This window comes from Caretta caretta, chromosome 13 (genome assembly GCF_965140235.1).
Source record: "Caretta caretta isolate rCarCar2 chromosome 13, rCarCar1.hap1, whole genome shotgun sequence".
Lineage (NCBI taxonomy): Eukaryota > Metazoa > Chordata > Testudines > Cheloniidae > Caretta > Caretta caretta.
Window position 1 is genome coordinate 14,076,984 of NC_134218.1, and position 144,179 is coordinate 14,221,162.

At 40.9% G+C, this 144,179-nt stretch overlaps 1 protein-coding gene across 3 annotated transcripts; it reads right to left on the reverse strand.

Annotated features, from left to right (window-relative positions):
* Positions 1 to 6,534: 6,534 nt before the first annotated feature.
* On the reverse strand, positions 6,535 to 100,828 carry DOK5 (docking protein 5). Of its 3 annotated transcripts, none has more exons than XM_048820378.2 (8): positions 100,363 to 100,828; positions 48,371 to 48,478; positions 28,267 to 28,381; positions 28,047 to 28,187; positions 25,411 to 25,600; positions 23,973 to 24,108; positions 12,035 to 12,155; positions 6,535 to 7,231 (listed from the first exon to the last, which is right to left on the reverse strand). In XM_048820378.2, exons 1-8 carry the CDS (start codon positions 100,426 to 100,428, stop codon positions 7,167 to 7,169), a joined length of 942 nt encoding a protein of 313 aa, XP_048676335.1. In that variant the 5' UTR covers positions 100,429 to 100,828; the 3' UTR covers positions 6,535 to 7,166. The 3 variants fall into 3 exon arrangements, with proteins under 3 accessions (XP_048676335.1, XP_048676337.1, XP_048676338.1); XM_048820380.2 differs by having other exon boundaries at positions 28,047 to 28,166; positions 100,363 to 100,825; XM_048820381.2 differs by lacking the exon at positions 28,047 to 28,187 and having other exon boundaries at positions 100,363 to 100,826.
* Positions 100,829 to 144,179: the final 43,351 nt, after the last annotated feature.

Genomic DNA, 144,179 nt, shown 5'->3' on the forward strand with positions numbered 1-144,179 from the left:
TCTAGCCCACCCACTGTGCAGCAGGATTATACCTCTTGTTTGGGTGGATGACCGTTCTGTGTGGCAGGTGGAAGCAGAGAATGAGAGAGCCACAGGAGAAATAATGCTGCATGGATCCTACTATCCTTTTTCCCTGATCCCAAGGGGATCCATAAGGGCCAGGACCCAACTATTATGTTTCTAGCATTCTTCCCATTATACATCTGCTCAGTGCTCATTCCAGTGGATTAGCTATTCTATTTCTATACAACTGTTGTATCAGTTAGTAAATATTTTAAAGCCCGTCTGGATGAATCATACGCTATCAACCAAGGATTCATCACTGTTCTCAACATTACATGGAAAGAGACTTCTAGGCACTTTACAATTAGAATTCAGTTCAAAACACACACAAACTTTTCTCCCACCCCCCATAAAGCCCTGGGCAATTTGGGTGGGCATTCTCTCTCACTCAGCTTAACTCATGACCCCTCGAGCTGATTTGTCTGGTGATGATGCAAAAGATAAATAACCCACCAAATTCATCCTGATCTGTTATCATAGCTATACATTTAGCTAACTGTTTGTGACAGATTTTTGACATTAAATGTCATAAATGATATGGCTGAAGAGTACAAAGTATTTGAAGGGAACGTTACTTTTAGGTCATTTTTCCCACCCTGCAGACAGTTCCACTAACAGAGAAAAGAATCAGACCCCTCTGATTTAAGGACCCTTCACTTAAAGAACAAGGTCACAGTATTTTCTGTCTTCTTTATAATTGGACTGTTCAACCATAGGTAAAGTCTTACCATATCAATCACTGCATGAATGAAGGCTGAATAAAAGCATTTACTGAACTGTCACATCTATGATAAAACAACATGTGCTGTCAGCTTTAAAGGGAATCCATTAATGGAACAAAACCTTAAAGATAAATACTAGTCATAGCATGCCCTTAAGATCACTTATTTATGGTCGCAGTCCATAAAAAATAAAATAGAATAATATCCTTGTTTACTGTAAATTGAGCTTATCTTAGTACTGAACAGTGTATCAAACAACAGGGGTGTATTGATTTCCCCCTTCACAAGTACATGCTGCCATTCTTCCCAACACTTTATGTCAAGCTGCTTTTCTGAAAGTCTCTATCACTCTCAGTTCTGCTAGTTTTACTTTCTAGGAGGTGGATACTAGCAATTTATATTTCTATAGCGCTTTGCATCCTGAACAATCCCAAATGTATCAAAACAATATACAAACAAGGGACCCAAGGCTGATTTTTTTGTTTGTTTTTACATGCACGTGTGGTCCTATTTGGAGTCAAGGGCAGACACCACAAAGAAATCAAGGCTTGACATGGTGTGGAGATTGAACTAGCTGCCCACCCTTATCACAGGGTTGAGGAACATTGCTAGGGAAAGTGTGGGGAAGCCTAGACTGCATCTGACTGTGCTATGTTTGATTTAAGGATACAGAACATGAGTCTCCTGGGCTCTTAGTGTTTCCTTTCACCAGAATAAAATTTTACAGAAAAGCCTACAATGAACCCCCCTCTCCCACAACATCCTTGAATAGGTCCAAACCCTGGAAAAGACTAACTTGTATTTGAAAAGTTGTTCATTTGTCAGATATATGACTGAACCTCCAGGGGATTCAATGTGAAATCAATTATTAGAGCTGGTCAGGAATTTTTTAAATGAAACTTGTGTCAGAAAACGCGGATTTCTCAAAATTGAAACTTTTCAAAGCATTGTATCATTTCATTGAGGAAGTTTTTCATGTCTAGGATGGAATCTTTGGTCAAAATGTACATATGCATGTCACCAATAACCTAGGGATGAGGGAGACTCAGGTTCAAGTCCTTATCCTCTGGATTATTGGCTAGTCTGGAGTGGGGATGTCTCCTTGGGGTTTTTCATGAAAAGCCTGAAAAGTCTCCATTTTGTCCTGATGTGGAACAAATTCTCAATTTATTTTTTGTGTGAAATGGAATTGTTTCACAAACAGCCCTATTAATGATTCATTTCAGCCCAAATCAGCTAAATGGTTACTTGCTTATGTACCTCAGAACAATGTTAAGAAGAGTGGAATTAATGTGTTCCCTTAACAGCCAACCTGTTTTATTTTTTCCTTCATATCAGCATTTTTACCTTCATTACTTCCATAGTAAATCTTCTTTTATGCCCCTGCATACCTTCATTTTGTTTATTGGCTTCCAGTTTAGAAGAAACATGACTTTGGCTTAAAAAAATCCCACCATAACATAAACAACACATTTTGTGCTTTTCTGTAGTTTGCTTAGCTTTGTGGGGGTGGGAGTGGGTAGAATTGTTCATTCTTCTGAGGCAACTCTCCAGAAAGTCAGTATTGGGTCTCTAATTCAGCAAAGTACTTAAACACATGATTTATTTCAGACATATGCTTAAAATCAATGAGATTACAGACTTGCTTAGAGTTAAGCATGTGTTTAAGTTTTTATGACTCCTGAGAAAAATATGTAAACATAAACATTAAATTCCCATAAGTGATTTAGAGGCCCAGTCATGAAGAGACACATTGAGAAACAAAATCAAGAGGATTATTTATGTGAATGAACATTTGCAGAATTGTTTCCTATAATTACACAAGCCATTGACAAATTTTCCAGGTGTGTGAGTAACAGCCGTGTTAGTCTGTATTCGCAAAAAGAAAAGGAGTACTTGTGGCACCTTAGAGACTAACCAATTTATTTGAGCATGAGCTTTCGTGAGCTACAGCTCCCTTCATCAAGCTATTACCAGCAGGACAGTGGGGTGGGAGGAGGTATTGTTTCATATTCTCTGTGTGTATATAAAGTCTGCTGCAGTTTCCACGGTATACATCTGATGAAGTGAGCTGTAGCTCACGAAAGCTCATGCTCAAATAAATTGGTTAGTCTCTAAGGTGCCACAAGTACTCCTTTTCTTTTTCCAGGTGTGGTTACCGAAAGGTAGACACCTAAATAAAGTATCTAATTTTAAGGACCAAAATTTGAAAATTTTGGCCTATGTTTTGTTTTTGATTGAAATAAAAAAATTATACTAATGTCCATTCCTTTTTATACAATTTCCCTAACTTTTTACTGTTTTCCTTTTACAAGTGAATATTGTCAGCAATCCCATAAGCACTAAATCTGACCAGACTATTCTTGTTAGCTCCGCTACAGTAACAGGTTTCCTGGAAATGGAAACAGAACACCATACTCACTGAAGTTGTAATGACCCTTGTGAGTTTGTACATGGTAGGAACACAAAGCGCATTTATCTCCCCATTGTGCTATAAGCATTGGACATAAGCTTCATTCACAATTGCAGACCTTGAACGTTCTTGAGTACAGGGAGCTCAACACACCAAAAACAGATGTGGGTGGGTAGAATGGGGAGGGGAGGTAACAGGCTATCTCCTTTCAGCAAGCTACAGAGGGGAGTGTTTGCTGCATCTCCATAAAGCTTATAGCAACAGCATGCTCCCCTCATGCACAGTGAAGCTCTAGCCAGCTTCTTGCCAGCCTCAGGTATGCTGCCTCCAGAGTCCGAATGCAGTAGTGAACTTCTGCATCTCCCCAAATGCAGGGCAGGGCCTAAAATGCACAACTGAGTCTAAAGCTAGACATTTGTCAAACAAGCTCATTGATAAAAGTCAGTGTATATCTTGCTCCCTATTGGTGAGTGAACATTACGCTCAACCCTTCCTTAATCCAAAACTATTTAATGTAGGGTTAAGGGGAATGTAATAGTACATACTTACTAGAGCATTCCCTTGCCTGGTGCTCTGCAGCAACCACTCAAACTCTGTGTCCATTGTGGTCTTCTGCTGCTCTGCCTAGCTCCAACATCCTCCAGGTGGCAATGACTTAACACTCTAGTAGGTCCTTTACAGTTGTATCCCTTCTGGGATTCCCGGTGTGGCAAACCAATAACTTCCAACAAATTAAAAAGGGTTCCAGACACAAGATCTTCCTCCCACCTGGGCTCTTAAGTCTCACTTTCCCAGAGCCCAAACTAAACACAAAGAAACATAACCACCACCCTTCCTGCGCTCAGTTCCCTGCAGATTCTTCACTCTTTCCCAGGATCCATCGAGATCTTCCTCACTATTTTTTACAAAGCACCATCTCCCAGGGCTTTCTCCATGGAGGCCCAGTTCTTCTCAGTCCACTGTCCCTCAGGGCTTCTTCCCTGGAGACCTTCCCCTTGTCTGTCTCTTTTCAGGCTGCATCCTTACATACATCCACCTGAGCCTGGGCCATTCCTAAGCCCTGCTTCACAAGCTTCTTTCTCTCCCGTTACCCTCTCCCTTCAGGGCTAGTCACATGAGAAACAAGCCTCTCCTTGCAGCAGCTTACCTTCTTCTCAATCAAGCTGCCCCTAAAAGACTGTGAGATCACCCAGCTCCTTCACACCTGCACTTAAACTAGACCCACACCATGTAACCCTCAGCACATCAGGATCAGCTGGGAGGGTGTGTGCTCACAGGCAATGCTGACCCTGACTCTCCTTAAAGGGCCAGCCTCTTGTGACAGGTAAAAGCGATGGCATCACAATCATATCGGACTCAGCACATAACTGACCAGGCTCCACATGAATTATTTGGCATCCTTTCTCATATAGTATTTCCAAAACCTGCTCACACAATGAATGCATAGATATGTCTAAGGACCTGATGTCTAAGGACCTGACCTACTCCAGTTTAAATTCAGAGTAACTCCCCCAAAGCTGGTGAAATTATTAAGTAAAAATTAATCAGGCCTTATTTATTAGCTCAACTCTGACTTCACTGAGCTTCCTTCTAATAATGTTCATAGGTCGAAATTATGAGGTCTTTGCTAATTTGCTCATTGTAGGCAGTCACCACAGCAAAATGGTATCTCCCATAAACACTCCAGCCATCTTTCACACACTTCTTTCTTCTGTTTCCCATTGTATTTCTTGTTGTGTCTTCAGCTCCAAAACTCTTCCATGTTTTCATAGCTTGTATGCTCTCGAAGGGAAGGACTGTGTCTTGTACAGCACGTACCATAATACAGACTTTAGGCTTTGTGACCTGTGGGCATTATGATATTCTAACATAATAAAATTGACACCCAAGAATAAAATTGTAGATAAATTGGGAGAAAATGGGTTAAATTCTGAATATTAAAATCTATGTTAGTATTATGGTTTATTACAAAAGACCATGCTTTCTTTTAAGTACTGTAAAAGATCATCATTTTCCTGGAATAGACGTCTAAAAGTGTTTTGTGAAAAGGTTTTCATTTCACTTTACTCAAGACAGGGACACGGGTGATAAGGATTCTACAAATTCCACAGGCAGAAAGACAGATAATCAAAACCATTTATCAGACATTTGTAGTATGGGTAAAATGGGACTCAGATCTAAACCACCCTGCTTTGGGTTTTGCAGAACCTAAACATGACCAGCACATTTCTGCAAAACGCAAACCACCCCTTCTATCTTGCCTTGATGTTGAACACACACACCCCCAAACCAGAGCCATTTACTTCAACATGTAAACTTTGTGGGAGTTGGTTGAATGGGACCAGGATCTGAACCCACCTTGGGTTTGAATTTGCAAAAACAGCACCGTCTCTAGCAGCAAAGGGAAAAAACTCTTTACGTAAGTAATAGGTTTCAGAGAGAGATTGATCTGGCTTCTGGCATTGTAAGCAGATTGATTGCTATTTCCCCTGCATGTCACTTTAGTTCTTCCAGTTTAAAAAAAAAATCATACAATACTTGTTTGATTTAAAAAAAAATTGATTTTATAGATGCCACCATCTTACATTTCGCTGATACATCCCGGTAAAGAGTGCTAGTGTTCATTTCAAGGGAAATTTCATGTTCCTGTCAGTTTCCAGATGACTCAGGCATGTGTGGGTTTATTGATACTGAAGTGAGCATTGCCTGAAGATGCAGGAGTGGCTTCTAGAACCTATACATTTTAGAACCGACTGTGACTGGAGTTCAAGCTACACGTACCCATCATTTGGAGGAAAATAAACCAGTTGTTCACCCTTGCTCTTTCTCATTGACTTATTAGCAAATTTTATTAACTACTGTTAACAGTCTGTATCACTACACATAGCTCCCTCATTTATGAAATATCAGAACAGTCAGAATTATCCACTGTGGGTCTCCAATTCCCAATTTAATGCCCATAAACTGGCTATCCAGTTAGTGCAATATAAAACACACAAAACACAACTGTTGGGTGAAAAATTCTGTCCAACTTAATTAACATTCTAATATTATATCTGTGAATGCAGCACTTAAAGGGATACTGTCAAGCACAGTAGCTAGAACACAAAATGTGACCTCTGCCACAAAATTATTTGGAGCTCATGGGATAAAGACTGTGGAAGTTACTATTCTGTTTCTCTAAATTCATCACAAATCCTAAAGAATGGCAATTCTTTGGGAGAGATCCAAAATAACGCAGTTTCCCTCTGCTTACTCATGAGTGGCTGTTGCTTGACATTATTCTCTGAGCTGACTGCACTGCTGATACTGGCATTCACACGGAAAAGCACAACATTGGGGGAAAAGGTTTTATTTTTAAACACCATAGACTTGGAAATAAACATGGAAAAATGAAAGAAACTTTGACAGTGTCCTTTTAAAAGTCTACCAGGACTCAAGGAGACTTAGGAAAAACAGATCCAATTGCTGCTTAAAACTGGCCATCATTTCTGAAAGTACTATGGTCACAGATTAGTCTTAACCAATAATGTTAGCAACTAAAGGGTAAGAGTTACAACAAACAGGAACCATGAGATTGCTGGCACAGCTGACATCAACAAACACGATGCGGAAACAGACTAAATGGTATCACAGTACCCCACATCATAAGACAAATTCATATATTTGTAACATATATCTATCATATAAAAACATTCAGTAACATTTAGGGGCTGATTTCTGTCCCCTCCAGGTGTAAAATATTAAATAAACATTGTGATAGTTGGTTTGGCATTTTTTCAAATATCTACAGTACACATTTCTTTCTTGCCAAGGTTAAAAAAAAAAAATTGTATTCAAGGACTTAATTCAATCCAAGCTGAATTTTTCAGTATTTCCACCTTTGTTTGCTTGCCGTCATCATTATTATCCACTGGACCAGGCTGTCACAAGACAGAGAGAGTTTTCAAATCCTTTACAGTCTTTTATCAATGCTCTGATCTGTAAGTGGGGAAAGTGTCTGTTCGATGAAGCTTCAGGGGGCTTGAAACATCTTCACCAAATCAGATGTAAGAGAAAGAAGCATAGTTACTGTACACAGCACTTTATTCTAGAACTAGCTAAAGAATGAGACATGCATTAGACTCACTTTAGTCACTTAAGGGAAAGACTGTCACTGTGCAGTCTGCCGCACTGCCTTAGGAGCTGACCAAGAAGGGAATGTAGAGAGTCACATGTCCCTTCTGGGCTCCTTCCTTATTCCAGGGGGAAGCAATCTGATACTGGTCTGTATACACACACACACACACATACACACACATATATATACACAGGTAGAAGACTGCTTCTCCTGCCATGCTGATTCAGCTCTAGTACCTGATTTGCTGCAGGAAGGAGTCAAGGCTCCACCCACTCCACCCTCCTGTGCAGAAGGGACAAGAGTGGTCCCACAGAGGCTGCTCTCCCTTCCTTGCTGCGACCCACAAAGTGTTTAGCCCATTCAGGACACACAGGGGCTCCTATATCGCCTCACTCTCCTGTGAGAGTGTATAGGAGAAGCAGTCATTTTGCCCTAAATTAAATAAAAATGTAAACAGGGCCAAATTGAGCTGCATGTACTCATGCAGAGTGGTGCCTTACTTCAAAGGCCATCCCAGTACGATCCATGGGACCACTCCCTAGAGATGGTCAGGAAATGACAATTTCAACATTAGCAAATCAGTTTCCATTCTGAATCGGAACAGAAAGTCATAACAGCGAAACATTTCATAAACCAATAGCATATCCAAAGTTTTGAGTCAACGTTTCAAAACAAGATCAGGCCATTTTGTTTCAAAATGTCAATTCAAAATGAAAATGTTCATATATTTTGGAAAATTTAAAAAAAAATTGGAAATTGAATTTTTTTGCTTTCAAGAACTTTCCCTCAGAAAATGTAGTTTCATAGCAATTTTACAAATATCAACCTTCTCCACTTCTAACTTAGTAAAAATACTACTCGAAGTGTGTAAGGGTATTGCAATAGGGCCCATGCTTAGCATCAAGTTTATTTTATTCTGAGTGTTTCCTTTTCTCTTGGTAACTTGGTGCATTCTAAGATTTTGGTAAACTCAACTGATTACATACGTTAAAGGTACTGTGTGAAAAGCAGTTCTAAATGCCGAGTGACACAATAATCCTATTGGGTGTTTACCAATTGGAACACTATTCTATGTATGACTTATTTCTGGAAGTCCCAGGGCTTATCAGAGAATTTAGATCCATTAGCCAGTCTGAGCTGTGGATTTTTTCAAGGATCCTTCTATTTAGTTTATCTAATCTAAGCAATTTTTCAAGTATAAAAATAACAGTTGGTACCAATATTGTCTCCCTACTCATCTTATGTCGAAAACATTGGTGCTAAAGCCCCTTATTAAAGTAATAATTTATCATAAACCACAGTAAGAAAAAGCTGCTGATTGTGGGGCAATGTTGCAAATAAATGTTTTTCTTGTTGTGTCAAAGGCTCATCGGCAGGTCATCTTCATAAGCCCTAATTTATGGAGCAAATTCAAACTGGCATTTAAGCAAAGTATTGCTTTTACTCTTCATCCCTTTTTCAAAACATATGGTGCTTTTATATTGTGTCTGCGCCCCCTAGTGTTCAGATAGTCTTCAAAGACAGTAGGGAAAAATCTGCTTAGCTTTGTTTATGAGTTGGTGATAAATGAGGCAGGAGAATGGGAATGGTACACAGGCTATGGCTTGGCAGAACTGGATTTTTTTTTTAATAAATTCAACAGATAATATTAATGTTATATTAAACCTTTTTTTATTTTTATCAATTTAAATTTTCACACTTGCGGGAAGTCATAGGGGGTCAGACAATTATTTCATGACAGTAGATTTGGAGATTCAAAAAGTGAATGTTTTATAACTATTAAAACACAAATTGTCATCATCATAAGTCAAAATATACAAAATAAATATCCTTATATCAAACTCTAAAGTTCTGAAGCAGCATTTTTCTTACTTCTGTAAATTTCAGTCATCCTAGATGGAAAACTTTTTTGCTGGTTTGTTCGTGTACAAATTGTCTGTGAAACTGATGTTTTACAGATTCTTACCAATAACAATCTATTCCCGTCAAGCCTATCTGTATCTCAGTGTTGCCACTCTTGTGATTTTTATCACAAGTCTTGCAATATATGGTAAACCCAGTTCCTGGAGTCATTTGAATGTGAGAATCTCAGCTTTCATTTAAAAAAAAAATTGTATACCTCATTATTGCAGAGAAAAAAAACTTGAAAACATGAACCCTAAAGGCTCAAAACTAGGTAGCAAATTAAAAGAACCCCACATTTTACCCTCCCCCCCAATCCCCATCATTTATGCCAGTTTCATGATTTTTTAGTTTTAACTTGACATTTGAACACTTGGGGTTGGCAAGTGATATCTGCACTTTGATATCAGAACTGCAGTGTGTGGCCTTACCAGCCCCTACACAGTTCTGCAAAACACACATTTACAACATTTTGTTTTGTTTTTCAGTCATTTAGCTCGAAGTCTGTCCACATGCTCCCTACTTCATGGGACTCAATTGTAGTCAGGTGCAGTAAGGCCTTGACTTCTCCAACTATTTCTCTTACTGGGACAAATTGTTGCCAACATCCCCATTGGTAAACTTTACAAGGTTGCCAGTAGCCTGCCCTTATGCATCACCATGCATGGGCGCCTGACACAACTGCTGTCCCTGAGCTCTCTGAGTGGCATGAATGTTCCCTACTGGTGCTCTCTGCAGTGCAAGTCACCCCAAGATTAGCCTGTCTTTCAACACACCAAACAATTCATGTTGCAGCCTTCTCAGGGTTAGTGCAGCAGGTGTTTTCTTCCTGCAAGTCAGTGAGCTCAGGGAAACATTTTATCTCTGTGGTGCGTGTCAGTGGTGTCTCCTCTCGGGACAATACAACTCTACCCTACTAAGGGTTGTGCCTGGATGATAGAATCTAGGCCTCTCTCCATTGCCTCTCCAGTATTGACATCTAGCAAAGCTATTTCAATCCCTCTTCATTAACTAAAGGAAACAAAGGAATTGTCCAAGTTTTATTCCAAAGTGCTCTAGAGAGAAAATCAGGCCAGAGGGGTTGTGACAGTTTTTGGTTCCTGACATCCAATAATCCACGATTGCCTTGTTTCTGTTAAATATTCGGTTAATCCAGTCTGTTTTCAGAATTCCTCTGCTGATGACTCAGAACAGATCCCCAGTCCTCAGTTACTGAACATCATCAATACAGTACCAACCCCAAAACAGCCCATCAGCTTCATTCCAGCAGATTTAAAATAATAAACTTCACAATGTAAAAATGTAGATGGGAAAAAGTTTCAATTTTAAATTAAGACTATGTGCACAACTAGAAGGTACTGATTTAGGGCCTGATCCTGAGAGGTGCTGAGCACCCACAATTCCGACTGGAGTCAATAGTAACAAACAAGACAGTCCAGACATGTGATGGAGCTTAACGGAGTTACATCATGGATGTATTTGAACCAAAGGATCTATAATATATTGGAGATGTTGCAGTAAAACCTCCTGGGATCAGCTCATAAATTGTAAGAGTGGGAATCTCAAAAATGCTCAGCATTGGTCTAACTCTGCTCCTACCGAGCTTGGGGGGAATTTTACCAGTAGAGTTAGGTCAACACTGATCATTTTTAAAGATCACATGCCGGACACTAAGGATCAGACCATGTTTTCCTCCATGTTTGTAGTGTCTACGGCACACTCACCACTCAACATTCTTACCTGATAAATTACAGCACTGACTTAGTTATCAAGATAAAGACTCTTACTAGCCACTAGATGTCCCCCAGTGATCATGATAGAGGCAATAATGGGCTGTATGGAACTGCTGAACTACTGACCCCATAGGAAAATCTAACTTTACTCAAAATTGCTCAGGCTCTTCTGAGAAATCTCACAGAATGGTCTGTGCTATCCCGTAGGCTGGCAACGGGAAGTAGATCTGAAATGTGATAGCCAGAGGAACTGCAGTTCCCCCGAGTATGAGGATGTAAGCAAGCAGTTATCCCACTGCTGAACTGGATGAATTGTTCACTGCCAGGCCACTCCACTGTGTGCTTTACTAAGCCGTACTTCCCTGTTTGTTGTTGGAGGGACTGGTGTGAGAGGGTTGGACAAGGAGAAGGGTTAGTGACGGTTAGTGGAGGGATAACACATTTGAATGGTGGATTAAAAAATCCCCCAGCAAATCATTTCAACTCATTCTGATCATTTCAAATCACTTGATCTTTCCAAACCATTTCATTATTAGAATAATTTGAATTTGCTGTACTCAATTGACTACTCCCATGAGTAAGGCATGTTCCAGGACCGGACCATAAACATGTGCAAACTGCAATTTTTCAAAGGCTTATAACTTGCCCAAATTTGGGCAGATTTCCACAGGGACAGCAAATGATACAGCCCTGACACAAAGGCCACCTGCTGACAAATTCGAGTCCCTGCTCCAAAGCATGGGCAGTGCTAGAGAAAGAAAAGGTTGCTAGAATTTTTTGACACAGGCAAAATAATGTATTTTGCGAAGCTTTGTTCTTGGAAATGGCTAAAGCATTTTGGCCGAAGTTTTCCAAAATAATTCAGCCTTGGACAGACACGTGACATAGTAAATTTCTGCCTGAGTGGTCAAAGTGTGGCAAATTATAAGCAACTAATTACAGGATCTTATAATAGGAAAGTGCTGGGCAACCATAAATAGATGGTGCTACCATCCCTGCCTATAACACAATTATTGTGTTCAAACCACTCTTTGGTCCTGTTTGTGGCAGTTAGATTCTCCCTGCACCATCTCTCCCTTACCTTGTAGGCCGTACAGCTGGCCCGTACTGTGTTGCCGTGTAATGTGCTGCCAGTAGGCACTCCGGGGCAAGGGCACTATGGTGTTGAGGGAGACAGCTCGCTCGCTCATTTTCATTTGAAGCTGTAAGAAAGGAAAGTGAGATCAGGAGGAGAGCACTACAGCGGTGTTTCTAACACCCACCAGAGCATGTTAATTGCTAAGGCAATAGTTGCACAGAAAAACCTGCTGGAGCGTTGGGTGAGAATGACAAACACTCAGGTCCGAGACACACAGGTTTATTAATTCAAATCTTTATCTGAACCAGACACATGCCTTAGATTACAATTAGTATTAAAAGCACGAAACAATAGAGATACTGAAAAAGACAATGGCTAGTTACCTTCTCCTAGGGAGCAGGCAGGTCATGATGGACTTCTCCTGTGTCTCCATAGGAGCCCCAACTACCCCTTACAATCTACCACCTTTTGTATACATCCAAATGACATATTTCATTAGTTCTCTTCCAATCACCACTAAGTAGTATGAATATTCTGTGTTTTATGCAACTCATACAAAACACACGTATAAACTTCAATTGGGATGACTTTTACTGTCCTGGCTATTTTTGTGTTATTTCTAAATTGTTTATTATCACTGATCGTACATTGATGGCACATGATTGACCAGGCTACTTCTATCTTTTACCTGATATCAGGGACTAATTTTTCTCCAATTAGCTTTTGGCAGCACATTTTGTGTATTCACTGTCCTCCAATTTAAGCACATCCTATGGTGAAAACATCACTGTTGTCCCGTACAGCCGCAGCTGTAAGCAAGTTTACTTAATAACAAGGTCACAAAAACAACACTCATATCAAAACTAGGTTGAAGCCAGCCAAATCAGTACAAATGTCATTTAGAAATGACCCGTATGTCAATTCCCAAGAGGAGCTTCTAATGACATAATAGCTTTCTCCCTCCACTCCCAGCTCTTGCCAAAAGTAGTGTAGTTTTATATTTTGCTCTGGTAGCAGTGACACAGGAAATTAGGGGCTAAATTCCACAAGGCAAGGCTGGGAGAGGGGTGTGCAAAGGCAGCTTGAAGCTCATGTTTGTGCTTCCCTGGTCCTGGTCCAGCACTAGTTCCCCTGAAGGCTGTTCTGAGCCCCAAACGGGTGAAACAGAAAATCAGTGAAATGTGAGGAATTTCTGGCCACTCCCCCTTTGCCAGCAGCAAAACCTCTTTGCCACCAGAGAATTCTACTACAGTGGGGGTCAGCCTGCCTGCACCAAATGTACTCACAGTCTTTTTCAGCCAGGATGTGATAAGAAAAGGAAAGTCGTTCTTATATTTTGTGCATAGGTTTTTCTTTTCATTATTCTCTGTCTCCTCTCTCATCAGCAGGGCAGCAAACATCTTGCCATGACATGCTGCACTGAGGACGACACAGGAGTTCATTGGCTCATCCACACAATAGAATAAATTCATCCCTTGGGCACCTTCATTAAGTTAGACATCTGGGCTTGTCTACACCTATACCTCCCCAAGAGGCAGTAGCTATGTTAATGGGAGAAGCCCTCCCATCAACAGTGGTGTCTACCTCGGAAGTTTGGTCAGTATAACTGTGGATTTTCCACACTCCTGAACAACACAGTTATACCAACAGATGTTTGTAGTATAGGCCAGGGCTCAGTACACAAATGATCAGATTTCCACAGTGAGGAGGGGCACAGAAATACCTAGCTAGGGAGTTGGCATGAATTGGGCCCATTCAAACTTCACTGGCCTGAGGAGAAAGACTGACAAGATCATGATGATTAAATGCGGTACATTAACCGGAAGCTTTCTAAGCAGAACGACTGAGGAGGTGTTGGGGGGGTGGGAGGGCGTGGAATGGCCAATACAGTTTTGAGCACAGAAGGCTTTCAGGTGACCTAACAGAATTCATGAACAGGCAGAGGTCAGACAAACTGTTCTCATTAGCGACAGAGTCAAGTCAGCACATCATCTAAAAGTTACAATGTGAAGAGTAAACTATGAATGCGAGCAGGGCTATGGCTACAGCATTTCATACAATGAGTTAGAACATCTGGCATGGACTAAGCTGCCAGCTAAGGCCACTGAAGCAGTTTAAGACAAAGACAGACAGTCTTGTGAAAGAAGAACCCTGTGGCAATGCAGAGGCAGTGCTGGGATACAGCAGAAGGGACCATGCTAAATGTATCCTACCCAGGGGTACAGCTGTCTGAATCTTTCATATCCAACTCATCTTGCTTAGGGATTCATTAGGAACCTGGCCTTGGTTCACCAAGGTAAACCCAGGACACGTGTTGGGTGGATATAGCCTGAGTTACTGATGAACCCTTTCATCCCTAGCTAGGTGTAAATGGCAGGTTTGGGCTGCATTGTACCTAATTTGGGAGTTCACTCAAGCCTAAGACTCAAAATGAAATAAGGTTTGCCTAATAGCTTACAAAAAGACACTGCTGAATCTTGCACAGCTCTATTCAGATAGGCCTTTCCTGGCCACTTGCTCTGCATGGCTATTACCACCAATGAACGAATACCATTAATCTGATAGTTGAGGACTTTTAGGTTATGGTGGCATAGCTGCAAGATGGCATGGTTTATAGCTTACCACGCATTCACGTCAACAGACAAACATGTAGGACTTCAAACAAGAGTTGCGGTAGTATTACTGAGCCACAGCCTACAGCTTCTGAACCATTTGCTCCCCTGAAAACAGGGAAGCTAACAAATTACTGTAATTTCAAATCATATTAGTCAACCAAATAAAGCACTTTGAGACACAATACCTTTTTTAATGACATAGGCAGTTTCTAAAAGGAGACATATCAAATTAAAAATGCAACAATTTTTTGGCTCTCCTCAAATTTTGTGCACTGACCGATTGCACCTGCAAGTAGGAGGTATGCAGCCATTTTGCATATGCAAACAAACAATGAATGCACAAATCAGTGAGCCACCTTATACCACCACTCCACAGGAAAAAAAAACTGAGGCACAGACAGAGCAAGTGACGTGGCTCAGGTCAGAGAAGAAGCATGTGCAGAAAGGGAAGAAAAGCAGATCCTGTTCCTTATCCAGTAGATCATCTCTCCCACTCAGTCTGCTCCCAGCTTCAATCAAAACATTTAAAAATAATGCTATTTGTATGTGTCTCTATATTTTGTTGTGTATGAGACCAAAAGTGGAAATAGAGAGATACTGAGTAGTGGACCATTCTTGGGAGATTTTCAGCCCAGCCCAACCTGACACCTTGTTCTCATAATATTTCCAGCTTAATTTTCAGGCCAAGAAGTTTTGGATGTTCAGAGCACATTCTAAACTTTTAGATGCTTATATGAACCCCATTGAAACTTTCTCAGCTGTCCCAGCTGCTAATGTAAACAGGATCAAACCATTTCTGGTGTCTTTCAGTTAACAGGTGAACACCAATAATCAAAGCTTATTAACCCGTAAAACTCAAAAACATGAAATAAAACTTGTACAGAAAAAGGATAACCAAGAATACTAAATATCATCCTACCATTTGATAGTCAACAACACAACATAAAGATTCTCTCCCTTGTGCAGACCTAAACTCTGTCAAACCCTTTCATCTGCAAAAATCTTAGCATATAGACACACCTTACAGCTTCCTCTGAAGGTCAGGAGACCCTATGTATTTCAGATCAGGGTAGAAAGCTGTTCCCAGAGCTTAGGGACCTTCCAGGAGGATGTCCTACCTCCTGACCATTTTCTCAGCTTGAATGTCTCCTCTGATTGCAACTGTTTCAGTACAGTGTCAGGAAAGACGTGGAATCTCAAATGGAGAAGTCCCAATCCATTTAGGATTTAGGACTTCCTAAATGCATTCGAGCTAAAACTATCTCATGTAAAACCAAGTCTCAGGCCTCTTCCCTTACATGTAACACCCTCAGCTATATTCCATAATTTTTTTATTTTAAAATAGAAATCATTGTCAATTACACTATGCTTCAAGATACAGAAATGCATGAGATCTGCGTGAAAGCTGGTAAAAATATTCTGAATTTTGACTTTTAATGCAATTTTTCATATTTTCCATTTTTAATAAATATGTTTTAATAAATATGTTTATTAAAAATGGAAAGCTACAGTCAGCTACATATTTATCCAACTTTAACTCTGTGGAACTGCCAAAGGTTCTGTCCAGAAAGTCAGATTAAGGGCTTTAAAACCCAAAGTTTAAAGAAAAAAAATTCTGGAGCATGTAAGCTCTATGGGGAAGGGACAATGTTTTTGTTCTGTGTTTATACAGAGCCTAGTACAATAGGGTAATGCTCTATGACTAGGGCTCCTAGGTGCTACAGTAATATAAATAATAATAGTTTAGAAAGCATTTGAGGTGCCAACATACATAATAGTCTAGGCCTGGATCATCCCCATTCTCTTAAAATCTCTGTTATATTGGGAGCAAAAAGCACAGTAATATATCTACGCTACACCGTGTTGTTGTGGAATATGTTCTGAAAGACATGCTTCAAGCATGTTTCAACTTTTATTTTCCTTTAAAAAATCTGTATCTAGAAATGGAGAGAAAGAATCTTTACAAAATTAGTGTATTTTATAGCAAAAAGGGTCAAGCAAGCATACAGAAGAGGTAGAGATAAGGGCTGGCTGTCTTAGAGGAGAAGAAGTAAAGATTTGAACGACAAAGTGGATGAGGTAATATTTTTTATTGAACCAACTTCTGTTGGTGAGAGAGACAAGCTTTCAAGCTTACACAGAGCTCTTCTTTAGGTCAGGGTTGAAGTTATTTAGCGAAACCCATTCGCCTACAACCTCCTGTCTGTCAGGTGTCGACATTGTGCTTGGGATCTGAAAGGAAAAGCAAACACAAGTCACCTAGTGATCTTTAAAACACCCACATCTAAGTTACTAATACTGAATCACTCTAAACAACACACACATCCACTTACAGTCTCTTCAATAAAGAATCAGCAGAAACTTCAGTGTTAGCATACAGTTCAGCACCATAGAAACAAACTAAGATCTATTCCAGGAAATGTAAAACTAGAACACTGTGATTTTGACAGTTCCCCAACTGCACAAAATCTTCAGCAGTCTGAATTCCATTTAAGAGTGTCTTTAAGGTAGGCTGGGTGAGAAGGGAGTTTAAGTGAGAGTACAATGTCCCTGAAGTAAGTGGAGTTAATAATGGGACATCCTTGGAGGATGGGAAATAGACTTGGGGGGAAGATGAATTGATGAGGACAGAGGCTTGAAGGAGAGCCTGCTGTGAGTTTTGACCCAAAAGGAGGGGAAATGGGTCTGGAGAGATAAGGAGAAGCAATTCTATGTCCTGAACACACAGACTGTGTCGACACAGCTCAGATTCCATGCAAACCCTGTCTAGACCATGACTGATTTGATTCCCATAATTAATTCACTGGTATCTCTGTAGCAACAGAAGGAGCCGGAATGACATGACAATTGGCCGTTTTTATTTCACATAATCATTCAGCACTGAGAAGTGGGTTGAAAGCCGTAGGAAATGAAATGTTAATGTGCACATGAACAATGGTTACAAGTTGGCCAGGAGCAGAGAAGTGTGAATCTGTGTTGCATTAACTTGGTGAGTGAGTGATTTGGCAACTGAAAGACATCAACCCAAAACCTACCACCAGGTGGGGAGTGCTGCTTAGATGTTTCCACTCATGTCATTGGTTAAAGGCTATCAGGACCCTTCCAGTCACATCCCATCCAAAAAAGATACTGCGTTCTCCCTGATGAGACACCGTCTTTGCGGAGAATACACTGTAGGGCTTGTGATGGCTTGCTGGTGAACCCTGCACTAACGCAAAAATACTGCACGCTAATGCATCCTCTTCCATCAAGACAAACATTTATGCTCAGACCTACCTAGGTGCACTTTTTGTGGTGGCTTCTTCATTTTCCTTATACCTTAATTATGGTGAAATCTCCTCTTAAAGGCAATGAAAGGACTGGAATTTTTCTTACCTTCGTAACAGATGACTGCATAATGCAGTGTGGAGGCACTCTCACAAAGGCTAACATTTTACTGGCTGTTTGGATGGATGACCATGGTACAGTGATCATTAGCAGGGTTTTCGCTGTATACTGAGGTTCACTGGCAACCTGGATGGTGTAGTCTGTTGATAATGTTCTTCTGATGCACATACGTAACAGGAAAAGCAATTTAGAGGCACTCAGGGGTCAGTGGCATTGTACCATTTCACCATTAGAGGCGAGCCAAATGCTATTTTGTAAAACAATGCAGTATGATGGGACGTTATTGAGTGGTGTTTCAGCCAACCATGGAATTCTGTGCCATATTAGTGACTCCATTCTGCATTCAGAGAGAAGCAAAAACACAGTGGTGAAAAGCAAGTTACTATTGTAGTTCATATTTCAATAAATTAATGAAACAGGCAAGATGTAATATATAGTGTATATACCTGGCTCTGCCAGAAATTTTTCTGGATGAATGTCTCCACATCGTAAATCCTTCTCCTGAACAAGGAGAGCATCTTTGAGTCCTTCTTCAATAGGAATGCACTAGTGTGACTGAGAACAGATTGTGGTCTAATACTTTTCCAATATTATCTGTCCATTGTGAATAAAACACATGATTTCAACTGGGGTTTGCAATGTGTTTTAAATGTTTTCTGTTAAATTGCTCTTACTATGGCCCCTTGTGTCATTCTAGTGCTGCAAAAGATGTGTAAAGCTGCCCCAGCTGTGCATTTGAGAATTCCCCTGGCATAGGGGTTGTATTAGAGGCTTATGTAGAGGACAGTTACCAGAATGGAACCTAGTCCTGGGGCTTGGTTTCCAAGCAGTCCAGCCGTTTGAGGGAGTCACCTTTGCACCTTCTCTTGGATCCTACATTAAGCACAGCTCTGCCAGGACTAAAAGTTTGGGGCAGAAATAGTTGATTTAAAAACAACAACAACAAAAAAACCACTCCTCACCACCACCATCCCACAAATCAGTATTTCCTGTGTTCTCTCTCTCTCTCAAAAAACAAAACAAACAAAACAAACAACGACACACACACACACACAGAAAAAACCACCTAGGTAATTTATGTAAAACATTTGTTAATAGTGTGTGATCTGTTCACTTAGTCTGATGAGTATACATTTCAGAGATTTATCAAACACTCTAATTATAAAGTAACTCAATCTTAGTCCTGGGATTATTATATTGAAATTAGGACTGTCAATTAATCACAGTTAATACATGTGATTAATGCAAAAATATTAACTAGATAAAAAATAGTTGCGATTAATCACAGTTTTAATTGCACTGTTAAACAATAATAGAATACCAATTTAAATGTATTATACATATTTTGGATGCTTCCTATATTTTCAAATATACTGATTTCAATTACAACACCAAATACAAAGTGTATAGTGCTCACTTGATATTTTTATTACAAATATTTGCACTGGAAAAAGATAAAAGAAATAGTATTTTTTAATCTCACACTTCATTGTGATTTTTTTAAATCATTTGTCAGCCCTAATTGAGATAGGCTTTTCTTTCCTGCCAGGTGAAGTAGGTTCATGTAGTCAATTCAAACCGTTTAAGACAATCATTGCTTAGTTAAGGCAGTTACCAAATCCATTGCAAAAGATATGCAAATGCTGTAAAAGAGGAAACATTTTTATTTTAACATCTTCAGATAGACAGTGATATGTTAATGCTCTTTTTAATGGGTTTACTTATGTCGTTCATTTTTCACCCTTCTGTCATCCTTTCTACTACAAGGTACTCCTCTTTTCTAGTCCCAGAGATAGAAAGTACCATTTCCAGCACTAATTTCCATTTCTAATGATCACAAGTACACATGGAAATCACCATAATTAGCAATTTGCCATCCAATAATCCAATTGGACTTGTATCATCATATGTATCAGATGTACTTTTGTCTGAAAATCCGCCCCCCCCAAGCATCTAGGCTGCTCTTTGAACTGGCCAATAAGATCATTCTAGGCAATATTGGATTTCGGTTGCCAGAACTAGGAAGATTCATTCTCATTAAGTCTTGATATTCCATCATGAGAAGTAATAAGGTTCTTTCTTCAACTACCTGGCCTGAGATCTGGCATAAATGGCAACAGTCAGGAACTATAATTCTGTTGGTCAATTATTATGACAGCTAGATAATCTTTCATGGGTTTTGAAAAATGTGTTTGTGCTCTAAATAAATATTACTTTTCCACTGAATGGCGGTACGAAATAGAAAGGAAGAAAGCATGAAAAGGGTGGGTATAAACCAGATATGCTGTGTGCTAGCAAATAGTCAGAGGGCCAACACTGTTTCTGCTGTTTCCAAAAAGGACACATCTTTTAATTCACTCTGCTGACAAGTAAATGTCAGATACATACACAGGAACACAGGAAATACATACCAGATGGTTGTATGTGTCACAGGGCTGCTTTGCACCAATGGTGCAAAGAAGCCATAAAATTGGCATATCTTATGCCACTCCCATATGAGACTTGTCACGTGTCTGGACAAAGGTCATGTGGTTACAGCATCTTATCTGAAATGATCCCTTGTCTGCTCTAATTGCAGTGAGGGCTAGCCTGATTCCTTGTCAGTCCCAGAACTAGGGAAGAATGTGGGTAACTTAATGTCACTTCTGCCAACCTTCCACCAGTCTTGTGCTAAGCACAACTCAGTCAGACTGGAGTACCTGAGCCAATGATTAGATATCGACCTTAGAGATGAGTAAATAGCGGACAAAATTTTCTGTGAATATTTGAGTTCTAAAATGAATTTTAATAATCTACATATTCTACCCTTCCAGGTACACTTTCTATAAATAAAAATGAGAATTTCATGATGTAGTTGAACATGTTTTGTGGTCTGTAAAAGAGGTGAAATTCATCAAATAGATTACCTATTATGAAGTATTCTCTCAAATCTAACAAGACAACCAAAAACCTTAATCTGGACACCCCTGAACTCTAGGATGAAGGCTGGAATCTGAACCTACATTCAGAGCCATATTTGAGAGCCATCTCTGTGATGGGCTACACCAAAAACCCAAGATCTGAATTTCCGGTTGGTCTCAAGTCTGTTTCCAGAGGTAGATGGGTTGATCTTTGTATACCACTACTAAATGATACGCCTTTAAATTGAAAAGAAGAGTATGTTGTTATCGACAGGTTAGCATTCTACAATTGACAGTGTTATTTTTAGAGGTTACAGATGGCCCTAGTTTTAGTAAAATGGAGTTTAGATCTGTTGCAGCTGCTCCCCGCTGAAATTTATGGCAACTGTAACTCTGTGAAGTGATTGAAGTGATGATTTTACAGTGCAGTTTAATATTTTAAGAATCAATTGAAGTGATTCTTCAAATACCATATTGCACAATAAGACTGCCATTTACACTTCTGTAAAGTGAAGTGGTCTGAAAATGCTATTCACTTCACCAGGAAAAAGTTACCACAGACTTTAGACTGTTTTTGAAAATAGCTATGACTGAATAGACAACACATGTTACTCAGTCTCTTCCAACACTTGCAGACTGCAGCCAGTCCTTGCTTCCCATGCCAGGCTATTTGTAATCTGTTTTGTTGAGTGGTTTTGTTACATTAGTAAAATAACTGCTAATTCAGAATAAACAAAATAATTATCACCATTTTATTCCCCCTTTGATGAAAAGCTGACATTGCTGCTTAAGACTTGAAAATAACACATTGTTTTAACCATCAGAAAGCCATCAACGCAGCTCTAAGATATATATCAGTAGAGGATACTGCATTGAAAGAAAGAACAGCGTAAAACTTCATTTGCTACTGATTTTGCACCTCAGGTCAATGCTTTTCTGCCTGCACAAATGCAAAGTGTGCCCTTGAAAAGTACTACCCAAATATAACCTAATAAATTGAAGGCTGCATTGGAAATTGCTAAAATCCCAATGGCTGCACTTGGGGCAGAGTTTTTACAATTGCATTTAGGTTTGGTATGCTGTATTCTGTCGTCATGACAACACATGTGGATCTCCTATTGACATAATGACAGTGAATATATAAGGAGCCAGCTAATACCATATCAACAGAAGAATCTTGCCTTCAAGAATGACTTCTTGGTAAAAACCTCCCCATATTCCTAACCTACAAGGTGATCACAGATGCTGATTAAGGAAATGAATACAAGGCAGAAAGTCTAGGAAAGGTACTTAGGTAACAATATCTGTGAAGTGTCAATATTAGCTACAAATTAAAATACTGGTGTTGACTGGAAACAAGTGAATGTTTTACCACTGGACCTTTTTAGGTGAAAAATATATATAGCATCAAATTTTGTTTTAAATAATAGCAGACTCAAGCTCCTCCAAAATGCCTTGCAAACTACAGCAATGAATTATTTATTAGCTTGGGTGCTTAACTGACGTTTAGCTCAATTATCCAATCTGCAAAATTTGGCTTGACACCTTAAGAGAACAGTAAGATTCTTTTTCCTTTCACGGTTTCTTGTATTTCCTCATTCTAGTTTGGCTGGAATTACTGTGAGAACAGCCTCTCTAGCTTTGTTTTTGTGATTCTGATTCCAAATCCTGGCTCACATTCAGAAGAATAAAAAAACCTACAAAAGACTTAAAAAAAAAAAAGAGGAAAGGAAGAGGTGGAATATTAATTCAATATATTAATCTTCAAAACAAAAATAGCGATCTTTGGATGAAATTTCAGAGGACAGTTTCCATTTTGTCTCAACCAATTAAATCCAGCCTGACTCACACCACAACATATCACTTAGACCAAGCGCTTAGAAGAACTCTGAAAAGGATTAGACATTAATATGGACAACAACAACATCCATGTTTACATTAGGAAGGATAAGTATTGATAATCCCTTATGCTTTAGGGTGTAAATCAATCACTATCTACCTGAAATAAGGAGGAAATTTCCCGTAAGGTCAGGTTATCCCACAGTTCTCCATTAAGGGAATTTTATATCTTCTGAAACATCTAGTACTGGTTCGAGTGCTAGTGTGGGATTCCAGATACTAGTGTTCAGTTTCCTGTTCTGCCACAGACTTCCTATATGATCTTGGGCAAGGTAATTAGTCTTTCTGCGCCTCAGTTCCCCAGCTGTAAAATGGAGATAAAAGATACTTCCCCCTCTCTCAGAGGTGTTGTGAGGATAAATACACTCAAGACTGTGAAGTGCTCAGATGCTACAATGACAGGAGCCATATAAGTACTTTAGGCAGAACACTATATGAGATAGGACAATAGCCTAGCTATACCACTGGTCTGATCCAGTACGCCCATTACTGGGTCCCTATATACCTAATTTCTCTAGTTTTGTAAATGTTAAAAAACAGCTTTGAAGACATGATTAAAGCATTTTACAGCCCCAGGAAGCAGAGATCCTTTGAGACTCTAGACCAATATTTGTTTCTCCCTAACAAATCAAGCCGTTCAGTTTAAAACAACATATGACACTTTCTAAATTATTCTTAAAGTGTAGGCATCAATTAATAAATGGAAAACCATGAGTCAGCCACAATATTTTGGAATTAAATTGATGAGAAACACTTCCAAATAAACTACTCAAGTTGCTGATTAATAATGGGAAGCTAATGAGAATGGAAAACATGTGCCTACAGGACCGAGCCATCTTTCCCACAGCAAGTTACACCCATTGATGGTTTTACAAATAAGGCAATCAAGGAATATAATGCAGAAATTTCTCTACTTTCAGTTGCTTAAAAAAAGCAATCATAATTATTTACTGCTTTAGTAACCCCAAGTGCTAAATGCAGTCAGAACTGAACACATTAACACCTTAACTAGAAGAGAAGAAAATAAACTATTTAATATCTGTACATCTTAAATTAAGAACATGCTCAAGAAGGTGGTCTATGGATTATGTTACTCATTAATGCTGAGTGTTGGATGACAAGCACAACTAACAACCATACCACTGAATTTTTCACACTCTGTAATAAGCGCTCATGTTGTTCGGCTATGGCCAAAGCAGCTGAGTGAACCTTCTGATAGATCGCCTCCCCATCTCTTGTCTGAAAGATGAATAGTCCTTCCCCAGTGTCACACATCCTGCCAAAGCGAGAACAGAAATGATCCAAATGTGAGGTTTTCATTTGTTCAGGGTGATTTGTAAAGTATATTTTTGGCAGTACTGCTGTAAAAAAAAAAGTGGTATCGAAGCAAAAGGTAATAAAAACAAAAAATGATTGTTTGCAGTACAACACATGGATTTAGATACAACTTCATAAACATATATACAAACCACGAGAACAGGATATGATGATTACTCATCATTAGCAACAACATACGGGCCAGATTCTCCAACTCATATTCATGGAGTAGTATTTACTTATGCACATAATTGCTTCTCAATGTAAACATTACAGAATCAAGTCCTTGGTGTATTTCACTTTCAAACTATGTATGCTTGAAAGGGTTTGATTCAGCTGTGAGACACAGGCCCCTGTCTAGATTCTACAATCTAAATTAAATTATTGCGTATCTGTTTAGATTGATTAAAGATAATACTAGAGATAGGGAAGTGTCGCTTAGAGGAAGCCATGTGCCTGTTTCCAATCAGAAAAGTTACTAAGAAGATAAATGTTACCTCCACATGCACTGGTGAATGTGAACTTTATTTAATTGAGGAGACCAATACGTAAATTTGCTGAGAAAGTCAGTAATTAGGCTTATATTGATTTGCACCATTAGGAGAGCACAAAATTTCCTCGGGGACCTGTGCGAAGCCACCATGCCATTTCTCTTCAGATTTTTTCTCTTTCAGGTCTACAATGAAACATCCATCTTGGCATAAAACATAGGGTTCTAATAGGAACTAAAATAGCATTTTAACACTAATGCCAATGTTTTAAGGCAAAATTCCTCTCTTGCTTTTACATGACAGATCCTGACTCCACTATTTAGCTCTCCATAATTGCACAGAACTCCAGGAAAGTTTTGAGAGCAGAGTCTGCCTTCAACTTGAAACACTTGTACATGTAGCTAGTAGATCCATTAGTCACTCCTAACTGAATCTTCATGTCATTATGGCTAAGGTAGGTGCTATTAGTGCCTAAGGGTCCAACTTTGTGTTGTACGAGTTACTGGCAGAGTATGATATTTTCCCCCTTTTTCTTTTAAATCTGTACATCCAGTTCTCCGGGCTCATGTACAGTATTTATTAAAAATAACTACACAGTAAAAAGTAGAATCAGTGTGCAAAATGTGGAACACCCTCTGTAAGGTTCTGAACAATCTCCACGTTCATTCACTTCAGTGTGAGGTGGGGAAGCTCATTCGTACCACCTAGGATTAGCCCCCCCTATTGCTCCTATATGAAAATGGCTTATAGTACTATAGCAAAGCACTCACCTCCCTGCTTCAAATGTAAACCAGGTTGGGTCTCGTCCATACCGCCGGAGGGCACTTAATGGCCAAGAGATGAGTTTTACTCTGGGATTCTGGATATCCCAAAGACAGATATGCTCAAATGTTATCTGCAAGGTACATTCCCCATGCACCTCTAAATTCGGGGTTGGCATTAAATACACATTAAATCTCTCTGGAAGAAAAACAAATGGTTGGTCTAAAATCTTTAAGTTACATGTTGTAGACATTATAGGATTTATGATTACAAAGTCTTATATCCACTTTTAGCAATTACTCCAAGAACAAAAACTCACTTCCCTCAATTGATTGCATTTGTTTCTAAAAATATACTGCATATAGAGTGAAGCCATTTAAGTACCATAAAAACAGTACATAGCACTGGCCTCTAAAAATCCATAAGATGTTATCTACATGATCACTTTTTAAAACAACTGAGATCTGATGCTCTTTGGGGCAAGGGTCTATTTTATTACACATCTGTAAAGGGCCTAATAGAGTCCTGGAATCCAAGGCCAGAAGGGATCATTGTGATTCTGTAGTCTGCTCTTCTGTATAACACAGTCCATAGAATTTCCCCAAAATAATTCCTAGAGCAGATCTTTTAGAAAAAAGTCTCACCTTGATTTAAAAATCACCAGTGATGGAGAATCCACCACGAGACTTGGTAAATTGTTCCAGTGGTTAATTTTCTCTCATCATTAAAAAAATTATGCTTTATTTCCAATCTGAATTTGTCTAGCTTCAGCTTCCAAACACCAAGGGAGAAAGTTCAAGCTGCCAAGGTTCAAGATGTGGGGCCACAAGGATCAGAGACCATAGAGAAGCCACATAGTGGAATTTAATAGTGCTCTGCATGCTGCACAACTAAACTCTCCAGTGGCCTGCTCTGCAGGAGATTGGAAGGGAGGTGAGCTCTGGTATGGCCTGGGAAGTGACTGGAACATTGCTAATGGATCCAGACCTACACAAATCCACTGACAACACATCGTATGGAAGGTTGCAGTAGGCTACAGTTGCTACCCATGGCCTCCAGGAAGAGCTGGGAAACTCTCCAGTGTCCTGGCCCCGGTTGAGATTGCACAGAAGATTCAGAATTCTCTACCCAAATAGGCTTTGATTCCCCAGACAAAGCCTATTTACTCAGACCTTACATTCAGGACATGTGTGTCATTGTGAAGAACTATAGCAATGAACTTCTCTTCTAATAATTATGGTTGTATATAAAAAGTGTCACAAGAATAGTTTAACTGCAGTGCAAGTCTGTGCATTTAATAAGTTTCTTGTCTGTGTTCATGACTGCTTAAGATTTTATATGAACTCAGTTTCGCAAAGAGGATTCCTCAGTCTACTTCTCACAGACTTGGAATTAGCTAAAGCCACTCACCCACTTGTCAAACTGGTTCCTTTTCATTCATCACCTTTTTTATTCGCTTGACTTAGAGCACATATTTTGGATTGAATGAGTAACAATCAGAATCGATAGAGGAAAGTGGCAAGTAAATCTGGAAATTAATATGTTCTTTAATTTCAAGCTGGGATGGTATTTTAGAGGTTTAGAATCAGATTCTACACTCTGTTACATTAGTTCTGTGATGGTATAACTCTGTTTAAGTCAGTGGAATTGCACCAAGAGAATGGAATGAAACATAGATTCAGATTTTTAACTCTGAAATCTGGTTTTAAAAAAGCTTGGAGAAATGGTACTAAAGGAATTCCAGGTTTTCTTCGGGTGAGAAGACAACCTAAGCTTTCAAAATTAACTCTTTTAGGTTCAATGAATGGTTAAAAATTTAGCTGATGTTGCATTCTCGGTTATATTTTTAGTGCAAGTCTCTGGACTCAGTAAGAAACAGAAATGGGATGAGCGCTAATTATAAATTCTAATATGTTAACCATACATGGGCATCTGAGAATGTGTGTTTGGCCAGTATACAGACATGAGGGGAAATAAGCTAATAATTAGGGCTGCTTGAAAGGAGGAGAAATTCAAGCCTGTGCTTCTCAAAGAGGAGTGTATTTTCAAAGCGTTTAGGTATATGCATGTGGGCACACACAAGACATTCACAACTGTATTTTGCATGGAGTTAATAAAATTGTGTACACTAATTAAATCATGGAAAGCCCATGTGTGCATACAAGTAGCTGATTTCCGTATGCAAGTGAAGTAATGAAACTCAGATTATATATGCAATTATTATTTATATGGCAATATTTATTCTTTTTATTTGTGCCTATGAGCCACAGTCATGGACTGGGACCTTATTTGGGTAGGTACCTTCCAAATGCAGAACCAAAAAGCATTCCCTGCCTCAGAGAGATTACAATGCACCTAATTTGTCTGAAAAATCTCACTAGAACGTTTCTAAAATCCTAAATCAGAGTGTCAGATTAGCAGAACAGGTTAGTGCTGATAACAACCAAGAATAGTGTTTTTTTGTTTTGTTCTGGGGTTTGTTTTTTTGTTTGTTTGTTTTTTGCACCAGGTTGTAAAAGCTTGAGTATATTTCCGGTTTCTATGTGCATGGCCCACACATTTCAGTAACTGAGCCATGCACTCAGGTAGGAATTGTATTCTAAAACTTTCTAAATGCTATAAAGTTCAATATTTCTATACATACCACTCTGCTCCCTTTCTACACCAGATGCCAACAAGTCAGGCTCTCCAAGGCTTATGTCATTAATTTGAGTTCCTAGGCATTCCATCTGCAGCACTTTGCACCACTCATCTGCCTCGAGTTCTGTATAAATGCCCAGAAAATCTGTGTGTAGGTACAATATGTTTATAATTTCACAATTAACATTTCAGTATTTTCTCATATATTGTGCCAGTTTACCCACCTGATTCACAAGCAAAAGTTTTGGATGTGTCATCATTAAAATAAATGCCTACAGCATGTTTCTTCGTGCTTTTTGGCAGTCGTAATATATTCTTCACGTTATTGAGCTCTGTGACCTGAAAAAGAGCAATTTGGAGTTCTAATTAGGATCCTTGAATAATGAGTATTGAACGTAGGAGAGAAGAGAAAAACTTTAAGCCAAGCTGGAAAAAAACCAAAAAGAATGAGCCCATGAGCACATACAAGGACAAGCCACCTTGACATGAATCAGGCTCAGAGATGAACCTGAAGATTCTAAACGATGTAGCCACATTGACACTTCCACACTGCCTCATATTCTGTCTGTATGTAAGCTCCGGTGAAACCCAATAAAAACCAGGATTTAAACCACAGGGATGGTGGAATCATCTCTTCAGCATTCACACCAGTGGGGAAACACCTATAAGAAGTACATGGGAAAGAGCAAACAGGTGCCCCAGAAGTAGCAACAGGACCAAGAGAAAAGGTTTCACTTGATCCATTCACTTAGAGGGTGAAACCGATTCTGTTACGACTTGCTCTATGGAAGAGTAAACACTAGGGTAGGTGAAATTTTCCATCTAAAACTATTTTTGATGGAAAATTAGTTTTTCAACAGAAGTGTCCACTTTCCTTGTAGGCCTGTAATAGCAGAGGGCTGGACACAATGACCACAAAGGTCCCTTCCAGTCCTATGTCTTACGTTCTTTGAACATTTTCAATTTTTTGGTCACAAATACAAAAACCTGAAAACCGAACATTTAAGTCCTCCCCACCCCTCACAAATATGGTTTTCAGTATTTTTTAGCCAGAGATTTCCAGACTTCGGAAAATCAAAACTTTTTCAGTTTTTGTCAACCAGTTTTCATTTTTTCAATGCAAAGTTGATTCCCTCCCCCGTGGAAATCTTCCATTTTCTGTCCAGTTCTAGTAGATAGCTTCAGCAGACAACAGGTGATTTTTAACATTTCTACACAAAGATCCCTACTTTTCAGCCTAGACTAGGACTTTGCTCTAAGATTTTAACAAAAAAGAGCCTAAAATTTGGCTCAGTGGTTACTGTTGGTTGCTTTGCACTATTAACACTCAGGCAAGTGGCTAAATATGGAATCAGGAGACCAAATTTTAGACATCTGTTTTGGAAAGTCTTGGCCTTACACCTCAATATTTTCATTGCCAAAGTAGCCATCTGAACATGAATGTCAGCCACTCTCTCCACTGGTACATTTTTTTTTTTTTGATAATTTCATTGGAAAAAGGAAGGACATTGCTGCTAGACCTGTCCTCTCCAAAAACAGCTTGCACTATCATTGTCCAGGTTTTCCTAGTTCTCTGAATATTACTGAAAGGGTACTGTAACATTGAGCAACATTACATCCCAGTGGAAAATTTCACTTGCTTTTACCATTGTGGGTGGGTTCTCTACAGTACTGAAAACTAAAAGGCATTACAATCTATTTATAAAGAAGCAAGAGACAAATATCCTAATGAGCCTTAGGCTCCCACTGACCCTGTCTGACCCAGATCCTCCTCAAAGCAGTTCTATTGCGTGTTCCCTTCTGGCAAGCAAGAGAGAGAGAGAGAGAGATGGGGAGAGACAGAGAACAGCTCTAGAGGAGGAAAATCTTTTAAAGCTAGCCTCGCCTGAAGAAGAATGGGGCAAAGGAGCAAAGTGATGGGTGCATTATGAGCAGCCTCCAAAATAAAAAAAAGCAATGCATTGGCTGCCACCTGTGTCTGGACTCACACTTCACTGAGAAAAGAAAAGGAGTACTTGTGGCACCTTAGAGACTAACAAAGCCACAAGTACTCCTTTTCTTTTTGCAAATACAGACTAACATGGCTGCTACTCTGAAACTTCATTGAGAAGCTGCAGAAAGTCAGGAGAGGGCCATTACACAAACACTAAGCCAGCTGCTAAGTCTCACCACCAGGTGGCCGAGTTTGGAACTCAAACTTTCTTGCCTATGGGTTTTAGAATCAATCTTAACATTGCTTTAAACAGGATAACATAATTGTGCTTAATTTGCAGGATCTCTTCCCATTTTTACAGGGAAGACTATGGCAAGAGAGCCCATGATGGAAGAGCATTCCCGATGCTAACAAGACACTAACAAACATTGTGATAAAAATGAAAAATCTGTTAATATCTATCCCGATCTCACCTCATCACATTACAGGTGAACTGCAAATTGTCAACTGCCAAGTTCAACTTCTAATATTTCCTTCTCGCCCCCAAGGAAAGAATTTAATAGCATGAGAGAAACAGTAGACATTTCCTTTTTTAGGACCAATGTCTCCCTCTCTCACTCACAATGAATAGTACTTTACTCTCTCTGAGTAATTCCTCTGAAGAAAATGGAACTAATGGTGGAGTAAATTATTACTCATGTTGAATAGAGAATGGTAGAATCAGACCCGTAATAGTTTGCTACGGTATTACAGAGAATGCACTACTCTGCCATTTAGCATACAGTGTTAGATGGAACACAGGGAAGAGCCTGCTTCCTGAAGTTGTTAAGCTTGCTTTAGTTCCCCCATTGTTCACAACCACAACATAGAAGGAGTGCAAGATTGGTGCGATATTTCTGGCCACACAGAGATTGTATTATAGCTCCTTCCCTACCTGTGCGCTAAGATCTGTGTGAATAGCATTGCTCTACTTTGTAGAATTCCCTTCACAAACTCCAATTCCTGGGCACTTCGCTAAACTGATGTTAGTGGGTGTTTTTTGTCTGTAGAATTTGAATCCATGATCACAAAAAGGTGAAATAACCTAATTCACTAATATGGCGTCTCTGAAACAATTTAGCCTTCATCTTGTGGTTGGTAGCGGACCAGACCATGGAGAAAGACTGGTGCCAGAAGCTGGTATATGCATTCTTCCAATGATTTACATTAGACTTGACGCATCCAGAGCAAAGCTTTCCGAAATAAAGGCCAGATTCTGCTATCTGTACTCACGCTGAGCAGTACCTTACAAATCAATGGTATTACCTGCAGAATAATGTACTATTTAATGTGGATGAGGGTTTCATAATGGGACATATGATGATTCACAGTGGTTTCTCTAATGTATATTAACAATAATATCAATATAAGCACTGTGCCCTCATGCTTTAAGCAGTGGTGGGCAACCTGTGGACCATCATGGTAATCTGGTGGCAGGCTACGAGACAGTGTTTTTGTTGACCGTCCGCAGGCACGGCCACCCACAGCTCCTAGTTGCCATGCTTCGCTGATCCCTGCCAATGGAAGCTGCAGTAAGCAGTGTGGGATGGCCGCCGCTTCCTGCAGCTCCCATTGAATGGGAATGGCAAACCATGGCCACTGGGAGCTGCGGGCGGCCGTGCCTGTGGATGGTCAGTGTAAACACAGTCTCGCGACCCGCCAACGGAATACCCTGATGGGCCATGTGCGGGCTGCAGGTTCCCACCACCGCTTTAGAGAATAGGGAGCTCTCTGTTCCCATCTGTTGTTGAACAGGAGAAAGAATGGCCCCAGAGCTGCTTCATTTGCATAAGCTATTTACCTAGAACTAGAACTCAGGAGGCATGTCCCAGGGGAAGGAGCTCTCTGTCCCCAATAATTGGTGAACAGGGAAAGTATGGTTGCAGAGAAAGCTTCATTTTCTTAATCTTTCTACCAGTAATTCCTCCAGTCACACTTTGGGAGCCACCAAATTGCCCACAAAAATTGAGTAGTGGAACTGAACTGACAAAGAAGAGAGGGGAACTCTATCTTGTGTCATGGAGTGCATCCAAAATGGCAAGGACTTTGCTCAAGGGACTTGTATGCTAGTGGTTCCCTGCTCTTGAGGATCCTGTACCATTGAGAGAACTTTTTGCTGAAGCCACAAAATACAACACCAGAGCTACCATGGAAGAATCCAATGCCTGCAGATTGGATGCGCGATTTCAGCCTTCATCATCTTAAATGGGACTTAGCATATACTTACCATTAAAACATGTGCTTAAATGCTTTGGTAGATTGGGGTTCAAAAGTCTCTCTCCCATAGGCCTTCTGAAGGTAGCAAGAAACACTGTAGTCAGGTGACTAAGCTTTTAGAAGCTTCAAATGGAATTCTTTTTAATGTAAATATTGAAGCTCTTTGAGAGAACCATGTATAAATTTAAACACGGGTTTTCGGTTGTTCAGCATATCATGACTATGGAGTTTGGGAGGAATATACAATTGAAGAAGGGGGGAAAAAGTACTGACATTATCAATTCATCTCAAAGGTCACGCAGTTATGAAGAACTAGTGTGGTAATCCAAAAGGCAGAACAACACATTTCAATAGTAATTTAGTACACTCCAATTCATGCTTGAAATGCCAAAGTTCATCCATTTGAACAGCACAATTTATTTTCATTTGGTTCATTTTTCCTTTCACATTTGCTCTTTATGAGCGTACTGTGTCACAAAGCAAAGAAGACTATCTATACTATTCTCTCTCTCTCTCATCACAGTTGCCTTCAGAGTGCCCATACTGATTCAATTTGCTTTAACAGTTATCAAGAAACACTAATCCTAATGAACAAAATAAATTCTTCTTCACACCAACATTAGATCAGAGGAGAAAAATATATGGAATACATAATGGCCTGGTTAGTAGAAAGTTTATTTTGAAGGCTTTCAGATGTGCCTTCTGCTGGTCATGCATGGGGTAAATTTCACCCTTTAGGACAAATCTTGGAAATATTGATGTCAGTCTCATTTAAATCTATGGCAAAGTTCCTACTAAGATTTATCAGATATTATACTGAAGGAAAAACCCATAGTTATAACTGAAGTTAGATAGTAAACAAAAATGTAGAAAGATTAGCACCATAGATAAAATTAATCAAACAGCTACCAAACTTTAGAGCAAACTGCACTGGAAACTTAGTTCGGGGGAAGGCATTTCACACAGTGTGGAAATCCTTTACTTGTAGCTATGAACATTTTCTGATGATATTTGGTTTTGCAAATCTGAACAGGCTGTGGTAGAAACATTACCCTGTGTGCTGTGATAGATAGATGATCCACAATTTTGACCTTTGGTCCTGGTCCAAACATCTCTGATAATGTGCACATCATTCCTTCTCTTCCCAGCTGGCTTCAACGCAAATTCTTTTTTGGTGCAAGGCTTCATAAACACAATAAGAGAAATAACTTGACAAAACCAAGCACTATGGGTGTCATTTGGACCGTGAATTACATGAATGATTTGATGAGAAGTATTAAACCTTCAACATCCCTTCATAGATAAACTCTTCAATCCTCTACTTCCAGACTCTTCGGCCAGAAGACTTACTTTTTGTGTGCTTTGCTTTCATGGCTGCCATTTTATGTAGCCTGAGCTGTGTAGCAGAAGTCTGCTGTTTCCCTTTTATTCTTCACAGCTATATTTCTATTTCTGGAATTGTTACCCAACACGTAAGAGATGACGAAGAAGATAGATACATTCCAACATGGGAACATCCCCTCCTTTTAAGATCTAACTTTAGCCATTGGGTTATCCATGTTCTCTAGGCTCAAAGATGCACCTGTGTACCTGAGGGGAAAACGGTGTAAAGACCTCTTGATAACTGAGCTGCTGAATCCCTCAACAAGCCATTTCATCATCATCATCTCCAAGTGTCCGGGCAGTCTTCCTTCCACTGACACTTGTGTGGCAGATGGTGCAAATGGTCTGGCACATGTATGCTGAATCCATGCTGAAAAGTGACAGACTGATAATATCTTTAGTATTGTGATTTTTGGCAAGAACGGGTGATGAGCAAGTCTGAAAATGACCGGAAATATTTGTGATTGAACTTTTCCTGGCTTCTTTGAGGATGACTCGTGTCACCATCTTACCTGGTGTTGTTTATTATTATTACTACTACCACTTTTCTTTTCTGCATCTTACTAGCTCTCCGTGACTCAGACTCTTTCACAGCAAATGTATTTTCATATGCATGATTTGTGCTGTGCTAACATTAATTAGCTAATCCTCAGCAACTCTTTCAGATCATGATAATTACTGTACCAACTCCCATTTTTAGAAATAGGAAAACTGAGATACAAAGAAATTAAGGACAACATTTTCAAAAGTGGCCACTAATTCTGGATGTTTGCCACAGTTTCAGAGTAACTGCACCTGTGACCTCCCGCTGTGATCTGGTCAAAGAATGTCCTCTTAGATCTCTAACATTCAGTCTCACTGGACAGGGACCCATGTTCCACTCCCTCCTGACCAGGGCTTTAGGCTTGCAGCCTCCTGGTACTCCTGATCTCCCCAGCCAGATCTGATCAAAAGTCTAGGCTCCATGCTTTGCTGTCTCTCCAAGGGCTGTGACTGACATATTCCAGTGGTTACAGGTCATCACAGGTCCTAGCGAGCACTGCCTAGGACTGCTGTCAGTGGCATCTAAGCCTCTGTGTTCTGTAGAGTGGCCACTGACGCACCCCCAGAATACTGGACATTGCAGTACTTCCGGAGTGGTGTCACCCTGCACCATGCATGTGAGGTCATGCCAGAGTGGGCACAGCAGCACACTCTGTAAAATGGCCTCCTCCCCTATGATACCAGAAAAAACTATGTCCAGTGCCAGACAGGGACAAACCTTTCCAAAAACAGGACAGTCTGGCTTAAAACCAGACAAATGTCCTGCCTTGTGCTCTGGATCCCCTGGGGTTTGTCAGACTTCTAGAGTTGCAACACTGGTTCCTCCCTTTGCCTCTCTGGCATAGTTCCTGGGTACTGTCTCAGTCTGCTACCTGATCTGCCTCCTGCCCTAGCCCCAGGACCAGCACTGATCCCCCCCCCCAAGATACCCCAGCTAATTAAACACACCCCTTTCCTTTAACTCCATCCAAAAAGTGTAAAGGTCCTAGTTTACAGTTTAACTCTCTCAGGGCACAAAGTAGTTGTCGAGCAGTCAGCACACACACACACTTTTTGCACAATCCAAAACCTTTATGCTCTTATTTGTAATCATGTCAAGAACAGGGGAGCATGGATCATACAAAACAACAAACATCTGAAACCGCAACGTCCCTCACTTTCTAGCTCACACTTCCCTTGTGAGCTCTTGGGAACCATCTGGGTCCAGGAAAGCAGACAGACAAGGCATTCCCTCCTCATACAGGCTATGGTATGCTAGCTGGTCTCTCTCACTCATGGAGCCCCTCACTCAGCTTCTGTGATCTTCTGCCCCATCCTACCTCTTCCTCGCTGGCCCCCGGTTCCTCTGTTTCTTTATTTAAGCCCCTCCTGGTCAGCTGGCCTGTTTTGTTCTACTGCTGGTATGTTTTTACTGTCAAGTACCATTTTTAACCTTAAGTATTTCTGTTTGTATCTGTCTGGTGTGTACATGCTACAGGACCTGTCAGCAACCATGAACCTACATACGGACAGGAATTTGTAATATAGCAGTTTTTCATCATATGACTCCACAAGTCTGGCAAGTCAAAGTCCTACCAACCCTTCAGCAGGGTTTGGATAAAAAGGTTGTGTCCATTTGTTCAATCAAAATGAAGCACCTCTGGCAGGTTAAACTCAGTCTTTTATACCAAAAAGCCTTTCTTTGTCTCCTTGGGCCTCCGGTACATAACTAAACCAATACATGAAAACAACCCCATGGGGTGGTACTTCTCTGGAGTGGCCTCCAGTCCAGAGACTGCAGTAATGACCCCTCTGGCTGAGCTGTAGTAACCCTTGCTCGTGAAGTAGAATAAAATCTCTAGTGCACAATGATCCATGTAACATTCATAAAGTTAATATAATAGTCCCTGAAAAATACTACATTTGATTGTAAAATTTGTCATTGCTTCTGTTTGTAAATGCCTTGCTTACACACTGGGGGAAATCCATTGATTTTCTATTGCCATGGACTTCAATGGGGTCAGAATTTCACCCCTAGGGCTTAATTTTTGAAAAGTACTGTGGGTCTGCAGCTACTGAAGTTACAGGTATTTGGCTTTTTTTTAAAATCAGGTCTATGGGTCTAAAATCTGGCATCTAAAAACCAAGGAACTCAAAATTAAGTCCCAATTTTCAAAAATACGTGCACTCCCAAATTGCACAGCATACTGTCCCTGCATATGCATAGGCTGTGGATTTGTGTGCATGTACTCGTGTGCACGTAGGACGGAAGAACCCAATGCACAGCTACAGACTAGGGACCGAATGGCTAGGCAGCAGTTCTGCAGAAAAGGACCTAGGGGTGACAGTGGACGAGAAGCTGGATATGAGTCAGCAGTGTGCCCTTGTTGCCAAGAAGGCCAATGGCATTTTGGGATGTATAAGTAGGGACACAGCGAGCAGATCGAGGGACGTGATCGTTCCCCTCTATTCGACATTGGTGAGGCCTCATCTGGAGTACTGTGTCCAGTTTTGGGCCCCACACTACAAGAAGGATGTGGATAAATTGGAGAGAGTCCAGCGAAGGGCAACAAAAATGATTAGGGGTCTGGAACACATGAGTTATGAGGAGAGGCTGAGGGAGCTGGGATTGTTTAGCCTGCAGAAGAGAAGAATGAGGGGGGATTTGATAGCTGCTTTCAACTACCTGAAAGGGGGTTCCAAAGAGGATGGCTCTAGACTGTTCTCAATGGTAGCAGATGACAGAACGAGGAGTAATGGTCTCAAGTTGCAGTGGGGGAGGTTTAGATTGGATATTAGGAAAAACTTTTTCACTAAGAGGGTGGTGAAACACTGGAATGCGTTACCTAGGGAGGTGGTAGAATCTCCTTCCTTAGAGGTTTTTAAGGTCAGGCTTGACAAAGCCCTGGCTGGGATGATTTAACTGGGAATTGGTCCTGCTTCGAGCAGGGGGTTGGACTAGATGACCTTCTGGGGTCCCTTCCAACCCTGATATTCTATGATTCTATGATTCTACTCATGGTATTTTATATTTTATTCCCTCACCAGGCTTTCTGAGGGAGGAGGGCAGAGTGCTTCTTCCCATCAAATGAAGCCCCAAAAGCCCATTCATGCATGTGAATAGTAGTACATGAACTCCACAAACTGTTTCAACTGCTTCAGAACGACTTCAAAATGTGCTTCCGGTGTTGACCCATATTCACCTCATATGTAAGTAACAAAGTTCCGGTATTCTAATGGAACATTAGGAGGAATACATTTGCAGCTGGAACACTACTCTGACCTCCACGTATGGGTGCAAAAAACGATATGTACTCTTACTTGCACCCGCTTTTGCGGTCACAAAAACACCTGCTAACAATCCTAGCACCTGTGGGCATAAACAGTTTTAAAATGTTTAGAGGGCCAAATATATCACACCTTTCTTAAAGGGGCAAATTATCAACCATTAGCCTCCATCTCAGCATGTGCAAAGCTGCATGCACACTAAGGTACAAGTGTGTTATAGTTTGACATCTGACAAAAATGATATTACATTTCATAAGGCTTCCATTTCTGGCTTGTAGAAGGATTATGGCTAAAACCACCTACTGAATTTTGAGACTGGACTTATTAGCTATATATCACAAACTCTATCACTCTCAGACCTAGTCCCTTGGCTCACATGTTTATTTGAGCTGTGCTTGAGATCCATAACCACTGGCTACCAGCTTTATGCTATTTGTCATTTCACAGTAAGGAATGGCACATATACGCCATATACAACAAAATACGCCTGATAAATCTTGATATATGACATTCCAATAAAGATGCCAAAAATGCCTTGCCAATTTTTTTAAAGTCTCAGACCAGACACTTTATTTATAATAAGTGATAGTATTCATTAAAATAAATGTTTAACAACCAGTGATTAGCAGAGTGGCCATACTTAAAATGTTTAATTTGCTACCAATATAATTTTGCATTCGCGAGCTTGGAAAACAATTACAAATTACACAATTCAATTTTCCAAATGGATTATTTTGTAACTAGGCAGAAAGACTGCTTAAATTACTTCTGCTGTTTCAAGGGAAGATTAATACGACCAGATTAAAAGTCAGATCCCCTTGAGGAATCCATATATTCCTGTCAGCATTATGCAATTAAGTTGGTATAGTATTGGAAAATTAAGACTGTTTCTGGTATGTTGCAAAGTCAAAAGACGTTTAGAGAAACAAGAATTTAACTTCCAACATTTCCCCCCGCTCTTTCTTTGCATATGATAACTTGTAGAAGATGAGGATTCATTTATGTTTACCAATGAAAACAAGACAGCTACCTAAAAGGCAATTTTCTGCACAGCTTTTGTAGTCTGTATCCCAATTATTTTTCCTCCCTTGTGGGACTGCATGAATTAAGTGGCCAATTCGCTTTGTGTATACACATTTGCAGCCCACTTCAAAAGCTTCAGATGACTTCGTTCTCATACAAGTCACCTATCTATTGCCTTGCCCTGAATAAATCACACCCACAGAGCCTTTTAACCTGTATATGTTGCAAAACTAATAGAAGATTCCAAAGTTAAACTGATATTATTTATAGGCCAATATTTTACAAAGTTACTTATTTCAAAAGGATTTGTTGTTCTTTTACCTTAATGAGACATTGTTTTTTATCTATTAAGTACAGGACTCTTCCATGGAACTTGGATTGGTAATGGAACTACTGAACCCACCCCTATGCGCTCAAAAAAACGGATAGCTAAAATCTGGCCCTAGGTAATTAGCAGAGAACTTGTATAGCATAACTTAACATCTACTGAAATTGTTATGCCCCGCCCATCACCATGGGATCGGAGCACCTATTTTATAGAGGATGCTAATGCAACACATACATGCGAACAAAGTCCACATACCATTAATCTTTAGAATTAAACCCAAAGACTAACCTGTTTTTCCTATCTTTAATGATTCTCTGCTGTAGGTATTTTAAGCCATGTGTAGGGCTGGCAAATTGTCAGGCCTGTCCTCAAAATTTGTGCACACAACTGAGTATCTTCAGAAGCTGACAAACACCCCTACTCTGCACATGAAAAACCAGCATTGGCTTAATTTACCATTCAAAAATGGGCATGCAAAACTGGAGGACAACAGATTGCTGGGCAAAGCATTTATGGAAGACCCTCCAATTTTTCATCAACTCTTGGGCCTAATTCTGTGCTGACCTAGACACTTTGCACCACCACTAAAATCCTGACTGGGATGATTTACACAGGGGACTTGTTTCAGAGTAACAGCCGTGTTAGTCTGTATTCGCAAAAAGAAAAGGAGTACTTGTGGCACCTTAGAGACTAACCAATTTATTTGAGCATGAGCTTTCGGAAGTGAGCTGTAGCTCACGAAAGCTCATGCTCAAATAAATTGGTTAGTCTCTAAGGTGCCACAAGTACTCCTTTTCTTTTTACAGGGGACTTGTGCATTGCAATGCTGATCATTGTAACGTCCAATTCTTGGGCTCCCTGCCGCCCCGTAGAATTCACAGCCCCAATTTAAACACCAAGGCTCCCATAGCATTTTATAGGGAGAGTTCAGTGCCTAAGAAAGGGATTCTCAGAAGCCAGCAGGATGAGTAAGTAACTGCCAGGAGTGAAATGCCAAGGATGAGGGTGGATCTGGGGCCCAGATCCACAAAGGTACTGACGCATCTGTGGGCACATCTACACTGCAACTGGGAGCATGTTTCCAAGCTTGGATAGACAGACACACACTAGCTCTGTTCGAGCTCACATGCTAAAAATAGCTGCATAGCTGGGGATAGCACAGGCAGCAGCTCAGGTAGAAACCCACCCAGACCCCCTGGGTACATATTTGGGTGGACAGCCCAAGTCCTGCCTGTGTGCTATCCCTGTCTATGCTCCCATTTTTATTGCACTTGCTCGAGCAGAGCTAGTGAGTCTGTCTACTGGGGCTGAGAAGCAGGTTCCCAGCTACGGTGTAGACATGTCCTGATTGACAGGCCAGAAGGAGGCGCCTATCTCTGCTTGGGATTTTCATCCCTTCTCCAGGTCAGCCCTTTCTCATGAAAAACCACAGAGACGCCAGCCGACCCCAACAGTAAATAGTCCAGTGGACTGAGAACTCACCCAGGGTGTGGGAGACCCAGTTCAAATCCCTGCTGTGCCTGATTTACAGCATGGACTTTAATCCATGTCTCCCACCATCCTGGAGAGTTTCCCAACCACCCTGCTAGAGGCTGCTGTGGGGTGGGGTCTCTTACTCTTTTCTGTTGAAGCTTTTCCACTTTGTATAAGTAAATATTCATTAGGCCATGGGGGGGGGGGGCACGAGAGAGGGAGAGAAGCGAGAGATTGACTCTATAGCTGGAGAGTCAGGTTCAAGCCCTTGCTCCAATGAAAATTTAATTTGTACAGTGTGGAACAGCTTCAAAAGGAGAAACTGAGAATGACCTATGTCTGGGCACTCTAATGGGAATCCTGGGCTTTAGTCCCTATGCCAAATTAGACAGGGAGGATGGAATCTGAATCACCTAAACTAACCAATGGGCTCTTGGATATTCTACAGGACATGTGTGCGTACAGCAGTCCCCAAAATTCCTTATCTGCTCGTTCCCGTCTTTTGAGCAAGAGAGCGTGCTTTGAGAATGCCTACCAGATTGGGCACCACGGGTGAGACAGATCTAATCTACAAGATTAGGTGGCACCTGAGAAGTGGTTTCATGAATGTCAGTGGAGCCTAAATGTTGGACTTTGGCATCTAAAAAGGCAGCTAGGTGCCTAAATACCTTTGTGAATTGAGCCCCAAATCACTAGGCATAATGAGCAGGGCTACGTATGAAAACGATCAGCTATAACTGAATTTCCCTTTGTGTGTGTGTGTATTCAGTAAAAGACCTTTAACATTTCGGGGACTGGCTGGAGGAGGGGTCAGAGGTGGTGTTTAAAAACAAACAAACGTAAAGAGCCTTTTTCAAGTAATTTGAATATGCTGTGAAGATTTTAGGGTTTTCAGGATTTGCCATAAGCCATAGCCTCACACTACATGTTTTTCCTTGATCTTGGGGGAACATGAAATTTTAAAACATCTAGTTCCCATCCCCACCCCATTCATATTTTTCAGGATAGTCTTTAAATAAAATAAACATATGCATGTTTAAAGGCCTGATTCAGGTGTGCATAATCTCTCTGATTGCATATGTAAATGCTCCTAGTTATTTGGTTGTGCATTTGCACTGATTGGGGGAGTCAGTCTTGAAGCTGAAATTCATGCTGACTTCTGTACTGTCATTCTGAAATTAATCACAAGTTACGTCAATAAGTCATATACTCTCTATTTATTTGTATTTGACTTACCAGCATATTTTTCACATTTCGGAAGTGGCCTGATGCATACTTAAAATAAAGGTCCAAATCTGTGTTGCAACAGAAACACAGCACAGAAGATACAGGCCACAGAGAGTGGGAGGAAAGGTGGCTTTACACCACCAAGTTTGCAAGGCAGCCAAAACAGCATTCAGCATTACTAAGAGTATCTTCCAGGCTGCCTATGGACTGCACTGTATCTCAGTATCTCCACAGTGCCAGGCACTATGGCTAGGCTTCCTCCCACCCTCAACCCAATCCCTGCCTTGCATCTTATCCTGGGGCTTGTGGGGGTGAGACAATATAAGGGGGCTTATGTCATCCCCCTGCTGCTCCTATACCAGAGGATCTCACCCAACCCCTTTCAGTTCCTTTACAGCCCCATACACCACTGGAGTGGCATATAGGGGGCAGAGTTGATCCCAGAATTCCAATCTGGGCTAAGCCTGTGTGAACCATTCAGAAAAGAAAAGCAAACTCATCTGAGCTGACTGTTCCGATATGCAAAACCGAATACAGATATCATGGGTTCATGATCAGCAGTCTCAGATACCTCAATGTGATGACACCAATCTAGAGCCCAAAGACCAAAACCCTACGCGGTGACATAGCAAAGCAACCCACCAAGCAGAATTCAAAAGAGTTCTCAGGCCACAGAAATTCAGACTCTGACCCCAGATCCAGGACTACTGATAGAACAATGCCGTGAAAGCGGATGCTCAAGAAAGAGCCCTGTCCTATCGTAATAAATTAAAAGTAACACCTGCAGTTAAATTTATCATTTAAAAAAAAGAAGAAGAAGAAGAAAAGATTTAACGCTTCAGTGAAGAGGCAGGTGCTACTGAAACACTGGCTGGTTTTTGCCATTCCTCCCCCCCTTTATAGTTTTTGTGATGGTGTAAAACTCTTCTTATAGAAAGATATATAAGGCGAGTAGAGGCTCCTGCTGTTTCTAGATTTGATGCTGCCTTCATCAGCATTTGAGAGTCATTTTTCAGGGCCCAAGAGGGAAGATAATAACCACATTTCTTACACATTATTAATGCAAAAGTGGAGTTTCCTCCTACTGCATCATTTGTCGAGCTGGACCACATCCCCTTGGATTCATTAGCACAATCTCTCATTGCGGTGACACCAGGCATGGTAAAGGGGTGGGGCTGCTTTCTCATTTGTTGTAGCATTGCTGCCTTTGTCATAGCTATTTAAAAACAACCTTCTTTCCCACGGGTATTTAATGAGAATATTAGCAGAAAAGAACCCAAAGCTATTACCATACACTTAGACCCATTCTTGCTGACCGGCGTGACTATATATCAATAAAGGCAGAGTGCCACGATTCCATGTTGGTCTCATACATCAAAGAAACAGAGCATAAAGATGATGCCTTAGTACAATACATCACCGAAGCCACATTACTCTAATGATACACATAGTGAAAAACTGACCAGAGGGAATATTAGCTGAAGTCTCTGCCACATAAAATTGGTTTTGAATTATTCGCCATGCTGTTCCTGGAACTAGCTCATGACTCTAATAAAGGACTAATGAGGATATGGCTATTTTTCCTCTTCACTTTATTAGATTTAGTTAATATTACTATTATTAATTGTTATTATTATTATTATTGCAGACACATTTAATTAGATTATAACCCAGACTGGAATTTCACACATCAAGAAAGTAGCTCTCAGGCCCTGACTCATCTAGACAGGCAATGCCACCATTCTTCTTGGTTACTATGACATCATAGCGAGTAACATCAGAAAGACTATACTCCGTTTCTGAGCAATCACCTTCACAATTTGCATTCACAATATGGATACATGCCCAGCACCTAAGTGAGTGGATGCAGGAAAAAAAAAGTTTTTCATGACACAGGAGGGCGGGTGGGAGAGGGAGATTTGAGTGTAGCTGACAAGTTGGCCCACAAAGTCCTCTAAACTTTAGGAACTACTTTTTGTGGCTATGACAGCCTTTGTTTTAAAGCCATAGACTACAAGAGAGGCAGTTCTACAAAACTTTCAGAAATTTCCTATAAAATATACTCCCATGGTAGAAGTAGCAATTGAATGCATGTTACTCAGTACTCCTATCAATAATTTGAAAACCTCAGTAGAAAGAATTAAAGGTAGATCTCACAACCAGCCAGGACCAGATGACCATTCAAGCTACTCTGTGGATTAGACAATCTCTCTTGCTTGGATGGACACTAGCACAGAATTCGGCTCTGATGGACATTGAGTATGGTCACACCTGACTGAGGAGTTCCTTTGTATTGCAGAGTATCTGGATGAAATGAGGCAGAGCTGGTGGAAAATTTTCAGATTTCTGGTAAAAACAGTAAAAAAAAAATCAAAAAAGATTTTGTGCTACGTTTTTGGTATTTTGACCAGCTTAGAGAGTGGTTGACATTTTTTCAAAAATTCAAAATTTGGCCTAAAAATTTTCAGTCACCTGTCAGATAAAGGTAAACATCCAGGGCCACCTGAACTAGTCTGTGCTTAACACTGAGCACATGGAACTTCATGCAAAGAGGCACACAGATTTGAGGACAAGGGATTTCCCAGGTCAAAGCAGATGGGTTGTCGAGAGTAAGGGGCAGAAAAAGGAGCTGGTGTTATTTTGGCTACAGGTTGGACATACTGGAGCTAGACCCTCAGCTGATGCAAGTCAGTGGCATAGCTCCACTGACGTCAATGGAGTTATTCCAATTTACACCAGCTGAGGAATCTGCAACTCCATCACTGACTTTACCATCTCTGTACAAGACAAATAGTAGAGCTGAGTGGCAAATGGTTTTCTCGTCCCATGAACATTTTTGAGATACCAAAAGAATTTCCCCATCATGAATTTGGTTGAAAATTTGAAAATTTTCACGAACAGGGGGGAAAAAAAATCTAACTGGGTCAATCAAAACATTTTCTTTTAGTAATTTGGAGAAGTTTCATTTTTATTAATTTATTAATTATAATTGTACTAGAGGTAGCATCAATTTCAAAAGAAAAGTAATTTCAACCTGGAAAACTGGAAGTTTTTGTTTCAAAAATGTCAAAACAAAACATTGACAATTCTGATACTTTTTTCCTCCAATTTTGTTGTTGTTTTGTGTTGAAAAATTTGTCAGAACGGACACTTTCCCACAAACAAGTATTTTTCTGCTAAAAGATTTGTCAGAAAATTCCCAGTCAGGCCTAGTAAACAGGACTTGGGAACATTTTGTCAATTAATAAGTTATGCTACAGCTGAACACCACCCTATCTCCATTTCCAATTTCTCTCCCAATGAAAAATGTGGATACTGCTACACCACAGACTTTGTTACCACAGCAAAGGGGAAATACTACACCGGCAAATGATAGCTCATCCTGGTGCATAATTAAATTTAAACAATACGGTCTGATAAGCATTGCTTATTTTTCATTTTTGGGTGTGCATAGAAGAATGATAAACATGGAGAAGCAGTAAATTATAATGATGACACTGACTGTTTGGTGAGGGGCATGGAGAAAATACACTTCCAGATTCACTGTTAGAATACTGAACGAAATCATTAATTAAAATAACATTTACTCTAGACTACAAATGGTTTCTCATGAAAATGTACATACTGCAGCAGAAATATTCTGGATATAGATAATTATTATTGTGACTAATTTGCATTGCAGTAGTGCACTTAGGACCCCACTGCAAATTAGAGTCCTGTCATACAAGGCACTGTATAAAAATGTATAGTTAGAGACAGACCCTGTGCCAGACAGTTTACATCTAAACCGTGGGGCAAACTGGCTTCTGGCGCACACACTTCTACTGGGCATGAGGACACCCACTCCCAGGCTTCTTGACCATCATGTTTACAATGTCGAGTTCCACTGGCCAGATGCATGGCTCACCTACAAATTCTTGTCCATAGTGGTCTCACATAGGGAATACTGGAGTTATGCTCCATTTTGTAAAGGAAATTGCAGGACACCTTGCATGGATTCTTTGTGGCTTCATTTCCCATGTTTTTAGACAGTTGAGTCTTACATATCTGGAACTTGGGTCAGCTCTGGTTAATAGGCACTGAAGTTTGAAACATTTTGGTTGGAATAACCTGGATTTCCCACGGCAGAATCTTATTGGGAAAGCATAGCTTGTGTACAGTAGGTTTGCTTAAATTCTCATGGATTGGCCAGTACCAGAAGTGGGACTATTAGCCTGTCACAGAATGAGCTGGCCCATTAAGAGGGTTGAGGTCTGAGCTGAACTAGTATCAAATTTGGTCTGATGGTGATCTCCCCAGGTAGAAGCAGTGAGTGAAGTCACCTGACAAAGCATCAGGTGACCAGGAATTGGGCCTTCTGGGGGAATAAGAGGACAGTCCTGGCCAACTGGCTGCTTGGCTGGTGGATGAGAGTCAACTGACTGGAATATACCATTTAGCTTGACACATTTGGGCTTGAGCTCAAAATGCAGCATGAGCAACCATACCAAAATGTTTGTGAATACCCAGAAAGAGCAAGTACAGTTTCCAAAAATCTTGACTGGAAAGTGCATGTATATAGAGGTTTGAAAAGATGACGGCTGATCTAGGGATGCGAGTCAAACTCAAACCTAGACAGATTTCAAGTGTATTCAGCATCCGAGTCAAATCGTTCACACAGCTCCAAAAAATATCATTAAATGTAGTTCTAGATAGAACTAATGTAGCTTTCAGAAGTATGTGTTGCACACACATGTTTTAATTTTAAAATTACATGAAGAGGTTTTATTTCCTTAGAAACTTCATGTTTTGGGGGGGGGGGAATGTTGACAAAAATGTCTTGTTTTGGGGTGTTGGTTTTTTTTTTTTTAAACCAAAACATTTCTAAACAACCCAAAATATTTTCCTGGAACATTTTTTAGATGTTAAATTTACTCAAAAAACATATTTAAAAACAAAATCTTTCAACCAAATCTAGTGTTTATTTTGTGCCTGCAACTATTTCTGGGTATAAGTTTAGCTGCTTAAGGGTGAGATTTTCATAAGTACTCACAACCGGCTGAATTCTGCTCCTTTTGAAATCAGTGGGAGTTTTACCATTTATGTGACTGGGAGCAGAGTTGGGCCTATACGGAGAGCTATTGTAAATGACACCCTAGCTGTCCGAGCTCCCGATTACATCCATAAATCAGTTACTTGACATTAGGCCATATCTTGCAACTTGATTTATGTGGTTGGAGCCCTATGCCTTCATGGAATCCCTCTGAAGTTAGTGGTAGCCATGTGGTATAGGGTCCACTTGTGCAGAACCAGTTGCAGGAATTGACCTCTGGATTGCATATGTAATAAACTTGCAAATGCAAAAATGGATATCCTCTTAAAGAAGAGAAGAAAATTTGGCCTTAAGTATTTCCGTTCCTCTTGGATCTCAAATCCAGTCTTAAATTCAAAATCTTCCCAGGCAGTGGTGCATATATGGCTGATGTAAATTTAATCTCTTATAATACTAATGCAGAGCATCAGTAATTATCAGAACTGCACCATCATAGATGTTACATATTCCGTACAGAGCTGAAATGTATCTACTCTAAAAATACATACTGTGTAATCCCCGCACAGATCAAATGGAAAATATATTATTCACTTTTCATTGCTTTTGCAAACTGCTTAATATAAATTTGAATGAATTCCTTTTTCTGGGCATGATGTACTACAAATAGCCCTGGGGTTTTATGACCAATCCCTTATAAATTATGTAGAGCATAGATACAGATGGAGTCAAATAGGAAAGAATTCAGATCCAGTATTCCCTCTGGATTTCCTCCTATATGTCTCACAAACTGGATAAGAGAGGATCAGCCTCAGAAGCTCATCTGCAGTGTCAGGCACCTAGGAGGTTATGCACATAATTCCTAATTTTCAAACATATTAAGCTTTTGCCAACAAAGATTATAAATTAAAGCATATTATTTTCAACTCCACGCCCAGGAGAATTACTCATGTAAATTCTCACATGAACTGAGATGAGCAGAGGACTCTAGAGAGAAGGGATTAGAAAAATTAAGGAAGTTCATTGGTCTGAAAGGCATCAACGAGGGCTTTCACATTAGCCAAATTCGCTAACTTCAGCAGAGTTAGACTAAGGATGAATATGTGGTCCTTTCTGTTTCCAAGAGTTTGCACAAATAATCTCTGTCAATATAGACCATTACAAGTTCAATTGAAACTTGTGTCTAAAAAACCTGGCAGTAGGGCCCTTAAAGTTTTGGGTTATGGCAATTATGATTTAGACTCCCCTTTCCAAGGCAAGCACTCTGGGCTTGATTCTTGATTACATTAAGGCCATCTTAGACTCTTTTAGCAGTGCAGATGGGTCTTAAAGTAGGTGTACAATATTAACTTACTCCCCTTACATCTTTGACAGTGTAAAGGGACCTTTAAGTTGCCTTAGTGTAAATGAGACTTAGATCCTATCTTTTTATATGTCTGAAGTGTATTTAGCTCACTATTCTTGCCATGTTAATAATAAACTCTGGTGATTCATAAATTAATTAATCACATTAATCATTAATCACATGGTTTCAATGTTGAAAAAGAGGAGACACACTTTTTGTGAAAACTTTCATGATTTTTTTCCCAACTTTTCAACCAGCTTTAAGGCTCATCAGTGCAACAGAGTTAGGATAGACACAAAAGTGAGCCCACAATTTTGAGTATCTTGATTATTTACAGTTATATTCATAGTAGATGAGTTGTCAAACTATACAGCTTATAAAATCTTTAAATTTCACTGGAGAGTTTGTCTTTGAAGTAGCAACAAAACTAAGTATTCTTGGCCTCTAAACATCTGTGGGAGCAGTGTAGAATTATGAACCCAATGGAAATTTGGATACGTTTACATATGTCCAAATCTTACCTTGTGGTAGCACCTAAAATAGGCAGCACGCTCATCTGAAAACTTCTCCAGTCGTTTTGGCCCTTTGCTTGAAGCTTTCTTGAATACTAACCAGCATCTCTGATAAATCTGGAAGCACAAAAGAGTAAGCTTGGCATCTCCAATGACTTGAATATCGCTGACATTTGCATAAAATGCTTTCTTTTTGATGCTTGTGCATGTAAACGTTTTACAAGTCACAAACTAATTGTTGCTTAGAGTAAAAACAAAACATTCTATCCACCATGGATTTTAGATAGATTTACTGAAATCAGAAGAAAGAAAATGAGGGTTTTGAAGACAGATCCAGGGGGAAAAAATCATCACTGGCCTGATTTCAGAATACAATGGCATGAAGAAAAAGCTTCGGAACAAAATACTTCTCTGATCATTTCCTTTAATGTTAGGGACTAGAGGGAAAAGGATGCAAATCATGGACTTGCTAATGCAAGATCGTTTCTGTTCCCAGGGGATCAATACTATAGCGTGAACAGTTGAATGATTTTTATTTAGACATATTGTATTATTGTAATGGGAGTAATTAAAATAGACATAGGATTCAGTCTTGCTACATGTAGTTCAGATAGCAACTTTGTAAAATCTTGGTCAGAGCAGACAGGCAGGTATGGAACTTTCCATAACAAAGACAGGAAACAACACTCTGTTTCTGAAGGGATTGGAAAAGTTACTGGGCAACACAAAGGCAAAATCATTCAATTATCCTGGAATCTAGAACTAAAGGTTGGTCCCAATGAAGTCAATGGGAATTTTACCAACATTTTGCCATTAATCATTCCCATATGTTCACTGTATTCACCTGATATTTATTTTTTGAGCTCTTCTTCTGCTTAACAGAACACCAGGGAAGTTGAAGGAGTATTTCATAAAGCCCCCATAAACCCAGCCTTTACCCACCTGTCTCTCCAACTACTGCTCTAGTCCCCTTAATCTGTTCACTTTAAATATAATTGTGCCACTTACTGATTATCATTAATTGTACTATGGTAGCATCTGGGAGCCAACCAAAATTGCCACACTTTCAGAAATGTGTGGCTAAGTTAGAAAGAGTTCACAGAAAAAAGTGATAGAAGGTTTAGAAAACTTGACCTTTGAGGAAAGGTTAAAAAACTGGGCATGCTTAGTCTACTCTTGAGAAACAATGACTGAGCGGGGACCTGATGAAGAGTCTTCAGGTATGTTAAGCAACTAAATATCAAAGCCCTAAAATTGTGACACCCCTCAAAATGCATTCACAAGACCATTTCTAATTGTATGATTCACAATCAAAACTGGACTCACAAAAAACATGTTTAAAGAAGACAAGGAACGTTGACATTAAAGAATCATCATGTTTTCCATACCTCCCCCTCTCCTTTCTAGCAGATTAAATGTAGCACAGAATAACATATTTACTCATAACACTGAAATAGAAAATAAAGAATTATTAATGATAAGATTAAGAGCTTTGATAGCTGTATTTTTAATTATTTGTAATTATGTATAGATGAATTAAACACTTAGGTCAGGGTTTTGGTCAGCATATGCGTGGTTTTGGCAATTCTTTCACATAGGATTGCTAATCTGCTTGAAATGTTATTGCTGACAGAAAACAACATGTTGTGTTGGAAGATATAAGTAAAAACAGTCAGAAACATGAAATGAAGGAGTACTTGTGGCACCTTAGAGACTAACAAATTTAGTCTCTAAGGTGCCACAAGTACTCCTTTTCTTTTTGTGAATACAGACTAACACGGCTGCTACTCTGAAACCAAACATGAAATGATAAATAAATAAATTTAACAAAACAAAAAAAACTTTTTTCTCGGAAAACCCAGGGCATAGTGACACAAAAACAATCTGAGCCATAAACTGCAAACGCAGCAGGAAAAATACAGAAGATGGGTACCTGAAGCTTGCACATGTGTAATGTATGGGTTACCTAAAATCCAAAGGGTTGATGTGCTAAAAGCCAATGGGATAAAGATTAAATAATCTGTAACGCAGAAATGTATAAGAGACTTAAGTGAGCATGGTTCCAAACAGGAGAAACATCAGATCAGAAACTGAACAGGGAGGTTGTGGAGTCCCCATCATTGGTGGTTTTTAAAAATAGGTTGGACAAACCCGTTTGGGATGGTCTAGGTTTACTTGGTCCTGCCTCAGTGCAGGGGGCCTGACCTGATGACCATCTGAGGTCCCTTCCAGCCCCGCATTTCTAGGAGTCTAAACTATTGTGGCCCCATCGTGCAAGGTACTATAGAAACAGACTAATATGTAGTCCCTGGCCCAGAGAGTTTATAATCTAAATTTTAGAGACAAGATGGCAAATGGTAAGGAAGGGGGATATAACACAAGCAGAGTGAAAAAATGTGGTGGGCTGAGAGCATCATGTTAGTGCCATGGGTTTTCTACACTTTAGGGCAGTGTTCTGTTAGGATGGGGATTAGCTAAATGGAAAGACATGGGAAGGGTGGGACAGGAGGGAGAAAGAGCAAAGAAGACAGAATGAAGGAAGGAAGTGGGTATGAGAGGAAGAATTGTTCAGTGGTTAGGGCACTAATCTAGGATTTGGGAGAGTCAGATTCAACTCCCTGCTCTGCCACCGACAGTCTGTCATTGGGCAAGTCACTTAGACTGTCAGTGCCTTAGTTTCCTATCTGTAGAATGGAAACAACAGCACTTCCCTACCTCAGATGGGTGTTATGAAGATAACTGTATTTAAGATTATTGTAAGGTGCTCAGATATGGGAGCCATGTACTTGCCTCAAACAGAAAGTGGAGTCAGGTGCTGGCTTTGGGGTAGGGAAAAGTAGTTCTGGTTCCTTACAACTGTTGCTTCCCATACAACTGCGTTCTAAACCCCCTTCAGTCTGAGGGCTGTTCTAAACTTAACACTTAAGTTGAGCTAGCTATGGTGCTCAGGAGTGTCTACACTACAGAGCTATAGAAACACCACTGCAGTGCAGTGTGCCGTTGTAGCGTCTGTAGTGTCGACAGCTTGATTCTCCCTTGTCCACTGCCAAAATCCTCTCAGAGGTCTTTAGTTACTCCATTATAGCCAGACTCCAGGATCTCTATTCTTTCCTCCCAGTCTTTGAACCCTCTGTTGCTTCCAAGAAGGTGAGCGACACATGTTTTGACTTCTTATCCTTCCTTGACCTCCATGACTGCATCCTCTTCTTGTTTTCCTCCAACCTCAGATTTCTCCCTCAGTATCTCTTTAGGTCAGTGTCTTCCTTCTCCTCAGCCACTGTGCTTGAGGGCTTACAGAGGCCCCACCTTCTCTTCTTTACATACAATCTCTCTCATACAGTCACATAGCTTGAACTACCATTTTTATGCTGGTATTCTTTCATATCTATTTTTCCCATCCATCCTCAGTCTGTCTCTCTAACATCTTCCTCTGGGTGTCTGGTGCAGAGGCTCAACCTGAAATTGCCTAAGGCAGAAGCCATTGGCAAGACTGTAGCTGTCCAGGGCTTCTTGTACTCACCTTCACCAGAGAGACCAGTACTACCTGGACCTCTTCCCCACTCCTGCTCTTTCCTTCCGAGATCTCCCTATTCCCCACTCTGTCACTATTAACATCCTTCCTGTCTTTCAGACGTGGTATCATCTGGGATGCCATCTTCAAGCCTTGTTCCCTCCCCTTCTCCTCCCCCCCCCCCACATATATTCAGGTTGTATCTAAATATTCCTCCACACCATTTGTAATATCCATCCTACTTTCTCTCTAGACAGCTCAAAACTCCTGTCCACACCAATAACATTTCCTGTCTTGATTACCGTAACCCCCTCCTCTCTAGCCTCCTACCACCTACCTTACCCCTGCATACCTGGCACAAATGACGTGGCAGTTTTGGGTACACAGCCAATGCATAATCAGCATTTTAGAGGAAGAAAGGATGAGTTAAATTGTAATGAATTTAACAGTGTCCATCACTTAAAAATGCAGAGGAATGCCAGCAACTGCAGCATTCTTGAGATGAAATTGTTTTCAGCAGCTAGGCAAATACAAGCAGAGTTACAGACTTAGAGGATCCAGAAGCTAGATGAACAATTTCTGCCTTAATAAAATAGCCATTAGATAAACTATAAAGGTTAAGTGTGATTATTTGAATCTGGAAAGTTAACAGACAGAAGGGAAATGTATTTATTTGTTGAGTGTAACAGCTGGGAAGGCATTCATTTTTAAGTCAGTAATATTAATTTTTTATACATTTATAAATCTTGCTTTGAGTCTGATTCTCTGTTGACATCATGTATGTATATTTGTATACAGAATACCATTGGTGTGCATGGCACTTTACAGAAAACAGCCTTTTACTATTTATAAATAAAACCACTGGGTTTATCTACCTCCAGCATGGACAATAACTAGTGCTTCAAAAGGTATAGAGCAGGACACTGTTCCTGCTCCTTTGTCTGGTTCTACCTGGGGGAGGATAACCCTGGTGCAGACACTGCAAAAGACAGCTATAAGACTGCCTTCTAAGGGTGCTCCTGCACGCCCCAGCATAAGGGGAGTGGGACCAGGAGCAGGAAGGTGTGCTGGGGGCTGGACTGTAGCAAAGCCCAGAGATTCTGGGCAGCTCTGCAGCCTGCTTTATCTGAGAGGCCCTCAGGGCTACCTACCAGGGAACACAGCAACTTCGGGCCAGGAGGGTGTGAAAGAGGCTTAATCACTCTCCATCTATGCGGCAAGTCCTGCACTTCACCTCTTAAAAGTGCAGCACAATTTCACTCCAGGTGTCCTTGTGTGGTCCGCTTCATGGCACTGTCTGTGTGCCCCCTGAGGTGCATTATCGGATAAGGCGGGGAGGAGTGCCTTTCTCAAATAGTCTCACTAGTGGAGACAGGATGCCACATTACATGGATCACTGATCTGCTGTGTGTCAGAGGAGATTTTCCTGTCTTTGTGACAGGTTTCAGAGTAGCAGCCTTGTTAGTCTCTATTCACAAAAAGAAAAGGAGTACTTGTTGCACCTTAGAGACTAACCAATTTATTTGAGCATAAGCTTTCGTGGGCTACAGCCCACTTCATCGGATGTGACACTCACTAGGTGCCACTAGTACTCCTTTTCTTTTTCCTGTCTTTGTGTGATCCAATACAATGGGCACATAGCTCTTGATTTTGTGTCTCTCTCATTCTACCACTGGGAGTTACGGACACATATTTAGAGAGTAGCGTATCTGATTATGGAAACTCCCCAACTATTCTAGAGCGTGTGGATTCAGATTCAGATTCAAGCAGTAAAAATACTGCATTGTGAAAATGAGTGTGTTTCAGAAACCTTTTGGATCCACTTATTCTTACTCAGTGCTCAACATCCACTATATAAATTACAGCTATTACGCATTGCTACTGACAGATATGAAATGGATCGTTGGGAAAATGAAAATATTTGAAGACACGAATCACTTTCTCATGATGCTTCCAAGCACACAGCCTCAGAGAAGGATGGTCTTGTGCTTAAGGTGCCAGTATAAGAACTGAGAGAGCCAGGGTTTCTTGCCAGCTCAGCCACAAGTCTCCCATGTTATCGGGGAAAGTCATCTGTGTACCTTAGTCTCTTCATCTGTAAAAAACTGAATGATAAAATATTCCTCTCTCACAGAAGTGTTTTGAGGATAAATTTGTTCATGAGGTGATCAGGCAGTAAGATGATGAGCACCACTACATTTTTAAAATGAAATGTTTGTGTGCATTAGATATACACTTGCAACAAAATGATCCATTTACTGTGCAATTACACAGACTCCAAAACTATAGCAAAGTACTTCTAAGTAATCTTCAGAGCCAGTCAGGTTTCACCCTAAGTCTAACTAAGGAAACAAATTTCACAAAGGATACAGCTCAAACGCAGTAAGAATTAATGGGCCAAATTCACCACTGTTATTTGCATTCCAGACTTGTCTAACACTGAAAGTAGAAAATATACCAGCAGAAAAATCTGACCTACTATCTTCTTGGGTCAGATCTTGCTTTTGACTTTTATGCTTTTGATACAGCAGGATGTTGATTGCAAAGAACAATGGAAGGAAAAAGCCTAGAGTTATTTATTATCTTCGTGCTCTTGCCTGAGTACCATAGGCTTTACTAGTTAAAACATAAGAATAGTTACTTACAGCCTAGGTCTGGTGTCACATTGCAATGAGAACACTTACTTTGTGCTGCTTTCTACTTGAAAGAGTCTCAGATGTTGATTATACTTTACATCTGGGAATGTTTGAGGTGGTTTCTGGATGAGAGCAGGAGGTTAGTAAGTAATTTTCTACAATACTTAATTTGAAATACTATCTTGAGAGTTTATGGGACACATGCTAACCAAGTCATTAAGCTGTCAATTTACTTAGGATAACCTTCCTAATATCAAACATTAAGCAGACATCTTTATGATACTTTAAAAAGGTTAGGAAGAAATATAAAAGTGCTACCGAAGATAATGTCTTCTAGTTTCCTTTGATCTAAGTTTGAATTAAAGACTAGTGATTGACTATACACACTAATACAATGTAAAGCCTGAATTCATGGAAGTAAAATGTAGGATGTAGGACAGCTTAGTGTAGAAAAATTCATAATTGGATCCATATGTATTTTATGACCAACAAATGTCTACCCGGATTAAACCTAACAAAATACAACAGCAGGTAATGAAGACAAGAACTAGAGGCCATGTTATGAAACAAGAATATACAGAAAACTCAGGCAGAACTATTTCATGAGGTGGATTAGGATTTTAGATTGTAATCTCTTTGGAGCAGGACTGTCTTTTTTACTCTTTGTACAGTGTCTAGCACAACAGGATCCTGGTCCATACACTATGGTAATACAAATAATAAAGAAAACACTGATGGAGAAGATCACTAAACCAAATAATGTTAATCACATTTAAGAAACAAGGGGCATTCAATTTATGCACTCTGCCTAAGTGAATTATTGGACATCTCTGATGGAAACACTAACTTGGGGCTTGATCCAGAGCCAATTGAAGAAAATGGGAACCTTTCCATAGTTTCAATGGACTTTGGATCAGGCCTTTGGAAAACAATCCATGGTGCTCATTCTGGCTAATTCCCAGGGAAATCAATGAGAAGTTGGCTGGAGTAAAGACTTCAGGCTAGATCTTTGGATTGAGACAAACTGGGGTGGGTTGGGGGGGAAGAAATTATCACACAATCTGGATTCAGAGTAACAGCCGTGTTAGTCTGTATTCGCAAAAAGAAAAGGAGTACTTGTGGCACCTTAGAGACTAACCAATTTATTTGAGCATGAGCTTTCGTGAGCTACAGCTCAGATGAAGTGAGCTGTAGCTCACGAAAGCTCATGCTCAAATAAATTGGTTAGTCTCTAAGGTGCCACAAGTACTCCTTTTCTTTTTACACAATCTGGAATTACATGAAGAAAATATGGTACACTCTTTGGGCCTGTTATTTTGAAAGTTCTGTGCATATATTCATCAGTTTCACATGCATTTCCCACTGAGTATTTACACACACACACACCCCTCATTTGTCATATCCATGTGAAAAACACCTGCAAAGCATCTGCCTCTTGTAGAGAAAACTCAGTCTACCTTGTGTGCCTGCTCTAAGGCTAACAGACATAATCATGCAGTTCTATTGCAATAGGGCCCTTGTGCAGACTAGAGGCTGCACTGAAAATAGCATTACCAGCTTCCCGTACCAGCTCAGATAACAGTATGTCACAGGGACCCCATTCAAAAGGTATCACTAGCTATCCCCAGCCTTCAATTTGGATGTAACCAGAAATTTCTGTTAAATAATTATTTACACCTCTGCATTGTTGATATAAACCAAATCATGACAGAGATGGAAAGCAGGAAACCCGTGTTGTATAATTACTTAGAAAAGAGTACGGCTGAGCTTTTAAAGGTGAGTTAGGCATCCAACTCCCATTGAAATTATTGGTCACCGGGTGCCTAACTCCCTTTGGCTCTTATGAAGATCTCAGCCGATAACTCCATTCAGCAAGCATGTGCCCAACTTCAAGCAGAGGATTAACCCCATTGACTTCACTGAAATTACTCATATGCTTAAGTACTTTGCTCAGGACCTGTGATCCACACCAGATACAAATGTTATAGCTTATGAGAAGTAGCCTCAGATTCTCAGTTCTACCCCGGACAGTGACTCTTTTGTTGACTAATCTTGTTTCTTTCCCCTGTTTTTCAATCTTTCCCTACTTTCCATTTTATCCTTTTTCCCTCTGAGTATTGTTCTGTTCTGCTAATAACTTTTACTGTCTCCCTTCCCCCAATGAAGAACAGTCTGGGACATTTACAGCCTATTGAGAATTCTCTCCGATTTTCCAGTTTATTGGTAATTCAAGAACATGTTCTGTTGAACCCTAGAGTTACTAGCGTTTGTGAATTGCATTGTTCAAGGATTTCTAAAGAGTGACCAAGATGAAAACCCTCTGTTTAATCTAGCAAAAACAGATCTTACTTCAAGACTTAAAAAAAACAAAATAAAAAAACAATAAAACCTCTTATGCATTTACCTGGGCTTTGCAATTAGGACATGTGTTGCAATTGTTTTTTTTTCTGAGCATCTTTATTATTTGTTATGGGGAAAATTTTCATAGGCACAATGAGGAGTAGGGTATCTTTGTGCCTCTGAAAAATCATCCCGTTTGTATGATCGTGGCACGTAGAAGCTCCAGCCAAAAACAGGGCCCCATTGTGCCATGCTATACAAACCTGTCATGAAAAGCTTAGTCTATTTTAACCATATAAACCCTACAATTTGAGACAATATTCTCCTCAAACCCTTCTCCCAATGAGAGAAGAGGTTGGAGAACCAGACTGGCTTCCAAGTAGGGGAAAAAAATAGTTAGAGATTTTTATTATATCTCTTGAGTATTGATCCCGGTTTGTTACTTCACTTACAAATGAAACAACCATTTCAGTTCAGAAACTTTACAGCTCAATACACTGGAAAATAAAAGTCCCATAGTACCTCTTTTTTAAAGTATTATGGTCTTGATGAGAACCATTATACTGGGCTAGTGGTGTTATCTTTATATAAAAAAATTGGATTAGAGGTCTGGTCTTAGCCAGTTACAATAAAAGAGAGAGACAAGGCAGTCAGTCAAATTTCATTGCCTTTCTTACTAAAAATTGTCTTTTTTTTTATTTAAGAACAATGTATAACAAAGAGAGATATACAATACCCAGTCCTTATGGAACCAAAGCTTGCAGCTGATGGCAGCCTGATCCCAGTCCTGTCCGGTTCAATCAATAACTCAAACTTACATTCTTTTATAGATAGACAGTTGACAATCAATAACTTCACTTTTTACATTAAGGACCATTGTGCATATCCACTTTTTTCTGGTACACATTGCAAATTTCCAAGTAAATATTGCAATACACAAATTTTCCATACTAATGCAGCCAGTGCCTCTTGAAGTTAGAACATTTATTCTGATAAATAGGATATTATACTAAACATTAAGCAGTTAAACTGTCTATTCTTAAAAAAGATGACAATTTTATTATACACATTATTCTTAATGCTTGCTAGGGGTTTGATTCACTTGACAATAGGCCTTTACATAGCAACAGGTCCTTTGACCGAACGGTCAACAGTGGTTAGAGCAGAACACTAAGATTTTGGACTATGAATCTGTTTCAGATTCCAACCCTGGTCTTGCATACTGGTTTTAAGATTTTACTATAATTAGTGTCAAGTTTGATTTCATCCTAAAGTTTATGTTTCATATGCTGGCCAGAATGATTACAGCTGCACATTTTAGATTGTTTGATACGTACCTATGGGTCTTCCCTATTCTAGATGCACTTGCCTTCTCAGCCCTACTTCTATCAAACAATTCTATGACCTCATACTTAGTAGTTGTTTTTTCAGAGGAGGTTAAACAGCCTGCTACTTCAACAGGAGAGGGTCTTTATTAGTTATCTTTCCAGCCAAGAAAACACGTAATTCTACCTAAATATTACAGATGAAGAAAGTAAACGAATTAAAAACATCCAGGTTTCAGAGTAACAGCCGTGTTAGTCTGTATTCGCAAAAAGAAAAGGAGTGCTTGTGGCACCTTAGAGACTAACCAATTTATTTGAGCATGAGCTTTCGTGAGCTACAGCTCACTTCATCAGATGCATACCGAAGAGTTCCCAGAGGTTACCTACTACAGGACAGGCCTAACAAAGAAAATAACAGAACGCCACTAGCCGTCACCTTCAGCCCCCAACTAAAACCCCTCCAACGCATTATTAAGGATCTACAACCTATCCTAAAGGATGACCCAACACTCTCACAAGTCTTGGGAGACAGGCCAGTCCTTGCCTACAGACAGCCCCGCAACCTGAAGCAAATACTCACCAACAACCACATACCACACAACAGAACCACTAATCCAGGAACTTATCCTTGCAACAAAGCCCGTTGCCAATTGTGCCCACATATCTATTCAGGGGACACCATCACAGGGCCTAATAACATCAGCCACACTATCAGAGGCTCGTTCACCTGCACATCCACCAATGTGATATATGCCATCATGTGCCAGCAATGCCCCTCTGCCATGTACATTGGTCAAACTGGACAGTCTCTACGTAAAAGAATAAATGGACACAAATCAGATGTCAAGAATTATAACATTCATAAACCAGTCGGAGAACACTTCAATCTCTCTGGTCACGCAATCACAGACATGAAGGTCGCTATCTTAAAACAAAAAAACTTCAAATCCAGACTCCAGCGAGAAACTGCTGAATTGGAATTCATTTGCAAATTGGATACTTTTAATTTAGGCTTAAATAGAGACTGGGAGTGGCTAAGTCATTATGCAAGGTAGCCTATTTCCTCTTGTTTTTTCCTACCCCCCCCCCCCCCAGATGTTCTGGTTAAACTTGGAGAGTGGTCAGTTTGGATGAGCTATTACCAGCAGGAGAGTGAGTTTGTGTGTGTGGTTTTTGGAGGGGGGTGAGAGAACCTGGATTTGTGCAGGAAATGGCCCAACTTGATTATCATGCACATTGTGTAAAGAGTTGTCACTTTGGATGGGCTATCACCAGCAGGAGAGTGAATTTGTGTGGGGGGGTGGAGGGTGAGAAAACCTGGATTTGTACTGGAAATGGCCCAACCTGATGATCACTTTAGATAAGCTATTACCAGCAGGACAGTGGGCTGGGAGGAGGTATTGTTTCATATTCTCTGTGTGTATATAAAGTCTGCTGCAGTTTCCACGGTATGCATCCGATGAAGTGAGCTGTAGCTCACGAAAGCTTATGCTCAAATAAATTGGTTAGTCTCTAAGGTGCCACAAGTACTCCTTTTCTTTTTTTAAAAACATCCAGTTATAGTAACAATAATACATACTAAAGACAGAACACAGATTGAACGTTGTCAATGGAGATTGTTACACCACTTGTAGTTGTTCTACTAAATAGGATGGACTTCCCTATAACACTTTATCTTCCTCATTGTTACAGCCTTTTGACTCTGATATTCAGCAATTTACAAATACATTAGGGGGTTACACAAGGTGGAGAAAATATATTGTTCCTACAAGAATGTGCGTACCTAAAATCCATCCTGTCTAAGCCCAGAGGAACAAAATAAAATAGTTATGGATCCTCCTCTGTGACGCATTCTAACGTCCCATCCAAAGCAGTAGGTATTTTCATATTTTGCAATGATATTTGCAGACTTCACATTTGCCACTACAGCATCAAATATAGGTTCTATACTCATGGGAATGAAGTAGTGTAGCCCACACACTTCCTAGGTGTGGTGTTCTGTCCCATCTAGAGGCACAGAGACCGCTTAGAGAGAGATAGAGATAAAATGAGTCTGCTCTACAGCCTTAGCTAACAGCCAGCTGGCTTTTAGCTCATGCAGTAGAGGCTCCAGAGGTCCCCGGTTCGATCCCACCCGCCAATGACAGGGGTCTGTCGGCGTTACAGTAGTACAGAGGTTCTCAAACTTAATTGCACCGTGACCCCCTTCTGACAACAAAAATTACTACACGACCTCAGGAGGGGGGACCAAAGTCTGAGCTCGCCTCAGCCCTGCTGCTCTGGAGGTGGGGGCCAAAGCGTAAGGGCTTCAGCCCCAGGCAGGGGCCTGTAACGTGAGTCCTGGCACCCAGGGCTGAAGCCCTTGGGCTTTAGCTTCAGCTGGGGGCAGTAGAGATTGGGCTTTGGCCCCAGACCCCAGCAAGTCTAAGCAAGTCCTGGCAACCCCATTAAAATGGGGTTGCGACCCATTTTGGGGTCCCGACCCACAGTTTGAGAACCTCAGAAGTAGTAGATTGTAGCAATTCTGGCAGGTGGTGCCAATATTTGATCATTGAAGGGTGTGATAGAGAAAAAAGTATAATGTAAGTAATATTTACTTCGCACAAGACATGTTTGCTCTCTGAAAATCCTCAATATGCCAAGTGACCAAAGTTATGAGAAATGTGGCTAGATCAAAAGATTTGGAAGAAAAATAATTTAGAAAGGAGATGTTTTGGGAATTCAGGTACCACAGCAATGAGCAAGCTATAAATACCTTGACAGACAGATCAATAAATCCATGTTCACCACTTCACTTTCTTTGCATCCAAACAAACAGGAAGCAGGAAAAGAAATGAGGACACAGGGAGCCATCAGTGCACTGTTAGTTTTCCAAGTGCAGATTCAGAGAAATAATTTATCTAATGCTTAAATTAAAATGGAACAACAATAGCCTCACACTTTTATATTGATTCAGACACATGGCAGCTACTACAGCAAAAGCTTTACACAGCTAAGAAGAAATCTTGAAGTCAAATGGCAGGAATTAGTTATGGGTGAAGAAATTCAAACAATGCCTGAATAGATACCATTGGGACAGAAGACTTCTGAGGCACCTGGAATTCCTCCCAGCTCAATGTTTGACTAGACCACTAAGAACCAGAGGGAGAAAAAAAAGATGACATTCAAGAAGTCAGTCAAAAAGGAATTTGATGAGATAGTAGCAAAACCAGAGATTTCATGGATAGAGCTGTGAAAATCCGTACAAGGGAAGGAGAAAAGAATCAAATTTCCTGGGTATGTTGAATGAGAGTTTCAATCCTGCTTTGGTATTTTTTGTTATTTTCATGAAGGATAGGAGCCAAACAAACGCAAAGGTAGAATATAGCATTAGAACAGTCAGCATCAGTTCATCCAGATTAAAATTTATTTTTTTTAAAATCATCATATGATTCTTAATGTCAGCAAGTAAATGCTACATATTGTCAGGTTTACGGGTATGATCCAGTAAGGTGCTGAGCCCTCTGCCCCCAATCTAGCAAAGCACTAAGCAAAATGCAATTATAAACAGAGATCAGACTTCAACCACACTTATAAAACACTACCATGTACTACACACGCTGCAGTTCACACCTTCATGGTCATACATGGCAAGCAAGATAAGCCTGCAGTCAGTAACAAGCAGAGCTGGGTGGGGAAACTGGATTCCCATCCTGCAAAAATCTTTGCTAATTCAATTTTTTTCTCATTCTGAGTTGGCATGAACCAGAGACCTCTGTAATTTTTCAAGGTCCCTGTGATCCACTCATGCCAGAATAGCCAATAGTCCAGTGGTTACCCCACTAAAGTGGGATGTTGGAAACCCAAGTTCAAGTACTTATTCTACCTAACTCAGAGCAAGGACTTGAACCTGGATTTCCCAGGTGAGTACCCTAAGCACCTGGCTATTTGTGGGGGAAAGGAAGTCAGTCAGTCTGTCTGACTCTCTCCCTTCCCTCCTCCCCAAACCCCACAAACAAACTCAAGCTTGGACCAGAAAAATCCTTCCCAATGAAAGCTCACGGAAATGTATCAGTTCTAACTCAGCACTTTCTAATGAAACCTTTTTTCTTTTCTTTTTTTTCAGAAAAAATTTCCAGCCAGTTTGTGTGACCAGACTTCATCAAATGAGCAGACTTGGTCAAAGTAAGAAGAAGGTGCTATGCAAATTTTAAAACAGACAATTTAAATTGTTCACTTTGGGACATCACTGCCACAGGCTAAGAACTAACAAAAACAGCTGCTGAAAGGCAATTAGTTATGTACATTAATGGATTAACAAATTAATCTGCAGCTAGCAAGGTTCTATCACTTCACTAACCAAATGGTAATATTGTTAAACAGTACTTTGTTGGAATTTACACTTCATAAACTAGGAATGGTGGATAACATGGTCACATGGAGTGATAGTGAGCAAGCAACTGACTGTGTCCCTTAATTATTTATGTATAGGCTAACACTTTAATGTTTTGTTGCATAACGTAGTCTGCAGCAAACTCTGTGATTGGTTAATCCAGGCCAGGATTCAAACAGACCCTGTTCCTCAGTCTGAGCTGAGAGTCAATTTTCTAGATTCCCTGTGTCCCTAGCAGCCTTGGTATAAAAGTTTGTTACACCAGGGTCTGCCACAAGAGAAACTGCATAAAATGGCATTCTTAACACTCCTACATTGGTATGTATTAATATGAATCTAAATAGCCAAAGTATGTTGGTTCCCACGAGCACTAATTCATTAATATAGAGAGCCACCAAACAAAATGGGACTGACATGTTGTGAGGCTAAGGCCATCCTAATGCCAGGGAGCAGAGGCTAATATCAGGAAGTGAGTTTCAGTTGGCCTGACCAGCTCAGTGTACCTCAATTCATTAATGTCATAATCTAACAGATGTCACGTAAGGTATCCTTGGAAAATCAACACGCTGATCATTACCGTACACACACCCCACAAGAATATTAAACACCCAAATGGCTGTACAAATGCAAAGGAAATATGGAACTAAAATGTGTTTGAACCAGACAAGTCTGGGGATTGGATAAACAAGTTTTTTTTTCTCCAGACACAGCCAAGGCCGATGCCTCCATTCAGGTGTAATCACAGACATCTGGCAATCAGTCAAGTGGCCATCCATTGGCATACCGGAGACTGCAGGGACAAATCAATTTGCATTGTAAAAAGCATGAGTAGGGAAGAAACGGAGGTGAAAGTAAGCCGGCAAGAGCCGGTGCGCCATACTGGGGTGGATCAGCTTCCCCAGCTGCAATTTAAAGGGCCTGCGGCTCTCAGCAGCGGCTGGAGCCCCCGGCCCTTTAAATTGCTGCCAGCGCCCCGCTGCCGGAGCCCTGGGGTAGCGGCGGCAGGGTTGGGGTGGAAATTTAAAGGGCCCAGGGCGGTAGAGGCGGTAGAACCCACTGCTCTGGATTGCACCCCAAAAAACCAACATGTGTGTATGTAAGAATCACCAGTTATCTGCCAATAACAATGCCAGGACAGCCGAGTTCCTCTTCTCAAAGATAGGAAAAGAGGGGACATACATGTTCTCCAAGCACAGTCCCACAGCCTATGTCAGAGAGGGTGGAGTAGACAATGTATGTGTCTCCGTATTCAGCTTGTGTTAGTGCTCAAATACAATGACAATCAATATATCATAAATAGATATATTGTTTTTACCCCCTTCACACTGTTGTCACGTTGGACTTTGAGACCAAACGAGTAAAACAGTGTAAACTTACTACAGAATTGAATAATGTGTGCAGAAGGGCGATTTCTCCCCCTGAGTATCACTACACCCGAATGTAACCTCATTTACCTTGTAGACCCTAAAATAAGATGCTAATTAGAACATTAAATAGCTATTAGCCTTTACATGTGTCAAGGATCCTTCCCCACTCTGAACTCTAGGGTACAGATGTGGGGACCTGCATGAAAACCTCCTAAACTTACTTTTACCAGCTTAGGTTAAAACTTCCCCAAGGTACAAACTATTTTACCCTTTGCCCTTGGACTTCCACTGCCATCACCAAACGTTTATTTATTAGGAAAGTGTTGTTTGGAAACGTCTTTCCCCCCAAAATCCTCCCAACCCTTGCTCCCCACTTCCTGGGGAAGGTTTGGTAAAAATCCTCACCAATTTGCATAGGTGACCCCAGACCCAAACCCTTGAATCTTAAGAACAATGAAAAAGCATTCAGTTTCTGAAAAGAAGGATTTTAATAGAAGTAAAAAGTAAAAAAGAATCACCTCTGTAAAATCAGGATGGTAAATACCTTACAGGGTAATTAGATTCAAAACATAGAGAATCCCTCTAGGCAAAACCTTAAGTTACAAAAAGACACACAGACAGGAATATTCATTCTATTCAGCACAGCTTAATTTCTCAGCCATTTAAAGAAATCATAATCTAACGCATATCTAGCTAGATTATTTACTAAATTCTAAGACTCCATTCCTGTTCTGTCCCCGGCAAAAGCATCACACAGACAGACACAGACCCTTTGTTTTTCTCCCTCCTCCCAGCTTTTGTATCTTGTCTCCTCTTTGGTCATTTTGGTCAGGTGCCAGGGAGGTTATCCTAGCTTCTTAACCCTTTACAGGTGAAAGGATTTTTCCCTCTGGCCAGGAGAGATTTTAAAGGTGTTTACCCTTCCCTTTATATTTATGACAACATGCATTTACAGCATGTTAGTGCTGAAAGGCAAAATAGTTGCCTTTTGTATGTAGATTGGACAATCTAGCCTGCTTCTTAAAACAGATGATCAAAGTTCTCTGTTGTCTATTTCCATTTTATCAAAGGTAAGAATTCATCAGTTCAGTGAGGCCAAACATACAAACAAGTGGACACCTAATTAATGCCTCTCTTACACTACTTATATTATTGATGATGTCTACCCTACCAGTTCCTCTCAAATCACGTTGTATACAGAGAATTAATACCAAGGAATAGGCTCTAACTGGCAGATGTTAAGCAAAACTCAAAATATTGATTTAAAAAAAAAATCAGTAAGCACCAGTTTTAACTCTGGAGAAGATTACTGGCATAAAGGGGTAAATCCTGCCTCCTACCATCCTTTGTGGCTATGCTGTGCAACTGGAGATTCTCACAGAGCAAATTAATCCGAATTAACTAAAGGCATGACTTTAATGTGGTTTAGTTAAACCACATTAGACCTCTTTCTGGATGCTTTCATTCAGGATTACAGTGGTCTTAATTCAGTTTACCTACTTCCAGTGTGAAGTAGCACCATTTTAATTCTGAATAAAGGCGTCCACACAGGGATTCAATGCAGTTTAACTGATTCACTTTAAATATTAATCCAGATTAATTTTTGTGAGGGTCCCTGTGTATACAAGCCCCAAGAAATGTGCCCCACACCATGCATAAATACCACAAATGTTACTGAGTCTAATGGGCTGCAGTCACAGTTGGGAGCAATTCCATTGCTGCTTCATAACTACAGTATAGGAATGAGACTATATTATCTGTTCCCCAATCTCTGATATATCCCTGCACTCAGGCTGTGTGCATTGAACATGATCTGATCCTATGAACACCAACATACTCAGCTCAAATGAAAACTCCTTGCATCCAAAACCATTTGCAGAGCCATCCGTGTAACTCACATAGAATACAAAGGAAAATGGAAAATGCTAATTTTACTGGGTTCCGAGGTAGTTTGCTTGAACATATTCCATCCAACAGTATAGCTGAGGAACTTGTTTTTGGATTCAGATTCAGATAGGGATAACACACGAACAGATGGCTACAAAGAACCTACTGTGGAATTGCTTCTTGGAGACATTAAATGAGTCAGCACTTTCAGTCAACTATAGTAGCACTGCGAGTACGGAAGCCTCTTTATACAACCGCTACAGTTTAAACCTGCACACAATTCCTGGCTCCACCACAGGCATACTGGATGATCTTGGGGAAGTCACTTCCTTCTCTGTACCTCAGTTTCCCCATATGTAAAATGAGGATAATTATACTTACCTCCTTTGGAAAGTGCTTTGAGAGCTACTGATGAAAAGCATTGTAAATATATTATTAGAAGTGCAGAACCTAAATGTTTTGTAACTGCTTAAAAAATTACACACACACACACCCCGGAAGATCCAGCTGCCAACTACAGAGTCAATCAAAACATGGATAGAGAGACATGGTAGGTTGGAAAATACATTGGCCAATCTAATTTGTGAACTGGAATCCAATAAAGTGACCCAGATTGAGATTAGTTCTTTCATAAACAGCATATTTAAAGCCATTTCCAAAATGGCATCAGTATGACTTCTAACATGGCAATGCTAGTGTATTGGGACTTCTGCCATTGAATTCAGTTGGCGAAACATTAAGTGCTAAACTTTCAAAACCAAACATCTATTTGCTTTGCACGTGTGCAACCTCCTGGAATTTAAAATTAAGTTTAAATATGCAGCCTCTGACTTCTGTTTGTCCACCTGGGGTTGTACACAGACAAAATTTGGTTTTTGATGGACCAAGATAACTGTCTGCCTGCTTTGTGAGTGCAGTAACATTTTGGATACAGTTATCTAGGGATAAATCATTAACAGTGCACAATTATGTATACTTGACTTATGAATACTGGGCATCTGTTAAAGCACATTTTTGAGAATTCAGCCCAAGACACTATGATCTGCACCTGCAAATAACTGCAGCATATATCACACCCAGCATTACAATAATATCAGTACTGAACACTGAATATAAACGTGTCTGTTTCGAAGACAAAACTGAATCTGATCGGTTTAAACAAAGATGCAAATAGTTAGCATTTTTGGCATCAGTTAGAAGGACTCTTCCTATGATCAACAGGAATTACCAATGACATACTTAACTGATTTGAGGCCTGATCTACCTATGATGAGGGCTGAGAAGCTTTGGCTTCTCATTAATACACTGCACCTTAATTTGAACACAAAGCACTGGATACTCAGTTGGTGCAAATGAATCTAGTTCCATTGGCTCTGATTTACACCAGCTGAAAACCTGGCCCAAATCTCTCAAGAAATAGATTGAGCCAATACATCCTCAGTTCTCCCTACACATGTTCTATAAAACTGCTATGACTTAAACGTACTGCAACTCTTTGGGTCTTCTTTGCTTAGACCATAAGCAATTGGAGGCATGGGCCATCTTTTGGTCTTGTGTTTGTACAGCACCTAGTACAATGGGGTCCTGGTCCATGACTAGGATTCCTAGGCAGTATGCAATACAAATTAAATGTTTTATCTTCAAAAAGGACCTGACTGCATTATGTTTTCAGTTCCTGAACAAGACAGTCAATATGGAAATGGAAAATTCCTTTGTGCTATTTGCAAAATATGATAGGCAATATCCTCAGCTGGTGTAAATCTGTGTAACTCCATGGGCTAGATCCCCACCTACACTGATTTACATTATCTGACAGTCTCCATGTGTTTTTCCCCTCATTAATATTTTTCACAAGAAAATCCCAAACACAAAAGCATTACAACACATCTAGTGAGACAGGTTGCTCAAATTATTTACGGCAGGGGCTAAATTGCCTTTTAAAAAAAAAAAAAAAAAAACAACCTAGCAGGACTTGCAATTTTATTCTGATCAAAAGCAATGAATTTTTCCTTTGCCTATATAGTGGACAGAATCCCAATTAATGCTGGTGCTTTGACTTCTATTTTTGTCTTTTAGTGCTCATTCACATAGCAGTGCAGTAAGAGATACTTCTTCCCTGAAAGCATTCTGAGCATCTTCTAATGGGTTACAAATTGTGATCGGAAACCTGGTGGAGCTATCACCATGGAATGCTGATAATGTCAGATATGAAGATTGGGACACTGGTCATATAGGATTCAGCTCTTTTAGAGGAAATGTCCCCTAGACTGAGAATGCAGGATGGTCTCCTTTTAACTGAACACAGTCAGTCACTCTCTTTTTTACATTACAAACTGATATGAATGCTTATTGTTTATCACTGCACTTCTATAAGAAGAGATAATTACAGGCAGGCAGATATTGGAGAAATTTATCCTTTCACTGTTGGGCACAGCAGCCATAAGATTTGCTATTTAAAAAGATATGTCTACAGTGCTGTGTGAAGTACTACGTGGCCCTTTCGGATGAAACACACTATACAAATGTAAAATACAATTATTACTAAATAGAAAAGTACCAGGTATTACACAGCTGCAAACAAATTTCAGCTGAAATTTGGGTTGTTTAGCGTAACACTATTATTACCCTTCCATTGAAGGGGAAAAAAAGATATTGTTATTGTATAATCAGAAATAGACTGCTACAGACCTAACAAACAACACATGCAAATGCAGATTGGTTCACTGGTCTGGCAAACAGAGTGTTGACGCTGTACTTTATTTATAAAATATAACCTCACTTGGCAGCACAGAGGACTTTATTTGCCTGTAATACCTATTTAATGTTACTGTGTTATGAGCATAAATGATATATTACATTATTCATAGTGATCAGGTTGTAATGACCATATAAATCAACATCATTTTACAGAAGACTATGTACATTTCTTCTCCTTCCCTGGGTAAACAAACAAATGTATACAAATCGAAATAAATCTCATGAGAAGCTCACTTCCTATGTGTCTTCAGACCAAAATGGTTAGGATAAATTAGTCTAATCTGCAGTTTGCTAATAAAGAAAGAATGAACAAATCTCACATAACATATCTGTAGATCTTGGCTGGCATAAATGAAAATTGCTCTGTACTGCACAGTTTCCAGAGGGAATCTAAAGCCTCTGTCTTTCAACAGACATGTCAGTAGGAATTCAGATCAATAAAACAGAGGTGTGTGGCTCCAACGGACAATAAATAGAAGTGTTTAGCATTGTATCACTAGATAGGTCTGTAATGTCTTTTTTGATCACATTATAACACATAACATACATGGGGAAAGCCTTCTAACCCAAGATCTCAAAGTGAAACATTGTATCAGGTGTAGAACAGGAGAAACTATTATCTAGTAGTTAAAAATAGCTTAAACTTATAGCATTTGATATTGGAATACAGCTAGGCCATGATAATTTTTTGTGCACGTTTAGTACCAGAGCTAGTGAAACTTTTTTCAAATAAGAAATAGGGTGTTGAATATTTTTCCTGAAAAAAATACTGTCATACGTGTTTTTTCAAAGAAATTTCAAAACATTTTTTTAAATTTCAAGTTTTGTGGGGAAATTTTCAGCATTTTTGTATTGAAGTATGGATAATTTTCACTTTTGTTTAAAAAATTTTTTTCTTCCTTCCCTAGCCTACCCCCACGAAAGAAGGTGGAAAAATTAAAAATGAAATTTCCCCCCGCTCCTTTACTTTCTCTCACACACATTTTTTCCCCAGTGGAAAGTAGGGGGAAGCACTACGAATAAGACTGTGGGATTTGTCTCACCAAGATGAAATAAAATTTTTAAGTGACTTGATTTAAAGAGAAAAATCATATCAAAATGGCTTCATTTTTGATAAGGGGAGGATTCCCATTTTTAAATTTTTCCACTAACACCAAAAATGAGGATTTTTTAAATGGGGAGGGAACATTTTTGATCAATTATATTTGGCATCCTTCATCAAAGGAATCCAAAAGGATCTGATCAAAACTCCACATTTCCATTCTCAGGAAACTTACATTCCAATTTGAAACAAACAAAAACAATTTTCTGAACTTCTATTGAAATGAAAATTCTGAAATTTCAGTTTCAGAAAAATTGTTTCAGAATTTCAAAATTTTGTTTTGAATTTTATTTGCTGTTTATATATTTATTATTTTATATTACTTCATGACATGTCAGTAATAGTGCCTGTTATGACATGTAAATTCCATATGGTTCAAATACTTAATTTTCATATATTTTTTTAAAAAAATCAATAATAGAACCTGCTTCTTCAGATGTTGCAATTTGTACTAACTAGCAGCTGCCATTACTGATTTTAAAAACAGAACATTTTAGCTATTCTGTCGGAATGACATGCCAGTAGCAGAAGAGCATATTATAGAATCATAGAAATGTAGGGCTAGAAGGGATCTTGAGAGGTCATTAAATCCAGCCCCCTTCAAAGAGCCAGGGCCAAGCAAACCTGGTCCATCCCTGACAGGTGTTTGTCCAACCTGTTCTTAAAATCTCTCCAATGATGAGGGTGCCATAACCTCTCTTGGAAGTCTATTCCAGTGCTTAACTATCTTAACAATAGAAAGATTTTCCTAATATCTAACCTAAATCTCCCTTGCTACAAATTAAGCCCATTACATCTTGTCCTACCACCAGTGGACACAACAAGCAATTGACCCATGTCTTCTCCATATATGTTAAAGGCTGTTATAAAGACTTATTAGGTCTCCCTTCAGTCTCAGAAACATGCCCAGTTTTTGAAACCTTTCCTCATAGGTCAGGTTCTCTAAGCTTTTAATCATGTTTATTGCTCTTCTCTGAACACTCTCCAATTTGTCCACAACTTTTCTAATGTGTACTCCCAAAAGTGGACACAGGTCTCCAGCTGAGGCCTCACTAGTGCCTATAAGAGCAGGACAGTAACCTCCCATGCCTTACATACAACTCTTCTAAATACACCCCAGAATTATATTAACCTTTTTTGCAACTGCATCATACTGTTGACTCATTCAATTTGTGATCCATTATAACTCCCAGATCCTTTTCAGATTTTTCCTTCCTAAGTGTAGTATTTCACACTTATCTTCATTGAATTTCATCTCGTTGATCTCAGATCAATTCTCTGATTTCTCAACATTGTTTTGAATTCCAATCTTGTCCTCAAAAGTGCTTACAACCCCTTCCAGATTGATACTATCCTCAAATTTTATAAACATATGCTTCACTCCATTATCCAAGTCTTTAATGAAAAAATTGACTAGTGCTGAACCCAGGACTGACTCCTGCAGGACCCCACTAGATACACCCTCCCAGTTTGACAGCAAACCACTGAAAACTACTTTGAGTATTTTCTTTCAACCAATTGTGCACATACTCTATAATTTTTTTTCCTCGACCAGATTTCCCCACATTATGGACATATCGTGAAACCATGTAAAAATAAACATAAAAATGAGAACCTACAAAATTTGGAAATAAAATTCCTTTCTTAAATCAATTTTCTTCCTTCTGAAATTTCAGCAAGATCTATACTGCCAAAATTGAAACATTTCCCCTCCCCCCCAAAAAAATTTGTTTTGGAGTAAATATATTTTGATAAAAGTTTCCAATTAACTCTACATCCCAATTTACTTGTCCGTCACCAGCTAAGCTTGAAATCTAAGGAGTGAGTTTCTTTGGTCAAGTGTTAACCCACAGAAAGTAGACATGTCACCAGAAATTCTGGCAGTGAAGTGTGACGTGTGTCTTGACTCTGTCCCAATATCAAACCAATAAGTTCTATTCATTGTTCTGCTGTTCACTCACTGTGTTGCCCTGGACTGTCTGGGGTTCACTTTATGCATATGTAAGAAAAGGTTAACCTACCTCATAGGACTTTTGCTGATTTTTTTTTTTAAATATCTAGATCTTACGCTGTGGATCTCAAAGCTCTCACAAAGGAGGCAAGCATCATTATTCCCATTTTACAGAGGGGAAAACTAAGACACAGAAAGGTAAAGTGACTTGCCCCAGGTTACTCAGCAACCCCATAGCAGAGCTGGGGATACAACCCAAAGCTTCGGAGACCTTGTCCAGTGCTCTTATTAACATTTGCCAGATTCATTGAAATGCTTGCTTTGTGTGGAGGAAAGGGAAGCATGAGTAAAATTTTGTGGGAAGATGAAGGTGCATATGACATTTGGTGTAGTCTCATGCATTCCAAAAGGATTAAAAAAAGTTGCTCGTCAGAAACACTTTTTAAGACCCAAGAATAAATCATAGCTGGCAGGATTGGCATGGCAGGATCCAAAATGTAGTGAATTCATTCAAAGGCAGGAAAACGATTCCAACCTTCCCTTCAGTTTGGAGACAAATTTTAAAAGGGCACCTGGGAGCTTCCAAGAGCCTCTTGCAGCACATCACTTCAAATGTTAAGAAGATAATTTAAAAGCAAAATATCTCCTTGGAATTGTTGTTGATGCACAAAACAGTTGGAAGATATATTTAATTGTAAAGACACCTCAAATGAATGCTTCCAAACAGTCACTGGAGGGCACCTTCATTTCTTTAAAAAGAAAAGGAGTACTTGTGGCACCTTAGAGACTAACCAATTTATTTGAGCATGAGCTTTCGTGAGCTACAGCTCACTTCATCGGATGCATACCGTGGAAACTGCAGCAGACTTTATATATACACAGAGAATATGAAACAATACCTCCTCCCACCCCACTGTCCTGCTGGTAATAGCTTATCTAAAGTGATCATCAGGTTGGGCCATTTCCAGCACAAATCCAGGTTTTCTCACCCTCCACCCCCCCACACAAATTCACTCTCCTGCTGGTGATAGCCCATCCAAAGTGACAACTCTTTACACAATGTGCATGATAATCAAGTTGGGCTATTTCCTGCACAAATCCAGGTTTTCTCACATCCCCCCCACCCCCATACACACACAAACTCACTCTCCTGCTGGTAATAGCTCATCCAAACTGACCACTCTCCAAGTTTAACCAGAACATCTGGGGGGGGGGGGGGGGGTAGGAAAAAACAAGAGGAAATAGGCTACTTTGCATAATGACTTAGCCACTCCCAGTCTCTATTTAAGCCTAAATTAAAAGTATCCAATTTGCAAATGAATTCCAATTCAGCAGTTTCTCGCTGGAGTCTGGATTTGAAGTTTTTTTGTTTTAAGATAGCGACCTTCATGTCTGTGATTGCGTGACCAGAGAGATTGAAGTGTTCTCCGACTGGTTTATGAATGTTATAATTCTTGACATCTGATTTGTGTCCATTTATTCTTTTACGTAGAGACTGTCCAGTTTGACCAATGTACATGGCAGAGGGGCATTGCTGGCACATGATGGCATATATCACATTGGTGGATGTGCAGGTGAACGAGCCTCTGATAGTGTGGCTGATGTTATTAGGCCCTGTGATGGTGTCCCCTGAATAGATATGTGGGCACAATTGGCAACGGGCTTTGTTGCAAGGATTGTCTGGCTATGTAGACTCCCTCCTCAGGCCCTACGCTACCAGCACTCCCAGCTACCTTCGAGACACCACTGACTTCCTGAGGAAACTTCAATCCATCGGTGATCTTCCTGATAACACCATCCTGGCCACTATGGATGTAGAAGCCCTCTATACCAACATTCCACACAAAGATGGACTACAAGCCGTCAAGAACACTATCCCCGATAATGTCACGGCTAACCTGGTGGCTGAACTTTGTGACTTTGTCCTTACCCAGAACTATTTCACATTTGGGGACAATGTATACCTTCAGATCAGCGGCACTGCTATGGGTACCCGCATGGCCCCACAGTATGCCAACATTTTTATGGCTGATTTAGAACAACGCTTCCTCAGCTCTCGTCCCCTAAAGCCCCTACTCTACTTGCGCTATATTGATGACATCTTCATCATCTGGACCCATGGAAAAGAAGCCCTTGAGGAATTCCACCATGATTTCAACAATTTCCATCCCACCACCAACCTCAGCCTGGTCCAGTCCACACAAGAGATCCACTTCCTGGACACTACAGTGCTAATAAAAAATGGTCACATAAACACCACCCTATACCGGAAACCTACTGACCGCTATTCCTACCTGCATGCCTCCAGCTTTCACCCTGACCACACCATACGATCCATCGTCTACAGCCAAGCTCTACGATACAACCGCATTTGCTCCAACCCCTCAGACAGAGACAAACACCTACAAGATCTCTGTCAAGCTTTCTTACAACTACAATACCCACCTGCGGAAGTAAAGAAACAGATTGATAGAGCCAGAAGAGTTCCCAGAAGTTACCTACTACAGGACAGGCCTAACAAAGAAAATAACAGAACGCCACTAGCCGTCACCTTCAGCCCCCAACTAAAACCCCTCCAACGCATTATTAAGGATCTACAACCTATCCTAAAGGATGACCCAACACTCTCACAAGTCTTGGGAGACAGGCCAGTCCTTGCCTACAGACAGCCCCGCAACCTGAAGCAAATACTCACCAACAACCACATACCACACAACAGAACCACTAATCCAGGAACTTATCCTTGCAACAAAGCCCGTTGCCAATTGTGCCCACATATCTATTCAGGGGACACCATCACAGGGCCTAATAACATCAGCCACACTATCAGAGGCTCGTTCACCTGCACATCCACCAATGTGATATATGCCATCATGTGCCAGCAATGCCCCTCTGCCATGTACATTGGTCAAACTGGACAGTCTCTACGTAAAAGAATAAATGGACACAAATCAGATGTCAAGAATTATAACATTCATAAACCAGTCGGAGAACACTTCAATCTCTCTGGTCACGCAATCACAGACATGAAGGTCGCTATCTTAAAACAAAAAAACTTCAAATCCAGACTCCAGCGAGAAACTGCTGAATTGGAATTCATTTGCAAATTGGATACTTTTAATTTAGGCTTAAATAGAGACTGGGAGTGGCTAAGTCATTATGCAAGGTAGCCTATTTCCTCTTGTTTTTTCCTACCCCCCCCCCCCCAGATGTTCTGGTTAAACTTGGAGAGTGGTCAGTTTGGATGAGCTATTACCAGCAGGAGAGTGAGTTTGTGTGTGTGGTTTTTGGAGGGGGGTGAGAGAACCTGGATTTGTGCAGGAAATGGCCCAACTTGATTATCATGCACATTGTGTAAAGAGTTGTCACTTTGGATGGGCTATCACCAGCAGGAGAGTGAATTTGTGTGGGGGGGTGGAGGGTGAGAAAACCTGGATTTGTGCTGGAAATGGCCCAACCTGATGATCACTTTAGATAAGCTATTACCAGCAGGACAGTGGGGTGGGAGGAGGTATTGTTTCATATTCTCTGTGTATATATAAAGTCTGCTGCAGTTTCCACGGTATGCATCCGATGAAGTGAGCTGTAGCTCACGAAAGCTCATGCTCAAATAAATTGGTTAGTCTCTAAGGTGCCACAAGTACTCCTTTTCTTTTTGCGAATACAGACTAACACGGCTGTTACTCTGAAACCTTCATTTCTTTATAACCAGCTTAATCTCTTATTATCCAGGCTGACGGGCATATAGGGCTGACAAAAGGAAGGAAAGTCTTAAGGGTTATGGTAATGAAATGCAGGACATCTGGTTTCTTTCTCTGATACAGTGTCCTTGTGAGGCCCTGGGTAAGACACTAAGCCATGATCATGCACTGAGCTCCGTTACAGGACTGAGGCCATAATCTCTTTGCACTTTAGCTTCCCGATCTGTAAAACAAAGATAATACCTACTTCCTTACTTCACATGGGTATTGAATTCAGTAGGGCCAGTGAGATGTTCAGACTCTACAACGAATGTCATAGGAGATCCTTTAATTAAATAAATAAATCTAGTGTCCAGGATGCAGACTGAAGAGAGGAGCAATGATTTGGACTGGCATGGCGGGGAGCAGTCATTATCCAAGAACACAAGCCAGATATGTTGTTTTATTGAATCAAGCCATTAATATAGGCTGTTTACTGGCAAGGTACAAAAAAAAAAAAAAAAATAAAAATCAAGGACCAACTCACAAGTAGATTGGCATGCAATTTGTGTTTGAATGGACTAGTTCATTGTGCATAAAGCTGTGACCATCTATGACTGCAAATATCTGACAGCTTGTTTGATTAGAAGGAAGCCGGGGGGGGGGGGAAGAAGAGCTGTGTCCATGCCACTGTTAATAATTCATGGAGCGCAATAATTAACACATGGGATGCAGGCCACAAATCTATTGGCACCTAATAATTATGAGTGATCAACAAGATGTATGATAATCATAGGGTGTGCAAAAAGCTTTTCTCTTTAAAGCAATGGGAAAACAACTTTATTTCAATTTCCCAAATCTAGCTGCTTATGAATTCAGGCCACAACATTTGGCTCTCAAGTTCAACACCCTAAAGTTCGTGTGTGTGGATCAGAGGTTTTGTTTTAGCCAACATGGCCCAGAGCCATTTGCAAAATTCACTCAGACCTGGATTTGGACTGCTATCTTGACTAAAAGTAGGGTGACCGCTTTTGAAAAAGGCAAAAGCGGGACATATGCAGGGGCCTGTGACAGTCTCCCCCCTCACCCCAAGGCCCTGCCCCCTGGCCAGCCAGGAAGCCTGGGCCACTGCAGAAAGCCTGAATCCTCTACCTGCCCTGGGCTGGGTGCCTGAGAGCAGTCCCTGCCCCCCACCAGGGGCTCAGAGCCCACCTTAGCCCCCAGCCTCCCCACCAGGAAGAGCCTGGCGCTGCCCCCGAAGCCTTGGGCAAGCACAGAATGGGACAGTCATTCACTGCACAGTCATTCAGCTCGGGACCAGGACTTGAACTCTGCATTTCCGGACTGTACCACCCAATTCGGGACAGGTGGTCACCCTAACTAAAAAAAGGTACAACCAAATAATTGACTATACTTGCAGTTCAATATTAAGAATGTTCAAGAGATCAAGTAACCAAGCTCAGCCAAAGCAATACATACAGGAAAGAAAGAGCTGATACATCACCAATCCTTCCCAGGAAGTGAACTCTCGCAGTGTGTTCAGTTCACCTCGCACAGAAGATGTGCTTCCCAAATGACCCCTTAAACTAGGGATCTTTTACAATACACACAGCACTGTTCACATCACTACGATTAGCCAGCTAGCTAGATTGTGCCAGCTTTGACTTTGAGGCCTACTGGAACTTTCCTCTGCTCTCATTTTGAATGTTAAATTCTAAACATTAAGGGGCATGAAGATAATCTCTAATACAAAGCATTCATACATCTTACTTTATTTCCACACTGTACCTTGTCCATCTAGCTTTTGACAGTTTCTGTATTTTCCTAGGCCAAGTGCTGAGCGATACGTGCCCCGGGGGGTATCATGCCTCAGCAAAAGTGATCAAGAATAAGCATAGTACAATTTAGCCTGGTGACCCATCACATACATATTTTATTAATACCATGTGCATAGTACCTATTCATGTGGTCTGTGTATATAAACCTATAGGCATTGACTAACACGATCAGCATTCAAGGATGTTGATTTCATGGGAAAAGGGATCTAGGTTGATTTCAGACCTTTAATTAAAGTTACTACCAATATTTTCCTTATTGCAGTGTATTTCCTTAGACAGTGAGGTGCCATGGACAGGACATTGGACTGAAAGTCAATACACTAATGCTCTTTTCTCATCCCTGCCAATCACCTAGTACATGACCTTGGACAAGTCACTTTACTTGTCTCCACCTTCCAGTCTGATAAATTCTAACAATATTTATGCTCACTGAAAGTTACTTCAAGATCCATAGATGACAATACTTAGCTCTCCTATAGCATTTAACACATGATGAGTATAATGGTCCACTTTTAAAGTCCAATCCTGTTTCTACCGAAATCACTGGATGGTTTGCCATTAACTTCAATGGGGGCAGGAGCAGACCTCCCAAAGCAAACACCCTGCCAACTACTTTCTTTCACTTTTCTATTCTTTTCCAATTCAGACTTATCACAGCTGTGCAGTGAGTCATGGCTCACACACACACTTGTATTTATGACTGATTGAAATCAAGGGAAGATATTTATTTTCATGAAATAGCAAATAACGCCATCAAGTGCGTCACAGCAAGCTGACCCCAAACAACAACATTTTGCTTTTTTAAAAGTGACAGAATTATAGTCCATTAAATCATACGAACAAGCACTTCAGCTCTGCCTTACAGCAAATAAAATCAGAATGGTAATTGAGATCATTTGGCATGAAGTACTGGACATACTAATGGATTGTGGCACAGCTCTGTTGCCAAGCAGAGCCCACAACTATCAAAATGTATTTCCCTTTTCTAGCACTTTGATGTAATGACACAAGAGTTATAGCCCCCTCTGGGCTCTAAATTACCAAAGTAATCAGAGTTGTTCAAGTGGAACCAAGACACACAGTAGAGACCATGTGTGATTCAAGTGAGCTTGATCCTGCATCCCATGCATATATAAAAACTCCTGTGGAAATCAATGAGCCAGTGGGTCCATAAGGAATACAGGATAACATACTTATTAGCTCGTAATCCTAGCATAAGGCCACGTGTACAATAGAAACTTTGCTTGACGCAAGTTACATTGTCATGAAGCTGCCAGAGTTACTATATTGCTTGTGTGCGTACATACTTGAGCTTCTTGCATCAGTGCTGTCCGTTGTCGATGCACAGGGGAATGGACCATGGATAGATATCCCCAGTGTGCAACCTGTCACCATCCAGCACAGTATCTTTTGGGAAGTTTTAGCAAGAAAAGATAGAAACAAATCTAACTGGGAACAAGAGGTCAACTTCCCAGCATGCAACTGTCTCTGTCACATGATGTCATCTATATCCCATAATTTTGTACTTTAAAAAAAAAATCCCACAAACCCGCACAGCCCTCCTCACTGTCTGCCATCTCTGACAGAAGCATGGAGCCTGCAGTGCTCCGCACAATTGTCATGAGCATTGCAAGCACAGGACTTGTGATCCTCTGGTATTTGCAGAGCCATAAGAAGAACTGGATCAGTGGGAGTGGTTATGATTTCTTGGAGGACAGACTGCTGTGGGACACAGTAAGAACCTATTCAAGGTTTATGTTGGTGTTCGTAGATGAGCTGCAGATGGCGGAGCAGTGGTTCCCAAACTAGGGGCGCAGTTTGTTCAGGGAAAGCCCCTGGCAGACCAAGCTGATTTGTTTACCTGCCGCGGCCACAGGTTTGGCCGATCGTGGCTCCCACTGGCCATAGTTCACTGCTCCAGGCCAATGGGGCTGTGGGAAGGATGCCCAGCACATCCCTCAGGCCACAACGGTTCCCACAGCCCATATTGGCCTAGAGCAGTGAACCATGGCCAGTGAGAGCCACGATCGGTCAAACCTGTGGATGCGGCAGGTAAACAAATCAGCCCGGTCCACCAGCGGCTTTCCCTGAACAAACTGCGCCCCTAGTTTGGGAACCACTGTGGTGGAGTGTCACTTTGGGCCTGACAAAAAAGAGCACAGGCTGTGGGATCACATTGTAATGCAGATTTGAGATGATAAACAGTGGCTGCAGAACTTTGGATGCACAAGGCCACATTCCTGGATCCGAGCTCAACCCAATCGTCCAGTACAGGGACACCAAAATGAGAGCTGCTCTGACAGTGGAGAAGTGGTGATTGCACTGTGGAAATGTGCAATGTTGGATTGCTATCGGTCAGTGGGAAACCATTTCGGAGTTGGAAAAATCCACTGCAGGAGCTGAAATCATGCAACAGTGCAGGGCCATGAATAGTTTCCTGCTATGCACAACTGTGACTCTCGGCAATTTAGAGGACATAGTGTTTGGATTTGCAGCAATGGGGTTCCTGAACTGCGGTGGTTCAACAGATTGCACACATATCCCTATTTTGGGACCAGACCACCTTGCCACAATAGGAAGGGCTACTTTTCTACAGCCAAACAAGCATTGCTGGATCAGAGGAGACACTTCACCAACACCAATGTTGGCTGGTCAGAGAAGGGGCATGACGCTCACATCTTTAAGAACAGAAAGCTATAAGCGGGGACTTTCCTTTCCCAACTGGCAGATTACCAGTATTGATGCAATTAGTGATCCTGGGGGACCGAGCCTACCCATTGGTCCCCCTGCTCTTGAAGCCTTACACCAGCCACCTTGACAGCACCAAGGAAAGATTCAACTGCTGGCTCAGCAGGTGTAGAACAACAGATACTTCCATATTTGGGCTTTTCATTCAGTAACAGAGAGATCTAGTAATACGTGTCCATTTCTACCATTGGCATCACAATTATAAGGAGATAATTCAGTGCTGCCATAGTTTCCATTCCATCCTGAGCTGTGATACCACCCTTGAGAGCTGGGGACACTCTAGTTAGAAGTCACATACCCTGGTGCATATTCTGTCCAAACGGATGCTCTGCTTCAATACATACAAGCAATGATGGTATACTGTATTTATATAGCACCTGTGATGGGTTCCCCCTGGGGTGCCACCTGAAACTGGGGTACCACTGAGCCCCACCAGCCTGGGCTCCCTTTACATTGTACTGCTGTGACCAGCCTGCCAAGCCCTCTCCCAGGCTCTAGCCTGCACTTTACCAGCACACATACAGGTAGGGACACATCTAGCTGTAGGACATACAGATGCTGTGATCAGCTCTGCATGGGAAGGCACAGCTAGGGCACCTCCCAGTTCCTAAGGCATGCACCGCCCTCTGGAGTGTAAATCCAAAATTATGCTACACAGGGATCTGTACAGCATAAGTTCATGAAATTCAGTCCCTCCCTCAATATGGAGAAGGATATGCAACAGCTTTCTGCCCTGAGTTATGACTCCCACACACTGGTTTTAGACAAAGCAAAAATAAGTTTAATAACTATAAAAGATAGATTTTAAAGTGATTATAAGGGATAGTAAACAGAGCAAAGCAGACTACCTAGCAAACAAACAAAACACACAAACTAAGCTTAATATACTAAAGAGATTGGATATGAGTAGCAAATTGAGATGATTCAGGCAGGCTGCAGAGATTCTTAAGGGGCCAGCTGCACTTGTTTACAGCTTAGAAACTCAGGTGTTCCTTTCACAGGCTAAAAATCCCTTTAGCCTGGGTCCAGCACTCTCTCCCCCCATTCAGTTCTTGTTTCTCAGATGTTTCCAAGAGTTTCTTTGGGGTGGGGAGTCAGTGAAGAACCACAATGATGTCATTCCCATGCCTTAAATAGGTTTTGCATATGGCAGGAACCCTTTGTTTCAAAGCTTGGTTCCCACACCCATCAGTAGAAAAACACTGGTATTCCAAGATGAAGTCCAGCACCAGGTGACCAGGTCACATGACACTGTTGTGTCATAGCAGTCATGAGTCAAAGCCTGTGTACGGTATCCTCAGGAAGGCTTCCTGGTGGGAGATTAATTTCTTCCAAGACCTATTGTTTTCTCCTAAAAGGCTCATCAACCTGAATGGGCCCTTCCCAGCCAGCCATCCAGACTGAGCATCTTTTGCCTAGTCAGCATTCCCCAGGTGTAAACACATTTGTAATACAGATATATAGTCAATATTCCTAGCTTCTGATACACAAATGATACATATATAGAGATAGGATAATCATATTCAGTAAACCATACCCTTTCCTATGACACCTCACATGACCTATCTTGAATTATGCCATAGTCATATCATCATAACATCATGGTGAAGAATATGGGATGCAGTGTCACTGCACCTTCCACCCTAAATATCCCCAGTGCGTTTGGGCTGGCACTTTCACAGATGTCTAACTTCCTTAGGCTCCAAAATCATACTGAAATGGGAGTTAGGTGCCTACCTCCTTTTCTCAGCATTGAACTCCAGTCACTTCTGGAACAAGAGGGGCAGCAGCAAGCCAGACCTCAAGGAGAAAAAATTTTGGCCAAAAAGGCAGAGACCAATTTACAAACAATACTTTGGAGGCTTCAGTGTCCAGGCAGGTTAAAGAGTGTGACAGATGCAATGCTATGACAACAGCACTCTCTTTATAAATGATATATGTCTGAATGGTCTCCCTCTCTATGTGCTGGCTAGTGATTGTATTCCTGGTTAAATTGGTCAGAAAAAGGATGCTTCCTGCAGGAACAAACTCCTTCTGTAATGCTTTTGTTTTGGAGAACTGCACTTTGCTTTATGAAAGCTTCCTGGTCACTGGTAACCTAACATTGCACCCAACGTGCTAAACTGAACTTTGACCTGCTGAAGTTATGTCAGTGAATTGCAGGAGTCTACTGCCTAGGACCCTAGTAGGGAGGGAGAAGAACGTGAGATTCCACCATGAAAAAGGTGATTGCTTGAGACTTAAATGGGGTGCCCTCATAGAGACCATGAGGGCGTCTGAGGTGCAGCTAATTTGGGAACTATTACACAAAGGTTCAGTTTTTAGGTCTCATCTGAAATATCCAGATAGTGTAAACTGCATGCATCTCAATTTAGGAGAATAAATTGGTCCTACTAGGGCATAAATGGGGTAATTCAGGTATTTCAGAACTAGATGCTTAGAGCCTGACTCCAATTTCATTTAGATGGAATTACACCAGTGTAAAAGCAGTTCACTTCCATGGAGTTACTCCTGATTTACAGGGGTATGAGATTAGAATCAGGCCCACAGACTATGACACATACGCACAACACTTACTTCATTGTCTTCACATCACGCAGCAAATTGCATTATTTGGCTGAACAGAGAGGAAAAAAATAACAGGTACTTTGCCATGTGAACACAGTGTGGCAAGAAGTGCCTTTGGTTGCTATTGTACTGTAAGTGCAGTTCAGCAGCACAAAATACAGACATTAATTATTTCAGTATAATCAATTTGCAGCTTCTTTATCTTTTGCTTCTTGCAGATTCTTTACCTAAATAAGTGAGAGCACTAAAACTAATTTTTCCTTTGCTGACAATGGAGATTGTATTGTTCCCCAGATGAACATAACATGCTAGGTAAAGGGGCAATTTCATCTGCTGTAGTGAGAAAAATGCCACAGTCATTCTACCCATCAATATTTTTAATTAAAACAAATTATGTTACTTCAGTATAGGAAATAAAGTCAAATTCATTGATAGCCTGGGACTCCAGTGATATTTCTGACAGCACCTGATGAACTGAGGCAAAAAAATTACAAAATTAGTCTATTAACTCTCATAATGTATCTAAAACTATAGAAATAAAAATCAACATGTCAGCCTTAGTTATCGCACACCCTCCATCTGTTATTTCCCCCAAGATGTTTCACTGGCACTAAAGACATATATAGCTGGCAGGTCTATATTATATAGAGAGATAGTCCCATTGACTTCAGTGGAGCTATGCCAATTTACACCAGCTGAGGACCTGGCCTTAGACTATATAAAGGTTAGTTACACTGGCTGGTGGCTTTCCAGGATAGTGAAGGATCAACTTCGCTCACAACAGAGTGTGGTTTTCTTTGGCCATTTTCTACTGTTTACTCTCTCTTTTGTACAAAGAAAGATGAAGGATTTTCATCCATTCCATTATTCTCCATCAATACTGTCCTTATTAAACATCATGCACAGTCACTGATTATATATTCACTGCTGTATAGGGCACCGTGAGTTACTTTGAATCCCTGAGATTAAAAAGCACCTTAAATGAGGTGTTCTTGTTTTGGGATTTTTAAAGTCAGAAAGCCTCTCCCCCAAACACTGCTAACACACACACACTTTCTCTCTCTCCCCCTCCGTTCATTTGGGAGTCTTTTTAGTTTATGCGGGGGGGAAGAGCCAACGTTTGGAATTACTGCCAATTTTACAAAATATCAAAATAATGAAAACCCAGAGAAATATGGGGGACTCAACTCAGTCTGAAACACATGCTGAAAGATACCTAGAAAAATTAGTAATTCCTAGTATACACACACACACACAAATGCCTGCTTCATTGTTGGCTTTTTACATGCACCATAGCATAAAAGTCTTCTACACAATCCTCCATCTTTAGACAATCATAAAGAAGGTATATCTAGAAATTCTTCATTTCAGATCTACATGTTAGCTGGCAAACAGAGAGCTTTTTTTAGAATCCTTTGCTTATGAGGTTATTACCAACATCTTTTACCTTTCTTTACCATCAGCCTTTCAGATGCTACTAATGGTAACCGTGACCGTATAAACTAACAGCACAACCATGCGTGACATTAGGAGGCTCAGAACTAGTGACCTCGAGGAGCTATGAAATTTTAAACAGAACTGGGAACTAGGTGCAACTCACCTGATTAAGGTTTCATTACACTCCAAAAACTCCTGCACTATGCAAACCTCCAATGTACCCAGGTCAGATTTTGAGTGACCACAGTCACATCCATCTAGACTCTTAGTGATTTCAAGAGGAAGCTGTGTGACACTTAGATTATTTTAGTTTGGGGTAATAATTTAAAATCACAAATTGAAAAATCATGTCGTGAGAACCATGTGAAGAGAAACAGGTTCCCCTGAACTGCAAACAAAAACCCTGGACAATTCACAGGGCCAGTGCTTGAGGTTGAAAACAAAATACCATCCTATTAATTTATGTCATAAAATGTAATGTAATCATCAGTTTGCAACTGTAACCCAGTGGTCAGGATGTTATATGTCCTACTCCGTCTCCAGTCCACAGATGATATGAGACTGTTACAGCTCTCACATGGCAGGCTACCTTCATCTCAATCTGTGGCAATGCATGGTTTTAGTTCTGAAGGCGCCCTGTTCAGTTCTCATGTTGGCCAAAATGGTGGCAGTCACATAATTACTGTCCTCTTAATCTCCAAATAAGTCACCCTAACAATGTCCTACAGCAATATTGGAATGAACTGGCTAGTGTGCATGCCTACCCACCGCCCTTTACCCAATGGAATCAACCCTGCTCAGCTGTGCCATAGGATTTATACCACTATCCACAAAAGGAGATTTCTTCAGTTTAATCTTCATTCATTGTCAAGAAAAAATTTACATTAACTGTGTCATGAGGGAAGTTTGTACCCCAAATGCATTCAGAAACTTAAAATATTTTTTAAAAGCCACTATTCTAAGCAAAAAAAATAATAATAATAATTTAACTAGCAAATTGAAAGAACTGGCAGGACTCTCATTCCAGGTGTGCCTAGATGCAATTTTCATATCTCCTTGGAGTATTTTCTACCTTAAGTATCAGAGGAGTAGCCGTGTTTGCCACTTTTACAGATCCAGACTAAGAGTCCTGTGGCACCTTATAGACTAACAGACGTATCGGAGCATAAGCTTTTGTGCATCCGACGAAGTGGGTATTCACCCACGAAAGCTTATGCTCCAATACGCCTGTTAATCTATCAGGTTTCAGAGTAACAGCCGTGTTAGTCTGTATTCGCAAAAAGAAAAGGAGTACTTGTGGCACCTTAGAGACTAACCAATTTATTTGAGCATGAGCTTTCGTGAGCTACAGCTCACTTCATCGGATGCATACCGTAGAAACTGCAGCAGACTTTATATATACACAGAGAATATGAAACAATACCTCCTCCCACCCCACTGTCCTGCTGGTAATAGCTTATCTAAAGTGATCATCAGGTTGGGCCATTTCCAGCACAAATCCAGGTTTTCTCACCCTCCACCCCCCCACACACAAATTCACTCTCCTGCTGGTGATAGCCCATCCAAAGTGACAACTCTTTACACAATGTGCATGATAATCAAGTTGGGCCATTTCCTGCACAAATCCAGGTTCTCTCACCCCCTCACCCCCCTCCCAAAAACCACACACACAAACTCACTATCCTGCTGGTAATAGCTCATCCAAAGTGACCATTCTCCCTACAATGCGCATGATAATTAAGGTGGGCCATTTCCAGCACAAATCCAGGTTCTCTCACATCCCCCCCCACCCCCATACACACACAAACTCACTCTCCTGCTGGTAATAGCTCATCCAAACTGACCACTCTCCAAGTTTAAATCCAAGTTAAACCAGAACATCGGGGGGGGGGGGGGGGGGTGGTAGGAAAAAACAAGAGGAAATAGGCTACCTTGCATAATGACTTAGCCACTCCCAGTCTCTATTTAAGCCTAAATTAATAGTATCCAATTTGCAAATGAATTCCAATTCAGCAGTTTCTCGCTGGAGTCTGGATTTGAAGTTTTTTTGTTTTAAGATAGCGACCTTCATGTCTGTGATTGCGTGACCAGAGAGATTGAAGTGTTCTCCGACTGGTTTATGAATGTTATAATTCTTGACATCTGATTTGTGTCCATTTATTCTTTTACGTAGAGACTGTCCAGTTTGACCAATGTACATGGCAGAGGGGCATTGCTGGCACATGATGGCATATATCACATTGGTGGATGTGCAGGTGAACGAGCCTCTGATAGTGTGGCTGATGTTATTAGGCCCTGTGATGGTGTTCCCTGAATAGATATGTGGGCACAGTTGGCAACGGGCTTTGTTGCAAGGATAAGTTCCTGGGTTAGTGGTTCTGTTGTGTGGTATGTGGTTGTTGGTGAGTATTTGCTTCAGGTTGCGGGGCTGTCTGTAGGCAAGGACTGGCCTGTCTCCCAAGATTTGTGAGAGTGTTGAGTCATCCTTTAGGATAGGTTGTAGATCCTTAATAATGCGTTGGAGGGGTTTTAGTTGGGGGCTGAAGGTGACGGCTAGTGGCGTTCTGTTATTTTCTTTGTTAGGCCTGTCCTGTAGTAGGTAACTTCTGGGAACTCTTCTGGCTCTATCAATCTGTTTCTTTACTTCCGCAGGTGGGTATTGTAGTTGTAAGAAAGCTTGACAGAGATCTTGTAGGTGTTTGTCTCTGTCTGAGGGGTTGGAGCAAATGCGGTTGTATCGCAGAGCTTGGCTGTAGACGATGGATCGTGTGGTGTGGTCAGGGTGAAAGCTGGAGGCATGCAGGTAGGAATAGCGGTCAGTAGGTTTCCGGTATAGGGTGGCGTTTATGTGACCATTGTTTATTAGCACTGTAGTGTCCAGGAAGTGGATCTCTTGTGTGGACTGGACCAGGCTGAGGTTGGTGGTGGGATGGAAATTGTTGAAATCATGGTGGAATTCCTCAAGGGTTTCTTTTCCATGGGTCCAGATGATGAAGATGTCATCAATATAGCGCAAGTAGAGTAGGGGCTTTAGGGGACGAGAGCTGAGGAAGCGTTGTTCTAAATCAGCCATAAAAATGTTGGCATACTGTGGGGTCATACGGGTACCCATAGCAGTGCCGCTGATCTGAAGGTATACATTGTCCCCAAATGTGAAATAGTTATGGGTAAGTCTATCAGGTGTCACAGGACTCTTTGCCGCTTCTACCTTAAGGCAACTGTATGAAGCCACCACTTGTACTGCAAATGCACCATCATCAATAAGCACATGCAATGTCCTAAAGTGGCATAGTTGGATGGCCACTAGTTCATGAGTTATCACAACATGTATGTTTGTGGGGTACAACATTACCCCAAAAATACATTATCTATTAGCATGTGCAAACTACATTTATGTCAAATAAACAGCTTGCTTAGTAGGGGATACGTAGTTACCACTATTGCAACACAAGATACTCTGACTAGAAGCAAACGTACACAGAACTACTAAAAATACAATATAGTGTAACATATTTGGGGTACATTTGTACCACCACGTACTTTTTTGATAGCATGAAAAATATTTTTTTCTGTATTTCTTTTTTGGCTGAATTGTGTATCTGTGCCTAGGTGACAATGTCCTAAAAAAACATAGTTGGACGGCCACTAGTTCATGAGTTATCGCAACATATATACATTCACAGGGTACAACATTATCCCATGAATATGGAGGAGGGTTAAATGGTTGGAGGCCTGTGATTTTACGGCACAAAGTTCTGAGTTCTATCCCTGCTGTCACTGGGACATACTAAGTGGCATGAAATCCCTGATAGCTGTAGGTTTGTTCCAACATTTACATTTTATAATTCGCTAAAAATATGATCACTCAACAAGTTTAACATATTGCAGGTTGAGGTTCTTAACTTTTCCAGCACTCATCTCCTTTGACTTAGTCTTCACAGCTTAAAGTTTAAGTCATAACTATCTGGTATGATTGTGAGGGCATGAATTTTCTTACACTTTGACCCCAAACTTGCATTTTGTTCCCCATTACACAGGAGTCCACTCACATTGAACTTCCAGGATTAGGTCTATTTTTCATAAGATGCCAAGGATACAAAGTGCACCGCAGAGAACTGGTCAAAAAATTTCATTTGAAAAAAAAAAATCCCCAAAAGAATAATGTTTCCCCCCACCCAATCAAAAAGGAACTCTCTATTTGAGACATTTTAATGGTGTCAAAAACAGAAACCTGCAAATTTCAGTTTGATAACTGAAAAATTTCACCTTAAAAAAGTCTGTCTCCACCACCCCCACTTCACGTTTTTGGATTTTTCATGAAAACCCCAAGACTTTTAATATAAAATGTTGAGATCCATCAATTCTTTTTAATTGGAACAAAAATGTTTCCAGGCTAGCTCTAGTGCAATCTAAAAACTAAATAGCAACAACAGTGACAATTTATTTTCTAAGGGGCTCATAGCAAAATGAAATTGTTGTAGAGCCCACATTTTTTAAATCTAGCATTTAGCCCGTGTGGGCTAATTTGTTGGTAAATTCCAGGTTCAACACAGTCAATTAGCACATGCTAAAAATATGCATCTGTCAGTTTTTAGGCGACATTTTTGTGTTGGTTTTTAAGATGACATTAGCCTCACAGTACCATGCAAGTCTGATAAAAGAAGAATCTGTAATCCTGTGGGTAACACATCAGTCTAGTTAAACAGTCCAGAAGCCTGGGGAACTCCTCTTCCTTTTGAATCTTTAATCAAACTGGAAACATCTGGCATTCAGAGCATTTCATGTTACTCCACCTATTACACAAATGCTTCCTAGAAATTAGCTATCAGTAAGTGATAGACAGTTAAGAAAATCAGCTTTCCCTCCCCCCACCCTCATCTCACTCAAAAACCAAATTCCCAGAACAGAATTTGAGTGCAGAGCCACAATTCTTTAAACCTAGGCTGTAGTCACAACAATGAAAAGGGTGGCTGCAGGTCTCTGGGAGAGGAATATGGTCCACCTCTTTTGACAAAGGGAAAGCACAGCCATGCATGGATCCAATTTAGTCCTCAGTGATCTTGTCTGCACTAGAAGCAAAAAAAAAAAATTCCCATTGTTGCATCTCTACCCGTGACTGTAGTAGTGGGAGATGTTGTGTAGACAAACGCTATTGCAATCACCAGCATTTTTAACATTGGGACATCATTGGGAGCCAGGATTTCCCAGGACACTGGGAGCCAGGATTTCACCCAATGTTTGTTTAGACTAGCTCTGATCCAGATTAGGGGACATGATGATTAAGATAATTGCACCACAGGAGCCTTTTTTACTCTAGTGTTATCACTGATGGAGCTGGAATAGTGGGAAGTTTTTGCCCACCTCTCTCCCCTGGCAAAAAATAAAACAAGACGGTCTAGATTTTCTACAGAGCCAAGTACCCAACAGCTCTTACCCTAGGCACCCAAGTGTTTACCATCTACAGTCCCTTTTGTTCTCAATGAGAGCACTGAGTCTTTTGAAGATTTAGCCTCTTCATTAATAAATCAAGCTTTTGAAAGTGTTGGGCACTCACCCTTGAGCCTGGATTTTTTGAAAGCTCAGCTTCCCCTTAGGCACCCAAATGAAGTGGCCAGATTTTCCAAGACCATTCAACACCCAGCAGCTCCTATGGACAAGAATGGGAGCTGCAGGGTGCTGACCTCCTTTGAAGGCCTAGCCACTTGTACATTTAGGTGCCTGAGGGCTGTGTTCAAAGTGTCTACACAAGGCCAACCTTGTAATCGGAACTGTATGTAATTCATTTTGAAGTTTACCTAAACCTATTTGGGAAGTTAAATTTTGGATCTGAAGCACCGACTATACAACTGATATTTTAAAAGTGGACTAAACATTGGGGCTGTCCCTTCTGCAAGATCAGTTCTCAGAACTCATCTCTACGAACTAGTCTCTAGACATCACAGTTAGTGAGTCAGAGATAAAGCGAGCTGACTGCTCATAATGGTAGTTTGTAGGGCAATCCCACCTCTGAACTGGCTACCCCCAATGCTCTAGTTTAGGAAAGCAGTGACATGGGAGGAGACCTATGGAGGTTAGGCGCTTAAATACTTCTGAGGATCTCAGTCAGACTCCCAAAGAAGGATCCACTTTCTAACAATATGGAAGGTGGATCTTTCTTCACACAGCAAAGGTGTCCCTTCAGGAGATGGGACTACAGCTGAGAGATGCAAACAGAATGTGGTGATTCTGGATTTAATCATTACAAACACTGACAGGTACATGGTAACTGTGAGAACATTTCAGTGAATGGCCTAGCAAGTGCAGAGGTGGTAGATTTCACAAGACTCTCAGAACAAACTTCCACTGAGCACTCAGGAAAAAGGTTTGGTCAAGGTAAATACTGGTGCGAAAACATAGCTACAAGAAGCAGATTGTGTTCCTATTGCTCGACAGACCCCGCATTAAGGGAATAAGCATCTGGTTTTCTTACATGCCGTGTCTTGGTATATCATAGGATGAAGTGCACCAGTCCACAGGTTTCTAGGTGCAGATCCTTGGCTGCTGTAAGGTATCATAGCTCTATTGGATTTCATGGAGTTATGACAGTTTATGGTACTTGATGATTTGCCCTCTAATCTCCATCTACCCTTTTGATACAATGCAAAAAATAATTTTATAAAACCAGATATTACATATATTATAGTAGCAGTTTTCTTTATAGTTATCCATTAAGGTTTTAAAAGTGCTACACAGTATTTTCAATTGCAGGATGTTCTTTGGCTTGCAACTATACCATGTAGCTGATTAGTGAACTGTATATATTTTCCAGCAAAAAATCTCTTCTCTTGTAGACATTAAAGAAACATTACAACGCAAATACATTAGGCTGAATGGCAAAGATGACCAAAGCATTTAGAATCGCAAGTGATTCACACACACTTGTCTGTGTATATACTGCTCTAGAATTGAAATAATATACATTTGGCCTCAAGATATACGAGACAGTCAAAGCTGATTTTAATAACTAGCCTTTTCTCTGAATCAAATTTCATCACTAATACATCCTCATCTAACATATGGGCCTTCTTATCTTGCATACGTACTGAAGTGCTCTACAGTATTTCCCATGGTATTTAAAGAAGATTAATGATTTTTAATTTTTCCTAAATCTCTAGTGACAACTAGTCTTTGAGCTGGGCAAGTTTTCCTTCATTATGATACTGTAAATCAAGCAAGTCTAGAGTTGTCACAGAATCTGGTCAGTTTACAAATCTCACAAAATTCAGGGAAGTACACAATCTGAATTTACAAATTATACATCCACCCACCAGCAGCCAACACGTCTCTCAGGGTTATGAAGCAGCTGTTAAAAGTAGAATGAATATAGGGTATCTCCATTATTGGATATAGTCTTGTCCAGGGATTAAAGGCAAACGGAAACCAATGGCAACAGTCAAAGCAAACACTCAACCCAACAACCAAATGTATATAAACTCTGATATTTCATGATGCTAATGTGGATCTTGAACAAAGGAGTCTTTGGGCTAGTTTCTCAAGCAGCACAAAGTAGCTGAAGAGATGCCCAAACAAGGCAGATGGGAATTCCCTAGTACTGTGAAAATCCTGGAGGGACATAAAACTGACATAGCTAGCTCTACACCACCCACTCCCTGCCCCCCAGAAACATAAAGGTCATCCTGTGATCCAGCAATCCTTAGAGAAGTGTTCCTGCCACCCTTCACATCAGGTGCTCTGGACCCCAGCCATCACCTGCGTTAGGGGAGCAGAAACATGGCTTACAGCTACTTCTCCCACCCCAGTCCCAGATGGAGCATAGCTTGATATAAGGACTTGGCCTTTGCTGTATATATTACAGTCCTATTTTAGAGAATTATACTGCTGTCTATCACTGCTATACCTGAGCACCTTGCATGTTAAAAAAGTCAATGGCAATAAAGTCCCAACCATTATTAATATTTAAAAGATTACTTTTATTATTTCAAAAAAAGTTGAGCCATTGGTCAGCTCTACAGCCATCAAAAAAACCTGAAAAGTTTTCACTAATTTTTTTCTGGTTTGGCTTATTCAGTGGCAAGACAGAAAATCTTTTTTTCAGAAGGATAAATGAGAGAGCAAGAACAGTTTCAGTGTAACCTGACTGGCACCTCCTGTATTCCTCATGTCACCCAAGTACAAGAGGAATCTTATTCCACAAAGATCTGCTGTTGTCATGATCAATTATTTATATTAAATGCCAGACTTGCTGGTCCAATCTGATATGGTAATTTGAATGCATGTCTCCAGGCAGTAGGGTGACCACCTACATTTCAAGGGAGTAAAGAACCACACACACAAATGTATGAAAGGTAAGGGGCAGGCCTTATTTAATGAGACAGCATCCCACTGTGATGCTGCACTCCATATTCTTCATAGTGATATTATTACAATATGATTATAGCATAATTATGATGTAGTTTACGCAAGATAAGTCATGTGAGGTGTCATTGGAAAAGTTATGGTTTGCTGAATATGATTATTCTGTATGTATGCATGTATCATTTTTGTATCTGAAGCTATGAATATTGACTATGTATCTGTACTTCAAATGTAGTTACACTTGGATAATGCCCACTAGACAAGATGCTTTCAATCTAGAAAGGTTTCAGAGTAACAGCCGTGTTAGTCTGTATTCGCAAAAAGAAAAGGAGTACTTGTGGCACCTTAGAGACTAACCAATTTATTTGAGCATGAGCTTTTGTGAAGTGAGCTGTAGCTCACGAAAGCTCATGCTCAAATAAATTGGTTAGTCTCTAAGGTGCCACAAGTACTCCTTTTCTTTTTTCAATCTAGAAAGTGGGTGAGGAAGGGCCTATTCAGGGAAATGGGCCATTAGACAGAACAATAGGCTCTAGGAGAAGCTTATCTCCCACCTGCTGAGCCTTCCTGAGAACACTACAGACAGTCTGAGTGATGGTTGCTATGACTCTACAAGGACATGTGACCAGGCCACATGACACTGGACTCCATTTTGGGATGTCAGTATATTTCCACAGACTAGTCTGGGAACCAAGCTTTGGAACAAATTGTTCCCACCATATGCAAAAACTATATAAGGCAGGGAGTGACATCATCTGTGGTTCTTCACTCCCCACACACAAAGACTCCTGGAAACACCTGAGGAACAAAGACTGAACTGAAACCCAAACTGTAAAGCTAATGCAGCTTGTGCCTTAAGAATATGCAGCCTGCTTGTATCATTTCCCAGGGTGAGAATCTGCTAATTCATATCTAATCTATCTAGTATATTAAGCTTAGGTTGTGTTTTTGTTTATTTGCTAGGTGATCTGTTTGCTATCCCTTATACTCATGTAAGATCTAACTTATTTTTGTTTTAATCTAAACCAGTGAGCTTTGACTGGAGTGCTTGGGGAAAATCTCTGCTTGGTTACCACAAGTGTGCGTTGTTCTCTTCACATTGAGGGAGAGGCAGACTGGGTATTAACCCATACAATGGCCAGATTTGACCAGGGCAGGATGGTACTGCTCTGGGGTCCCAGGCTGGGAAGCTGGTGGTTGAATTACTTCAGTGTTTTAAGAACCACACACACAAGCATCAGCTTCACTCCACTCTTGTGGAAATGTCAGCACTTAAGAGAAGTTGTACAGTCAAAACTCTGCTCCCATTTTTCCTCAGGATGGAATTAGGCCAGATTTACACTGGAGAAACTAGGCACAGAAACTGGCCTGAAGAGTCGATTCACTGATTAAACATGTGCCAAGTTTGTTGGAGAAAAACATTAGACCACTTCTCTATCTTCTATCTCACCACAGAGTGATGGAATCCTTGCCACTTTGGAACGAGTCCTCAGACAGCTGTTCACAAAACAAGGATGTTTTCCCCACTAAACTTTTCCACACTAAATCCTGAATTGAAAGTTTTATTTGTGGTTTTAAAATTGTCTCCCCTCCCCACCACTGCACACTTACTATTCTCCCACCTTTTCCCAGTTAGAAAACGATCAGAAAGTGAGATTAACCCCACAATTTAAACAATGGTTTCCCCCCCTTGAAATTTTGTTTCAAAATAAAGTTAGAAAACAAAACAAAAAAAATTAAAAATAGAAGTTTCTCCATGAAAAATACTGATGTTTTCAGCGAAACCCTATTTTGCCACACAAATATCATTTCAGAAAAATTTTCAGCTAGCTCTATTCCTGAGGAATTTTACCAGTATCTGCTCACCTCCCACTCCTCCCTGCCCCTCAACCTGCACATGGCTCAATACAACCAGCACCAACCTCTGCTAAGGAGAACTGGGTGAGAGTCTTACTTTAGCCAGCAAGACTCACCAAGATGGAACGCTGAAGTAACTTGCTCAAGGCCATAGACTGAGTGTCTCAGTCAGGATTAGAACACAGTAGAACCTGGTGACTCAACCCTGTATCCATAAAAATAGCACTCGTAACTTATTATTGTGAAGAGAAAAGCAAGAAGATGTGTCACTACACATCTACTGATGTATTTTACCTCTCCAATCTAACTCCAGAATACATCAGGAAAATACACCTGTAGTCCAGGGGTCGGCAACCTTTCAGAAGTGGTGTGCCGAGTCTTCATTTATTCACTCTAATTTAAGGTTTCGCGTGCCAGTAATATATTTTAACGTTTTTAGAAGGTCTCTTTCTATAAGTCTATAATATACAACTAAGCTATTGTTCGTAAAGTAAATAAGGTTTTAAAAATCTTTAAGAAGCTTCATTTAAAATTAAATTAAAACGCAGAGCCCCCCAGACCAGTGGCCAGGACCCGGGCAGTGTGAGTGCCACTGAAAATCAACTTGCGTGCTGCCTTTGGCATGCATGCCATAGGTTGCCTACCCCTGCTGTAGTCAAACACACCAAGCTAGAAATCATCAAAATAAAGCGGGATTGGATAATACTGGAGTGTAACCACCCACTTCCAAATTAACTTAGATCACTGCTAGTCAATAAGGCATGCTTGAGTGAACTACAAGACCTATATCATAACCATAAACATATGGAAAGAAGAGAAGAGGCCCTTTTATTCATCTAGACTGTGTCTTTCTGTAAAATAAAACAAACTAAGGACGCAATCCTACTGATAGTTGAGCACATGAGTAGCCCCACTGAACTTAATGTGACTTTCCACAAAGTGTGCCAAGTTACTCGTGGGCCAGATTTTCAAAGAGCTCATCTCCTGTGTAGGCACCTAAATGATATGGAAGTGGAAATCTGGGCCCAGTTGCAAGTGCTGAGCAGTTTGTATTTACTGGTTTCACTATGACAAGATTAGAGGGGTTGCCTGCTGCATCCCACAATATATGGAAAGTGATAATTTGATGTACTATATCCTCATCTAGAGAAAGGATTGTCCAGTGGTCAGGACACTAGCCCAGATCTCTCAAGACCTGGATTCAAGTCCCTGCTTCCACCACAGACCTCCTGCCCCAGTTATATAGGTATCTAAGGATCCAGGATTATCTGTTCTTTTAGGCGCCTAAATCCACTATTTAGGTGCCGCTTATATTCTCAAAGCCACCACTCAGCTGTTGATTAACTTTGCGGGCAGCAAACTTTACACTGGTAGGCAGTTTTCTGAATGCCAAATTGCTGGTGTTTCCCCATAGCTAACAAGCTGCTCAGAGGCTCCAAAGCAAGATTCTCAAAGTATACAAGGGAATGCCTGTCTCACCAGCAGGCCCAGTCTGAATGCACCTAGGATCAAATACCTCTAGCAGAAGAGCCAGATGCAGGACACCAATAGGTAGAAGGGCAGCACAGCATAAAAACCAAGCAGGACTGGAATTTATTGACAGAACTCTGCTCATGTGAACGTCTGAAACTAAGACCTCTTCCCCTCTGGTTTAGAGAGACCATCATCCCTTGCAAATAGCCAATCTAGACATTAGGGTATTCATCTGGGAAGGGGATACCCAGATTCAAATCCCTGATTAGGAGCAGGGACTCAAACAGAGGTTTCCCCCATCCCAGGTGAGTGCCCCAGCCATCAAGTTATTGATTAGTCCAGGGTGAATCTCTCTCAATCCCTCCTGTTAAAGCTGTTCCACTTCACATAAATTGTCAGTAGGCCAGAGAGAGACTGACTGTGGTTAGAGTACTCACCCCAGATGGGGGAGCCCTTGGTTTAAATCCCTGCTCTGAATCAGTGTCCTACCCATCAGGGTATTGGCAGGGGGTGAAGTTCTCTCTCAAAGGTCTCTGTTTTGGCTGCTGAAGCATGAGCTATCTGACCTGACATAGGCACCTGACTCCAGGAGAGGATCCTGAGCAAAAAAAGGCCTCAGTCTCTGGCCCAGTCTGGTGCCTAAGCCTCTCTCTCTTCAGCATTTCCCTTCTAGCTACCTGCGGTGGCTCCCCACTCAGGTTGCTGCCTTCTGAAGATCCCTTCCTTAGGTGCCTAACTCTCCCCAAGCATTGTATGGGGAGCCTGGACACCTAACGTGGAGCTGTGCGTTTCACTAAACAGCAGGCTGTCTACGGATTAGGAGCTGCAATGCAGAGCAGAGTACTGAAGTACCTTTGAGGATCTAGGCCTAAATTCCCCATCTGTAAGATGGTATCGTATTGGTATAAAAGAGCACTTCCTTCCCCACATGGGTGTTGCGAGGATAAAAGCCATCCCAGATTGTGAGGTGCACAGATACTACATTAATGGGGGGTCATAGGTACTTAAAATAGACAGCTCCAGGAGTCAATACAACCCATTGAAAGCTTTGGCTGAAGCAGAATTATGCTGGTATGTTTGTGCTGGTTCAGAGCTACAAGTGGGTGTGGTACTGATCCTTAGTCTGCTGCAGCACTCTCTACACAAGCTGGTCTTATATTTAAGTACTTATGTTAATTATAATTACTGAAAGTATTACTGTAATGAAGTGGAATCTGAAATCTTGGCAATGTAGAGCTGAGACATTTACAGCAAATGCAAGTGGTGAAAAATCTGAAGCCAGGTTATTTCTAGCGTTAGCAGCCTGAACTAGTACTAGAGAGAATATTACACACTGCAATGTGTATGGGGCATCAGTGGAGTTTGAAGGAGGGACCTCAGTTCCTCAGCACAGACCTTGGCCACTTGAGCTACAGGAGTAACCCCCTCAGTTGGTAGCTGCAGCAAGCCTACTACCTATGCCCCATTGGGTTGGAAAGTCAGTGGCTTAGCAAAGGTATAATTTAGGTCCAAATGTGGGTACTTGACTTAGAGTCTAGGTCATTGTCCGAATTTTGGTCCTGTTCAGCTTTTGACTCTATGAAGGTGTCAAACAATAAGAGCACTCTCCACACCACGTTTGTCCTGTCTTACATCAACTGGTGATGGTAGACTGCAAAGTATTTTACCTTGGTTAATCATAATTAATACTTGGAATAAAAGGCAATCAGATTAGGTAAAGGAGAGAACCTTTTAAAAAGAGATTAATTCCAATTCTATGGATCTTAACTAAATAAACCAACGACAGAAAAATGTGAGTCTATATACTATAGGGACTGAATACTCTTCCATAACGAGTGAGCTGCAAGGTTTTACAGTGATAAGTGTACGCATCCGATGAAGTGAGCTGTAGCTCACGAAAGCTTATGCTCAAATAAACTGGTTAGTCTCCAAGGTGCCATAAGTACTCCTTTTCTTTTAGTGATAAGTGAAGTTCCACATTGTCTTACTACCACTGACTGGGCTTGCTTACATGCCCATCCACCTTCTCCGGCACATCTTCTACAGTTATCTGCTGTTTGGAAGTTTGGTCTGTTTATTTACCTGTTGTGAACTGCATGGTATGCTCCTTGTTTGTTTCAATGGGAAATTATGTACACTGTGTTCATTTTCCTCTGCTTTACAAGTGTTTTCCCCCTCCCCAGTATTGATAAATACAATAAAAGTTACCCATAATAAGGGTCTGGATGCAAGGCTGTCATAGAGTTCCACCTGAGATGAATTGAGCCCAGTAAGTCTGTCAGAGAATGCTCAAAATGAAATCCTTCTATTCGAAGGGTCATGGCTACTGTATATATTATACATATACTTGGCAGAATTAGATTTTTAATCATTTCAATGGATAATACCTATATTTATTTTGAAAAAAAAAATTTTGTTATCAATTTAAATTTTCTGCAGTTGGGGGGGAACTATGGGGATGAGAAGGTGTCAATTTTTTTATGACAGTAGATGTTGAGATTCAAAAAGTTATAGCTTTATCACTGTTAAAGCACAAGTTGATATCACATATTAAAATGTACAAAGTAAATATCCTTAAATCAAACGAATAAGCTCTTAAGCAGTACTTTTCTTACTTTGCTACCTGTAAATTTCAATTATTGAGAAATATTTTTTCATCGGTTTGTGTATGTACAATGAAATCAATGTTTACCAACATTTACCGATAAAAAGCTAATCCTTCCAAGACTAATTATATAGATTGCGCAGATTCCATCAACATGAGGCAATTACAAGCTGTATCATATTTTAGCTGTCAGAAGACTGCACTGTACAAACTCCATGCAACGCTTATGGAAAGTTCTCCTTTTAGACTTCCTTGAGTGTCAGTGTTTTAGAACACTATTTATATACCAAGTAAATATAGATCAAAAAGATCATAACTGTAATAAGCCAGCAAAACCTTGTAGATATCCACAGAATCTTTCAAATAAATTCCCATGTGATAAACCTCAGTGTAAAGCTTCAAACTATGAATGATTCAGAGTCACTCTCACGAAAGCTCATGCTCAAATAAATTGGTTAGTCTCTAAGGTGCCACAAGTACTCCTTTTCTTTCTGCGAATACAGACTAACACGGCTGTTCCTCTGAAACCTGAGTTAATAATGCAAGGGCTGTTCATATTGGCATACAACAAAAACCAGAAGGCATTCTAAACTTCTCATAACAAAAGGGTAGGTACATCCAAAATCTAAGAACCCTCCCACTCCCCACCTTGAACTGCCTTCCCACTAGGTTGCATATTTTATACAATAAGAACTATGCTTTGCAGCCTGAAAGGCTGATTAACTGTAGCTTTTAGGTAGCTTGCCATGCTTTGATACCCAGAAGAGAGACAGCAGCAGTGTATTTTCAATAATGCTAATGGGAATTAATCACATGAGAGGAGAATGAAAGCCAAAAGATGTTCCATAAGGAATTGGCCTGCTTACATTATATGCATCACACCCACATTTAAATCCATAACATTTCACAATAGTAACCAAATGCATATTTGGAAAAGAAAAGGAAGTGGCAGACAGAAGAAAAAATATCAGAAATTATAAATCTATTGTGCACCCGCAAACTCAGTGCAGAGAGTTTTAGAGTGTTTTAAGACTAGTACAAATCTCCCTCCCCGCCCCACAACACACCAGAGCTTTTAAATCACAAATGCAAACTTCTACTGGGTAAATGGTCAGTCGGTAGGAATACCTAGTGCCCATGGCATCAGAGCAGATGCAATCGCAAACCCAGGTGAGATGAATGGTTTTGACAGCCACAAATTTTACTGAATTCAAAAGGCACAGGTTTGCATTGCAGGAAGTAAGGTCTTGTCTACATAAGGACATTCAGGAAAATTAATCCTAATTAACCAAGGGGGTGAATTTAAAGTGGCTTAGTAAACTCTTGTGTGGATGGGTTTCTGTCTAAGAATTAAAGTGGCCTTAATGATTAAAAAACTGAATTAAGGCCACTTTTATTATGAGTAAGAGCATCCACACAAAGGTTTAATGGGAGTTAACTAATCCACTAAATTCACACCTTTAGTTAATTACGATTAATTTTCCTGAGTTTCTCCCTGTACATCAAAAATCAGTCACACAGGCCTTCCGCCATCATCCTAATGAAAATGTTAGTTAACACCCCTCCACATATATTACTGCTTCCTGCCCCCAGTGATTCTCAACAACTGCCCAAAACACACATGTGATTTAAAAGAAGTCAGGGAAAGCCAACCCCACCCCGTATTTCAGAAGCTATCTTCCCAGTTCAGATTCTTTTGTAGCTGCATGTTACGGTCAGACTCTGATCCACCGTCCCTGCTACCGAAAGGCTTGCAGCTCAAGTGCAAAGCTGAGTGAGCGAGAGCCCTTTGGCAACGGAGATCTTGCTTGTGTTCCTGAGCAGAACCGAATCCAAGTTCAGGTCTGCCCTTTCCAAAAAAACAAAGTGCATCTGTTCAGAGAGCAGCCTATTGCGCTGCACCTCGAGCTGTTTCTATATTTGTTGTGCGCAAAGGACACAGTAGCGATCTGAATTGGGGGACGCAGGGAACCGACGTTTCCCTAGCACCCAAGCTCACACTTTACAAAAAGAAAAGGCAACGTCCCCCCCCGCGAGACAGCCACCGAGCAGCTTGCAAAAGAAATAACAATGGGAGCCCTCACGCATGCTGTCTGCAGCCCTGGCCCACAAGAATGCTAAGGCATGTCACACTGAACAACCAAAAGGAAAAAAAGAGCAAACAAACAGAAAGGGAAAGCACAAATACTTACACCTAAACGTCTGCTCCTAATCTTTACATACCCTTGCTTCACTATGTCATTAAAATTGGAAGCCATCCTTTTTGTGGGGAGGAGCTGCTCGCCCAAGTTGAAGCCAGTCTGTGGCTGAAATGATTCACCAAGCCCACATCACTTGGAATAATCCTCCTGACCCAGAAACTCAGCGGCAAGAGTTTTAATCCACTTGGGAGAGGGAGGAAGAGAGGCGAGAAGACCCCTCTGCACCAGCTGACAGCGCTGGCGGCTGCAGCTGCCTAGGAAGTGCAATGAGCTCAGCGCCTCTCCTCTGGCAGAACAGCGGGATCCGCCCTCTGCCTTACTCCCCAGCGGGGCAGAAAGCCCCCAGGCCAGCCCACCTAGCAGAGGCTGCACCTGGAGAAGCAGCCGTCCTGGCTGTGCGCGGGGAGAAGCACCGGAAAGTTGGGGGGGATCCCAGGGAGAATTATGTTCGATGCCAGAGAGACAATGAGCGCGGGGGTGAGCGAGAGACTGGTGGAATAGGGCTGGCTGAAAGATGTTGCTGCTTTGTGAGTTTCTCCCGTTCCCTGTATGTTCTGTCCAGCCCCTTTAAATATATACACACGCTCTGGAGTGACTTAGCTTTCCTTCCAGGGCTTTTTACTCGTCCTTTTTATTTCCTCCACTCTTTCCTACCTGTCTTCTCCACCCTTATTTTTCTATGCTCTGTGGCAGCTGTCCCAGTTCCTTCTGTCTGTTCCCTTCTTTCACCAGCCTCTCAGTTGTGTTCACCCCTTCTCATTACCCATGTTTCAGTCTCTCTTTTCCCCTTTTATAGGGTTGGCCATAGGCTTGCCACCCATCCAGGTTTTACCTGGACAGTGTGGTTTTTGGCTGCTGTGGCCGGGTGCCCTCATTAGGGTTGCCCAGTTTTTGACTGGAAAGTTCAGTCAAAAAGGGAACCCAGGCAGTGTCTGGTGAGATGTACTGACCGGCCACCAAAAGTCTGGTTACCTTGGGGGGAAGAGGTGGAGAGGGGGCAGGGTGGTGAGCTCAGGTGTAGATCTATAGCACTCTGACCACATGGAACAAGATACTTTAGATAAAAGTTCTGGAGTATGCTTTGACATACTGCTGTTTGAAACAGGTCACAGTATGTCAAAGCACGCTGCAGAACTTTTCATGCCCAATATCAGGGTCCACACATCAACATGGTGCACAGCAAGCTAGTGCACTGCACCATCATACCCTGACATGTCACACATTAAGCCACGGACAAGCCCACATCCACCCCCACACACACCCCCCAAGTCATTTATTGGGAGAAAAAAAAATTGCACGTCGCCCTTAAAACCACTAAAAGTGATACTGTCCTACAATCTTTCAACATGTATGTATAATTCCCTGAGTATAAACTGACATGCTATTTTGGGGCCTGATTTAAAGTCCACTGGAGAGAACAAAAAGACTCCAATGTGCATTGGATCAGGTTCTTAGCCTCCTTTGTGTGTGTGTTCTGTGCTAAGTTTAAGAGCCAAGTAAGAAAGGACCAGTGCTCAATAATGGGCTGTCCTGCAATTCTCAGGACAAGTGGTGGTCCCCCTGTGGTTTTCTGCAGGAAGGTGAGTTTCCCAGAAAGGCTCTTGGCTGCCTCATGGGTCAACTGGCACCACTCCAGACTCTGACTGAAAGTAACCTGAGCCTTGGCCCTGGGGAAGTGGTAGAAATGTCACACTGACACAGACTTTTACTCTGGCAATGTGTGGCTGTCCCGATGAAAGAAACTTGGCTGGCGCTGGGCACATGCTGCATCCAGTGGATAGTCATTGTTTTCAGATGTTTGCAAGCACTGCTGAGCATAATAACGAAACCAGGAAAGGGAGAACTCCACGCACACCCCCCAACCCCACCCCAGCACGACCACTGTTGAAATAACTTATTCATACACCCCATTGCTGGGGAAGGAATTGCTCACTTTGTAAAACTGGAGATTATTTAAAAATGCATCCTTTACTACGTGTTAAGAATTCTAAACACAGGCACCCGTTGTCAGGTATTTCAGTATCCTCCTTCCCAATCTCTTTCAGACTGAGACTGCCGGATTACTGCAGTGACGTGCTTCTTACAGAGGAGCTGGGCAGATGGCTACAAGGCAGACCAGGAAATAGTCACTGAAACCCAGAGATCAATAGTAAATGTGGAATATACCTTCTAGGTATGTAACTACATTCTTCAGACAGGGATTGCTTTTTTTATGTCTATTGTACAGACCCAAGCATACTATTGGCACCAAACCAGCAACACGTTGGCCAGTCACATAAGGTTTTATAACTTCACTGAGAGCCATGAAAGCAGAGATAGTGTAGGCCTGTGGTCTGCCATCTGAACCTGTAGCCCTGTAACTATGAGTTGCTTTTATAGGCATCTCCATTAAATGCAGCTGAAGGGACCAGGGACAGAACGCAGGTACAGTTTACCTACTACCTCACATACAGTTTTGTATTGGGAAAGGCAGGTTCTAGGTCATGCTATTTTCTCCATGGTCATATTCCACTTCTCTGCTCCTTACCCTAAATGGACTAGTTCATGGACCCACCTTTTGGTAAGAGAACCAAAAAAAAGTGCCACCGTGACTTAACAACAAAGTAAAAGAAGCAGTGAGAGGCCAAAAGGCATCCTTTAAAAAGTTACATCCTAGTGAGGAAAACAGAAAGGAGCATAAACTCTGGCAAATTAAGTGTAAAAATATAATTAGGAAGGCCAAAAAAAGAATTTGAAGAACAGCTAGCCAAAGACTCAAAAAGTAATAGCAAAAAAAAATTTTTAAGTACATCAGAAGCAGGAAGCCTGCTAAACAACCAGTGGGGCCACTGGACGATCGAGATGCTAAAGGAACACTCAAGAACGATAAGGCCATTACAGAGAATTTAAATGAATTCTATGTATCAGTCTTCATGGCTGAGGATGTGAAGGAGGTTCCCAAACCTGAGCCATACTTTTTAGGTGACAAATCTGAGGAACTGTCCCAGATTGAGGTGTCATTAGAGGAGGTTTTGGAACAAATTGATAAACTAATCAGTAATAAGTCACCAGGACCAGATGGTATTCACCCAAGAGTTCTGAAGGAACTCAAATTTGAAATTGAAGCACTACTAACTGTAGCCTGTAACCTATCATTTAAATCAGCTTCTGTACCAAATGACTGGAGGATAGCTAATCTGACGCCAATTTTTTTAAAGAGCTCCAGAGGTGACCCCAGCAATTACAGGCCAGTAAGCCTGACTTCAGTATCTGGCAAACTGGTTGAAACTATAGAACAAAATTGTCAGACACAATAGATATAGATGAACATAATTTGTTGGGGAATAGTCAACATGGTTTTTGTAAAGGGAAATCCTGCCTCACCAATCTACTAGAATTCTTTGAGGGGGTCAACAAGCATGTGGACAAGGGGGATCCAGTGGATATAGTGTATTTAGATTTTCAGAAAGCCTTTGACAAGATCCCTCACCAAAGGCTCTTAAGCAAAGTAAGCAGTCATGGGATAAGAGGGAATTGTCATGGATTGTAACGGATTAAAAGATAGGAAACAAAGGGCAGGAATAAATGGTCAGTTTTCAGAATAGAGAGAGGTAAATAGTGGTGGTGTCCCCCAGGGGTCTGTACTGGGACCAGTCCCATTCAACATATTCATAAATGATCTGGAAAAAGGGGTAAGCAATGAGGTGGCAAAATTTGCAGATGATTCAAAACTGCTCAATATACTTGCGTCCAAAGCAGACTGAAGAGCTACAAAAGGATCTCACAAAACTGGGTGACCGGGCAACAAAATGGCAGATTAAATTCTATGTTGATAAATGCAAACTAAGGCACATTAGAAAACATCATTCCAACTATACATATAAAATGATGGGGTCTAAATTAGCTGTTACCACTCAAGAAAGAGATCTTGGAGTTCTCTGAAAACATCCACTCAATATTCAGAGGTAGTAAAAAAAGCAAATAGAATGTTGGGAATCATTGAGATAACACAGAAAATATCATATTGCCTCTATATAAATCCATGGTATGCCCACATCTTGAATACTGCGTGCAGATGTGATTGCCCCATCTCAGAATAGATACGTTGTAATTGGAAAAGGTTCAGAAAAGGACAACAAAAATGATTAGGGGTATGGAATGGCTGCTACAGGAGGAGAGATTAATAAGACTGGGACTTTTCACCTTGGAAAAGAGACGACTAAGGGGGGATATAATTGAGATCTGTAAAATCATGACTGGTATGGAGAAAGTAAATAAGGAAGTGTTATTTACTCCTTCTCATAACACAAGAACTAGGGGTCACCAAATAAAATTAATAGGCAGCAGGTTAAAAACAAACAAAAGGAAGTATTTTTTCACACAACGCACAGTCAACCTGTGGAAATCCTTGGCCTTCACAACATCCTCTGGCAAGACTAACAGGGTTCAAAAAAGAACTAGATAAGTTCATGGAGGATAGGTCCATCAATGGCTATTAGCCAGTATGGGCAAGGATGGTGTCCCTAGCCTCTGTTTGCCAGAAGCTGGGTGTGGGTGACCGGGGATGGATCACTTGATGATAACCTGTTCTGTTCATTTCCTTTGGGGCACCTGGCATTGGCCACTGTCAGAAGACCGGATTCTGGACTGGATGGACCTTTGGTCTGACCCAGTATGGCCATTCTTGTGCTCTTATGATGAGAAACAAGTTCTTCAGCTGAGAGAGCTCTCTACTTTTACCTTTGACATTTTGTATAATTGCTATGAAAGCAGATGACAGTAATGGTAATACCATGGTAATATTTTCTACATAAACCATGGATCTATCTTTGATGATACAAGATATTTTTTCCCCACTGAGATTCATAAGGCCAGAAGAAGCCATCATGATCATCTAGACTGGCCTCTTGCAGAACACAGGGCATAAATAAATTTTCACCCAGTAATTCCTGCAAACGTCCACAACTTTTGGTTGCACTAGAGCACATCATATGGAAAGACATCCTAACTTGATTTGAGAGGAATATTAACTTGGTGTTAGAAGAGAAGATAAAACACTCTCTGAAAAGAATTTAACTTTGCAAGTGTTCCTTTTTTCCTGACTGGTTGTCTCTTATATGATATATGGAACTAAGATGAGAGCAAAGCTAGTGTGTATAAACATTTAGTAACCCAAAGGTCTATTTAATTAAATTTTGTCAGTAATTTGACTGGTGAAAATCTGTCCCTAATAAGCACTCTTTTCAAAACAGAGGGTTGTGGCCTTTGAGAGACTGTAAAGTTATATCAGGTTTCTTTACTTGGCATGGAATTAACCAGGTTGCATAGCTTTATCCTCTCTATTTTGACATCCTTTTATATAAAGAGAAAACCAAGGGGGAGCCTTCTTCTACCTAATCACTCTGTCTGATTAAACAAGGTGAAAAAATGGCCCTATCTTGGCTATAGGAATGTTTTGGGAATTTCCCAAATTATGCAGCTATCCAGTTAATCTGATTTGAGTAACCAGATGGAGCAACATTAGACACAAAAGACTTAACTCCAGGAGGATTTCTTGGGAAAATGTCAGTGTTCACTCCAAGAACACTTATTGTCATTATCTTGACATTATCAGGGTGGACCATTTTCTGGAGAGGATGACTGTAGAACTTTGAAGGTCTAGGGAAGGCAGATGTCCTGGCTCAGCCCTGGAATTATGCCTCTATCAGGCCAGTGCAGTGGGGTTATTGTGGTGGTTGCTGTTGAAAAAGAATTAGGCATAGCAAGTTCGTGGATGTGATCACAGAGGAGCAGTCAAGGTTAAACATGGCCACAAGTGATCAAAGACTGTGAATCCCTAACTCTACTTGGACATATTTCTGGCAGAGGAGTTGTATGTTAGGATCATAAAATTTGGGCAGCCCTAAAAATTGGGCTATTCTTTGGCGCCTCCGTCCTTTCCTTATATTTGTAAATATATAGAGTGTTTTTGCTAGAACCCACTCAACGTCCTAATTTATTGCCAGATTTTCAAGAATGTGAAGTCAGTAAAAAAAGGACCTAAGTTTGAATGAATTTACTATGATTGCCGCTGTAAATCAGGTGACAGGATATACAAATTCAGCTCACTGCCCACCTAACTTTAAAAACAAATAAATATGGTCATTAATGAATAGAAGTATTTACCCACTGCACAACTGGGAAAGAAATTCTTACTGAAAACACCTTGTAATGTTATGATTTATGAAAATAAATAATCTATTGACCAGGCTGATATGCCAGTTTATGGAGTAACATAGGTTGTGGAGTCCTAGGTTACTGTAATTATCTTGCCTCTGTCCCATTCAAATATTTTTATTTTATATAGGCCAAAGTGGGGCGAGACAGAATATATTAAAAATACCAGCAACAAATGGAATGTGTCCTTTTACTGGAAGCTGTGCTTCTGATTTTAATATTGTGTGCCTAACAAAATTACTGTCAAGATGGTGAATGTTAAGATAAAAATAAATATATGCTGACTAAATCTGCAAGCAAAGTGAATGCATTTGAATCCTGGGTAACATTACCTACTGAGAAACAAAACATTTATTTTGTTTGCTTTGTGTTTCTGTGACAGGTTACAAGTATCCAAACAACTTTGTCATCCTCAATCTCCTGAGGACATATGCCAAGGGACCTTCCTCCAGCCACACAACAGTGACTCAGGCATTAAGTAGAACTGAATGTCAGATCACAAAGTTATCATCATCCATTCTTCTTTTTCCAGTATGTAATTCATCAGAATCTACACCATACCGGAGCGCAGCTCCAGGACTGACAGCTTCCTTTGAACTGGCTGCTAAAGGAGAGCTCTGACTGATATAGGCTAGCTTCTCCGGGTGGCAGGGATCATTGTCTATGTAATTCTCTCAGCCCGAGTCAGCACAAGGGTGTTATTCCCAGGATTAGTCCTAAATCTGTTGTTATAGCTATCAGTGAAAACAAACTACAAGCAGCAAGGAAGCAGTGCATCTTTTCTGGAGATACAGGCACCAGCAATAGCAAAATGCAAATTCTGATCTATGACATTATCTCTTAAGAGATAGATATGTTAAATTGTGTGGATATTTAGCTGCCTTACTTACATTAATGTTAGTGGAGCTTGCATAGCTAAATCCCTGTATACCATTTTGAAAGTGTATCCACAAAATAAGATTATATGACATACTAATATAAAATATAAAGAGGGTCATCCTATTGCTTCTTTAGAGCTTGATCCTGCAGGCATGCTGGTAAGAGTTGTGTGGGACCAGTGTTGAGCCACCACTAGAGCTCCTGAGTGGTGTGCTTTTTTACTCATGATCTACTGAGGAGAAGTTAGGTGAGCGGTGTGGGCTTTGAAGGCTGGTGGACTAGCATGACCACTGTGCCTGGCTTTCATCAGGAGGCACCAACAGCTGGCTGAAGGTTAGTGTTTGCTCAGAACTTTCAGGTACATTTCTGTATCAGCAGCCCTCATGGTTGACCTCATGGTTGACCCCATGGTCAATGGACCAAATCCCATCCTAAAAACACTCTAAATTATACTAGCAGGAATATTTCCTCTATGGACAAGTCAGGGGCTAGAATTCCTAGCAATTGGTAGCCAGAGGCTCTGTTCAACCCAAACATGCATCTTTTGTTAGGGGAGAGAGAAGAGTGGGCAGTATAAAGCCGGCTATGTCAGCTTTAGGCTACTTTGGGAATTTCCTATGCCAGGCGAATCCACAGCTAACTTTAGGACAGCTCAATGGCTACTTTCTTGTGCTGCCACAAGAGGCCAAGCATCTGGCCAAGCATCTGGCTCACTTCCTTCTAAGTACCGATCTTGCCAACACTTATGTAGCCTCTGCTCCTGGCAGGCATTAGGAGTAATTAAAAATCCTTAAAATGGCCACTATGCACTGGGTTGTACTCAAGGCTCATATGTTGTGGCAACTGGCCACTTCCACCCCTACTCACCTGTTCTCACCGCTCTGGTAAAGGTTTACTCAGGTTGTTGAGCACTTATGCAAGTCACTGTCTTAAAGCCTCTCTCCTCAGGTGTGGAGTAAACATGAAGTGCTGAACTTCACCCTTTTGGTCTCCATACTACTTTCTGGAAGTCTCAGCAGCCTGAAAAACCTGATCTGCAAAGTGAAATCCAGTACATAAAGTTCTACATAATTTTACTAATATGATCCCTGTGACCTGATGCTCTGGAGGGCATGAGCTCTCTCCCACCCTCCCATTGGTGAACAGGTGGAAGTAGTTACAGAATGTGTGTTTCATTTGCATAAGCTTTCTACCCCAAATTCTTCTAGTGGCACTGTGGGATCCACCATGCTATACAGAAATTCAGAATTGGTTGTGTACCAGAATTGACCTGACGGAGGGGAAAATATAGGCATCTCCCTTGTGGGAAGAAATGTATCCCCAGTGGTATGGTTCCTCTCTGGGGATCTTGTGCTGTTGGGAAGACTGACAGGAAATAACAGAGAAGGTGCATCAGCCAGGTGCAACAGTCAGATAGCTCATTGCTGAAGCTGCAGAGGAAAGCAGCAGAGCTGAGTGAATTGTAGTGAGGCCCCTTCCTAGCCAGCTAATAAAGCTGAAATCGTAGCTGGTTTAGGTGTCGGAGCCTCAGAACAGGATCAGTCAGCATGTCAATGAACTTGAGACAGACCTGCCCAAGTGCACATGAGGACACTGGAACTACACTACCCACTTACACCAAACCACGACTGGGGTTTCATGGACAGGAAGGGGAAGTGATGTGGTGAAAGGATATTTGCCTATTGGACATTCAGTGGTGGGTGGGAGTCCAAGTTAATGGGCTACTGCCAGTGTTACTGTGAGGAAGTGTTTTCTTTAGATAGACAGGAAACATAGCAACATTCACCCAATAAAGTTTACCTTGTTTAATTCCCACTCGCACACACAACGGATTGCAAACTGGGATGTATTGCCTATTATAAGGGCACCCAAGGAAGGTAGTTAGTGATCCAAGACATCCTGGGTGGGGGCTCAAGCTAGTGGTGTTTGTTAGTTTTAAGAGGGACCTCTAGCTAGCTGAGCCTGACAATTATGCCTTTGATGTGGCAAAGAAACATTCATGTTTAATTTTAAATAAACCATAAATGTAATAAAATCATTAGGAAAACACCAGGTCTGATGAAAACTTATCATATTCTATCATATAATTTTGAATATATAGAAATAATTCATTTCTGAATTAAACTTCCACATTTATCTTTATAGTTCTCCTAATGTTGACTGATTCCAGTGAAGTTTGTTTTGCCCTAAATACTCATTACTGAATCAATGTCACGTTAATTTGATGTCTGTGTGAACAATGTCTCCAAGGCAAATTCTTATCTTGAATCAATGCATATTTAAGCATTTATTGCTGCATGTCTGTTGAAAAATTATGCCTGAAAGTATACAATTTTTTGTTGATAAATGTTAGAAGGAAAATAAATTGTCTAATTATAATATTTGCATTTTGAAAAGATACTAATGGTCTCATTTTGCATCATCGACAGGTTTTATGAACTGCCTTTATAATCAATAAATGTTGGAATAGATTTTCAGGGTTTGAGTTTGCAACTGTAAGCTTATTTTCCATAACTGCACACTCAAATTCAATTGGTTTCACATTCAAGTGAACAGAGCTGCCCATTTGCTCACTCAGGACCAGACCATGACTGGTCCAGTCTTTTGCTCAGGAGAGAAAGGGGGTTGGAGACAACCCCAACCCCTATATAGTGCCCTGGCAATGTGGCTGGGGTTATAAGTGGGAAATGGAGGAGTTGTGCACCAGAACTGTTCCCACTTGAGCAGATGAATGTGGAAGGGGCAGAGTATGGCAGCCTTAGCTCCCATGCTGTTCTTCCAAAATGTCACATGTGGGGAAGAGTAACTTGCATCCAGTACAGGAATATGGTAAGTTATTATTCCATAGGAGCAAGGTGGGTTTCAGTGCAGGAATTAGGACTCAGAGTCACAGTGTCTTTGTAAGGCTCTCTGGGGCACTGCAGCTACTTTCCTCCCCTTAATATTGTCTGAACCTAAAGACTCAGTCTAGTTCTTAGTAACAATTGTTGTAAAGTGGCTAAACTGTGGCAATTTGATGGGGAAATGTACGTCCAATTTGTCTGAAAACCTGCCCCAGATTCATTAATATTCTTTGCTACTTTTCAAGGTGAAAGTTGATCTGAAAGCAAACGTTGTGGTCAATCATTAACTCAAAGACGAACTAAACAAAATCAAGGAAACACAATTACCTGAACAATATGACGACATTCCTCTTACTCAAAACAAAGGTACTTAGCTTATGATTTGGGACAGCAGGGCTAATGGGGGGCAGGAAGTGACTGTCCCCCTCAGCTGCCTTTTAGGTGTATGTATGGTACTTGTTCAAACCAATAGGTGTAATGGAAGGGCGAACTACCAATGACTCATCTCTCCCCCCACCTCCCGCCCTCCCCTCCTCCAGCACTGCTGAAAACCTAGCTCCATAAAGGTTTGAGAGCTTGTTAGATGGTATTATTTTTGTCATGCTGTCTGGAGTGGCTCATGACCATGAGTGTCAAACTCAAGGCAGACTGTCAAAAAACAGGGCACGAACACCAAACCGGTTGTGTGTTCCATACTTATATTTCACCAACCAAGTAAAAAGTGTGAACACCTCAGGCACTATAATAGCCTTAATAGGGAGCCACAGACAGTCCCCTTGTGTTCTTCAGTCTATCTTGCCACCCAGTCAAGCCTGCTTTTGTGATAGATGGTCCCTTACACCAAAAATATCAATATTCGGTCCCAAAGGACCAGTCACTTACCCAAGGTCAGATCTCAAACTGAAGACAATGCTGTAGCTAATCCTATAACTAAAGGTATACTAACTAGGAAAAAAAGAAATGAGTTATTTACAAGGCTAAATCAGTTAAACATATACACACAAATAAAGTACAATCTTAAGTTCAAAAATATAACAGAAGTTTCTATAATAAGCAAGTTTTATATCCTTTAGGGCTAACCCAAGCCAAGCAGCATTGGGATCAGTTGCCCATGTTTAGGAATCCTTGCCCTTCAGCGTCCAGACAACATAAAGGTAACATTTTCTCTTTATCAGGGATTTTTATTCCTTTCCTCCAGCATTCAAGCCGTGATGGGATGAGGGCTTGTGCATGTACCCTCTTTAGGAGTTTGGGGGAAGCAATCAACATAGTCTCTTGTGCACAATGGCTTGTCAGATGTCTATAGACCTTCTTCTGTTGGGAAGAATGCCTCTTGTGGTAAGCTAGCATTGTACAGCTGGTAATGCTGCTCCCCTGACTGTAGGAAGTTTACAGTCTTCATAAACATTTTTATAGTTAGAGCAAACATGTAAATGTTTGCTTTTAACATGGTACACAGATATAAGTAGGATTAATATGTGCAGCATCCTACAAACATTCCCAAGTTTAAATACTAAACACATTCTTATAACTCTAATTTCTATTTCCACAATACTAACTACAGAGATGAAGCAGACTGGTTTCCAGCCATGCGTTTGTCAGTGTTCAGTAAGGCCCACGGCCTTGGCATGAGCTTGTGTCACAGTGTTATTTAAAATGTGATGAATATTTTCATGATAATAAAGATGGCTAAAGTACATTGCACTCAAAAAAAGAGTTCAGAAATATTTACGTACCTCAATAATGTAGTGGTAGCAAAAGGCTCATGTGTAGAATAAAGATTTTGGTAACAACTGTTAACTCTGTGACATTAAGTTATGAAAGACAATTTATTAATCATATGTGCACTGTGGATGAAATTCAAGCCTATTCTTACAACATAAATTGACCATAAGTGATGTTTAGGCCTTCTGCACAGGAAGGAATTTCATTCAATGCCCACTAGACTCTAGGTCCTGTCCCAGCATGTAATGGACACAGTATAAACAAAGGCAAGGATTCTCTGAGGCTGTTCCAAAAGACAGCATTCTGGAGAAAATTTCCTTATAGCTACACCTCTTACATGTTGTTGACATTGCTCCTCCCCCACCCACATACCTGAGGAGTGGTATTTTAGGACCTGAATTCCACTAAGGAAATAGATTGCTTAGATCAACAGCTTTTGCCATACCCACAGCTAATTGTAAAAATGTTGGGTCACTCAAAGCGTGTGTTTTGATTCTAGAATATCTTAATAAAAATATTTGCTTAATATCACAAAGTTATGTGGCCAGTTTGCCAGAATTTGAACATCTGGTTCTATTAGGTGAATGTAGGAACCTCTCTCATAAGGTGACCTGCCTAAGGGACTCCCAAGCATGACTGAGCTCCCATTTATGCTTAATTTCCATGGAAAATATTGTATATTTCATCTCATGTAAAATATCCCAAATCAGTATTCATTAACATCGGTGACTTTGCTTGCTAAGGCTCAGCTGGCCTAGGGATTCATCAGTTGTGCTCTCAGGGGGTATGCACACTGATTACAGGGAGGAGACTGGGGCGGGGGGGGGGGGGAATAAAGAAAAAGTATACTGATACATGAACAGTCATGACACAGAAAAGTTAGATGCACAAAGTTAAGAAACAACTTATCAGCAAGGTCTATATTTCTCATCTGAAATTCGTTAGGTTACCTCTGTTGCCTGATGTATGGTTTATGTATTAATTGTAGTGATTACTTAATTCTGAGGTTTAATAGGTTCTTGTCCTAAGATCAGACACAGTATTAAAATTATGGTTCATTTGGGAACCCCAGTGTGCCTGGTTGTAACACTCACTCTTAGGAAAATCCTTCTGTACTTGTAATAGTTTATAAGTACAGTTAGCAAAGTCACTAACACTCGAACCAGCAAGACAGAGAGAGAATACAGAATGTATATTTGAACATACATTCTCACACTATCCCTTGCAGAACAACCTGAAATGTTAGCCATTATCTTCCCCATCACCATCACCTTCCTTATCACCATCACCAGTGGCCAACATCCTGGCACCTCCCAAAGGCTTTGTCTCTCCCGTCGCAAACACACAGACTAGGATACAACTTTTATGTGTTACACTGATGTCATGTCTAATGCATATTGAAGATGGGAGAAACCCCTATTACGTATTTGTATTTCCTCATCCTACTATTATTGGGGTGCTCTTATCCTATATGTTAGTATATTAATTATCTCACTGTATCATATGTCAATGTATTGCTCTGGCACTATGGTGGTCAGACATCTTAAAATAGGATCCTAGTATCACTTCAGTATTTTTACAGCAACTTGGCATAAGCTTCCCCCTTAAACACACCTTTCCCAGTTCCTCAAAACTCAGGATGACTATCAGGCCATCTATCCATGTCAAAGTTCACAGGTCTCAAAGACTTATGCTAACTGCTTAAGCCAATGTGTTACAGAATACAGGCCTGTAGGCTCATTGCTCTACTGCTTTAACTTCTGTCTAACTTATCAAATACCTATAGGCTACACATCAAGTATAACCTTAGCGTCATTATTGGGAAAATTCACTGCCACGCTTAATATAAAGTTTCAATTTATTACAAAAATGTTAAAGGGTTAATAAGTTATCCAAGCACGTTAGAGACCTGAGAAGTATATGCTATCAGTGGTTCGCAAAAAGAAAAGGAGTACTTGTGGCACCTTAGAGACTAAACAATTTATTTGAGCATGAGCTTTCGTGAGCTACAGCTCACTTCATCAGATGCATACCGTGGAAACTGCAGCAGACTTTATATATACACAGAGAATATGAAACAATACCTCCTCCCACCCCACTGTCCTGCTGGTAATAGCTTATCTAAAGTGATCAACAGGTGGGCCATTTCCAGCACAAATCCAGGTTTTCTCACCCTCCACCCCCCCCCCCACAAATTCACTCTCCTGCTGGTGCTAGCCCATCCAAAGTGACAACTCTTTACATAATCAAGTCGGGCTATTTCCTGCATAAATCCAGGTTCTCACATCCCCCCCACCCCCATACACACACAAACTCACTCTCCTGCTGGTAATAGCTCATCTAAACTGACCACTCTCCAAGTTTAAATCCAAGTTAAACCAGAACATCTGGGGGGGGGGTAGGAAAAAACAAGAGGAAACAGGCTACCTTGCATAATGACTTAGCCACTCCCAGTCTCTATTTAAGCCTAAATTAATAGTATCCAATTTGCAAATGAATTCCAATTCAGCAGTTTCTCACTGGAGTCTGGATTTGAAGTTTTTTTGTTTTAAGATAGCGACCTTCATGTCTGTGATTGCGTGACCAGAGAGATTGAAGTGTTCTCCGACTGGTTTATGAATGTTATAATTCTTGACATCTGATTTGTGTCCATTTATTCTTTTACCTGGATTTATGCAGGAAATAGCCCGACTTGATTATGTAAAGAGTTGTCACTTTGGATGGGCTAGCACCAGCAGGAGAGTGAATTTGTGTGGGGGGGTGAAGGGTGAGAAAACCTGGATTTGTGCTGGAAATGGCCCACCTGTTGATCACTTTAGATAAGCTATTACCAGCAGGACAGTGGGGTGGGAGGAGGTATTGTTTCATATTCTCTGTGTGTATATAAAGTCTGCTGCAGTTTCCACGGTATGCATCTGATGAAGTGAGCTGTAGCTCAAGAAAGCTCATGCTCAAATAAATTGGTTAGTCTCTAAGGTGCCACAAGTACTCCTTTTCTTTTTGCGAATACAGACTAACACGGCTGTTCCTCTGAAACCTATCAGTGGTTATAACCCCAATGCTAAAATGTGTTTTAAAGGCCTATTATGCAACCTGTTGGATAACCTATAACAATTCATTAACCATTTATTAAATACAACAATCTATTAACACATTATGACATTGAAAAGGGGACCTATAATATAAAGTGTGATCAGTTCATGTCTCAAACTATGTGCTTTATCCAATGTACTGTGCGCCTTATAAATATGATTCAACTCCATACTGATTCATCTTCATTTACTATGCTAGACAAGGAGTTTTTATACCAGTACTGAAAGAAAATAAGACTGCAGGACTCCCAGTGTGGAGCTTCTGTTAACTAATCAATGTTATCTTTTGTCTTAAGATATTGCAACCGAAGTTATGCTCATTCAAAGAGCAGCCCTTATGAATATACCATCTAGCTCACAGATCTTCTTTGAAAACAAAACGCTAGTAAGGTTTTAGAATTAAGCTAGATTATTTTTTTAAAACCAGAAAGTACAGTCAGCTTGAATAGTACCTATTCTTGCTGAAGCAGCATTATCTGTCCTTTGGCACTGTCTGAAGGTTTGAAGCAGAGATGAAAAATTGTCCGGGTGCTCTCGTATTGACATTTAAGCACATCACAATAGCCTTCTATTTAAAGTCTCAACTCAAACTGTCTGAACTTTAGACATTCATATATTTGAAATAACTCACTTTGGTTGGGATTTGAAAGAGTCTAACAGTCTTAGAAGCCCAACCCATTGAACTTGCAATGGGATTTGGATGCTGAACTCCATTAAGTTCCTCTAAGTGCAATAAAAGGGTTTTCTAATTCCAGGAACTAGGATTCTAAATTGCTGAGCTCTGCCACTGACAGGCTGTGACCATGGGCAAGTTACTCAGGCCTATCATCTGGCTCTTAAGCCACAACTTGCATGCAGGTTTGCCAACTTTCTAATCACACAAAACTGAACACTCTATTTGAATCCACTGGGAGCAGGACTGAATTCCTAAAAGGGAGACGGTCTTGACTGAAAGAAAAAACTCTAGTTGCCAGTCATGGCTTAACTCATGGTTGCAAAAGCTCATGTACATTATTAATTTCCACAGCAAAATAAGTGTTGCTATGGCATTTAGCAACACTTTACAATCTGAAAGTGCTGCCATTCCTTCTCAGCCTGTACAAGTCCTGACAGTCCATTTCCCTAACATTAAACTTTAATTTAAACATTACTTTTGTTTAAATTTCTCTATATTAAATCAATGATTCTAATGGGACTTGCTTGAGGTACAAACTTCTTTAAAAGTTCATTATTTTTGTGCAATATTTAGTGCAGGCCCCAGAGGCATTCATTGTACTTTTCTTGGTTCATTTCAAATTACATTAGACATGATTAGTTATGTAAGATGTGCAATGGCATGCATTTATTAGAATTGCCCTTGCAAATATGCTAACTGCATGTGCAAATGAACCTAATTAACAATGTACGTACAATTACCTGTTTTCAAGATTCAGCTGAAAGCTTTACAAGCAAGATTTACAATTTTGAAAAAAATCAGGTTTTTTTTGTTTTATTGTATAGAATTCAATTAACAACCTTGATCTACAAGATTTCTTTCTATATTAGGAACCCATCTGAATCTAGGATGCACTTTTCAATAGTAATTGATCTTTCCAGACAGCAGTGAATAATCTAATGAAATAAATCAAATGGAATTGATGTGTTTTAAACAGATTTTGGGGCATTAATTGCCGTGTTGCCAGCTCATGATTTTATTGTGAGCCTTGCAGTATTTGGTGTTTTTCTTAAAGCCCCAGCTCCTGGAGTCATGCAATTACTCAGCATTTCAGCTGTCATTTTGAAAAAAGAAAAAGTTTCTAGCCCTCATGATTGCAGAGAAAAGTGTCAACCTGAAAGACACACAAACCGCAACGCAAATGAGACGACAACATTTATTTTTTAAAATGTCATGATTTGACTGTATAAGGTTGACAATACTGTTAACATACTATTATATGTTGCACCATCTTTGTAATTTCTGAGTGGATCAGCTGATGTATGACTGAAGTTTTGATTTAGGCTTATCCATTAGAGGTAAGTGTATCTCAGTATTACCAACCTCAGTCTCTTCTGGACAAAATTGATTGTCTAATTTGTGGACACTGCTGATTTGCACTGGTTTTCTAGACCAAACAAAAAAAGTAATTGCTGTAAACACTATGCACTGTAAAGAAGTAGAAAGAGTTAATTTAGTTTACTTAATGTGCTGGAATTTCTAAGTAGTTCACATTAGCTTCACCAGTGATCAGATAGGGATATTGATCTAGCATAGGGACAAGAACTCTGGACTTTGCTGAACATGGGGCTTCTGCCAAAGTAAATCATTGCTATGCACAAAATTCTGTTGATTAGTTACTCCTGGGGGGAATTTTGCACCACTACACGTGAGCAGAATTCATGTCCTACACAGATTTCTTTGCTTCCCAGCAGAAAAATGACTTTGACAGGAAAGCAAAGGGAAGCTGCAAGAGCAAACATGCACCACTCCCTAGCAACACAGGTACATCATTTCAGGCACCCAGAGCAGCCAGGAGAGAGGTAAATCACTGCAGGACTGGGGACACCCCAGCCAGTGTCTCCTACCTTAAACTGGAATCAGCTGCTAGTCCTGGCTGGGCTGCAGGCAGAAGAGGACGAGGCTTCCTCTTCCCCTACAAGGAGTTGCTGGGGCTGTGTCAGACCCACCCCCACAAACGTCCCCCAGCATCCCATCCCCAGAAACCTCCCCCAGCTCAGCATCCTCCCTGCTTCCTGCCCCCATTGCTCCTCAGCTCTGGGGGTGGGGTAACAGTACAGGGAGCTGCTCCCCCATCCACCCAACCCCCATGCTTCCAAACCTCCCATACCCAGACACCCCTGCCAAGCCTCATGCAGTACATCTAGAACTGCCCTAGCCCTCCATACCCGAACCCCCCCCACTGAACCTCAACCCTTGCATCTGGAGCCCCCCTGCACCCAGACCCCCTGCCTCTACACCCCCACCCCTTTACCCAGACCATCCCCCACTGAGCTCCCTTCATGCAAGCCCCCACTTTGATGAGCCCCACCCCCTGCACCACCCTGAGCCCCCACGTCCAGACCCCCATGCCACTGACCCCCAACTCGCTGCACCCAGACCCCCACCCCAGCAAACCCCACTCCCACAGCACCCAGACCCCCCCACTGAGACCCCCACACCCAGACCCTTTGCTAAGCTCCAACCTCCAGGGGCTTCTAGGTGAAGGTGAGTCCCATTGCCCCTGGAACCCTCCCAACGAACCTCTGTGCATCCAGATCCCCCCACATCTAGACCCCGCACTGAGCTGCCTGCAGCCAGATTGTCCCACACAGAATCCTCTCACCCCATACCTGGATCCCCCCACACTGAGCCCCTCCACACATGGATCTTTCCTGGGTAAGCCTGCCTGTCCCACGCCTGGTGCACCTGGCACATAGGGGCAGGGTCCCAGGGTGTTTCTGGGGCAGGCCCAAGCCTCGTGCTGTGTCAGGGTTGGGTGTAGCATCACCACTGAGTGCATGTCCCATGGTGCGGGGCGAGGGGGCTTCAGGGTGATCTCCCACCTTCATGCAGCCAGTGGCCTGTGCTCCCCACCACCATGCTGGAGCCTCTTCATTTATTTATTGACAAATAAAACCTGCAGAATTTTAAAATATTGTGCGCAGAATTTTTAATTTTTGGTGCAGAATGCCCTCAGGAGTAATTAGTTTCAGTCTAAAAAACTGAAAATAAATCCAGAAGCTGTAGTATCTTCTCATTCAAAAAGTTTCGGGGTGTGTGGTGGGGGTAGGAGGGGTGGGAAGGGGGAAATCAAACAAAAGACTCTGGAGGATTTTCAATCATCCTTTTAAAGCGAGCAATCAAGGCAGTGGTGTTTACTAACTTGTCATAGCTAAAATTATTCTAATGTGTTCCACAATACACAGTTTTGTTTTTTTAAAAATTGGTAATAAATCCTGTGCGCACTTTGCTGGTTTGTAATCATCTACTTGCATTCAGTCCAATCTTCAAAACAATAGGCACAAAAAACAGCTACCTGCAAAAATGGACACAACCTGGGAATTTGGGACCTAGATTTTTAAAAGTATCACCTAGTGGGATTTTCAAAAGTACCCGAGGTGCCTATCTGTATCTTTAGGCATCTAAATACCTTTAAAAATCTGGTCCTTTGTTCCTAAAACACAGCACACTTTAGCAACAGGATAATCTCAGTTCTCAGAAGTAGTAAGGATTTTAGTCTCTCTGCAGTCAGCCACAAGAGAATAGCATACTGTTCTCAGACACAGACAGTCACCATTATATTACTGTTACATTCATGGTGTAGACAGAGAAAGCAGATACAAACAAATACTCTTGCTGGAAGATTGCAACATTACACAGCTTTATTTAATAGAATTTAGTGATATACACACAAGAACCCAGAGGGAGAGAAAACAGATTGCTCCCCAAGGCAGTGAGGCACTACTCACCCCAACTTTACTTAAGCTGTGTCTTTTCAGCCTGACTCTGATCATATGCTTTGCCACAGAGCCCCCTATCCTGCAAGCAGGACCAGGAAACCCTCCCCCTTTTATTATGATAGTTTGCAGTTCCAACAGTCGTCCGTACACCACCACCACCACTTGGATCTACCCCACTTCAAAATGGGAGCTTGCAAAATGTTCTAATGAGCTGTCTGTGGACCCTGCTGAGGTGCCTGTGGACAATTAGGCAACAAGCCTCCGAGCCAGGGTCAAAAGACTCAGGATTGTGCTACCCTGCTAAAAATAGGTGTGTCGATGTGGCAGCTTGGGCTCTGAAGCCTAGGAAGAGGGGTGAGCTTCAGAGTCCAAACCACAGCTTAGTAGTGTGGGAGTGCAAGCCCCCTGAGCTTGAGTCTGTCGATGCAGGCTCAGAGGCTCACAGCCACAGGCCATGGAGGCATACCCTTAGGGCGCAGCGGGCTAGCGTGGGGTAGGGTCACACCACAAACTCAGTATTCATGTAGATAAACCTACCTTGGACACAGTGAGTGAAAAACTCTTTTCTGTTGGTGGGATTTAGGGAAGTGGAATGTAAGGGCATGTCTTCACTGGCAACATTAAAAGTGCTGTAGTTGGGGCGCAATGTTGGGAGAGAGCTCTCCCAGAGCCCTAAAAAAAACACCTCCATGAAGGGCGTAGCTACTAGCCTCGGTGCACTGTCTACCCTGGCACCTTACAGTGCTAAAACGTGCAGTGCTTGGCGGTGTGTGTTTTTTCACACCCCTGAGCGAGAAAGTTGCAGTGTTGTAAAGTGTCAGTGTGGACAAGCCCTTACATAGTAATTTGTCCAGGACACAAGAATTAATACCCTGTTCTTCAGAGTAGTGTCAAGAGATCATTAATGATAGGAGTTAGGAAAAAACTTGGGTTGTACATATCACACGGAAGGTGGCACCTTGAACAGTAAAATCCTTCAGATGTCACTCTGAGGCATTTCTCCAAACATTGACCAGGATAGAAGAGTGCAGCTGAGTGAGTTAGTTCATATACAAAAACAAGCCAGAGCTGAGTTTTCTATGAACCCCACGACTATTACAGCAAATGGAAAAACCTGGTTGATTGCGTTTACAGATGAAAGTGGCTTGTTGAAAATGACAATGTTGTTTACAACTAAACACAATTTTGAAGAAACTTTTTTTTAGGGTCAGCTGAAAATTTTGGTTTTCAGGTTTGGGGTTTTTTTTTAACAATGTCCAAAAATGTGGCTGAAAATTTCAAAAACTTTATTGGAATTTTTCTGCAGAAAAAAGATTTTGACCAACTCTGAGCAGTTCATTTCTGCAGTGCATTTGATACACCAGTTTCATTTTAGCCAGAGCCTACATTTGATCTGAACATTCCCGCTCAGATATATACAAGGAGCTCTTAGCATTTGAACAGAGGTTCATATTTTGTACAGACCAAAAGAGCCTCTCTGTCGAGCAACCCTCTCCATTGTTCATCATTAAAAAGAGGTTAGAAAAGCATTCTGTGTCAGATTCTGAACCACTTATGCCATCTGGGGGTCTCAGAACATTTGAGATTACCAAGGATCCTACATCTTTTCTGGAAGAGGGGAACGCAGCTTCAGATTCCTTGGGCCAGACAGACTTATGGGAGCAGTAAGCATTGCTGTTCGAAACCATTGCTACCTTAGACAAACACCTAACTCTCCATCTTTTAAAAAGAGTCTAGAGGAGGCTTGTGTTTGGATCTACTCTCCTTGAGTGAGGTCAGTCTATTTTCTATTATTTTAAAGGCAAAATTACCACCATCCTCTAATGAATAAAAACAAACAAAATCAAGTAGGGCACATCTCCAGCTTCTTATAATTTTGAATGGAAAATATTTTCAGATGCTTGCTGAAGCTTAAACCAATGAAGCAATTAAGAGAAACTTAATGAACTGGTGTGCTAATGAGCATCTGTGGCAACAGAAAATCAAACAGCTATTGTGTAAAGACACATTGCATTACTGAGTCCTAATTGACACTTTGCTAGCAGAAAGTATAAATATGACCTCCACCTACTTCTGTGTTTTATTTCATTTCTAGGATTATAACCCATTTAGGAGTATGTCTGCACTAGAAAGATCAATCTGTGGTAGAGCAATTGGTTATTTTAACCAATGGAGTGCATCCATTCTATCCTTGAATCAGTGTGGAGCTTGCTTCCTTACACTGTGCAGGTGGGGAGGTTCTCAGCAGCAGACGGTATCCTGTTGCTCAGGATGAGTGGAGCCATAACAGCACTCCCCACAACGGCTAAGTTCCCCCTGCTAAGTTTTGGAGGGACCAGGGAGGGTGGGAGAAGAGCTAGTAGACAAGGAAATGTCAGGAATGTAATTACCAGCTCCAGTCCTCCACTATAGCCAAGCAGGACTTGCAGACAGTGAACCAATCAAGTTATTCCATTCTATTCTCTTGCTGGAAAATGTCCAACAGCTTTCTGTCAAGTGTACTCACCGTAACACATTTATTGTTATCTGTATTGCAGTAGCACCTAGGAGCTCCAGTCATTTACCAGGACCCCATCGTGTTCAGCACTGTAAAAACAGAACAAAATGTGGTCCCTGCGCCAAAGAGCTTGTGCTCCTCTTTCGTTTTTGTTTTTGTTTGGGGTCATGTTGGAAAATCAGGGCTGCACCAAATGGAATTTGTAGCTATACAGCAACAATCTTGCAAAACAAGTCCATAGCGGTCCAGAGTGTGAAAAGCAGAGAAAAAAGGATGCACAGAGGGGCGGGGAAAGAGTGCACTGCAGCACACAATGGGACCCTAGCAGTAATTGTTCATGATTGAGACATGCACATTTCATGCCTCAGAGCATACTTGATTACAAGAAGCTGCTTGGAAGAATGATTTGATGTGAGAAGTGCATGATGTCAGACAAAAGAGCATAGGATAGTTTAACACTGGCTGTGTAAGGTATGTGGGCAGAAATATGGGGAAATAGATAGGGAAATTAAGGCAAAAAAGTTAAGTCACTTATCCAGTGTGACTGAATACAGATAATAGCACAGTTCTGGAAGACAGTGTTGTTGAGTTATCGAGGGGAAGAACTGACTTCTATCCCCAGTTCTGCCACTGACTTGCTGGATGACCTTCGGCAAATCAGCTAGGCAAACCGAGGCACAGAAATGTTATCTGTAAAATAAGAGTAATGCATACTTTACACTGGGGTAGTGCAGCTTATTTAATTAATATTTGATAGCGCACACTGGCTTGAGTTTTCACTTTTGTGCTCAAGATCTCAGCCAAGGACCAAGTGAGGTCATCCTATATACATCTATGAAATCACAGTTTATTATTTCATAACTGGTAGAAGAGTTTTGTAAAAAGGAAATATTAGGGCCTGATGCAAAGGACACTGGAAGTCAGTGGAAAGACTTCAGTGGGCATTGGATCCGCAAATTACTCTATAAAGGGAAAGAGCTACTTTTGTGTACTTGTAGCTTAGTCAAAACAAGGTTGAATCAGTTTTTTCATGTGAGAATAAACAAAACCCCAATGATTTAAATTCAAAGTCTACAAGATTTTCCCTTGAATTATAGATGGAGGGGTCTACTGTCAAGATCAAATAAGATAAGAGAATTTTAAATATGGGGAGAAATGTCAAGATGAGCACTTCAAAGATGGGCTTGCTCTGTTTGGATAAGCGAATATTTGCATTTTCCTTAACAGAAGATTAGAGCTCAACATTTTAACCCATGATTCTCTGGATTAAACAGAAGTTTACACACATATGCATCAGAACACAAACATGGCCCATCAGCCTTCATTCTTTTCAAGCACTGAAAAAATATTGACATCAATGAACAAAACAAATCTCTTCATTTTGTGCTGGCTTTTCATCTATTGCTTCAAAGGCAACATCTCTTTGACCATGTTGTGAATATCATTATGTTTGTGTCCATCTGAAAATCAAAAGATGATACCAAGCCCTCTGATTTATCAAAAACATTACAAGGTAAGCCACCTCTCCCATTCCATTTTTATTCAACATTTTGTATTAGAAACATAGGATACCACTGTGAGGATGGATGATATCCAACGGATGATTTAACTCTGAAAGCTAAATTTTCCTATCGAGGTATAAAAATGGTGCTATTAGGGTAGACTGTCACAAAATGATTAATACTACAAGGTGGCTATCATTTCTTTTAGTCTTCATAGCAGGATAGCCCATTAATCTGCAATCTGTACAGTCACAGCAAGTGTCATTTGTTTCTATGTTTATCCACAGGGACCAAGATGTCTTCTTCGTAGGGAAATTGATATTGAATATGCTTTGGGCTTAGTTTCTCACTAATCAAAAGAGTGGCTACCTAAAGGCAAGTTTCCATGTGTGGGTCAGGAGAAGGGAATGGGGTAGGGAGGAGGAGAAAGGGTCTGTTAATGTTATTGTCGGTGTGGTATGTGCTGTTTGACTAATGTCACAATGCCAAGGGTCCTGTGCTTAAAAATACTCATTAAATTTTCCCTGGGAGTTATGATTTATATGGTCGGGTCATTTATTTCTCTATTCTATCTCAGGGTTTTATACTGCCACCCATCTGAGCCGTTCCACATAAAATCAATAGCAGAGTCCCTGGAAAGCTGAAATTGGCACTTTTTGAAAATCAGTGCCTCAAATTGGGCAACTGAAACACTGAAGCACCCCAAAACAATGTCATTGGTCACTTGGAAGTTTAGGCCCATGTATTTAATATGGCTTCCTCCTGCATATGCCCAGGACATGTACACTCACATATATTGGAAGACTATTCCACATGCAGGCAAAGCTCATTTCCTGAGATTAATTTAAGATTACTTACATCCGCTTGCATTTTCTCTCTCAAGAGCCTGTAGCATATATTTTAATATGCATGTAGCAGTACTAATTGCTTAGTATCTCACTCCCCTCCTCCCAACCACACGCGCACTATTCAGATTCTTGGAGATTTTTGTAGTGATCTGACTTGTATTTTGAACCCATGATGCAGTGCTAACCTCTTAGCACTAGGCTGTATGTGACTAGCCTTATGCAGAGACATGTAGATGGAAGTGTGAAGAGGGGACCAGAGCTATTTTTAATGCCCCTGTGTTGTGGCCAAGTACGATGTGGCCAACCAGTGAGTTGTCCGTGTATAAAGACTAGAGGACTCTGGCCAAGAGTTTCACTAGAAACCCCAAGGAAGTAAGAAAGGCAAAGGTGGAGTCATGCCCAACTCCACATTTTATGCTGGTCAGCAGGGTTGGGCTGGAGAGGAGATAGGAGTGCATGCTGCACCTTGTGAAAGAGCATCAGAAGCCGCCACTATGCATGCGCCACAGGTGAGCCCAGAACCTGTGCACCCTCCTTCTGGAGCATTCCTCTTGAGGGGTGATCAGCATGTAGCTCTGCTGCACCAAGACCCCAACCCAGGCAGCAGCTTCATGTCATAACACAGACCAACATGTAGGAGCTCCAAAGGAGAAGTAATAAATGACCACCAACCACCCCGCTGCTTGGAATGTCAGAGAATGGTAAGATGTTACAATTAACAGGTTCTTTTCAGCACCCTGTGCATACCTAAGCAGCTTGGGAGCCAGAGATGACTGGATAGACAGGAGAAGACTCATTCTGATCATTTAAAAAAAAAGTGAACTTGCTCTAAAGTGCCAGGTGGGACTATACTGTCTTAGTAACAGTCAGGGCATTTTAAAGCATTTCTGTGAACTGTTATCCAGTAACTGCAGTTCTTGTGTAGTGCATCTGGCTGGGGAGTTGTGTAAGGAGCCAGGTTTTATGTCCTTATAAGCTAGGTTGTATTGGCAGAGTTGTTTTGGAATTTGGCTCAAGCCAATAAGGGCTAACAACTCAAGTTTGGTGAATTTTTCATTGACTTAGTTCTAGGGACAGCTGGAAAAGAAGAGACATGGCCACTCAATTCCATTTCAGCATTTGCCTTGTTCACACTTTCCTTTCAATAGCAATAACAGCTGTTTAGTCCACAGCCTGCTTCCTTTGCACAAAGCCCAAAAATCAGTTGGGCTGCCAGAGTTGCGATGGCCTTCAAGCTACGGATTAAGTGCATTCTAAGTCAGCAGTATTGGGAAAGGTGAACCACATGCATGGGCATTGAGTTGTCTAGTCAAAATCCATGCTGGCAAGGGAGTGAAGCAGGTGCCAATATGTAGCACTGACAAAATTACCGTTGTGGTTCTCTATTTATAGTATTTATTTTACCCCCATCATTTAAGTATATGTGCACTCAGGCCTTTGATATATTTATCCTCACGGCACAAATGTGAAGCAGGGAAGTTCAAATATCCTCATTTTACAGATGGGGAACTGAGGCACAGAGCGATTAGATGACTTACCCAAGGTCACATAGGAAGTATGTGGCAGAGTAGGGAACTAAGCCCTACTCTTCTATAGGTAGGGATGGTGACAACCACTGGATCATCCTTCCGCTCCTTAATACCACTGGCATATTGGTTCCTCCACTAGATACCATGTATAACACCTAATTATTCCATCAATAGACAGGGGATCAAGTCTTTTTCGTTATAACTTTTTTGCTATAAGGCGAGGATATTAAAAAAGAGAAAGAAGTTTAAAGACAAGGCAATGGAAAAAAAATCTTCTTTTATAGAGATGTTAGATGAGGTGGGATCTGAGTTACTACAGATAATTCTTTCCTTGGTGTCTGGCTGGTGAGTCTTGCCCACATGCTCAGGGTTTAGCTGATCGCCATATTTGGGGTCGGGAAGGAATTTTCCTTCAGGGCAGATTGGCAGAGGCCCTGGGGGGTTTTCGTCTTCCTCTGCAGCGTGGGGCATGGGTCACTTGCTGGAGGATTCTCTGTACCTTGAAGTCTTTAAACCACAATTTGAGGACTTCAATAGCTCAGACATAGGTTAGGGGTTTATTACAGGAGTGGGTGGGTGAGATTCCATGGCCTGCATTGTGCAGGAGGTCAGATTAGACTATCATAATGGTCCCTTCTGACCTCAAAGTCCATCTATGTATTTTGCGCAATTAGAATTTGTTGAAAAATATATGCTCCGCATCAAGCTAAAACATCTGCAGTCATTTGACTTCCTTGGTGCATATTTATATCACAAAATAAACAGAGGTCTCCAATGACTTTCCAGTAATAAAATTAGTTTTAAAAAGCTCACTGCTATTGGAGGAGAGCAATTAACACACCAAGCAGCGATAATCTAACCGGCGTGTTTAGAATAATCTCTGATGAGCAATCTTTCATAGACAGGCCAATATTTTATTAGGCTGCTTTGCAAATACTAGAAAGCTTTGAAAGTAATAGTACAACCAATAATCTTTGCCATGTCATTTTGTTTTTATAGTAGTCTGAAGCATTGTTTTACTAGCCAGCTAATGAATTTTAGATCGATTGTGGGCATACCTTGCTGCAATTTGAAGTGTATTCTCAAATGGAGAGAATGTTGCTCATGAGTCTTATGTTTAGTGGCTAAATACATGAAAGAGTAATTAGTCATTACAATGGTACACGAGCCTGGTTCCCCAATTTTATTCAAAAATGACTTCTCTTATAAAATAGAAGGCAAAGCAGTTAGCCAGCAAAAGAGTTAACTGCTGGGATTATTTAACATATGATGAGCAAATGGATCCACCCACCACTTTACTTTGTAATGCCCTTTTTCATTTACTCTTAATGTATTCAGAATATTAGGCTTTGTTTACCATTATGGTAATTAACAATGGAGAGATTCTGGATCAAACTCTGCTTTGAGTTGCACCAGTGTAATGCTGGTGTAACTCCAGCTAGGCCAGAAGTCATTCTGGTATAGCTGAGAGCAGAATTTGGCCCATTGAATATTCTGAATTCATAACCCAGGCATTTTAGCAAAGATGGTTGTAAAATAATTTATGTTCTGCATCAAATGACTACAGATGAGGTTGATGTTGGGTTAGCGTCATCTCATCTGTAATAAATTGGCTCTGGTACAAAAATATAGTACAAGGCAAAGTTCTGACCACAAGACCCTGAGGACCAAATCCTATAATCCTTACTCAAAGGAAGCTCAACTAAAAGTCAATGGGCTCAATCCTGTGGCACCTAGAACTCAGTGGTAACTGCATGCTCAGCAGTACCCTTTCTAGTAGGTGTTCACTTCTGGTGAGATTGGAACACTGAATTTCTACTGAAACCAACTGGTTGCTGAGAACTCAACAACTCTCAAAATGGGCTCTGAAATTTGCAGGACAAGCAGTGTTTGGAGTTTTCCCTGAGAAAGGACTGCAGGATTTACCCATGAGGAACACACTAGGAAATAGGAATATAGTTTTTCTCCTAAAGAGTGAAAATAACCCATAAGAACATAACAGCCATACTAGATCAGATCAATGGGCCATCTACCACAGTATCCTGTCTCTGACAGTGGCCAGTGACAGATGCTTCAAAGGCAATTAAGGGATCCACCCCTGTTGTTCAGTCCCAGCTTCATGTCAGAGGTTTAGGGACACTTAGAACATGGAGGTGCATACCTGACAATCTTTGTTAGTTGGCATAAAAGTCCCTATCCTCCATAAACTTATCTAATTTTTTTGAACTCAGCTATACTTTTGGCCCTCACAAAACAAATCCCCTGGCAACATCCCTCCACAGGTTGACTTGTCATGTGAAGTGCTTTCTTATGTTTGTTTTCAACCTGCTGCTATTAATTTCACCAAGTGACCCCCTCCTTGTGTGTTATGTGAAGGCGTAGATAACACTTCCCTGATCACTTTCTCCACAGAGGTCTATAAAATCATGACTGCTATCATATCTCCCTTAGTTGTCTTTTCTAAGCTGACCAGTCCCAGTCTTTTAAAATCTCTTTTCATACGGGAGCTGTTCATAGTCCTCAGTAATTTGCTGCCCTTCTCTCTACTTTTTCAGTTCTAATACATCTGTTTTGAGATGGGATTACTAGAACTGCATGGAGTACTCAAGGTGAGGGCATCACGGATTTATGTAGTGGCACAATGTAGTTTTCTGTTTTATCATTTTCCCCTTTTCTAATGGTTCCTAACATTATCTTTTCTGACTGTGGTGCACACTGAGTGGATGTTTTAAGAGCACTATCCACAATGGCACCAAGATCCTTCTTGCGTAGTAACAGTTAATTTAGAACCCATCATTTTGTATATATAGCTGGGATTCTCTCTTCCAGTGTTCATTACTTTGCACTTCATATTGAATTTCATCTGCCATTTTATCACCCACTTTAGTGAGATCCCAACCTTGTAGCTGAAGTGACAGTGCTGAGTTTACTTTCTATTTTCAGCATAGCCTGTAGATAGCTCTTTTCATCTCCCTCCAAAGGGGCTACCTCCTAGGGATTTCCCCTCCTCCCCAAGTTTAGAGATTTACTTAATATTGCAAGGAAAGAAAGCCACTTTTTTTCCAATGAGATATAAAACGAGCCATTTCGACTAAAGCTGCGTGAAATTCACATTCATGAACCCAGTGACCTGAATCATGTGAGTTGGGCTTCAGAATTTGGTCCTCCATTTGCTGGAATGGCTTTAGAAAAATGATCGCTGTTTCCTGTTGTGAGATTTCAGGTTCCTTCCCGTAATGTCTCATTTAGAGGAAACGGCTCTTATTTTCCTTTCAGAAGTATGCAAAGAAACCACACTTTACATGTATTGGATGTTACAGCCATCTTTGCTCCAAAGCTTGGTTTTAGCAGAAAACCTTGATTTGTATGTGGCTGTGCCTAGGAATCGCAGTCATGGACTAGAGCCCCAGTGGGCTATGGGCTGTACAAACAATTCCTGCCTCAGAGAGCTTACCATTAGTATAATTCATCATTGGCATAATTTTTGCCAAAGTGGGCCCATTTTCTAATGTGTGATGGAGTGTTAAGTGATAAATTTTGAGTAGTTTTGCACTTTTTTGGATGAAATTCACCATTGTGCAGAATACTACCACAAGACCTGTGCAGTCCCCATTTAACCCCTATTTTGAGGATTTAAATGCTATATAGGCAGTCCAGGGGTGAATTCCACACTCCTGCACTGCATTCTTAATCTCTTGAGCTCATAAAAGATCCCCTGAGACATTTTGTAAGAGTTTTAGTGCTGATCTTCTGGCCAAAATCTAATTCCAACAATTACTTTGCCTGCCTAAGCTCTCCTGCAGCGTCAACTGGATACAGTTTTCTTCTGCACTCCCTTTTCTAAGCCGTTCTGTAATCTTGTGCATTGTGAAGTGACTGTTGCACCCCACTCTAGAGCTGGCTGTACATAGTGATGGATGAAGTGATCTCTATGGATTTCTACTGAACAGGAGCATTGAACTTCTAAGAACTGATTACTTTATGTCCATAGAGCACGAGTGAAAAGCTCTATACTAGTGCATTATTTGAAACATGTCACTCAGGTGAAATATGAAGGGTATCTTTAAAACCTGGAGAAAGTTTATGCTTGAAGTTTTCCTACAAGAAAAACAGTTCTCTGTTAGATCTATGAAAAGTTGTCACCCCAAGAGAGAATGTGTACCTTGCATATTTTAATTATCCTGGCTTCCTGTAAAAGCCATTTATGGAGCAGGCTTCCTACTTGAGTCTGCAAACCTACACTAATAAGCTAAAAGGTCCTGATTTGAAAGAATGCAAGATGTCTGAGAACTGCTGAGAACACTCAACCTCCACTGACGTGAATGGGCACTGAGGATGCTTCTCCTTGGACAGACTCAGCCCCAGAAACAGATAAATGCACATGCAAAATAAGCTGTTATTTACAGAGTTACCCATGCTGCCTCTGTAAATGGCCATCTGTGAAAGCGAGTTAGGAAAAATGGTGCAGCAAGCATTCCCACTGCACAGAAACAGAGTGACTAATTCATAAATAAAAGCACCTGGTTTTCCTGCCACAGCCCTGGGGAAAAAAACCCAGCAGAATGAAATATTTGTCAAATAGACGGGGAGAAGAGGAAACAATGGGGAAGGGTGGTTATAGTCACGATTCCATGGAAAAGTTACAAATAGCAGGGAGTTAAAATTTAAGTGAAAACTATAAACAAATGTATTTGGCAGTGTCCCTCTCAGTGTTTAAACTGTGAAACATATCAGAACTCCCTGTGCCAAATATATACAGACATTTTAATCATAGTTTTCATGTGTGTCATCTGCACAGCACTGCTATTCCCTGGAATTATACATGATTTAAGATCTCACACCGAGGGCAGGAACATGGACAATTTATAAGTCTTTCCACTGGCTAGTCTAATTGTATTCAGTGTGTTTTGTTAATGAATAATTTACATGCTAATATAAATTAGATGAATTAGTAATTTCACTTGTGTAAAGTCATTATTATTAAAATAGTTTGCAGAGTGAAGGCCCACCTCTTTCCAGCTTCAAACATCTATGGATTATAAATGTCATACGTTAACACCTTTGCCTCTTATCTAGAGCCACTTCCTCTTAAGAAAAATCCCTGCATTCCCCTCCCCAATAAATTTGCATACAAATTAGAGTTTTTAGTGGTGCATGATCTTGTTTAGTTTATCTTCTGGTTTACCTGTGTGTTAATGTGTGGCCACAATTGGTTTCCAAAGCTCAGCTCATAGGAAAACCTCTCTGAATGCCATGATTTTGTTGCAGATATTTTATGTAGAGACAGTGCTTTTTGAAGATAAATTATTTTCACAGATTGACACTTAAAAACCCATCCTGTATCGAAGCATTTTATTAGTGTCGTACATTGCACATTTGTTGGGGATCAAGTTAATAGTCAAAGAACCTGGCTAGAATTTCTGTCTTGCTGGCTAGGGAGCCCTCCTCCTCCGAGTACACTAAAAAGGTGAACAAATTTCTAAATACCTATCATTATCCATAATTAAGAATATGGAGAAAGTCAGCATGTACTTGTCAAAGTTTTACAGGGGAATCTTCTCACACACACTACTTGGCCATTTTTTTCCTCTTGGTTACTGAATGAAAGGTATGATGTTTCCCAATTGGTTTTAAGATTTATTATATAAATGTGTACCATGTGTTTTCATCTCTCTATCTCCAGAAAGTATCCCAAGATATTCTACAATCAGTACAGGATCAATACACCTGCCCTTTGCTCATAGCAACCATTGTAGAGAAAGCCTTGTGGTCCAGAATGTAATTCTTGAATTGGACATTTGCCAGGAATCTTGAACTATCACCAATATCACCTACTCTGGCACTCAGCTTTATATCTCATTTAACATCCCTTAAATAAAAGACTCTTGATTTGAATAATTGTTACTGTACACTTTCCTATTAAGATTTTGACATGCGATTTTTAGTAGATAACTTTAACTACATTCTCCTTCTGGCTGTTTATCAACTTGAAATAGTAGAGAGTCTTTTCTAGCTAGATACCCTTCAGCCCACAGTGGGTCATAAACTATGCCAAACTTTGAAAGGAAAGGTAAAGCACCAATGTATAGGACACAATTACAGAGGGAATTACAGCCACACTGGACTGACATAATGCACCAAAATGGGAGCACAAGCAAAGGGAGGCAACCAACATGCACTTGTGCTCAGCAAAATGATGTTACAATATCCCTGCTCTCTCATACTCTCCCCAAGGAGAAGGCCCATGGAGAGGGAACTGTGGAATGTAGAACCATTTGTAGAGCATAATTTTCTCTGGGCCAGATTAAGCATCATCTTGCCCACTGCCTTCGATGGGTAGGGTGAGAAAAATTCATCCCAACAAAGAAGTGACAGGAGATTGTCCATGAAGATAGAGAGATCTCCTTAGCTGTCTATGGCCTCTTAGGAGTACATAGGATCCTGAAGCCAGGACTAAAACAGACTCAGGGAGCTGCCACCAACCCTTCACATACACAGTATTTAACCCAGCCCATGCTCTATTCTATATGCCTATGTTCATATAGAGACGTGAATGACCATAGTCCATTAGGATGTAATGAGACATTCCCTGCCCAAGACAGGTCACAGCCTTGAGACTAAATTTTAATAGAATTTTATCAGGCCCTAAATGAGAGGATGCTTTTAGAGTATCTATCCCTTGTCCATTATAAGATCTTAGTAACAAGCATCACAGTAGCTTTATAATGTATGGGCATAATTACAGCAGGAGAATTTTAACTTAATCTCCCAGCCAAATGTCTCAAACAGGTAGAGGTCAGTAAAAGATTTTGCTTTTACTCCAATGACAGAGGACTTTAAATGATTTTGAGCAGTTGCCTTTTCCACAGGAGAACCAGCTCGAGAAAAAGGCATTTTTTGGAATTCATTTTCTATCTACCCTTTACTGGAAATTCATATCAAGTACGTATTATCTGTGTGGATGGCAGACATCCAGACTCAAGGAAATCCATATGTCAATGTTACATTTGCCATGCTGCTAATGCCCTTAAGCTAGGTAATATTTAAAACAAAGGCATTTCATGAGAACCTTTAGCATTTGAGTCTTTATTTTAATGTATATATGCTTGAAATCATGGAGAACTGAAGATTTAGCAGATAATTATCTAAACATACCATTTAGCACTAAGCAAAACCATGAGAATATCTTCAAAATACTGAAGATTCTAAGGATGAAAAAAATTCTGCAGCTTGTTTCTACTCCTAACAAATTCCAGCTACAGATTATGCTTTCAAATTTGTACTGTATAGTGCACTCAGAACTTATCAACAGTATCTACTGCACAGTGGGAGGAGGGGGGGAATGGTTTAAAGGGCCTGGGAGTTGTATACGGAGCCTCTCACCTGTCAGTCACCAAAGGTGTTTCCAATGGCCACATGCAGATGTGTATGTGAATTAAGGTATGTATATAGCCCATATTTTCAGTGCATGTATCAGTGCACGTGAAATATCTATGTGCAGTTAAGAAAGGGATATGCTCAGCTAGTGGCTTTGCAGCATGTAACTTTACACAACAATTGTGCATGCAAGTAGTTGCAGATTAAGCAGATGCGTTCATATAGGCCCGCTGGAAATGTGGGCCTTATTAAAGTCTTCAAAATATATAGCTAGTACTCAAATGCTGAGAATTTAAGTTTGCTATCTTTTAGAATGATTTTTTTTCCCCTGAGCAGCTAAAACTGAAGGAAAGTATGGAAGGAAAATATTAATTTTCCTCTGAGGGAAATGCACAAATAGCAGCTGATGACAGATACTGAAAAGCAAATAACTTCTCAGCCTAGGACATTCATGTCAGATGGCAAGACAGAGACCTTTCAATTAAAAAACAGCGCTTATCAGCTGGCCCATTTTTTCTATGGACGTGCACAAAAACATTACATGGCAATGTCTAAAGAGCCTACCTGTGACAGACATCATTTTTGATCCAGCTTGTAAATAAATGTGAAAAAATTACCTTTAAGCAAACACCCAATATATTCAAAGGGAAGATTTACAAATCCTAATTCAAACAACTTCACCTCATTTGGATTGTGTTACTTCCCCCAATCCAACCTCTGAATATTAAATCAGACAGAAAGATAGGTCTCCCATCATTGGGATTAAAGATATTCCTGCTAGCTAATGCTTACATGTCAGTCTTGTCAGACTCTGAGATCAAATTAAGTAAAAACGACCATACTATCAATCGCAAACCAAACTTGGTATCATATCCAATATTCCACAATTATATACAGTTAGGAAAAACTCAGTTTAGAAAACTCAGTTTAGAACTTTCCCTGTAGCTAGAATAAGAGCTCAAACCCTAGTGTAATTATAATTACACTGAGGAGGTTGCAGCTGGCATGGTATAGTCAAATGTTTCTAGTCCAGCAAGAGTTACTTTCTCTTATGGACCCAAATTTTTCTCTCCAGTTCTGCTGGGGTGGAGTGAAACTAATGTGGGGCCACTAAGTGGGGAGGAGTAGAGACGTAGAGCATTATGGCTAGGCAGATGCTTTATCACCCTCTGCAGGGGATTTAGTGTGACCACCCATTGAGGAGGGTGCAGGAGAGATTTTGCCCCTCTGGTCTTCTCTTTTTGAGATGGGGTCTGCAGTAGAGCCAGGGAACTGTGGTGGGGTTTCCCTTTTGGTAAGTAGTTCCAAACTTCTACTCTGATGTGTCCTTACAGAGGATGTGCTCTGTCCAGCTGCCCATAAGCAGAGCAAAGCTGGCAGCACAAAAAAGGGGTGGGATTTCCTTCCAACCCCCTAGCCAATGAGGGCTCTGGAGGGAGACGGTTGGACATTTCACATTATGGAAATGTGGAGTGGAGACTACACACAGCCTACTCCAGATCTTAGGCTAGAGTTGTGACTGCAGACCCAGTCTGCTCCCACTCCTCAGCCCAAGTCAGGGAGGATACCTCCCCAAATGGCTTAGCAGGTTTTGCCAGGGCCCCTCTGGGGTACTCAAGCTGGCTACTGGAGGGATGATCTGAGACATCACTGGGAATTCAGTTTGCCTCAAGAACAAGAATTGATTCAGGAAAAATCAACATCAGACAACGCATGTGCCTCTAATGACTCATCGAAAAAGTCTGGAGAAACCCAAAGCTCATGTGTATTGCACATCTGAAGGTCAGGACAAAAAAAAAAGTAGGGGGTGGCCTGCAGTACAGTTTTATCTTGAAATTACTGTACAGCAGTTTATGAGCATCTGTTGGCCGTTACTCACTTGGTTTGGTGGGGGAAAGGTCACGTGTTCCTCTGATTGAATAGCACAGACCCCTGTCCACATAGTACTAATAGTTAATGTTTGTAGAGTGTTTTGAAGAAAGAGTATGCTACTATATCTATGTTAATAGGTTATTTAGCATCAGTTGAAACCCAGAGATTTCCCAAGCTTAAGACAGAAAAGAAAATTCAGCTCTGTTTTAAATAAGTTCAATTCTTTCAAAGAAAATGTTGTCCTTATTTCAGTCAAAACTGTTTCTCCCCCTCCACATCCCCCGCAGAAAATTGGGTTTTCAACAAGATGAAAGTTTTTCACTGAAAATACTTCAAAAACAACAAAAGTCTTGTCAGACAGCCAAAATATTTTGCTAGAAAACTTTTGGGTTTTGTGTTTTTGGCAGTGTGTAGTCAAAAAGATTTCAGGCCCAGCTGTTGCTGTTGCCCTCTGATGTAAGCAATTCATTTGGTTCAGAGTATATAGCAATTTTGGTCAACACATATTTGCTCTGTACTACAGGAAAAGTGGAGATGGTTACTACCTGGACCTATTTATTATACACTGGTCATTATGATGCAATGTGAGGATTAGTCAATGGTAAAGAGATACTACCTAGGAGAATAGGGGGCAGTTATGGGTATGTGACCCTCCCCTTCCTCAAGGACAACTCCATTTGGCATTTGAAGTGAGAGGGAGAAATAAAGAATTCTCTTTTTATAGGGGTCTGGAAATATCCTCAATCTCTTGGAAAAATACTTGAAAAAGACATGCCATTTAGCCTGAGTCAAAGGCAAAAAAATTGCTCATAGATTTATCATAATGGACAAGGGATAGTTTAACAACATGCAAAGAGGAAACCCAATTCCAGAAGAGGCAGAGGGAGCTTGTACCATTGTTCTCCTTTAGTCTGAATATTGCCTACATGGCTATTGTGTTAGACATAGGTGAATACCATCCACATCCACACCTGCACCTATGCATTTGGTGTGTTTCTTTGATCTACTCCCCCAGAATCAGAGGGCGACTTCCATACAGCCCCATGAAGAGAATGTGCTTTTTGAAAGCTCTCCCAGATTATTTGCATTTATATGCAGTAAAAGAAATCACACCCATGTTTGTGTTTTTCTTAACCTTTTTTAAAAGTTCATTGGATGGTCTAGGAGCTTGGAAAGCAGGCCAGACATGTTGCGATGGGGCAATACAGTAACAGCTATTAATTTTATACTAAAAGCTATTTGTTTTGAAATGTTTCAGCTTGGATTTTTTCTGAAGACAGGCAGGCAGAAGGATACAGCCTCCAAGTATGCTTCTGCCAGCACAGTGCCTCTCTGATGCTTTTGCAGCAGCCAGCACAGAGGAATGAGATCATTTTGAATTGAAGTTAGCTTATTAGTATAAATTTCTATTTTTTACTACTGGCTTTTGACCAAATGAGAAAGTGTTTTCTAACAGTCAAAACATTCTGTAGGATTTATTCCTTTACAAACAAATGAAGGGAAATAGTGGGGACAGAGAATTATACTGTTTTTCATTAATTCAGCCCAGTAGCACAAGTTCAAATATATATCAGGATACTGAAGCCCATTCTAATGATTTTGTCAGATTATTCCATGAGATTTGCATTCATAGTACTAATTGCAATATTTCAAAAGTAGTGCATAATACAGTACTTTATTAACCTGTTAGCTCTGCTTTAGTTAAGCTTAAACTACTATTTCCATCATCAACCTAAATTCCCAGGTATTTATAATAACTTAAGCATAAAAAATATGTTTTAAACTGCAATATGGCACAGACCAGTTCAGGTACTAAGGAATATCATTTTAACTCTTATGTGAATTTCAGTGATGCACTGGCAGCTGTGGAAACTGGAACATAACTGCATAAGAGGTACAGTACAGGCAATGGAAATGCAAGCTTCCTGTGGAACAGTGATTCGCAAAACCACAGCCCAGTCAGCACAGCTGCAGCCCATGTGACATCCTCAGGGCCAAACAGATAGTGTGTGTATGTATATATATATATACACACACACACACGTATTGTGTGGATGCAGCCCACGTAACACAGAGAGCTGCATATGTGGCCCACAATAGAAAATAGGTTGAGAACCACTGCTGTAGAATATATGAATGGGGAAGTATCCCTTTAAATAGTTTGTGAGCCTTGCAGTGTGTTTTTTGTGTACTATGTTTTAAACCCCACCCACAGGAGAAACATATGTACATAAATATATAACATGCAAAGCCTAGTTATTAAACGGCATCTCACAGGATCCACTCACCATTGGGCACCTTCTTGTGGCTGCATGTGGAGATTAACTCCAGTCAGATCTGATACTCCTTTCTTCATATCACAACCCTCTCTCTCTGGGACTCAGGGTACTCCCTTATGAATTAGTTCTCCAACCAGGTCACTATAGTTCTCCCCTTGCAAGGTAGGAAAGTTCCACTGGATCAGCTGTCCTCATGCTACTCCAGCCTTCTAGCCCAGGGCCAGGTCCTGTGCTACCTTTTCCAAAGGTGGTAGGAGAACCTGGGGCACCCACTACTCCAGGTTCCAGCCCAGGGACTCTATCTCTAGCAACTACAGTCTGCTTACTCCCAACCCTGTCATTATTTCCTGGACTTCTTCCTACTTCTCTTTTCTATCTTCTGGCCTCCCTCTCTGAGGTTTACCAGGCCACACTCCCTTCTCCCAAGGAGGGACTGTAGATTACTCCTTTATCTGGGCTGCTGCTAAAGTTTATAGTCCTAAACCCACCTCTCTTCTCCCAGGGAATAAGTACAGACCATTTGCCCTACAGCCCTCTTCTGGTCTCAGTTCGCTGGCTTTATACAAGCTCAGCCTGCTCTGCCCAGCTAGGCTTCATCATCAATTAGCTTGTAGGGGCCCACCTCTCCCCCAGGTGCAACCTATCAACCTGCTTTGCCTTGTTCTTTTGGGTTCTGGAAAGTGCGCACCTATGCACAGGTATTTTTTTATACCAATAGAGTTGTATGAAGGGCAAAAGCCACAACATTTCTGCTTTACATCTCTTACCAATGTGCCTTAACCTTGACTAGAAAGAACCAACCCTACCAGCGAGAAGGGAGTTTAGTTTCAGAAGTAACATGCTAGTACTTTTCAACAGCAGTAAATTCATGTAAAATATAATGAAAACAGAATAAATGTATCACGTTGCCCACACATCCATCAGGGTTGTGGAGAGGATTTATTAGCCTTGTTTGACATGGCTGCATTGCACACAAGGGGAGGCACATCATCCACTGCCAAGTTTAGGCCTGTATTACCTCCTATTTTAGAATTCTGTGAGAGGGTCGACAAGCATGTGGACAAGGGGGATCCACTGGATATAGTGTACTTAGATTTTCAGAAAGCCTTTGACAAGGTCCCTCACCAAAGGCTCTTAAGCAAAGTAAGCAGTCATGGGATAAGAGGGAAGGATCTCTTATGGATTATGGTAACTGGTTAAAAGACAGGAAACAAAGGGTAGGAGTAAATGGTCAGTTTTCAGAATGGAGTGGAGTAAATAGTGGTGTCCCCCAGGGGTCTGTACTGGGACCAGTCATATTCAATATATTCATAAACGATCTGGAAAAAGGGGTAAACAGTGAGGTGACAAAATTTGCAGATGATTCAAAATTGATTAAGATAATTAAGTCCCAGGCAGACTGCGAAGAGCTACAAAAGGAATTCTCAAAACTGGGTGACTGGGCAACAAAATGGCAGATTAAATTCTATGTTGATAAATGCAAACTAAGGCACATTGGAAAACATAATCCTAAGTATACATATAAAATGATGGGTTCTAAATTAGCTGTTACCTCTCAAGAAAGAGATCTTGGAGTCATTGTGGATAGTTCTCTGAAAACATCCACTCAGTGTGCACCGGCAGTCAAAAAAGCAAACAGAATGTTGAGAATCATTAAAAAGGGTCTAGATAATAACACAAAAAATATCATATTGCCTCTATATAAATCCATGGTATGCCCTCATCTGGAATACTGCCTGCAGATGTGGTCGCCCCATCTCAAAAAAGACATATGGGAACTGGAAAAGGTTCAGAAAAGGGCAACAAAAATTATGAGGGGTATAGAACGGCTTCCGTATGAGGAGAAATTAATAAGACGAGGACTTTTCAGCTTGGAAAAGAGACAACTAAGGGGGGATATGATAGAGATCTATAAAATCATGACTGGTGTGGAGAAAGTAAATAAGGAAATGTTAGGTTTCAGAGGAACAGCCGTGTTAGTCTGTATTCGCAAAAAGAAAAGGAGTACTTGTGGCACCTTAGAGACTAACCAATTTATTTGAGCATGAGCTTTCGTGAGCTACTATAGCTCACGAAAGCTCATGCTCAAATAAATTGGTTAGTCTCTAAGGTGCCACAAGTACTCCTTTTCTTTTTAAGGAAATGTTATTTACTCCTTCTCATAACACAAGAACTAGGGGTCACCAAATAAAATTAATAGGCAGCAGGTTAAAAACAAACAAAAGGAAGTATTTTTTCACCCAACGCAAAGTCAACCTGTGGAACTCCTTGCCAGAGGATGTTGTGAAGGCAAAGACTATAACAGGGATCAAAAAAGAACTAGGTAAGTTCCTGGAAGATAGGTCCATCAATGGCTATTAGCCAGGATGGACAGGGATAGTGTCCCTAGCCTCTGTTTGCCACAAGCTGGGAGTGAACAACAGGGGATGGATCACTTGATGATTACCTGTTCTGTTCATTCCCTCTGGAGCACCTGGCATTGGCCACTGTTGGAAGACAGGATACTGGGCTAGATGGACCTTTGGTCTGACCCAATATGGCCATTCTTATGTTCTATTCTGATATGCTTAAAGTGACCAGATGTTCAAAGTGAAATCCAGGGTAGCTAGCAGGAAGAGTGGGGTGCTGCAGGGTGTCAAAGTGGAGTGCACAGTCCTCCCCTTGCAAGGATCATTCTGGAAGCTGTGGTGGGGTGGGGGACCCTACAAAGAGGAAAGCAGCAACATGAAAAGCCTGGTTAATGATGGTTCTTGAGGTTCCTGTAAGCTTAGCCAGCTTGGTCATCAGCCGTTCTAGCTCAGCTCCTCAATGGATCCTTCCAGCAGCTGTCATCTGCTTACTAAAACTGGGGCAAAAGACACAACTGACAGGGACACCAGGAAAGGTCCTGAAAGCAGTTCCCCCACCCCTATTCCTTCACCATGGATATTTCTGCAGAAAGGAGTGATCTGGAACAAAGTCTCAGATGAGATGTGGGGGAAACCCTCTCCTTCCTAATTGGCTGTTTCTAGAGTCCCAAAATAATGCAGCAATTTGGCACCAACTCAATGACTGAGAAGGCCAGACTGCCTGCTGTTCACAGACTGAACTCCAGTTACTCTGCACACACTAGGTCAGAGGTAGCCATGATGGCAGTCAATAGTTACTAGCCCATGGCACTGCTAATGATGGGTGCACCAGGTCAGAGAAAATAAATTGGCATCAAACAGGAATCAAGTTTTAGAGACAGTCTGAAAACTCCCATTGAATTCAGTGGGCTCTAGCCTGGGCCTCTCCTGGGCTACTAGATTCCTGTCAGGAATGCGGACTTGCAGCTGTACCTGTCCAGTCTCTGGTCAGCTTATGAGCACAGCTGAGCCACAGCAGTGCTACCTGACTGGCCAAGGAAGTCAGTAAACCTGCCCTTAAGCCCAACCTCAACAACTGGTCTCTGGCTGCTGAACACATAACGCTAGCAGCTGTGATCTTTCCTGGACCTACCTTGCTCCAGTTTTGATCCTGCCTTGTTCCCAGTCTGGCTCCTGCCCTGCCCAGTCCACTCCAGCCCTGCTTCCTCACTGGTTTTTTGACTCTGGCTCTGACCCTTGGCTTTGATTCCTGACTCTGGGCTCTGACCCCTTGGCTTTGATTACTGGCTTTCTGACTCTAGCTCCTGTCCCAGCCACTAGGCCTCACTGCCCACGTCCTGGTTCATGACAGTTCCAGCCAGACAAGAGGTGGAAAAACCAGAAGTCTTGTAAGGCCTTTCCTCAGATCTCCATCCCTGTCATGGATACTATTGATATGATTCTGTTAAGCATCCACAGTGATTCCTGGCTCCATTGAAGTCTATGGGAGTTTGCCATTGACTTTAATAGGTCCAGAATTTCACCCCTGGAGTTGTGAATGCTTATTCAAATGTAACATCCAAACTTTGAATTTCATCAGTCAATAATACCGATAGCCACAGTGAAGCAAAAACACAAGACCCCATATGGATCCATTTGTTCCTATCAACATCTGTTCTCAGCAACATCTCATTAGTTTGCTCTGTATATATGAAAAGTAAGTGGGGAAACAATTTTATAAGTGGAAACTATAAGAAGGAAAATCTGGAATTAAAGAGATGTTAATTATACTATGCCATTTTCAATTAAAATAATCAGAAACGTTCATTTAAGAGGCAAATAGCCTAGGCTGAGCAATCAGATATGCAAATGGATAACAGCATAATGCAATATTTTGAAAGAAAAAGCAAATTGTCTTGGCATCAAATGTTTTGCTGCTGTTTCCTCCCTAAATAAAATGCAGGAAGCTCTAAAAACCTTTTTCATCAGAGAAAAATGGACCCACTTCAGCACAGAATATAATTTGAAATTTATATTAATATTTTCCCTTATTAGTCTATTTCACAACCTTGCCATCTTTCTCCATCTGCTGAATACTGTGATTGATTTTAACCAATAATATTCAAAACACCTAACGTGAGGACCAGCACTCAGCCTATGTACCACTTATGCTGCCAAGACAGGGCTTATATGTAATTAAAACGAGGCATGGGCCCTTTGCAAGCGGGAGAATTTCATCCCAAAAAGAGTTTGATTTTTAATTATAAACTTTTATAAGTCAATTTATTAAGTTGTTAGCCCTTAACATAATGACTGTTGTTGCCATTCCAAAAGCCATTTTGTCTCCTTTGTCAGCTGGGTGTGGCAGCATCTTTGACCTATTCTATAGTCTCCCACTCCAAAAAAGAACCGGGAAGAAGATTCTTGTCGATCTTTAATTGATATCTGCTGTCTTTACTGAAAAGATATGTTTTTGCTCCTCTTAGTACTTGCAGAGCTGACTTCCAGACTGTGATTTCTTATGAACGTTTTGGTCTATAATAGAACCTGAAGAGTGTCAGAAGACTAAGACACTCTGGGATCTGAAAATTAAGACATTGTCTCTCTCTTTCTGGTAATAAAAGATTCTGCAAGCAAAATTAAGCTGACAATGTATGTACATGAGGCAGAGAACAGGATACCCTTGCTCTTCACAGCTTGACTTTCAGATCTCAGCTGAGTTTACAACTCTGGCAGTTAGAAAGAAAACATCCTTTGACTTGTAAACTGATCAAATCTGACCTAGAAGTTATTGAGAGGGAATAAATATGGAACTCAGTACAGTTTCTTTTCTAACTATAACCACACTTTATAAACAGCATAAAATGTGTAATATGTGGAAGTAAAAGGCTGGAATAGAGCAATAATAAGCTATATGCAATTTACATTTACTCTGCTAAAGCTAGATTAATGCCATTGAAATAGTTACTCCAAATTCACACTGAAAGCAGAATTTAGCCCCATTTATACATCACCATTCAAAAAAAATATAAATCTCTCAGTGCTTTCTAAATATATTTAAAGTAAAATAGAGTCAAATAAACACGTTCAGTTTTGGTCTCAAAATGTGAATTCTGAATCTAGCTCAGAAGGCCCAAGTGCATGGTAGACTCAAAAGCCAAGATTTTCAAAACTGGGTACCAAAAGTTATTTAGAAACTTAAATAAGTGGCCTGATTTTCAGAAGCACCAGCAAGTCCCATTGACTTTAATAGGAGCTTATGAGAGCTCAGCACTTTTGAAAAATCAGATATCTTGTCAAGGTGCCTATATATGGAGTTAGAAGCCTAATTTCAGGCATCCAGTTTTGAAAATCTTGGCTAAAATTTTTGGTGAGATCAGAACAGAGAGAAATTGAATCTTGACAGCAAAACAGATAAATCAATGTTCAAAAGTCTAAAAGAATGGGAAGCAATGAGAAAAGAAATTGGGGAAAGAAGGCCATCTCCCAATCAGGGTTCACTCCTTTATTCAGCATTCCCGGCTCCACAAACATTTGTCCTTGCTTCTACCCATCCCTATTCCAAATATTCATTAGCCTCAGACATTAACCTATGGATGATTGGTTGGATGACAAATGGTGCCTGTGTTAGTTCCCCCCGCCCCCCTCCACACTCTTTCTGCCCTTTGATTGATGATAGACCCAAGGTATATTTTTCTTCAGCTGTCTTGTTTTTAATGGCTGGCAGCATGGGGTCATTCTGAGTGATGGTTTTAAAAATCAATGGTAATTCTGAAATGGTAAACAATCATCCAGACAAAGGCTATACCCACCAGCCTGGGTGTTGGATCTTTGCATGGTTGCACACTGCACTGCCTTTAGACTGATGGGATTAGCTCTTGCTTTTTTTAAAGCATTGTCCCAGGTCTAGATTGTGCAATTTAGCTTGTATTGAGATGGGGGCCAGACCTGCACTAAACCAGTGGGAGCACTAAGGAGGCATTCTGCACATGGAAGTCTTACAGGGGGCGGGCTTACACGACCCTGCAATTTTAAAGATACAGCATACTCCCTTCTGTGATGCCAGCCAGCTCAGCTGGCTGGTATATAGAGGAGACCGCCAGGGCTCTGAATCGTCTTTGTCTCCATCTTCCTCAGAACATAATGTCTTCCTAGGGAATAGTTAGGGAACAGTCTGAGTGCAGGGGCAGAAGTTTTGCCTAGACACAAATAGGAGGGGAGAGTCTGCTTTTTCACCTCACCCCCACCACCCAACGGCACACCATGTTGGGGCTAAGCAGACTCTAGCCTATAGGAACGGGCTATTTATTTACTGATAGGACCAATACATTTTCCTGACTGAATCTTTGCTTCAGTTTTTCATTTTTATATTGAGGTGGGTTCTAATTTTTACCAGAACCATTAAC

Bases quoted from the DNA above. Each gene is read 5' to 3' on its own strand.
- DOK5 (XM_048820378.2), bottom strand. From the start codon at position 100,428: ATGGCTTCCAATTTTAATGACATAGTGAAGCAAGGGTATGTAAAGATT. The intron at 48,479-100,362 runs GTAAGTATTTGT...TTGTGCTTCCAG, and splicing joins TTAGGAGCAGACGTTTAGGT to ATTTATCAGAGATGCTGGTT. The intron at 28,382-48,370 runs GTAAGATTTGGA...GCTCTTTTTCAG, and splicing joins ATTTTAGGTGCTACCACAAG to GTCACAGAGCTCAATAACGT.